The sequence below is a fragment of the Mustela putorius genome, unplaced genomic scaffold, assembly GCF_011764305.1.
Source record: "Mustela putorius furo isolate JIRA1106 unplaced genomic scaffold, ASM1176430v1.1 tig00003834_pilon_pilon_pilon, whole genome shotgun sequence".
Lineage (NCBI taxonomy): Eukaryota > Metazoa > Chordata > Mammalia > Carnivora > Mustelidae > Mustela > Mustela putorius.
In genome coordinates, this window is record NW_025421987.1 from 67,947,149 (window position 1) to 68,091,327 (window position 144,179).

The following is a 144,179-nucleotide window of genomic DNA, read 5'->3' on the forward strand; positions in this document are numbered from 1 at the left end:
TTCATATCAAAAGTAAACCAATATGCAACCACATAGTAAACAAAAAGCTACATCAAAGAGCCTTAGAATATTTACTAAAGTGATGTTAAAGAGCATGAATAACATATATTATTGGAGGAAAAGCTTAACCAGGCATTTGGCAGGAACATAAATCAGGAATAAAATGGAAAGCCTGAGTGACTAAGGGAATAATTAATTGAGTGAAAGATGGATAATTTCAGTTTGTACATAATATGCTGAGTTTAAAAGTGAACACACCTCTATCCAGCTAGAGAATTTGCAGAATTATTGAAATACCTAAGACTGTGAGAAGGAGCAATAAAATCAGACAAGAAGCAGAAGGAAAATTATTTTATAAAAGAACACATTTCAAAAAATTGTTCAAACTTTAATTAAGGACTTGGAACAGAAAGTACATCACTAGGAGAAAATGTAAGGAGAAAAATTTTGAGAGAAAACTGAAGATGTAATTTGGAGCATATAAAAATGAAACCATCAATAAGTAGCTATAAACCATAGTACTCAGTAACCATAAGATAATAAATGTGCTCTCAAGAGATATTGCAAGAGGATTTATTTATTGATTAGCTCATCACATCAATCTCTGAAATCTGAGTTGTATATTGAAAAGCAGAACGTATGTGATCAAATAAGATAATTAATTATAATAATTAATAATATTAATTTTGAAACATACATCTATAAAAAACTGAAATGACCCAAATACAAAAGCACCTCAATCTCCTCTGCAATTTGTCACCTGCTCAAAACACGAGTCTCCATATTTCCTACCTAGTTGAACCAAAAGAACTCCGAGGGAAAGTCGTCAGTGCAGAGTGTCCATCTGCTCTTACATCTTTGTTGTAAGTGAAAATATGAACTTCACATAGACTAAGTTAAACATATTATGTTCCCCACGGACAGTATGATACAGATTAGTTTGCCCCTCCTTATTCTTGGATTTCTTCTCACCTAGCATGACTTTCTGAATTCTATGCAAGCAAACAAAAAACATTGTCTCATTTTTTACTTATTAAAAATTCCATCTACTTTTTCCTAATCTATCAATTTCCTAACTGCTATTTCTATTTATGTCACATGAAGACTAGCCATTTGAGTGTCCCAGTAATCAGAGGAAAATACATTAGATATGACTTAATTTCATGTTGTGTATGAAGGAGGAAACAGAAATGTGCACAATATTTACACAGCTCAGACTTAATTTCCACATGGTTGTCTCTTTTACTTTGTGTGTGTGTATCATTCTCATGTTTTCAACTTCAAATTACTTAGGAAGATTACGAATAGATAATTAGAATACAAATTATCTTGCATATATATATATATTATTTAATATATATAATGCCTATATAATTTCTCCTAAATAAAAATCCCAGTAAAAGGAATACTAAGAGGCAATGAAGATTTTCAATGCCAGCAATGAGGCAAACAACAGAAAGGAGAAGCTGTACGAAAGAATATAAAACTCACAATTCTGGTAGCTTACCACCTCCATGGAATTTGTCACCCCTCCATGGAAAAACTGTATTCCTTCATCTTCTTAAATCTGGTCTGTGACTGTTTTTACTAATTGTATCACTTCCTGTCTCTTGAAGCTCTGAGCTTCCACATAAGAAATCCAAGCAACTGAATTATAAGTCATCCTGAGGAAGAACAATGCGACACCGCAGGTAAGTGAAGGTGTCATCTTGGACTTCCAGTCAATCAAGCCTTCAAATGACTCATGTTCCAACCTATATCTGGGCACCACATGGCACACCCAATGTAGGCTCATAAAACCATGAGATACTATTTTTTTTTTAATCACGAGATGTTAGGGTGATGAACAAACCAATGGACAACACCATGTTTTCCTTTGGGACTGAAACCAAGTAATATAGAGAGAAGTTGGAACATGCAAGTCATGAGTACAAAGAGGAAAATGAGAATTGGTAAGGTTAACTGAGGCTATACCATGTATTGGTATAGAGTGTGGTATCTAGAGTCAGATGGATTTTATCTCCAATACTTATAGTATATATATGACATTGGGCAAGTTATTTAACTTTCTGTTCCTTGCTTTCTTCATTTATAAAATAAGGATGATGATATTACATACCTATTAATTATTAATGGAGAAAAATTAGGATTTATTAGTATCTCATACAAAGTAAAAGTTTTAACTATTAAGATAGCCTATGATCGTACAACTATCATTGTGTAATACCAATGCCAAAACAGGGATTTTGACTTCAAAAAGTCCTTAAACAAGATGGGATTGGGAGGGAGACAAACCATAAGTGACTCTTAATCTCACAACAAACTGAGGGTTGCCGGGGGGAGGGGGTTTGGGAGAAGGGGGTGGGATTATGGACATTGGGGAGGGTATGTGATTTGGTGAGTGCTGTGAAGTGTGTAAACCTGGTGATTCACAGACCTGTACCCCTGGGGATAAAAATATATGTTTATAAAAAATAAAAAATTAAAAAAAAAAAAATCCAATAATTTAATTTAATTAAATCATTATATTACCTTAAAAAAAAAAAAAAAGTCCTTAACTTACTATGCCTAGTTTGCCCTTGGTTTGCAAAAAATCTTTCAGAATAGACATGAAAGTTAAGTTTGGGAACAATTTTTCTGAGGTGGTGATCATGGTAGGTTATAGGGTTGAGAGATTGAAAGCTACTACAAAAGAAGTATTTTAATGATATAAAGTTTGAGGTGATGAGAATCTTCATTAGGTACCAGTTATTGCAAAGAAAGGAAGGGACAAGACTGGCAAATACTGTAGTACAGAAGGAAAATAAAACAGACAAGGCTGGAGGGGTGAGTTGGAAGAGATTGTAGACAAAAAAATGGCATCAAGGTTTTCAAATATCTGAGAAAAGAATTGTCACCCATTCAATGAAAGAAAGTTAGGAAGGGTGTTTTGGGGGAGAAATGTGGGAATATATGTGCTCTGTGTCCTGTAAACATCTTTCTGTTTTATGTTATGTGTTCAAATTTTAATTGTGTGAGTTTGAGAAGAGCAAAGTACCTACCAGTCTGACCACTTGTGTAACTTAAAAGATGGTGGAGGTGGGAAAAGGGTGTATAAACAAATGTGTTTCTATGTATATATAAACTATCCAGAATAGTTTATAAAAAAGCTAATACATTGCTTGGAGGGGAAAAGAGTAAATAGTGCCAGGTATTTGAGAGAGAAATTTCACAAGTTATGTTCTTTTTATTTTAAAGCCATATTACTATATAAAAGTGCATTAAAAATATGCCCCAAAGGCAGATTCAAATTTGAGTTTTGGACTGAGCAGAAAAATGTGTGGGAGATAACGGATGTGATAGTTGATATCATTGAGAGAATACTGAAACTGAAAGAATGGATAAGATCATCAAGACAAAGAGTCATAGATGAGACCAGCATAAGACTATTACCTGAAAACACCAACATATTTGGAAATAATCCTTGTCCTAGATATAACAGTTCTGGTTATGTAGACTTATGGATCAAGCCTTTTTCATATGAGACAGAGACTTGTTTAAAAATAAAATACAGGGGGGCTTCTGGGTGGCTCAGTTGGGCGTCCAAATCAATTTTGGCTCAGGTCATGATCTCAGGGTTGTGAGAACTGAGCCCCATGTGGGTCTTCATGCTCACTGTAGAGTCTGCTGGAGATTCTCCTTCACCCTCTCCTTTTGCCCTTCCCCCTACTCACACTCTATCTCTAAATAAAGAAATAAATAAATAATTTTAAAAGATAAATAAAATATAGGAACTAAATCAAAACCATCAAGCATGTTTCTAATTATCTCATCTGTGAAGTCCTTCAATTTTTAAAGTTAACTATTGACAGATATATATATATATATATTTAGCTTTTTATAAAGCTAAATGTAGAACTAAAATAATTTCCACAAAATTAAGTCACCTTTGGAACTAAAATTTGCCCAATCAAATGAATATTACCAGCACCCAGAAACCACATTTATATCCTTCTGGTCACAATCCCTACAAAGGTTAGCACTATCATGGCTTCTATTACTAATTGATTGGTTTGCCTGCTTTTGTATCTTCATATACTTGGGTTTGTATACATATTTACTTTTGTATATGGAGTTTTAAATTTTATAGTAAAATCTACCTTTTTTAAGTATGCAGTTTGCAACTTCTCAGAAATATATACCTCCATGTAACTGTCGCAAAAATAAGGATATAGAACAAATTCATTGCCCCAAATTAATTCCCTGTGTCTCTTTGAAATCAACTCTCCCCCCTCCTCATGTACCTGACAGCTCTGGTCTGTCCTCTGTCTCAGCTTTGCTTTAGCAGAATTTCAAATAAATGAATTTTAAATAATTTGAATATGTTTGAGTTCCTATACTTAATATAATGCATTAGAGTTTCTTCCATGATTTTACAAGTCTTAGTCATTGATTTCTTTTTTAATGTACACATAATTGATTTATGTATCATATACTAGAGGTATATTTGGGTGTTTTCCAGACTTTGGCAATTATGAATAAAGTCACTGTAACATTTCCATATAGGCTTTCCTGTGCACACAAGTCTTAATTTAGCTTGGATAAATAAGTAAGAGTTTGTTCGGTCACATGATAGGTGAACACTTAACTTTTAAAAAAAACCCAAGCTGCTTTCCAAAGTATCTATACCATTTTGCCTTCTCAGCACCAATGTTTAAGAGTTGTGGTTGCTCTTCATTCTTGTCTGTATTTGATGTTGTCAGTTTTAAATTTTGTTATTCTAATAAATGTGTCAAGGTTGCATTTCCCTAATGATTAATGATGTTGGGCATCTTTACAAGTGCTTCTTTGCCATCCATATACACCCTTTGGTGAAACATTGCCGAAGTCTTTTATCCATTTTTTATTTTATTATTTTTTTAATTATTATTATTATTTTTTTTTTTGAGAAAGATATTGAGTGGAATGGGGAGGTGCAGAGGGAGAAGGAGAGAGAGAATCCCAAGCCATCTCCATGCCCAGTGTGGAGCCAATTTCAATTTCAAATTAACGTAATACAGGAAGTGCTATGGGAACATGGAGAAAGAGAGAATTAATTTTGTTTCAAGGAGTAGAAAATCATGCCCATTAATTTGACAGTGAAGCTTAACTATAACATAACAGGAATTTGTTAAGAGAATAAGGCACAAAGTAACAGAATTCTAAGTAGTGAGGGAGGAAGAAACACAGTGAGTGTGAGAGATTAAGTTGAAATTAAACTTCTTTATAAAAAACAAGGTATTTCTTTCCAAAACAGTTAATTTCTGTCTGTTTTTTTAAAATATTTTTTATGTATTTATTTGACAGAGAGAGATCACAAGTTGGCAGAGAGGCAGGCAGAGGGAGAGGGAAGCAGGCTCCTGGCTGAGCAGAGAGCCCAGTCCGAGGACCCTGAGATTATGACCTAAGCTGAAGGCAGAGGCTTAACCCATGGAGCCATCCAGGCACCCCAAAGCTTTGTCTGTTCTTTAGTAGATTTTTACATTATTTTAAACTTTCAGTTGGAACCTTGCATATAACAGTAAGAGTTTTGAATTTTATTTGAAGGGAATCACTGGAGAAATATGATCAAGAAAATAAAATTATATTTGTAGTTTAGACTTTTACTATATTGTATGGTAATTGGAAAAGATTGGAGGAGATAAGGGGAGAAGCAAGAAAAGATATTTAGGAAGCTCTAAAAAATTGTTTCCAGATTAGAAACGATGGGAACTTGAACAAGAATAGAGGGGAGATAATAAACTGGAGAAGGATTTGAAATATCAAATATAAGGCTTTTTTTAATATATTGGTTATTTTATTTCAGATTACTACAAAGTAAGTCTCCTTTATGTAAACACCAAATTAATCTTCTTAGCCCCTTAAATCAGATTTACAGCATTGATTTTGTGAATCACTAGGGAAAATAGTGAATGTCATATGGTTTCTACTTTATAACTTGTATGTTTTGAAACACAACCATTAGTCACTACTTAAGAACAAAAAAGATAGCCAAGATTATGCAGCAGATACCACCCACTATATGTCACACCATTAAATGTTGGAAGCTTAATTTAAACTCATCTGTTTTAAAAAAAAATAGATTAAAAAATAAACTCATCTGTTTGGCTCACAATTTTATGTTCCTTAGGTAGTCAAATGCATAAGTCACATAAACTGTAACTAATACGGATGAAATGAAGATAGGGTAGAAGACTTAGCCTGCTAAATCTTCCTCTTTCTGGAGAAGACTTTGCAGAAAAGCCAGTACTCTGTTGGGGGCTGCATTTCTAAATCATTCGTTAATAATTCTCTGTATTTTGCTCTGTATTTTGTATATTATCTCACTAGCAAGAACATTAAACAAATAAAGTTATTTTAAGTAGATAAATAATCATAATTTGAACATATGATATATTCTGTGAAACAGTTTTTTTTTAATTTTTTATTTTTTTATTAACATAAAATGAATTATTAGCCCCAGGGGTACAGGTCTGTGAATCACCAGGTTTACACACTTCACAGCACAGTGAAACAGTTTTTAATTGCAGGATACTCATTTTGAAATTTTTTTTTTTAATGTCTATGATATGTGCTGGCTTTCTAATCAGTGAAGAACTGATTGTCAGTCCATGTTAAGTTTCTGTCTTCACCTGAAATTTGGTTCCAAATGCCAACATGAGGTCTTATACAGCTTTATGTATAAGAAGTACTAAGTAGATACTTGTTAACTGATTATCATAAAGCTTATAATAGTTTGTTGGGTATAGACATACCTGTCTTCTGTGCATGGTTTTTAAATCCATAGTGGATTCTTACTTGTCTTAGTTTGAAAACATTCTGTTTGGCACATGGGTACGTCTAGAAATGTAGCAGGCAAAATTTCAGATGACTTCCATACATCACTTTCTAGAGTTCACACTTTTGTGTAATTTTCTACCCTTGATAGGGACAGGGCATGTCAATTATTCTAATCAGCGGACTATGGCAAGTGGATGAGACATAATTTCCTTGATTATGGTATGTCACACAGACCCCACCTTTGCTAGCAGACTTGCTCCAGAGACTTTCCTTGCTGCACTAAGTTAAGTGGCAATGTAAAGGATGCATGCATAGTAAGGAACTGTGGGTGGTCACTGGGAAGTGAGGGTAATATCTAGAAGCTGAGTGTAGCCTGTAGCCAGCCATCACAAAAAAAAAAAAAAAAAAAAAAAAAAAAAAAAAAAAGCAGGTCCTCAGTCCTGCTGGTGGAAGAAAATGAATTTTGCCAACAACCCAAGTGAGCTTGGAAGTAATTCTTTCTCAGTCTAGCCTCAGGATGAGAACATAATGCAGCCAACCTCTTGATTTCAGCTTTGTGAGACCTGAGCAAAGGAGCCAACTAAGCCAGGACCCACCTCCTGACTCTTGGAAACTATGAAATTATAAAACTGAATTCCTTTAAACTGCTAGATTTGTGATAATTTGTTTCAAAGCAGTAGAAAACTATTGTGGGAAAAGTTGTTTTGATATCCTAAAGTGTCCCACAGTAAATCGGTTCCTCCTTGTTCAGACAAGAGAAAGTTAGTGTCTGTGGAGGATATTGTAAGATGAAACAGCAGTGGTACAGAACAGAAGCATAGATGGCCTCAGGTTGTTTAGGAGAGATAAGTGTAGGCATCTCATTTTTATGTGAACAGTTACAAGTAACTTATCATTCCCTCTTAAAATGTATACCTGGAAGCCTTCACACCCTCGTATATGAAATATGACATTGAGAACAATTGCTGTAGTAATAGTTACATTACACAAGCTACTTTTATATTTAAAGCTGACATATTTTTACTGGTTTCATCACGCATTCAAAATTTCTTCTTACAAGGTGACTAAGGATCCCTAGAGAGTATCGTCACTGAGAACTCTACTAGGACAGATACTATCTCCACTTCTTTGTTAACCACAGTCAAAAGAGATGCCCTTTATATTACTGCATTTTTTTTTTCTCTAGGAGGTAGAAGGATTGGAACAGGATTACAGCAGCAATTGATTTAAAAAAAAGAAAAAAATAATAACTCTTATTTGTCCTGAGAAGCAGGTGTTGGGTATTTTTGTGATTTAGAGAGTATTTTTATTGTTTCTTATCCTCAAAAATGATTATGGAGTAGTCTTGTTTTTATCTTGCTCCACTGTGGTTGGGTATCTGTGAAAACGTTTATTTTCAGTAGAAAAACATAATGGCTTATTTTTTAGAGCTCCAAACAACTCCAAGCTGACAGCAGTCAATGATTTTTTTTTTTTTTTCAACAACAAGCAGCAAATACCTTGTACCACTTTGTGCACCTCTGTAAAAGTATCTCAGGGTTGGAACTCTGAGTTGAAAGGGATACACAAATTTAATTTTACTGAATACTACATGATTGCCATTCAGAAATGGCTATGCTCATTTATAATCGCATCTTTGGTGACTGGATTCCTTGGCAGCACCTGATTTTATAATTTATATTCTGTTTGTAAATTCTCCTCAATTTCTATTTCTTCCCAGTAAACTTAATTTACTTTTTTTGATGTTATTATTATTATTGTCATTATTATCATTATGGTTGTTTTCCTTGGTCCTTGTAACCTGAGTTATGAATTGTCTTAAATATTCCATAATAACAGTATTCTAACATTTTTCTCTTCTTTAACCTTTTGACCCTCCTTTCCAATTTCTCCCATCCCCCCAGTTGTCCCCCCACCTCTGGCAACCATCAATCTGCTCACTATGTCTATGAATTTTTTTGTGTGTTTGGCTTTTTTTAAGGTCCACATGCAAGAAATTATATGATATTTGTCTTTCTCTGTATGATTTATTTTATTTAGTATAATGTCCTTGAGGTCTGACCGTGTTGCCAAAAAATGGCAAATAAGATTTCATTGTTTTTTCATTGTTGACTAGTATTCCTTGGTGTGTATATATATCACAATTTCTTTATCCATTCATCTATCAATTGACACTTAAATTGTTTCCATATCCTGGCTATTGTAAATAGTGCTGCAATGAACATGGAGTATATATATATTTTTGAGTTAATATTTTTGTTTTCTTAAGATAAATAAGCAGAGGGGCACCTGGGTGGCTCAGTTGGTTAAGCGACTGCCTTCGGCTCAGGTCATGATTCTGGAGTCCCAGGATCGAATCCCACATCAGGCTCCCTGCTCCGCAGGGAATCTGCTTCTCCAGCTGACCTCTCTTATGCTCTCTCTCATTCTCTCTCTCTCTCTCTCTCTCTCTCTCAAATAAATAAAGTCTTTAAAAAAAAGATAAGCAGTATTCCATTGTGTATATATACCACATCTTCTTGATCCATTCAAATAGAATTGCTGTGTCTTATTGTAGTTTTATTTTAAAATTTTTGAGGAACCTCTATATTGTTTTCCATAGTGACTACACCAATTTACATTCCCAGCAATAGAGCACAAGCATTCTCTTTTCTCCACAACTTCATCAACACCTATTATTTCTTGTCTTTTTTAAAATAATAACCATCATTATATTTATTATTGTTTCACCAGTCCTTGTATTCTGAGTTATGAGTTGTCCTAAGAATTCCATTATGATATTTTTAAAATTTTTAATTAGAAAAGAATTATATCAAGTTACAGATATTACTTAAGTAAATTATTTAAGTAAATTCGAAGAAACCTTAGAGTTAAAAAAAATGGATACTATTTTAGAACATGATTTAGAGCCTTCCAACCTACATGAATGTGCTAGAATGGTTTATTTAACCAAGTAAATAGAATAAAAGCTAATTTTTTTTTCTCCAGTACATAAAACAATGCTAAAAAAGAAATTTGGATTTCTGTTATGGACTGAATGCTTGAGTCCCTCCAAAATTCTTTGGCTGGACCTCTAATCTTTTGTATGATAGCTCTTAAAGAAGACACATTTGGGAGGTAATTAGGTCATGAGACTGAAACGCCCATAAACAGGATAAGTGCCTGTAAGAAGAGACAACATGGAGCTTGTGTCTTTTCTTTCTGCCTTTTACCATGTGAAGATACAAAGAGAAAATGGCCATCTGCAAAACCAGAAAGAGGGTCCTTACGAGACACCAAATCTGCTGGCACCTTGTTCAGGGCTTCCAAGCCTCAAGAACAATGAGAAATAAATGTTTATTGCCTAGGCTACTCAGTATATGACAATTTGTTACAGCAATTTAAACTAGGACAATTTATTTTTGGAAAATAAAGAGAAATGTACACTTTCTATACTTATATGCGGTTTATTTTCTGTTGTTTTTTTTTAAGATTTTATTTATTTATTTGACAGAGAGAAATCACAAGTAGATGGAGAGGCAGGCAGAGAGAGAGAGGGAAGCAGGCTCTCTGCTGAGCAGAGAGCCCAATGCGGGACTCGATCCCAGGACTCTGAGATCATGACCTGAGCCGAAGGCAGCGGCTTAACCCACTGAGCCACCCAGGCGCCCCTATTTTCTGTTTTTTTTAATTAAATGTACATACTAAGAAGTAATTAAATCTGATCAGAAGTATTGCTATATGCCTTAAATTTACTAAACTTGGAAGAAAATACTGTATACAATTACACAAAAGATTCATTTTAAAAAAACACCTGTTTTAATTATCTCTTAGTTACACATGTATATATTTAGTAACTGGTTTGCAGTTTTGGCTGATACTTAGCAAAGTAACTAGAATGCTTTAAATCCTAATAAATATGTTAAAAATTAGATCCAGAACACATTATCATAATAAAATTAGTATTAGTATTATTGTACACTGTGGGGTAAGTTTAGATAGATGTTATGAAGTTCATATTTTATACAATATAAGAAACCAACAAAAAGGGAAAATTGTAAGTACAGAGAAGTTTAAATCCAGGTGTTAATATCCCTTTGACAACTGGAATTGATGATAATCTTCATGACCAGCTGATTTGTATTGGTTGATCTAGAGTAACATCATTCACTGTCAGATTAATATTTAGTATCTGAAAAGAAAGCAAAATGGTAATTATTGTTTAATCGGAGTAAGATTTTTTTTGTTTTTTTAACAAAGACTATTTCCATGTATAAATTTTCTCTAATAGAAGTTTCGTTTCTCTTTTTTTGATGAGTTTTTATTTTAGAATGTTCACAACTATTTCAGTAATAATCTCACCCAACCCACTCGTAATACAGATAAAAATAAATCCCAGAGAGGTGGAGTGGTTGTTAAAAGACTGTGAAAAACTAAAACTATTTCCTAATTATCTTGATTTCTATTGTTGTATTCTTTCTCCCTATTCTTAAACATGGAATTATTTATAATTCTATTACATAAATCTCTATGCTTCCAGCCCTCAAATATGAGGACATATTTATACACAAAAATTAGACTGGAAATATGCTTTCTTTTGTGTCAATCCCAAAATGCTTTAGGATGCACAATAATTTCAGTTCTGTTGTGTTACCTTCTTTCACTGGACAGAATCTCAATTAGACTATGTAGGGACTAATTATGGAGGTTACTGAGTAGCTCTAGCCAATCATCTGTAACATTTTTATGATATGATGATTTCATTAGACCTTACCACTGCTTTTTCGCCAACACATCACATGATTTTTCTGTCTTAGCTCAGAAAATTTAGATTCAATCATCAAATATGCAAGAGAAGAGGAAGACAATCCACATTCCTTTACTGCTTACTGAAAACCAGATACTCTCCTAGTGGCTTTATAAAACATATTCTTCACTAAAAAACAACATTCTAGGATTTATTTCCCACACTGTATAGTAGAAGAGTTTAAAAGGTAAAATTAAATAATTTTTAAAAATGTATATTTGCCAAATTTGAAACTGATCCATCTTACACCAAAACCTAACCTAGTTTTTTTAATACATCAAAAGTGAAAAGGAACAAGTACATCAGATAGCTTTTAATAACTGTACAAGAGGCAACAAAACCTAACTGTTGCCAGGAAAATGTTTTAAAAACTGTATTGATAGAGAGGGGCCTGGTGGCTCATTCAGCTAAGTGTCTGCTTCCATTCAGGTCATGATCTGGGGGTCCTGGGATTGAGGACACCATCGGGGGGGTCCCTGCTCAGTGGGGAGTCTTCTTGTCCCTCTCCCCACTCCCCCTCCTCCTGTTCATGCTCTGCTTCTATCAAATAAGTAAATACAATCTTTTCAAAAAATAAAATAAAATGGGGTGCCTGGATGGCTCAGTGGGTTAAAGCCTCTACCTTCAGCTCAGGTCATGATCCCAGGGTCCTGGGATTGAGCCCCACATCTCTCTGCCCACATCTCTCTGCCCAGGGGAGCCTACTTCCCTCTCTCTCTCTCTGCCTGCCTCTCTACCTACTTGTGATCTCTGTCTGTCAAATAAATAAATAAAATCTTTAAAAAATTGCATTAATAAAGTAATTAAATCAAGATTTGCATATAATTCCCACACTGATGGAGAAGGCCAACAGAATAAAGAAAGAAACTGACCACTCTCTACTTTTAGCACGTATCTATAAAGGTTTGAATCCCTAGGTACTCATAAGTATTTGTTTTATTAAATGAATTTAGAAGGAACTGCTCAATTTCTGGTAGTTAAAAATAATATCTACTTTTGGAATCAATGAGGTAATAAAATATTGTAAAAATTCCTTCTTAATACTTAAAATTCTTTGTGAATATGTTTGGAAGCAGTGGAATGAACTTTCTTTATAAATTATGTGGAATGAACTTTCTTCATAAATTATGTGTTTTTATACCAAGCATCTGGTTAAAATGAACTTGAAATAATACTTGATATGTTTAAAATATCTTTTTTGACATTGTTCACCTTAGTGTTTTGGTTTATTTTTGTAGTAAAAATTATGAACTTTATTTTTGCCAATGCAGTACTAAATAAGGAGCAAGAAAATATATATGTCAAATTATCCTTTTTAATCTGATTGAACATTGGGCAGTTCAAATACACTGATTGCTAATTGTGATATTAACCATTGACTATCTATTCCTGGAGAATTAACTTTCCCTTTGAAGGACTCAGTTTCTTGGTCTGCCACATGAGACCACTGGCTTAAATCAGTGATTCCCTTACTTTGTAATTTTAGAAACCAGTGAAATTTTAAAAAGAAGAAAAATGGGGGTGAGGCACTGAGTTATTAACTTTTATTTTACCAAGGAAGGACATTAAGTATACAAAACTCTAATTCTCCAACCTTGATATAACTTAAAGAAATAAAAGAATTTTGATGCCAAAATAGTAATTAGAACATAGTTCTACATTAAAGGGGAAATAACACTTGCCTACAAAACACCAGCAACAATAGAGCAGTATTAAGTTTCAAGTGGATAGAATGATCTTCCAGGTGCTGTTTACCCCTCAGCTTTGTAAAATTCTGTGAGGACACAAGACTGTGGCCCAAGACACAACCATTATTTTTTTAAGTTGAAGTCAGTCAAATAACCGACTGTTTTTAAGTTAGGTATTGGAAGTACTTGTTGATTAACGGCTAGTAATTTTTATCCAGCTCTAACACTAACAGGTAATACACACACAAAATTTTAGTAGTAGAGCCAGAGCCTTGTACTTGGATCATTTCTAACAGTTAGCTGTTGACTAGAATATATATGTAGAACATATATAGAATATATGTTCTTTGAAATCCACCTTTTTGGGACATGGATTCCAGAATTTAGAATTGGAAGGAGCTGAAGAGACTGTTCACTTGCATATTCTTATTGAATTTGAAAGAAAAGGAAGGCTTAAAATTATTTGTTCAAAATAAAAGAACTAATTACTGGTAGCAATGGAAATTTAACATAAAAATTCCAATACCTTATTTAATCTATGAATTATATCCTTGTATACCTGTATGTCAAATTATTCAAGTGCCAATTCTATTAATTTTGCAAGGATTTCCAAACATACTTTATCCAAGGTGCATTAAATACTTAAATTTAGACATTTTATATTAAAAAAAAATTTAAGGCATTTTACCTTATAGGGATAACAGTGACTTAGAGGCTTAATGTAAATTGAATCTTGCTTTGATTACATCAGGAAAATTGTAACACAGGTGCCACTAGATTGATTCATATGACAAGTTACTATGAATGATAATATGGAGATCGATTAGGAAGTTTAAGGAAAATAAATAAATAACAGAGGTGATAGATGACCCATAATTACGTTTCATTAGGTTTAGGAAATAGAAGACATCCATATAGATGTTTTAAAAACTCCATTATTTTTTTCTTGTATCACTTACCTCCTTGTCTAGGTTTTCACTAAATTTAACTACTTCTCTATTTCCGTTATATATAAGAATAACCTCATTAACAGCAGTCTTTCCTTTCCCCCATATGTTGATGAATCCAAGCCTCATTTCATTTTTGTTTATGTAACCATTTTTCAGTATAGTGCTTGTCAAGGTATTCTATAAAGACAAAGACAAAGAAGTAATGTAAACCCTCACTTTCAAAAGCAATTAAATCTTTTAAAGCATACATCTGTTAACCAAAACGTATTTCATAGTATAGCAAATTTTTATTCATATTTTTCAAATGAGGTATGTTATACAAAAATGTAAAATATGGAAATATAAAATATGGAACAAAACTTCAAGTATTATTTAACTGACATACCTTATTTAAATTAAATTGTGCCAAGAAATATAAGCCTTTTTCATAGGTGTCTGTAGAGAGACAAAAAGATTATATATTTATATTTCCAAAGAAGAAAAATAATAAAAACTAGAATAGTTTGGTTCTCTTTTCTAGTATAAAGTGTATCAAATACCATCAATGCATATCTAATTTTTTTCTAAGTTTATTTAACTTGTTCAAAAACTGTCCAAGGAGCACTTTAATATGAAGGATGAGTCCCCAGAGAGGATCCTAGAAGAACAGGGCAGGTTGGTGTGTGTGTATTTATTTGTTGGAGATTAATGCTAGAGTAACAGGTCTAAAATCACCTTAACATGGCTCTGGCAGGGTGAAAAAAGTATACTAATAAACAGAATTGGGTGGTGATATTGGTGGTCACTTACCAGCCATTTCAATGACTGACAATATAATAATGTTTATAAAGCAAAATGAACATGATGGAAACTTACTCTAGTGTCATTTGACAAAAAATATTCAATTGCTGGGGATTATGAGAGATCTATTGAAATCAAACTGATAAAACATGGGGTTTATATTCATTTCTTTACCTAATTATAATTTTACCATATTTAAAATCAATTTTTAAAATAATTTGACAGCTAAAATATAAGTGCTTACTATTTGTCAACTTTTAAGTACTTTATCACACTGCTCCAAGAGGTATGTCCTTTTTATTGTTCTCATGGTTGAAGAGGAATGTGAGCTCCAGAGAAGTTAAATAAATGGCTGAAAGTGAGTCAACTAATTATTAACAAAATCTGGAATAAAGTCCAAATTTACCTGAATTCTAAGACTGTGTTTATATGTAAAACAAAACAAGCATAGGTAAGGCAGAAAGGCAAAAGTAAATTAAATGCATGACTGAAACAAGTGTTAAAATAACATTGAAAAAGTAACAAATTTTACTTTCCTTTTCAAACTTATACATGCCAGAATTTTGTTAAATGATTATTTTTAAAACTGCTTAATCTGTAACTAATTTTGCCTAATCTACAATCTTTACTTAATATACACAAATTTTGAGATAATTTTACAATAGTCTCCCTTTATGTGGGGGTATACACTCTAAGATCCCCAAGCCCTGTATATACTAAGATTTTTCCTGTAATACTTACCTCTGATACAGTTTAATTTATAAATTAGTCACAGAAAGAGATTAACAGTAACTAATAATAAAATAGAACAGCTATAACAATATACTGTAATAAAAGTTATGTGAATGTGGTTTCTCACTCTCAAGAAGGCTTACTGTGCTATGCTTATTCTTGTTGTGATGATGGGAGATAATAAAATGCCTAGGTGAGGAGATGAATTGAGATGAATGACTTGGACATGGAGATGCAGCATTAAAACTACTGCTGATCTCCTCACACTGTAAGAGGGAGGATCGTCTGTTTCTAGACCAGGGTTTTCCATGGGTAACTGAGAATGCAGAAACCAAAACCATGGATAAGGGGAAACTGCTGTATTTTATCTTTGATTTTCTTTGAAAGAAAAAAATATGTCAGCAAATAGTATTTTATAAAATGTGAATATACTTAGAGAAGGAAATAGTTCTGTGCCTATTAATTAGATTGATGGGCTTGCTGAGAGAGAACACTTCTTTGGAGAGTCTGACCTGCTGAAACATATGTTATATATTGTTGTTGCTGTTTATTCAAGAATTCAAGGAATTATCTGAAATCTTCATACGGAATTACAACAAATATACTGAGTTTGTCAGATACAATTTAAAAAAAAAACAAATATAATTGGCCAGAATAATCTTATATGCTTACATAGAGAGATAATAAATAAATATTTGAAGTATGTTTTTTCTTACTAATGATTAAAAAAAAATCTGCTATGAAACTTTAATAGGGCAAAGGTCATACCAAGTTCTTTCATCTATATCTTAGTTTGATAGGAAGACCAGGAGTAAAATTTCTAAGAGAAGCATTGTCTCCCTTGCTGTTCAAATGAACTAATTTATTGGATAGGTACATAAATTCAAAGGTTCTAAGACAAGAATGCAAATGTATAACTCAACTTTACAACCCTGGAAAACTGTAGGCAAATTTAAAGTGCAGCCTGCTGGGAGCAGGTGAGAAAGACTGCAAACTTTGTAGAACCCCAGTTGACATGCTAACAAAGGTCAGAACTCTAAAAACATAGGGTTTTCATAAGTGACTCTCAATCTCACAAAACAGAGGGTTGCTGGGGGGAGGGGGGTTGGGAGAAAGGGGGTGGTGTTATGGACATTGGGGAGGGTATGTGCTTTGGTGAGTGCTGTGAAGTGTGTAAACCTGGCCATTCACAGACCTGTACCCCTGGGGATAAAAATATACTATATGTTTATAAAAAATAAAAAAAATTAAAAATTAAAAACATAGGGTTTTAATTGATAGCGGTTGATTCTTCACCTTAAATCAAAAGATAGTAGGAAAAAAATTTTTTGTTTTGTTTTTAAGAGTCTTGCTTTGATTGATTCATATGATTCTTGTATCAACCTTCCAATATACTTTATTTACTAATAAATTGATTCCCGTTTATTAGGGTTGCAAAATATTAACTATGATATAACTAAAAAAGTTGAAAAATACATGTCTTGGCTAGTAATGAAAGATCTCTCTTCTGCAGATAGCTTATTTTCATTGCACTGAACCGCCCTGTGAGAACATCAGCTCCACATGGATGTTAGTTTTTAGGACTGATGTTTGTTTGAAGAGAATGTTCAGAACTCCCATCTAGTAGAGTGACACTGTTAATGGCAGTCAACAACCCTAATCCACAACTAGTGTTTACTTAACAGCACACTAATCACCTGAAGGTGATACCTGGGCTTCTCCCCAAATTAATGGAAATTAACTGGTCCTTAGGATCTGCATCTTCAATAAACTACCCTAATAAACTACCCTAAGGGATTCTGTGACAATGATCAGAAAAGCACACATGGCTGGGAGCCTAGCAGTTCTGTCTGGTCTAAAGAAATGACTTTATAACTCATATTACTCTATGACTATAGAGTAAACATAGATCTAATTTTAAATCCTTAAACTTTTCATGTAAATAATATTGAATTAAAAAAACAAATACGCATGAAGTACAGAGATCAAAGTCAAGTTTTGTTTCTAGGCTATCTCATGTTTTAGAGGCATCCTTTATGCATTGCCATGTGCACATGGAATGTGGCGTTTCAGTTCAGGTGACCTCACAAGTACTGAATGTCTCTCATGTAAATGGCATGAGCTACTTTCTGGGAGTAACAAATGATCAATATACATTCTCTGTCCATACATGTTTCTTAGTTATTCAGACATTTCCCATAGGATTAACTACATTTAGGGTAAGAGGAAAGTCTTTGATGCTTAGAACATTATGTTTTAAAGTTGATTTAGCTAATTATTAAGCTACTTTAGCTTTGGATAATTTTATTAGCCTTTCATTCAGCTTCCAAGGTACAAAATAGATAACATAAAAGCAATGTGAGATAATATGTATGCCATCAATTACATTTATCTATTAAATGGAACACTCACCGATACTCTCTCCATCATCCCAAAACAGAGATCCCTGTGCCGTCTGATTATTATCTGCAGCAACAATGAGCTTCATGTAATTTTTTCGACTAAAAAAAAATATATAATTTTACCTATGTTTATAGAATACCAGACTTCAGTTATGATATAGCAGCCATATGAACAACCAAAGGAAAACAAGTAAGAATATTAACAATGAGAATACAAACTGTTTTCAAAAGAGAAAATGAAAGGTCTTCCCTTAATAATGAGTTACTGGGAATGACATAAACCATAAAATCCTTCATATTTAACAGAAAATATGCTTGCCTTTTGATCTCAAAAGATCACCTACTTAACAGATCAAAAGGGGCTTCATTTATAATGGTTTAAACCATATTAAGTTAATTGATATATTTATTTAGTATTCTTTCTGCTAATCTGGACACTGACCATTAAACATGAATATTTATATATTAATATTTAATACTAATTTAATATAATTATATTATATTAACATTTATTATATTAATATGCACTGTTATATATGTTATTATATATGCTATTATAGCATATATAATAGTGTTTTATCTGTTATAATTTAAACCTTTCTCGCATTTCCATACATGAATCACTGAGTTATCATTGGAAATTATTAATAAGAATGTGAAGAGTAGCATGAAAGTTATAATTTCTTTTTTTTTAATTTATCATTTGACAGAGATCGCAAGTAGACAGAGAGGCAGGCAGAGAGAGAGAAAGAAGCGGGCTCCCTGCTGAGCAGAGAGCCTGATGTGGGGCTCGATCCCCGAACCCTGAGATCATGACCTGAGCCGAAGGCAGAGGCTTTAACCCACTGAGCCACCCAGGCGCCCCAAAAGTTATAATTTCTATCCTTGAAATGGACAATACCTCCCAAGCTGGTGCCTACACAGATCCATCTGTGAACTAAGATGTGCTTCCTTGCTGACTGTACAAATGATTTGGTTTGACAGACTCATATTTTTAAGGAAGGATTTATCAGACAAATTATGCTTAGATATAATTGTCTTTTCCTATCACAAATGTTGAAAGTTGTACTGCCATGAACTGCCCTAAAATATCCATAACATTAGAGTTCAAATCTCTACAGCAACTTAATAAAGACATTATTATATCTCAGTATGAATACCTATATATATTTACATGTAATGTATATATTTCAAGTTCATAGTTACAGGTGTAAGAGATAAATATATATTAACAACATTTAAAAACTGGTTTAACCCACAATTTTCCAACATACTTAAAATTTAAGATTAAAAAGTGTTTCACAGTTTACATTCTACCCTTTCTATATACCTAGCCCTAATAACCTATTTACTGTACCCCTCTAAGCACACACACACACACATACACACACACACACTGGCCTCTCTACTTGTCTTTTATAACAAAAGGATTCTTTGAGGTCCAATTTATAAATGTTCTCTTCTGTGAAGCCCTCATTTCTCAGATATAATTGTTTTTCTGCTCTTAAATTAATATCAGGGTAGAGTATTGAAAGAAATGGATCTGGATTATTTTAGGAGATAGAAAAAGTCCATGCATGTCAAATAGGGCTGTCAGCATGTAGATCACCAAATGAGTGGATACAGCACGAGAAGAGAAGAATCAAGACTGAGTTTCCAAATATGAATGTGTAAACAGGAATTTAGACAATGGAAATAGACACTCTGGTCAGAGGATTCACTTTTACATCAGTCACATAAACCAGAGTAGAGCCATGATCCTTGGTAGATTGGATATAATGCTGAGTGAGAGGGAGAGAATACCAGGTTGGGGTCCTAAGAGAAGGTCTTAGCCAGATCATCAGTTATGAATGATAATGTCTAGAAAATATGAATTAATAAGAATTATCTTTCATCTTTATATGGGATGAGGCTGCTAAAAAACAGGGCTGGTTCTTCTGTGGGCAGCAGTGTACTTGTAGTTTGAAGAAGCAGTGATATTGTCAATGGATATCTACATTTTCATAAACTAGAGTGAGTTTGGAAATACTTCACAGGACTGACAGAGGGAGTTAGAAAAAGTGGAAGGAAAAGGAAGTCCTCTGAACAATATTTGCTTAAAGTTTATAGAAAGTTCATTTAAGAAATCATGTTTCAATGAAGTAAGTAATATTTCTTTCCACATGTCAGAAATCAAAAATGAGTACTTAGATAAGGCAGCCACTCAAAATACAAGAGATTCAATTGCCAATACAGAAGACAAGAAGTTTTAGTTGGTATTTTGATCTAGGAAACTTTCTTACTATTAGAAGGACAATTTTTTGTGATTCTCAAATATCTGCATATCTTGCATACGGGTAGGGATGTACAAAGGGAGAGGGAGAAAGAGAATCTCAAGCAGACTCTCTGATGAGCACAGAGCCCTGTGTGGGGCTTGATCCCACTACCCTGACATCATGACCCCAGGAGAAATAAAGAGTTGGATACCCAACTGACTGAGCCACCCTGGTGCCCCTAAATTATATTTTAATGGATGCTTTTAAAGTAAACAGTATTGGAAGATAGGGCATTGTTTGTTTTTAAATTAATTTTTTAAAAAATTTACTGACCAGTATAATAAATCCCCTTAAAAGCAAACAATGAAGAGGTTTGCTTACAGCCCATTATAAAGGGCTGAGTGCCTAAGCCTGGAGTTCCGTAGCTGTGACACAACCTCCTACATGTGCAGTTTCTGTCTAGGCCTAGGTCATCCCCATGGGACTTCAGGGACAAGGAAACCCCAAGCAAACATGAAATTCAAGTCTCTTGCTATGCCATGAATAAGAAAGGCGTTTGTCTCTTACCCAACATCCATGACACTGTGGCAAAGTAACTTGTTCAGTTGGAAATAAGGTAAAATCTCAGACCCTTCCCAGTTCCTGACAATTCTAGCAGGACATATCTCAGAATTTAATCTGAGCTCTTGTAAATACTTCACTTACCTGTGAAATGTGTTTTTATCAGGCTCCTGACATGGTAGGATGTGACCACCACGGACATGTAGGTTTATTGTATCTAAAGGAGTATAAAATTCATGAAACTGCCCTCTGACTTTAATATCTTGGCCCTGGAAATGAGGAGGTTGGAAGGAATAACATAAGTGGCAAGAAATGGAATCATCAGCAATATTGGTGTTTGATATATCAAACAAAAATACTGATGTAAGTACATCAATTGATACACATACAAAAATTAATAAAAACTCAAACACGTATTTGAGAAATCATGTTACTTAAAGTATATACTTAGTTCTTAGTTATTAATAGCTTTGAAAGTAATTTACCACCATTTGTTTTTGTGATACTCTCATGCAGAAAATTCGTGGGTTTTCAAAGGTCACAAAAGTTATTCCTGGCTTGTCATATACGTTATTCTTGGAAGGACTATATAACCTTTAATGGTAATTTTGCATATTGATACAGGACAATGACCTTCTTGTGTACAATGTTATGTTTATTCAGTAAAATAAATCAATGACTCCATAATAAGCTACGGCAGAATAAATTAACTCTTTCACTGTGTATTAATTTGATACAGCTATAATTAGCAAGAAATATCTTACCTTTTTAAGTGTAAAGTAAACCAAATATGTCACCAATGAAAAAGCTAGTATAAAACAGTTACTCATATGTTTTTAGTCAATTCCCCAGAATTCCCTAACCACTTACCGTATGATAATCAAACCACCGAGCATCAGGAACATAGCCTATTACAGACTTAACACTCTGGAATTTAAAGATACAGTCATTAAAAACATATAGGTCAAGGAAAATAATATTTTGTGAACAAAAATATATGATAGGACTTACAGGTTCCAACACAGCAGTAACCAGAAATGCTGGCCCCCACAAGAACTGCTTGAATATATCCCATGTTATCTTGTCATTAAAGAACCTTGACAGAATATTTACAAATAATTAAGTCAAAGAACTTCATTTCTCCTGAATATCATAAAATAATTATTCAAATCACATTTTGCTGTATAAACTTTTGTGGACTGAAGTGAAAACCAAACTATAAACAAATCAAAAACAATTCTATCATTTGGAATTTAATGTTAAATAAGTAGTGCAATATTTTACAAGTTAATGTAAACTATAACCATACTTCCTGACAAAACACAGAGAATTTCTGTAAGGCCAATTAAATGAGAAATCTTTGAAGAGAATTCACAGAGGTACAAATATTAACTTTACCTTGTAGAAGTTCAACAAACTAGGAAACATGAGTAACAAATAGTCTGGAAGAGAAGTGTGAGGAAAGTGTGCTATACGAAATCTTGATTTCGTGCCTGTGTGGCTCAAGTCGGTTAACCGTCTGCCTTCAGCACAGGTCAGGATCCCAGCGTCCTGGGATGGAGCTCTTACCAGCCTCCCTGTTTGGCAGGAAGCCTGCTTCTCCCTCTGCCTGCCACTTCTCCTGCTTGTGCTCTCTCCCTCTCTCTCTCTCTTGCTATCTCTCTTTGCCAAATGAATTAAATAAATAAATAAATAAATAAATAAATAGAAATCTTGATTCAGTAATTAAAAAAAATTTTGTTTCCCAGAGTTCATAATAATAAAAAAAGAAAGAAAGAAAGAGAAATGAGCAAAAGAATAAAAAAGATTTTGCTTCTCTACTTAAATTAGAGCTCACTGAATAGTGCATTTAATGTATTTCTGAATTTCAGGTACAAATGTTTGGAAACACCAAAATCTGTTCTTCATAGTTCCAGAACAGTCACTATTAAATGTCCAAATTTTTTTCTCTAACTGAAACAGAACTGCACATTTCAATTTGTTCTTTTGTTGTTGTTTCACTCTTCTACAAACAGATTCATGCCAAGGTGGACTGCTGAATTTACTGCTTCCTGGACTTTTTGTGGGATAAAGGGCCAAGATGTACTCAGTAGGACAAGAGTCTGCAAAGTTAATAATAATGTTTCTGATTGGGGATTCAGTTTAGAGCTTATACTCTGACTCTTCTGGGAAGTTAATAGGGAGAAGACAAACTGTGGAAATAATAGAGGCAGATATTAATAGAAATTTACCAGAAATAAAGAATGGATTATGGTAGATAAATTAATAAAGTAACTGGTGGATAATATAAATTTAGGAAAACCTGTTATGTTTAAGATCCCGTCATCAGAACAGATGGCATATTGATCAACCTATTACGTTTGTCATTTTGCCTTGCATACTATTATTTAATTTAGCAAATATATGCTGTGTATTTTTACTGATTTATCAATTGTACCATCTAACAAATCACCTCACTCAATTACTCTGGTAATATAGTGTGTGTGTGTGTGTGTGTGTGTGTGTGTGTGTGCACATAAACAAAAAGAGTTAGCTGGTATTTGCCTTAAAAATAGGACAAGCTACAATTTTTACAACTATGCTAGTAGAATAGAATTTTAAGATTTGATCATATATCAGTTTAAGCTTTAAGGAGTGAATCCAAAACAATTTTCTAAGCAAAATACTAGCACTGTTCTAGGGTGCTCTATAACACATCTCCAAGAAAAGGTGAGACAGTTTTCTTCAGTTAGGCATACATATATATGGTAGATTTACTTAACTGTTACTAACTTCAATTAATCAAATAATTGTGTAGAGATAATATTACTTGCCTTCATTTTTAAAATATTCAATATAAAAAGATATATAAATCGAAACACTAGGAATATAGTAATTATAAAAATTATAACTTTTCAATAACTGATTAATGTTTTATTTTATTACCACCCTGTTTATTAATACTTATTTATGTAAATGTTTATTAACCCAAATTTTAAATTAAAATAGCAATGAAAACACTTCCAATTTCAAATATTCTACACTTTATGAGATTACTGAGTAAATTAAATGAAATTTGTCCCCTTTTGGCAAAAAAAAAAAAAAGAAGAATTTGTGCTTACTCATGCAAAAGGGGTCGAATAACAGTGCCCCCATGAGCATGAATTTCATGCATCTGTGTATAGAAGTAAGGCAATAAAGTGTATCTAATATTTAGAATATTCCTTGACATTTCAGAAAAAGTTGCATTCCAGGAAGCAGGATCTTGTCTCTGAAACAAAGCAGAATGAAATAGTCATAAGCTCTTGTCCTTGTTTAAATCATAATTTTCAAATACATGATTGGAGAATAAAAAGTAGAAAATAATATTCATTCATTGCATGTGGTATATACTTTCTTCACAAATATCACAAAGATCTTATGCAGTAATATTTCTATCTCATATGATGAAGAAAGAACATATTTTAATTAAAAATGCAAATAGCTTGATTCACTTTAGATGAACATATGTAAAAAGCAGTTCATATTTGAATAGGTAGCAAATACATTGTCAATCATGGTGATTATCAGTATAGGGATGAAAAGACTAGAAAAGAAATAAAATGCTGTACAAAAGCCGATATAGACATGCAGAGCTCATTTTGGTGATGCCCCCACACTGTGTGTTCTCATGAGAAATGGATAAATTATGATATGAAAGAATTAATCGAATAGGAGAAAGAGAGGACCTAATTAATTCTGAATAAGAAAGAAGGGCATGCCCTAGTCTCCTCTGGAATATTCACTCAAGGTAAAAACGAAAATTAACACTGCAAAGATTAAAACCTGTTCAAAATGTTGTGTGGCACCTGAGTGACTTAGTCCGTTAAGCATCCAACTTTTTTTTTTAATAAAGATTTTATATATTTATTTGACAGAGAGAGAGCATGAGTAGAGGGAGGGTCAGATGGAAAAGGGAGAAATAGTTTCTTTGCTAAGGACAGAGCCCTATGTGGCTCAATCCCAGGATCCTGGGATCGCGACCTGAGCCAAAGGCAGATAGGTAACTCACTGAGTCACACAGGGACTCCAATCCTCCAACTCTTGATTAGGCTCAGGTCATTACCTCAGAGTCAAGGGATGGAGCCCCCCATTAGACTCTGTGTTGAGCATGTTGCCTGCTTAATATTCTGTCTCTCTCCCTTTGCCCCTCCGCCCACTTGCACAGCTCTCTCTTTCTCTAAAAAAAAAAAAAAAAACACGTTGCATTTACTGGTTAAAATATAGTAGGGACAGTGATTCATATTTTACATTTTAATTTGTACTAGGGAAAAAACAGGCTGCCACATAACTCCAGGGGGCAATACTTTCCATGTTTTTTGCTGGTATCAATAGGAATGATGGTATTAAGAACTATGCCATATCCATACAGATGCCAACTTTTTTTAGATTTTGGTAGTAAAAGCTTTATGATGACTGTTACCATTGTTATATGGAAAATAATGTTAAAATAGGCAAAACCTTGAAAGTAAAGTGGTTCAAAAATTAGTAAACAGTAACTGATCCTATTGTTACCACTTCCCAAGATAAGAAGAGGTAAAAATCATCTCTTAACTTACTGACCTCGCTGACATTATTTCAATTTTAACAATACAGAAGAACTTAATTCTAAACTGTGCATCCCTAAATTCAATTATACTACCTCATAATTGAACTTAAGTTGAGGCTTCTGTTCCATAGATTTTTATTTAAAAATACTTCCTCAGTTTTTTCTTCCTCCATTTCATCTTCTCCAAAACTCCAGCCACCTCCCATCTTGGAGGTTTTCACTTGCACCCTCTACCTGAATTCTCTCCCATATCCTTATATTGGTTTTGGTTGCTGTGCTTCACTCAAGTCTCCACTCTAACGCTTAAGTCATTTCAAGCAAGAGGACCTTCCTAGGTACTGCTTCTAAAACTGAGTCCTCATAAATCCCTATCACTTTAGCTTTCACTGTTTTCCCTCATATGCATTTATTTATATCTGGCTATACATACACAGTTACATATACATATTTGCCTATTATCTCTATCCTGCCTACATTATATGAATCATGGGGCAGGGAATTTATAAATATTAAATGGTAGACTCTTAATAAATACTTGTTGAATAAATCCCTGTGCAGGTTTTTATTGATTCATTTTACTCTTCCAATGTTACAGCTTCCTAAATTGCATTATTGACAGCAAGTTATTCTTATTCCAACAAGTTATGTTATTGCCAAACTTTCTTCCAAAATGTAGTCTCATACTGCCTTCTATCCTTATATAGATTTTCATTTTCTAAAATATATCCTTCCCTCTAACACTTCCCAGGATGGACAAAAAGATTTCACAGCACGTGATAAGCTCCACCACTCAGTTACTACTGCTAGAACCCATCCTTCAAAGACCAGCTCTATCTGCAACTTTTCCATGAGGTGCATTTTGATAATTCATCTTTTCTCTGCACTTCACTAAAAGTCAATATCACAAAATTTAGCACTTAATTAGGTGTTGCCTCTAATTATTAATACATTTCTATAACTTTTAATATTGTCACCTCTCTTTTCCAAAAATTTCTTTCAGACAATTTAGTAACATGGAGAGTTGTGCCACAACACAAGAATTAGCCCCCATAATTCCTTTTTCTTTTTTTTTCTCGATTTCTCAACTCATTATCTTAACATTTGCCTTTTAAATCTGCTCATTTTCATACACTGATAGTAGTATTTCAAATGACTTTTCCCTGATTATTTAGTTTGAAGCTGTTTTTTAAATTGTTTTGTCTCAGTTGAAAGAAGTTCAAGAAGCGGGTTTTTTTTCTCCCCTGACTATTCCAAAATTATACAGAACAGCAGTAAGTATGTCAGCTAACCAAGTTCTAAAGTCCAAAGTATAAAGTAACCCAAATCAGAAAATTCTGAAAGCAATGAGCTCAGATGCCTTAAGTAAATGTAAAGAGGTTCATACAAAGTATGCATTGAAAATCAGCCTGATAGGGTGAATTCTTTATTTGTGATGATTTTTGTTTATTATTATTATATTTAATTAGCTAACATTTGGTACATCATTAGTTTTTGACGTAGTGTTCAACGATTCATTAATTGTGTATAAGACCCAGTGCACATCACAACATGTGCCCTCCCTAATACCCATCACCTTGTTACCCCACACTGCACTCCCATCTGTAACGCTGTTTGTTTTCCTGAGTTCAGAGTCTCTCATGGTTTGTCTCCTTCTCTGATTTCTTCTCATTCAGTTTTCCCTCCCTTCCCCTGTAGTGCAGAGGGTGAATTCTATTTAAAAACTTCCAAAGTTAGTAGGGGGAAAGGAATGAGAGTAAATGTAGTAACTACATACCCTAGTAAAAGCAATGTTGTGATTTCTTGAGTACGGATAAAATGCTCCAAGTTGCATCCAGCGGGCACAGAGCTCATATTCTGAATTGTTGAAGAAACCACAAATATCTGCTCCAGTCTAAAACATATTGTGATGTTTAATTTTAATGGTTTGTTTCTTAATCTTTGTAAGTTATAAAGATAAAAGGAATAGAAATACTTACATATGAGATTCCAAAGAGACTAAATTCCATCATACCTAAAAAAAAAATCAGGAAAAATCTTAGAAAGCTACTTTTTCATATATTTTGATATTTGATTTTTTCTATTTATAAAGATGTCTTATTTCTAATAACCTAATCCAATGATACAGTTTTCAGATTATTCATATACCTTTCTATCATTTCCTCTTACACTATTCAAGTTTTTTATGTTATAGTGTTAATGACATTTATAAAAATAAAATACTATGCTTCTTTGTGACTTTCAAGTTGGTACATTTAGAGCACAAAATGGTTATAAGTACATTACAGTATGAGAAAAAAGTGGTAGTATTTTCCTTGGTTTAATTTTTTTTTAATAAACAGCTGTCTATGTAATTATTTAACCAAGGCTCTCATCATTTGGGAAATAAAAAATCATCTTTATTAAATAAAATCATCTGAAACCTCTTCAGTAATATAGGATTCATGTGATATCCCAGCTCTCCTTTCAAAGTAGTATTTGTAAAACACTGATTGTTGGGCGCCTGGGTGGCTCAGTGGTTAAGCCGCTGCCTTCGGCTCGGGTCATGATCTCAGGGTCCTGGGATCGAGTCCCGCGTCGGGCTCTCTGCTCAGCAGGGAGCCTGCTTCCTCCTCTCTCTCTCTCTGCCTGCCTCTCTGCCTACTTGTGATTTCTCTCTGTCAGGTGAATAAATAAAATCTTTAAAAAAAAAAAAAAAAACACTGATTGTTTTCCTTGAATCTTAATGTAAACAGTAAAAGAATTTTTAAAACTAGATCTCAAACAGAAAATTATCCATTTCCCCCTTTAAAATAATAACGTCTTATTTACTATTTACCCGACTGTCAAAAGACTCCTTAAAAATGTGGCTTGAAGTGTTCCATTCTTTAGCATCTATGAGTATTCTTATTCCCTAGAATCTAGAATTTCTATCCATTTCTATTCTTAGCTCTAGATATTATCCTCCCCAGTTCCTGACCTTTCCCAGGGAACTGAGACCAAAAAGAATGAAATTATTTCCTCAAAATAAACTAGGTAGATATCATTAGTTTCTATAACACATCCCAGATCCTACTTTCTAGTCCACTCTCTTTTCATCATGCTATTTGTTATAAAATATGATGCAAAAGTATGTTTCTCAAAAGAACTTATAAGGTATATCGAACTAGTACCTGCAAAAGTGAATACCTGCAAAAGTGAGTATCTAGTTCCTGCAAAAGTGAATACCTAAAGGAAAACTCAATAGCGTAATGATATAGATGGTGACTCACATACCAATGATTGATTTGTCCAAATTGTCCCATTGTGCATAGTTGTCTCCAAGCCAATGCCCTCCCCATTGTCCACCAGTAGGATATGTGGAACGAGAAATAACAATTCCTCTTTTGCCAGTTGTCTTCTGCAATGCACTAAAATAGATGGAGAATTTTCACATGAGGTATTTCCAGATATTTCTATTTATGAACACCTCATTAAAAAAAAAAGTGTGTATGTGTGTGTGTGTGTGTGTGTGTGTGTGTGGTGTTTTTGTTGTCTGTTACTAAAACTTGTTCTTTCCCTTCCAACATTTACTAGACTGACATGCTTAAGTAGCCTTTGTTTCTTTGTTCAATGAATACAAGTTAACTACTGAAGTTATTAAATCAACTAAATAGTTATAGCTTAAGTTTTTTTTTATGACCTCATTTTATTCTATTTAACTGTGTTCTCTTGAATAAAGGTCTAGGCTCTAAATATTGGTTGTTCCAATACTTCTCAGTTATAACTTGTCAACACTTAACCTCCATATCACTCTACAGAGACTCTTTGCCACAATACTCTCTGTTTTAGAGAAGGTAGATTAAAGTGAGCAAGGTTTTTTGGGTGTTTAAAATAAAACTAGTTGTTCTATTCCAAGTACAGAATCTAACCAAAGCCAGATTTCAAGAGAATGAATTTTACAAATTACCTCATATATTTTTTTTTCTTTTTACCCCTACTCAATCTTTGAAGAGACTTCAGTGACTTACTACTATTCATTTTAAAACATAGTATAGTGCTAAAAAATATATAATAATGTATTATTTTATATTATCTGCATCTCTTTCTGTGTGATACTATAAAAGCATCTGAAGTAGAAAATATCCCAATATTAATGGAAGTAAAGTGTTTATTTTTATATTATTTAAAATAAATTGCATATGAATAAGGAGTACAGAACTACTCAGAAAAAAAAATACTGCAAATAGCTAATTGGGCACACTTCACAATCATTTTGGACCACAGTGTTTGTTCTGATTTCTTTATACATAAAGTTTCTTCAGTGAGATCTTGAGATTCTTGAAGTTAGAGATAATGTCTTAATCTTCTTCTATTTTTTGCGCCTAATATAGTGCTTGGGATAAACTAGTAGCTCAAGACAGTTTTGTATTAATGAATATATCAGGTCAAAATTATAGGAAACTAAAAGTGTTTTCAATGGACATAGGATGATATATTTAACCATCTATTAATAATAAAGACCACATTGTATTTGCTAATTTAAAATTTCCTACTTGCATGTATGTCCATCTTTAAAAAGATCATACAAGAAAACTATTTTCATTGTTTCATTTTCTACCATAAATATGAGTATATAGTCTATTTAGGAACATTAATATATTTAACACACATCATATATATATTTGCTGACATTTAACAAGAAATGAATGATTATTTATATAGAGAATAAAAAAACCGATGATCAATCTAAAAATATATGTGAAAATGTATATTCTAAGGTTAGTTCATTTGCAAACAAAATTAATTTTAATTAACTAATATAAAAACTATTTATAAAGATTAAGGTCCCAAATTCCTAATATATTCACATTCAAGAAATATGTATTCTTTTTTTGTTGTTTGTTTTGCCTTTTTTTTTTTTTGGACTTTAATTTTTTTATTTTTTTATAAACATATATTTTTATCCCCAGGGGTACAGGTCTGTGAATCACCAGGTTTACACACTTCACAGCACTCAAGATCACATTCCCCAATGTCCATATTGGGTGCCTGGGCAGTTTGTTTTGTGAGATTAAGAGTCACTTATGGTGTATTCTTTTTTTTTAAGATTTTATTTATTGGGTGCCTGGGCAGTTCAGTGGGTTAAGCCTCTGTCTTCGGCTCAGGTCATGATCTCAGGGTCCTGGGATCGAGCCCCCACATCAGGCTCTCTGCTCAGTGGGGAGTCTGCTTCCCCCCTCTCTCTCTGCCTGCCTCTCTGCCTACTTGTAATCTCTGTCAAATAAATAAATAAAATCTTAAAAAAAATAAAGGATTTTATTTATTTATTTGACAGTGAGAGAGAGAGAGTACAAGCAGGGGGAAAGCCAGGGAGAGAGAGAAGCAAGCTTCTGTTGAGTGGAGATCCCTACATGGGGCTCGATCCCAGGGTCCTGGGATCATGACCTGAGAAGAAGGCAGATGCTTAACTTACTGAGACACCCAGATGGCCCCATGAAATATACATTCTTAAAGAATTCCTTTTTTTCCTGCTGTATGCAACATTTTTTTTTTTTTTACTGAGACTTTAAATCAATAACTGAACAAATGTTTTGCTAGATTTCTGGTTGAGAAGAATTTTGTTAATTATTTTCATAATAATTTTCTCTTAAGGACCTTAGAAGAATCTCCTCTGTAACCATTCAGAGAATATTGGGGAACAAAACTCTTGAGAAATCACTTGCAACTACTAGAGATATAATTTAAAAGTCTCACCACTATAAATATTTTCCAAATATTTTTGACATGTTCCAACTATACAAATAGTTTAGTCATAATGAATATAGCTTAAATTTAAGAAACATTTTTCACCTGTAGGACAGCTTATCCTTTGTTATCAGTTGATTTTGCAAAATCTAACATAGAAAGGATTTTAATGTTGTGTTAGGGAAGTATTTTTATTCTGTGCTTATAGTTGCTTCCATTAGCATTTTTAAAAGAATTTAAAAACTTTCTAAAAATATCTTAATTTTTGGGAAAAAAAGTCTATAGGAATATCTGAAAAAATAAATTGTATCTATTGATTTTTTTATTCCATTCAAAATTATGATTACAAAAATCTGGGGGATTTACTTAAAAATCACATATTTAACACCAAACCTCCCTTTTGTCCAGATGGAGATAAAGATTTTGATTTTTCTACATCCCCTCTCATGAAAAATATATAATAATCTATAAAGTCACTCAAGGTATTGTTGAAGTTGAAAATACAGAATATATAGATATAAAATACTTGGATAATTGTTTGGAATTTGAACACAATTTGAGGTAATTTTTATAGTGTAATTATTCTTACATTAGAAGCACAGACTTTTTTCCAGTTCAACATTGAATTTTAAATAAGAGAAAGAGAGCTATTGAAAGGCTGAAATTTTTGTATGGGAACTTCATTTGCCACTGATATCCAAGGTCCTTCCTCTAAAACTGCAGTTTCTCAAGCTGATTATTTATCTCCTGTTTCTGAGTCCATTCATTGTATTCTTTCCTTGCTTTTTTTTTTTTTTTTTTTTGTTTGTGACATGTTTAGTGAAGAGGACAGTAGCAAAAACTAGTTGCATGTTAAACCTGCACCAGTTTTGAAAGACAAAAGCAGCATCAAAAAAAAAAAAAAAAAAAAAAAAAAAAAAAGGAATGATAAAATGAATGCTATAGTTTGGATAACTTGAAGAAAAAAAATTTGTTTTTAATCCTTTCACTTTTCCCCAATGAGTAATAAAAAGTCCTTACTATCCATCCTTCACTTCAATGTAAATGTAATTATTTATACTGTTCTTTTACATTTGTCAAGGTTTTTAAAGATATAGATTATATTTAATCTCTGAAATTCCTGAAAGTTCAACATTTTTTACTAATGTAACTGAAAAAAATAAATATCAAGAAAATATCTAAAACATGAAAGTCTAGGGCTATGTGTAAATTGAGCTATTATATAACTCAACATTTAAAATTCATTACTCTGTATAATTTAAATAACAAATGTGGTTGACATTTTTATTGAAAATTTTATGAATAGGAGCAAAATTAATACTATTAAAGAAATGTATTGTGACTTTAAATTTTAAAAAAATGTTCTTTGGAAGATTGTGACGATCTCTTCTTCATAATGTTTGTTATTTAAGAGTAAAATATATTTTGGGGCGCCTGAGTGGCTCAGTGGGTTAAGCCTCTGCCTTCAGGTCAGGTCATGATCTCAGAGTCCTGGGATCAGGTCCCGCATCGGGCTCTCTGCTCGGAAGCAGGGAGCCTGCTTTCCCCTCTGTCTCTCTGCCTGCCTCTCTGCCTACTTGTCATCCCTCTCTCTCTCTGTCAAAAAAAAAAAAAAAAGAGTAAAATATATTTTACATATCCCTAAATTTTCCTAAATCTTTGTATATCAACTATTTAGAAATTTACCTACATTTCCTTAAATTTATTAAGCATCCCACAGTGTGTTAGAACCATGACATGTGTTCCAGAAGTTCAAATTACTACCTCAGTGAAGAAATGATTTTTCAGTTTCCCTTAAACTACATAGTTTCATCTCAAAATGGGTAAATTTTGTCACCAAGATTATCAGTCAGTTCTCAGTAATTTTGTTCTTTTTAATATCTGTATTTTTATGATAAAAATTTGGTTAGCTGAGGACAAAAAATGAGAATAACTGTGCTCCAAAACTATGTACCAGTAGGATAAATTTAAAGAAAGATTTGTCCCAATTAAAAAAAAAACTATTGAAGATCAATGTGTTTACTCTTAAAAATTACATTTCATAGTCTTTCTACATGATTTTAGTGTCCCTGCATTAGAATTTGTTGAACAAATCTACTGTCATACATTCATGGAATAATATCTTAGATAATTCACCTCTTTCAGGTTGAGAAGTATGATGCTAAGATAAGCATGTTTCACTAACTGAGGAAATATTACCCATACATTTTACTCCAAAATGCTTTTCATTCTTTTACCAACTCCAGTCATATACTATAGATACATGCTCATTGGAATCACCTGGAAAATTTTTAAAAATTCAGATCTTAGGTATACTACAAACTAATTAAATAAATACATTTTTTAAAAAAATCTCCAGGTGATTATACTGTGTAGTTAAGAGCCATTGACCTAGAGTTGCACTGTGTGACATGGTGTACACTAGCCACATGGGAGTATTCAACTTAAATTTAAATTTGTTACAATTTTAAAAAATTAAAATTCCATTTCTGGGGATGACTGGCTGACTCAGTTGGTTAAGCATCCAACTCTTGACTTCAGCTCAGGTCATAATCTCAGGGTTGTGAATTAAGTAAACCCCACATCAGGGTCCATACTCAGTAAGGAGTCAGCTTGAGATTCTCTCTTTCACCCTCTTCTTATGCCCATCCTTCCATTTGCACTCTTTCTCAATTATATAAATAAATAAAATCTTAAAAAATAAAATACAATAAAATACCATTTCTGAGTCACACTAGCCATATTCCTCAACAGTTTTACATGGATAGTAGATACCATATTGGATAACCCAGAATTATAAAAAATTTCTATCATTACAAAAAGAAGTCTTACTGGACAGTGTTAATGAAGACTTGATATTCAAAGAATGATTTGTGTTCCATCATCACTGGCCTCACATAAAAGTTTGTTTATTGTGGACATTAAATAAAGTTCACTTTCACATATTCTAAATTGGTTGCTATGGATTTAAACAACAGATTTAACCAAACTTTAATGTCTTAATTAATGACATCAATTATATATTATTTATTCATTTATTCATTCACAACCATTTATTGAGCACCTATTTATTTATTAATCACTGTACTATTATGAGCTAGTGAAGGATAAAATAAAATTGTTCAGAATTGCTTTTGGAATGGGATGAAAATTTAAAACAATGATATAATGATATAAATGAAGAGAAAGGAAAAGAAAGAGATAGCGAGAGAAACACAATAATTATAAGTGCCATAAAAGACAAAGTAAGTTACAGACAGCATTGGGAAGGAAAGTGCTATCAGATAAGGTCAGCAGGGAAAAACTCTTAAAGTAGGTAAAACATTAAATTTACTTCTAGAACACAATGAAGAGTCAAAAAGGATAATTATGAACATTGCTTACTCATAACTAGGTTTCATTTGTGACCATCCATACAGATTATGAACATCGTAATGCAAAACAGATGATCCATCACTAAGAATCTGCTCGGTTTCCATACACATAGTTCTGAAATGTAATCCATTAGTTCTTTTTGTGAGTTCTGGGGAGAATCAATGGAAAAATATCAATGTATTATAAAGTACCCTGTTTGCAAATATGTAAATCATATCTATAAATTCTTGTGACAAAAGCATTAATCATTGTTTTAAAATAATATTGATTTTTAATCATTTGCACACTTCATCTCTGCGAATTAAAAATGAAAAAAATCTGCAACTGTAAGTGACTATAGTTACAATTGTGACTGAAAAACATGAAAAATTTTAAGGTAACATTTAGAGCAACAAACTGTTACCAATTAACATGAATTAATAAATGTTACCAAAAATTTTAGTGTAACATTTAGTGCAACAAAAATGTTACCAATTAACATGAATTAATAAAAACCTGAAAAAAAGGTATTACTAAAAGTCTACTATTTTTTGAGACATACTGATTAAATAAATTTTTATTAAAAATCCATTTGGAAACACAAAGCCCTGGGGGTAAGAACTGGACAAGCGCTATAACAGCACTATTTTTTGATCCACTTTTTCTCAGATAAAGATGCCTTTTTTCAGATCTTTGCCATAACTTTAGGTGTCAAGAGTTTATGAACATGAGAGTATGAGGATGAATATTGAGTGACTGGACCCCTTTTATCTGGGTCAGGGACAACCAAAGAAATGCTATTGGTATTCTCTCATTTTTTTCCTAATGAAGAAAGATTTAAAAAGAAAACTCCATAAAAGTTTCTTTTTTTAATTTTAAGAATTATTGAGAATTTTCAAAACTTAGAATATTCTCAAGAAACTCAAAGTAACAATTTTAAGCATGTTTAGTTAGGAGTATGTTCATATAAATAAAACATATTTCTTGATTTTTCTTCTAAAAATAATGTTAAATAGTTTTGGTAATGGGTTGAGTTATGATTCAATGTATAGATGGGTAGTGGGAATTACAAATGTGAAACCTATTCCCTACATTATAAGGTATATAAACCAGATAAATAAATACCAATACCATCAAAGGTATAGCAACAATATTGTACCTGGGAAATAAGGTGGATAATTTAACTCTTTATTTCTGCATTGATTGCTGACTGTTCCATGTACAAAACTTGATGGTTCATTCATGTCCTTAAAGAGAGAAGAGTGAATTTAAAAATTTAGAACATATATTCTCAAAGGAAATAATTCAGAGAGCCAATAAATTAAAGAAGCATATTTGAGCACATTCACTATTCTAAGGAGCAAAACTATAAGGTATCTTAATACTAAAATATTTAATTTATCTGTTTTTCTTTTTTACATTTCATGACCCCTTTTGTAAAACACAAAATGCCCTATATTTCTCTATAGATAGAATATAAATAAAAAGTAAATTTTCTGGGGGCTCCTGGGTGGCTCAGTGTGTTAAGCCTCGGCCTTCGGCTCAGGTCATGATCTCAGGGTTCTGGGATTGAGCCTTGCATTGGGCTGTCTGCTCGGCAGGGAGCCTGCTTCCTCCCTCTTCTCTCCCTTTGCCTGCTTCTCTGCCTACTTCTCTGCCTACGTGTGATCTCTGTGCGTCAAATAAATAAGTAAAAAAAAAAAAATTTTTAAGTAAATTTTCTGTTTTCTAGACATAAAATTAAACTATAATGTGTATATTCTCCCATGTCCTCTCTCCACTCCTGCTCTAGAGCCTTCAATCAACTGTTTTTTTTTTCCAAAAATACAATTTTATGTGATTTTCTAAAATAAGAAAATACAGTTTACACACAGAATATTTATTTCGTTTTTTTTTTACTTTTATTTTTTAAGTATAGAATTTAGTGATCCATAACTCAACTACAACATGAGTGCTCAGCAAAAATGCCCTCCTTAATAGTCATCACCCATTTAAACCATCCCTCTGCCCACCTGCCCTCCAGCGACACTAAGTTTGCTCTTTGCAGTAAAGTCTCATGGTTAGCCTCTCTTTTTTCCCACATATTCATCTGTTACATTTCTTAAATTTCTCATATGAGTGAAATCATATGGTATTTTCTTCTTCTGACTGCCTTATTTCACTTAGTATAATAGTCTCTAGTTACATTCATCTTTTTGTCAATGGCAAGATTTCATTTTTTTCTTTGTGGTTGAGTAATATTCCATTGTGTGTGTCTATATATATATATAGACATACACATACCACTTTATCCATTCATCAGCCAATGCACAACTGGGCTCTTTCCATTATTTGGCTATTGTTGATAATGGTGTTATAAATATTTGAATCAGTATTTTTATATCCTTTGGGTAAATACTTAGTAGTGCAATTGCTGGATCATAAGATAGGTCTATTTTTTAACTTTTTGAGAACTCTCATACTGTTTTCCAGCATGGGTGCACCAGTTTGAATTCCCACCAACAGTGTAATAGGGTTCCCTTTTTTCCACATCCTCACCAACACCTGTTCTTTCCTATGTTGCTAATTTTAGACATTCTGACAGGTGTGAAGTAGTATCTCATTATGGTTTTGACTTGTAGTTTTGTGATACCAAGTGATGTTGAGCATCTTTTCATGTGTCTGTTAGCCATTTGTTTGTCTCTTTGGAAAAACGTCTGTGTCTTCTGCCCATTTCTCAACTGGGTTATTTCTTTTTGGGGTGTAGAGTTTGGTAACTTTTTAATATGTTTTGGATACTAACCCTTTATCTGATGAGACATTTGCAAATATCTTCTCCCATTCCATAGGCTGCCTTTTAGTTTTGTTGATTGTTTACTTCGCTGTTCAGATGCTTTTTATCTTGAAGTACCAAGAGTTCATTTTTGCTATTGTTTCCCTTGCTTCAAGTAAGAAGTTTCTATGTCAAACAGTTGCTGCCTGCTGCCTAGAATTTTGATGGCTTTCTGTCTCACATTTATGTCTTTCATCAATTTTGAATTTATTTTTGTACATGGTATAAGAAAGTTGTCAAGTTTCACTTTGCATTTTGCTGTCCATTTTTCACAATTTCATTTGTTGAAGACAGTGGCATTTTCCATTAGATATTCTTTCTTATTTTGTCAGAGATTAGTTGATCATTATTTGTGTGTCCATTTCTGTGTTTTCTTCTGTTTTATTGATGTAAGAGTCTGTTTTTGTGCCAGTACCATACTGTTTTGATAACTACAGCTTTAAAGTAGCTTGAAGCCCAGAATTTTGATGCCACCATCTTTGGCTCTACTTTTCAGCATTCTTCTGGCTGTTTGAGGTCTTTTCTTGTTCCATATAAATTTAAGATTGTTTGTTCTAGTTCTGTGAAATATGTTGGTGTTATTTTGATAGGGATTGCTTTAAAAGTGCAGATTGCTTTTGGAAGTATAGACATTTTAACATTTGTTCCTCCAATCCATGAGCATGAAATGTCTTTTCCATGTTTTTGTGTCCTCTTTCAGTTTCTTTCAAAAGTTTTTATAGTTTCAGAGTACAAATCTTTTATCTCTTTGGTTAGGTTTATTCCTAGGTATCTATGGTTTTTGGGTGCAATTATAAATGGGTTTGATTCCTTGATTTCTCTTTCTGCTGCTTCATTATTTGTGCACAGAAGTGCAACAGATCCCTGTACCTTGTTTTTGTATCCTGTGACTTTACTGAATTCATGAATAAGTTTTGGTAATTTTTTGATGAAGTCTCTCAGGTTTTCTACATAGAGTATGAAGTCATCTGCAAAGGGTAAAAGTTTGACTTCCTCTTTGCCAGGTTGGATGCCTTTTACTTCTTTTTTATCTTTTTATTTTAATCTTTTTTTTTTTTTTTGAGGGTAGGGTATCCAGTACTATATTAAATAAAAGAGGTGAAAGTGGATATCACTGCTTTATTTCTGACCTTAAAGGAATAAGTCTGTTTTTGTTCATTGGGGATGTTATTGGCTATGGATTTTTCTTATATGGCCTTTATGATGTTGAGGTATTTTACCTCTATCCCTACTTTGTTGAGGGTCTTTATCAAGAATGGATGTTATAATTTGTTAATATTTTTTTCCTGCATCTCTGGGAAGAATCATATGGTTCTTATCCTTTCTTTATCAATGTGGTGTATCACATTGATTGCTTTGTGAATATTGAATCACCCTTGCAACCCAGGAATATTTCCCACATGATCACGGTAGATGATTCTTTTAATATACTATTGGATTCAATTTGCTAATATTTTGTTGCGAATTTTGCATCCATGTTTATCAGGAATATTGGTCTGTAATTTTCATTTTTAGCGGGGTCTTTGTCTGGTTTTGAAATCAAGGTAATCCTCACCTCATAAAATGAGTTTGGAAGTTTTTCTTCCATTTCTGTTTTTTGGAATAGCTTCAGAAGAATAGATATTCTTCTTTAAATGTTTGGTAAAATTCTCCTGGAAAGAAACCTGGCCCGGACTCTTGTTTGTTGGGAGATTTTTGATTATTGATTCAATTTCTTTGCTGGTTATCAGTCTTTTCAAGATTTCTATTTCTTCCTGTTTCAGTTTTGGTACTTTATTTCTTTCTAGGAATTTATCCATTTCTTCCAAATTGTCTAATTTGTTGACATATAATTTCTCATGTAATTATTGTCTCTTAAAATTATACTTCTGTGGTATTGTTTGTTGGTTGTTGTTTTTCCTCTTTCATTTGTAATATTACTTATTTGAGTCCTTTGTCTTTTCTTTTTAATAAGTCTGGTTTACCAATTTTATTATTTTTTTTTCAAAGAATCAGCTCCTGGTTTCATTGATCTGTTCTTCTGTGAGGTTTTTTTTTTTATTGTTTGTTCATTTTTATATTATTTATTTCTGCTCTAATATTTATTATTTCCCTTCTTCTGTTGGCTTTAGGCTTTATTTGTTTTTCTTTTTCTAGCTCCTGTAGGTGTAAGGTTAGGTTTATATTTGAGACTTTTTTTGCTATATACTTTTCCTTTTTTGACCACTTTTGGCTGCATCCCAAAGCTTTTAGACAACCTTTTTTTCATTTTCATTTGTTTCCATGTATTTTTTTTTTTTTTTTATTTCTTCTTTAACTTCCTGGTTGACCCATCATTATTTAGCAAGATGTTCCTTATCCTCCCTGTATTTGTGGTCTTTCCATTTTTTTTTTTTTCCTTGTGGTTGACTTCAAGTTTCGTAGTGTTGTGGTCTGAAAATACCCATGGTATGATCTTAATCTTTTTGTACTTGTTGAGACTTGCTTTGTGACCTAATATGTGATCTATTCTGGAGAATATCCCTGGTGCACTCAAAAAGAATGTGTGTTCTCGCTGTTTTAGGATAAAATGTTCTGAATATATCTCTTATATCCATCTGGTACAGGGTGTCATTCAAAACTGATTTCCTTGTTGGTTTTCTCCTTAGGTTATCTGTCCATTTCTGTAAGTGGGGTGTTAAGTCCCTTACTATTATTGTATTATTATCAATGAGTTCCTTTATGTTTGCTATTGTTTTATATATCTGGATGTTCCCAAGTTGAGGGTACAAGTATTTACAGTTGTTAGATCATCTTGTTGGACAAACTGCTTTATTATGATGTAATGCCCCTCCTCATCTCTTCTTACAATCTTTGATTTATAGTCTAGTTTGTCTGATATAAGTATGGCTACTCTGGTTTTCTTCTTATGCTCATTTTCATAATAAATATTTCTTCATCCCCTCACTTTCAATCTGCAGGTGTCTTTAATTCTAAAATCCAGCTAGCATATAGATGGGTCTTGTTTTGTTTGTTTGTTTGTATAATATTTTATTTATTTACTTGACAGAGATCACAAGTAAGCAGAGAGACAGGCAGAGAGGGAGAGGGAAAGGCAGTCTCCCTGCCAAGCAGAAAGCGTGATGTTGGGCTCGATCCCAGGACCCTGGGATCATGACCTGAGCTGAAGGCAGAGGTTTGAGCCACCCAGGTTTCCCTGGGTCTTGTTTTTTATTCATTTTGACACCATATGTCTTCTGATTGGAGCACTTTGTCCATTTACAGAGTAATTACTGATAGATGTGAATTTAGTGCAATTTTATTACTTGTTTCCTCATTGTTTCTGGAGATTTTCTCAGGACCTCTCTAGTTTTGTTGCTTTTCATCTTTCCCATTCAAACCCCTTTGATATTTCTTACAGAGCATTTAGTGGTCACAAACTCCTCTAATTTTTGTTTGGGAAACTCTTTATCTCTCTTTCTATTTTGAATGATAGTCTTGCTGGATAGAGTATTTTCAGGGGCAGAATTTTCCCATTCAGCACATTGAATATATCATACCACTCTTTTCTGGCCTGCCTAGTTTCTGTGGGTAGATTTGCTGCAAACCTTATTTGTCTTTCCTTGTAGGCTAAGGAATTTTTTTGTCTCTTGCTGCTTTCAAGATTCTTTCCTTATCTGTGTATTTTGCAAATTTTACTATGCTGTGTCTTGGTGTCTTGGTGCTAGCTGGTTTTTGTTGATTTTGATGGGAATTCTCTAGGCCTTCTGGAATTTAGAAGTCTTTTTCCTTCATAGATTAGAGACATTTTCAGCTATAATTTCCTCAAATAAACCTGCCTCCTTTTTTTTTCTTCTTCTGTGATTCCTATGATACAAATGTTATTATATACCATAGAGTCACTGAGTTCCCTAAGTCCACTTTCATGATCCAATACTTTACTTTCCCTCTTCTTTTCAGCTTCATTTTCCATAATATTATATTCCATATCACTTATTCATTCCTCTGTTCCTTGCATCTTGTGGTCATTACATCCAGTCAGTTTTAAATCTCAGTTATTGCATTTTTAATTTCAGCCTGATTGGTTTTTAGCTCTTTTATCTCTGAGGTATAGTTGTCCCTAATGTCTTTTATTCTTTTCTCAAGCTCAGCTAGTATCTTTCTATTGTTGCTTTAAATTCTGGATTAGACATATTATTTGTATGTTTTGATTAGACCCCTGGCCCTAAGCTTTTGTTGTTCTTTCTTTTTGGGATGAATTTCTCCATCTTGTCATTTTGTCTAGCTTTCTGTCTTATTCTGTGTTTTATGGTAGTCTGTTATGTTTCTTGTTCCTGAGAATAACATATTTATGAAAAAGAAATCATATAATGTCCAAGGTCTTCCATTCAGGAAGTGTCTCTGGTGTATGCTACATACACTTTGCTGCTGTGTTATGGCTGCTCTATCCCTCAAGACAGTTCTCTGTGGAGATTTTCCTTGCCTGCAGTGGGGAATGTTTAGACCTTGGCCAGAATGTGGTGAGTTTTAACTAGGTGAGCTTTGATCTGCTTGTTAAAAGAGACCTGATGTTATTTCCATTAGAACTGAAGATTTACAGAACTCTATGGTCAATAGACATGATGCAGGCAGGGGTTTGTGCTGATCTTCTGGGAGAGGGGTCCACTGCATTGGTTCTTAGGCATACTTGCCCAAGAAAAGCAGTACCATTGGAGTGCAGAGAGGGTAGGACTTGGTGTAAGCAATGTTAGCAGTCATAGTTGGCATTGTGCTATTTACTGAGGTAGTTTATGTTGAGGGGCAGGTCAGGGAATTAGCGCCAGCCAACTCCTTTGTCCCTAGAGAGGGAAGTTCTGCTCCCCTCTACTGTCAGGGAGACCGTCTTGGAAGAGCGAATAATTTCTCCTCATGTGTTCCAAGCATTTTTTAAATTGTTGTCTCCATACTATCTGTGTCTGGGTTCTTGCCTGCCTGGAGAAGCACAGTGCACTTTGGTCTCTATTGCAACCTGGATGACCGACTTTTAAAACTCCAAACTTTAGGGTCCTGTTGTGGTGGGTACCTACACTAGTCTTCTCAGGGATGGTCTCAAAAGGCTGGAGTTGATGCAAGTTTAACCCAGAAGGGCAGTTGCACCAGAAGCAGGAGCATGGAATTTGGAGCTAAACACACTAAACAGCCAGTGTCTGGGCTGGCCACACTTAGCAGGTATCCCTGTGCTACATTGAGGGGCGCAGGGTGGGGGGGATGCATGCCTGTCAGCTCTTATGTCCTCAGAGAGGCAATATCACCCTTCTCAAATGTGTTCCAAGAAAAATAAACAGCCTCTCCTAGTGGATCTTAGGCAATCCTGAGATCTCACCATCTGCCTCATGGTTATCTGACTGACTTTTCTCCAGGAATAGGTCAGTACTCTTGGGATTCTATCCCAGACACACTGTGGACCTCTAAAACTCCGGTCTTTGAGCCCTGCTTGTTGCAAAAACTCGTGGAAATCAAACCTTCTCATTTGTCCTGCCAATGGCTTTTAGAAAGTGTTCTCCTTGTGTGATCCTGTATGTTCCTCTCTGTTTTGTCTTTTTCAGAAACCAAAGCTCCCTCCCCTCAACAGCACCTATGATTGTTTCTCCCCCAAACCACATTTCTGCACCTCCTACCTTCCACAACGTGGCCAATACTCCACCATTTTAGCTCCTCCCCCTCTTACTACCAAGATTTTAAAGTTACATCTAAAATTAGGAGATTGTTTGAAAAGTAATTTGCTACATTTGTAAGAGATTATGATTTTTTGTACTAATGACTGACAGTTACGTGAGATTTATTCCTACATTGAATAAAAATAAAGTAAATGTTTATAAGCATTTATAAATAGTTTTAAAGAGATTTTTTTTTGGTTCCCTGGTGAAGCTGAAACTTTAGAAAATAGCAGCTGTATATATAAAATAAATTGCTAACACTGTATTTTACAGTTCTATGAATATGGAAAGGCGTTTCCTTTTATGGAAAAATGAGTGGGATATTTTTCAAAAAATACTTTGTTGGAATTATTAGAATCTAGCAAGAATTCTTCATAATAACTGCATAATAAATAAATCAATAATAACTTAAAATATATATTGCTTTACGTTTACTTACAATCCACAAACCATCAAACCTCATCTGGTTATTGTAGAAATCTATAATTTCTCTTGCCCACCACTCTGCTGTGGCATTCCTGAAAAAGTCTGGAAAAGCTACATAAGCTCTGGAGGCCTGTAAAAACATGTAGAAAGTCAGAAGAGAGACCATGCATGTCTAAGACATTTACCTGTCAGATTCACAAGCTGTGCAGAGGTGATAATTAAAGCAACCTGATCCCAAATTTAATTGCATGCATCTACATTATGTTTCTCTAACCAAAACAATGAAGAATAACAAATTTAAAAAAAAAAAAGTGAGAGAGAGAGAGAGAGAGAAATATACATGGAGACAGAAGGGAGAAGCCTTGGGGTCCTTACAGATTGTCAAAAAAAAAAAAGTTCACAAAACACAGATATATACTTTTGGTGCTTCTTAGACTATTAGGGAATTTTTGCCTTTGTGTCCTTAGAGTCCTATAATGCAGATTTACTTTTGTGGAGCATGATAGGAAAGGAAAAGGCATTGGTTTAGTCTGTTTAATTGGATTAAAAAAATTGTTTACCCAGCTTTCTGCCCTTCTAGGATCAATATATTGCTTTACCACCCCAACCATTTGCCTTTCTCTCTCACACCTAGCCCTTCCCACCTCAGCAGAGAAGAAATGATTTACTTCTTTCCCTACAAAAAAATTCTTTACTTGTCAGCCTACCTATATATATTCTGAGATCAAATTCTGTGTGCTAACAAATGATTGACCTTCTGTAAATAAATAGTCTGAAAAACATGGCATCACTTGCATACTCTCCTGTCACACTTTAAGTTTAAGTCTATGTAATAACTTCCAGAATAGTCTTACCAGTGTATAGAGAAAGTGAAAAGGGTAGGGAATATAGAGATTTACAAAACACATATGGTACTGGCACAAAAAGACCCATAGATCAGTAGAATGGAATAGAGAACCTGGAAATGGACCTTCAGTTCTATGGTCAAATAATCTTTGGCAAAGCAGGAAATAATATCCAATGGGGCAGGGGGGGAACGGTCTTTTCAGCTAATGGTGTGGGAAAAATTTTACAGCCACTTGCAGAAGAATGAATCTGGACTACTTTCTCACACCATACACAAAAATAAATTTAAAATAGATGAAAGACCTAATGTGAGACTAGAATCCATCAAAAATCCTGGAGGAGAACACAAGCACAGCACCTTCTTGCTAGGCATGTCTCCAAAGGCAAGAGAAACAAAAGCAAAAGTGAACTATTGAGACTTCATCAAGATAAAAAAGATTTTGCACAGCAAAGGAAACAGTCAAAAAAATAAAAGGCAACCTATGGAATGGGAGAAGAAAATATTTGCAAATGCCTCACCAGTTAAAGAGCTAGTGTCCAAAATATATGAAGAACTTACCAAACTCAGCACCCCAAAAACCAAAAATCCAGTCAAGAAATGGCTAGAAGATATGAACAGACATTTCTCGAAAGAAGACATACAAGTGACCAACAGAAAAATGAAAAGATTCTTAACACCACTTGGTATCACAAGCTACAAATCAAAACCACAATGAGATACCACCTCACCCTAGTCAGAATGGCTAAAATTAACAAGTTAGGAAACAACAGATGTTGTCAAGGATGCAGAGAAAAGGGAGCCCTCTTACACTGTTGTTGGGAATGCAAACTGATGCAGCCACTCTGAAAACAGTATAGAGGTTCCTTAAAAAACTGAAACTAGAACAACCATATGACCCACCAATTGCACTACATGGTATTTATCCAAAGGGTAAAAACACAGTGATTCAAGGGGAAATATGTATTCAAACATTTATAGCAGCAATTTCCACAATAACCAGAATATGGAAAGAGCCCAAATGTCCATTGACAATGAATGGATAAAGAAGAGATGATGTACATATACAATGGACTATTCCTCAGCTATCAGAAAAGAATGAAATCTTGCCATTTCCAAAGACTTGGATAGAACTGGACAACTTAAAAACTCTCAACAAATTAGGAATAGAAAGAAATACCTCAACATAATAAAGATGATATATTAAATACCCCCAACTAATATCATGCTCATTCAGAAAAAAAACTGTTTCTCTCTCTCTTTCCCACACACATGTGCATACACACACACTGTTAGAATTAATAAATTAAATAAACTTATGGAATGTAAAATCAATATGCAAATATCAGTTGCATTTTTATAGACTAACAAGGAACTAAATTAGGAAAATAAAGTAAATTAAGAAAACAATCCAATTCACAACAGCAACCCAGATAATAAAGTACTTTGGAATAAAAGTAAGGAGGTGGAAGCCTTGTACACTGGAAACTACAAAACTTTGCTGAAAGATATTGAAGAAGATACAGACAAATAGAAAGATATTCCATGTTCATAGATTGGAAGAATTAGTATTGTGAAAATGTATTAACTACCCAAAGCAATCTGTAGATTTAATGCAACCTCTATCAAAACCCAATTTCATCTTTACAGAAATATAAAAACAATTCTACAATTCATTTGGAATTACAAAGACCTTGAATAGCCAAAATAATCTTGAAAAAGTAGAGCAAAGTTCGAGGAATCACACACCCTGATTTCAAAATATACTCCAAAGCCACAGTAACAAAAACAGTATGATAGCAGCACAAAAACACACATAGACTAATGGTGCCAAATAGAGAACATATAAATCAATCAATCCATACATATATAGTCAACTGATCATTGACAAGTGTGCCAAAAATACAGAATGGATAAAGGATAGTGTCTTCAACAAATGGTACTGGAAAAACAATATACATATACAGAAGAATGAAATTGGACCCTTTTCTTACATCATAACACAAAAATCATAACTCCAAAAATGGAGAAAATTCTTAAATTTAACACATTAAATTGAAAAAGCTTCTTGGGAAACCAAAGGGAAAAAGCTTCATGACATTGGTCTTGGCAAAGATTTTATAAATCTATGACCCCAAAAACACAGCCAAAAAAGTAAGCAGGTGACTACATCAAACAAAAAAGTTTCTTCACAGCAAAGGAAACAAGCAACAAAGAGAAAGGCAATCCACAGAATAAGAGAAAATATTTAAACACCATATATCAGATTACATGTGAATCTCCAAAGTATATTAAAAAGTCTTAGAACTCGAAGAAAGAAAGAAAGAAAGAAAGAAAGAAAGAAAGAAAGAAAGAAACCCTAATAACCTGCTTAAAATATAGGCAAAGTCTTGATAGACATTTCTCTGAAGAATGCATACAGATAGCCAACGAGTAGATGAAAAGATGCCCATATTCACTTATCTTCAGGGAAATGCAAAAAACACAATGAGATATCACTTCACACCTGTTAGGATGGCTATTATCCAAAAACAAAGACAAAAAGTTGTGGAAAGGATATGGAGAAATTGGAATCGTTTTGCACTGTTGATGAGAATGTGAAGAGGTGCAGCCACTTAGGAAAACTGCATAGATACTCCTCAAAAACTTAAAAATAGAAGTACCTTGTGATTTAAATATGGTCTGGTATAGAAAATTTAAAAATAATCCATCAGTTTTTTGAAGAGAATACTCAAATTGAATTATTGGTCAAAGTGATCATTAAATCCAAGTGCAGAATTTCTTTTTTATGTAATCAGTCAATGTAAACTTACATTAACAGCTTCATCTTCCGTTAGACTTTCATCTATTGTTATATTGGGCAAATCTGGCCAAACCTACAGAGAAAGAAAAAATAGGAAAATTGTTGAAAATAATTTCAGTAAAGTATGACTATGTTGTAAATAAAGTATAATAGGGTTCTTAGGGTTCTGGTGGGATATTATTATTATATCTTGAGATCCCCAGACCAGTAATTTTTTCAATTGTTTTTTTTTCAGTTTGTGTTTTGGTAAATGTAACATTTGCAAACCATTCTCATATTTCATATTAATTTCCTCTTTAATATGCCAATAGGAAAAATAATGCCAACCTTTGTAGTAGGTAGTGATTATTAAAACCAATGTATGTAAACAAAAGTTCTACTCAGAAATAATATGAAGGGGGCGCCTAAGTGGCTTAGTTGGCTAAGCAACTTCTTTTCACTCAGGTCATGATCCTAGAGCTTTGGGATCAAGTTTCACATCAGACTCCCAGCTCTGACCTTCTTCCCTCTCATGCTCTCTCTCTCTCTCAAATAAATAAATAAAATCTAAAAAAAAAAAAAAAGTATGAAGGCACATACTAAATTTAATTTAATGTGGTATATTAAAACTGTTTCTATAATTATTTTAGCATTAAAATCTAAAAACAACAAACATTTTTATTTAAAAGGAATTGAAGATCTGAGTTGGATGATGCCATGCTAAGGCAAACATCTTCTTTGTTTTCTCAATTAGTACTAAATACTCCTCTCTGTCTTTCCATATCCCTGCTTTCCCACCTACTAGTGTTTTCCTCTACTCAACCACAAACACACAACTTGAGCCCAAATTCAATCATGCTGAAAGCTCTGAGAATTTGAATCTATGTTGTAAAACCTACATAGTTCCATATTTAAAAAAAAATGTAATTAATTCCCAAGGACTAATTACATACAAGAGATTAGTTGTGGATGGGGAATAGTTCACTAAAGGAATGGAAAAGAAGATAGAAATCTGAGAAAATGTATAGACATTTAGAATGAGAAGATAATACAAACGAAGGGAAAAAAAAAACTAACCTTTCTAGGGTCAATATGCCATACTCTATACTTTCATGTTTCTTAAAATGTTATGATTTGTCATTAAGTTTATTATAGGATTTTTCTATTTTATGTTAATTTTTAGTTTTGAAATATTTTGATTCACAGAAAAGCTACAAACATTATACCTAGAGGTTTTTTTTTAATATCCTTTATTCTGTAACATTAACTAATTTATAACCTCTCTACAATCATCAAAACCAAGAAATAGACATTGATACAATATTTAAGTAATCTAGAGGCCATGTGATTTTTTTTTAAGATTTCATTTATTCTTTTTTTTAAATTTTTTATTTTTTATAAACATATATTTTTATCCCCAGGGGTACAGGTCTGTGAATCACCAGGTTTACACACTTCACAGCACTCACCAAAGCACATACCCTCCCCAATGTCCATAATCCTAGCCCCCTTCTCCCAAACCCCCTCCCCCCAGCAACCCTCAGTTTCTTTTGTGAGATTAAGACAACTATCATATGATCTCCCTGATATGAGGAAGTGGTGATGCAACATGGGGGCTTAAGTGGGTAGGAGAAGAATCATTTATTCTTTTGACAGGCCAAGACCACAAGTAGGCAGAGAGGCAGGCAGAGAGAGAGAGGAGGAAGCAGGCTCCCTGCCGAGCAGAGAGCCAATACAGGCTCCGTCCCAGGACCCTGGGATCATGACCAGAGCCGAAGGCAGAGGCTCTAACCCACTGAGCCACCCAGGTGCCCCCCATGTGTGAATTTTACCACTTTTATCACTAATATGGTATTTTTGATCCAAGATGAAAAAATGATTCTATATTATATTTCATCATGTCTCCCACAACAGAATTCTGTTTTTATTTTTCATTCTAGTTAAGACTATTGGTTTTTTTGTTTGTTCTTTTATAAGTAAGTCAAATCAGGATTTTTCTATATATGTCAATATACTCAGATCCGAATATTATTGTTTAAATGAAATACAATAAATTATAATCCTTGTTCAAGTCAGGAATATAAGTATGGCTCTTAAAAATTGTCTTTTTTATTAATGAAAGAAGTACAAACATTTAAATGACTTGCAATGTAGAATAATGAACAACCATCTTATTAATCTTAATTTTATAATACACAAAAGAACAATGAAAAGAAATTTAAAAAGTAAATTAAAATTTTTAAAAATGCAAAAAAATTTCATTTTGAAAAAATATATGTATCAGCTTTCCCTGTTCTCTAATACACAAAAGACATTCTAATAAATGCAATTTAAAAATTTAAAATGAAACAAATACTAAACAAACATACAAATACATAAATTCTGTTTCTAATAATTTAAGTTGAAATCTAATTATATATTATTTTATTAGGTATTCAATCATTACATTTCTGTATTCTACATCTCTCCTTCTGAATATGTCTTTAAGTGTTATTTTTACTCAATAGAAAATTTTAGTGAAGTAACATTTTATACTTATTTTATTTCAAGATATCAGTTCAGTACCTTTGCCCAACAAATATCACTGGTATTAGGCCATTTGACAAAAACATCTTTCTCCATTCCTCTTTCAAATGCAGGGTAAGGCTTTGTTTCATTTCCTGAAATTGCTGGATCCTAAAATTAAAATGAAATATATACCAGGTAACTCTGGAATAAAAGTATGACCACTTAGGTCACAGTTATGAAACAAAATTTTCCATGACTACATTATCATTTTACTGTGCTCTCACACAGACTGGCAAATAGACTGACAGTATAAATTTCAGTGTTCCAGCTAGAGTGTCCTCTAAATTCCTTGGAAAGAAATTTTAAGAACTCCCAAAAATGTACTGGCTGTGATTTCAAGAAAGATTACTAACATTTTTTTGTTTTGTTTTTATTTTTCCCAGTGGGATTACTGGCTGCCTAGCTTGCTTCCTTTAATGTATTGATAAAATATTCTCCCCACTGAATCACTAACCTGAATTCAAATTTCTAAACATGACAAGTGTAAGAAGCAATCCCATAGAATGATTTGAGAATTGTATAGAAATGGAAAATCCATCATAACTTTGTGATAGCTTCTATAAATTGAGGTTAGTTTGTAGCTTCAGTGATTATTAGAAGACAGCTTGTCTTCGACTTCCAGATTCAGTCTTAGATCTCTAAGGATATATCAAACTGTAAAAGTAGCTTGGTAGCAGCCCATGTAAATAAGTCTTAAAGGAAGAAAGTTTTAGATTTAGGAAGGATTGAAAGTAATAGTCTTCCTATTTTGAAACACCTCCCTCCCACTTCATTCTAGAAGAGAAATTTTAATGAAATCAAGATAATAAGACTCAGATAAAATATAAAATATAAATACTGACCAGGATAATAATGTATCTCATTCCTTCCTGTCTTATTTTGTCAACAAACTGAGGAAGGTCATGGAAGTTTTCATCAATTGTAAAGTCTAATTGCCTTTCCATGTAATCAATGTCTGTATATTGAACATCCTGAAAGATATAAAGATTGTGGCAGTGGGGTAAGAATCACATGGGTCAGTGCATCTCATTCTGTCATTGTATAAAAATAATAGCAATATGAAAGTTTAAATGCCTCTTCACTTAATCCTAAAGAGAATTAATCAAAAGTATAAGCAACATAAATGTTCACTCAACTTAAAATTTTGAAAACTATTTTTTATTTATATGAAGATTTTTATTTATTTAGTTGAAGAATCACAAGTCTATAAGCAAGTTAATATAAACATTCTGTTCACTAAGAGTTCACTTAACAATTTTGATTCTAAATATTCTTTCAGATCAATATCTTTTGTTATGTATTTCCCAGAGGAAATAGGAAGACACAGGAGTAAAGGATTTGTGAGGCTATGAAATTATGTTAAATGCAATTTGGAATGTTGCACAATATATACAGAAATAGCTGTTTTTCTTTTTCGGGAAACATAAAGCCAATGGGAGTAATTTCAAATAACTCTAATATTGCCAAAAAGGAAGAAAGAATTATTGGTAAATCCATCAATTAAAAGATTCTTTCATTGGGACACCTGGGTGGCTCAATCGTTTAAGCATCTCAGGTCATGATCCCACAGTCCTGGGATCAAGTCCCACATCAGGCTCCTTGCTCAGCAGGGAGCCTGCTTCTCCCTCTGCTTCTGCTGCCACTCTGCCTGCCTGTGCTCTCTCTCTGTCTCTTTCTCTCTGACAAATAAATAAATAAAATCTTAAAAAAAAAGATTAATTAAAAAAGATTCTTTTATTATCTACCAAAGTCTTTTTAGAGTTAGAAACCAAGCTTAAATAACCAAACTACTGCTTACAAGTATTTACAAATATGTTTAATAAATATATGACATTTACAAATATGTTTAAACTAATAAATGTTTGACTTTTCATGACATTGTTTAGATCTAAATAACAGATTTTTAAATTATTTTCTTTAAGACATTAACTCAACTTCTTCTTCTAGGTGTTATAAAAAGGACGGGTGATATAACGGACCTAATAACCTCCCTTTTTATAAAAAACAACCTCCCTTTTTATATAAAAAAATCACTTATATATTTCTGTATCATCTATTTGTAGAATTAATTTCCTCATAATATTAATGTATTGGAAAATCACATACTTGATTCTACTACATGTACCAATGTCTTATAATGAGGCCCTTCTCTTTCTTCTTAGAATGAGTTCTTATATACCAAGTATTGTGGAATTCACTGTTTTAAGTTCTCCCAGAATGACCCCTGGGATTCCTGAATCTTGTTAAAAAATGAAATCACAGAGATGATTATTTCTGGATACTCAGTAATGTTTAGTTTCCTGAATATTGCAGGAAGAGAATATTTTGCAAGTGCTCCAATTCTGTGTTCCAACATTACTACTATCACCTATTTCAAGGCAAAAATCACTAAGTTTCATGTCTAATTTCTTCTCTGTAATTTGTCACTTCAGTTGATGAAGTAGGTTTCTGTGGACTCTATTTCTCATATAAAAAATATGGGAAATACATCTGATTTCTTAAACAACCCAAAGTTTAGGAGAGAAAAACAAGTGCATAGTGAGTTGTTTAGTACAACTCAGGGCCATGGAACCAGAGAGAAAGGAGAAAAAGGAATGGTATTATCCCTTTTCCTTCATCTAATAAAGACACTTTATAAAAATTTCAAAACCATGTCATTAGGTGCTACTAATAAAAACAAAGAATTATTGCCAAATTACTAATTTTAAAGTATGCATACTTATTTCATTTTGCTTTTATAGATAAAACATTTAACACTGTTTTAAAAATGGATATACATACATAGGGGATCTGAGCAGCGACCATATCATTATATACTTGCTCAACTTCTGAAGTATTTCTGTACCCATAACGACATAATTGGAATCCTAAAGCCCAGTAAGGTGGCATGACAGGTCGACCAATTACCTTTGGGAGAAAAAAAAAAAAGTTATTTGTGAACTAAGAGTTACTTTATATCACAAATAAAACTTAAAAAAAAAAAAAAAAAGTAGTGTCATACTTCATGGTATTGTTGTGTTGCAATTTCTGGAGTTGGGCCCAAAAACACATAAAAGTCCAAGATTCCTCCAATTATACGGTAAGTTAGAGCAGGAGTTGGCTGAAATGTAACGTCTGGAAATCCAAAATATGATTACATTTTTATCTATGTAAAATAGTTTACTAAAGAGTAAAATAAAATAAAGAAATTCAGCAAATGACTGTTTTACCCATTGCATTGCTGTTAAGTAAGAGAACTCCATGAGCATAGCCTTCATCTTCCAGAGCCATGTAATAGGGATGAAATCCATAGGAATTAAGTTTATACTAAAATAAAAAATTAAATATAATTCACATTTAAGTAATAATAGCATAATATTTAAACAATAATAGCATATGAATTTTGTGAAGGTAATATTCAAATGCATTGTAAGACTGAGGCTATATGAATTTAAAGGTTCTTTCTTTGTACACAAAGCTATGCTTACATTAAAACATTTCTCCTTTAGAAAATAATTCCTTTATTATTTGAACCATCACTGCTTTAGAGCATACAAATGAATGTACAAATTTGTAACACCTACAAATTCTGTCATATTAACTGATGTAAAAACCCATTGATATTGGTGTAGTTGGGTTTCTTTCTACAAATTCATTTATAAATTGGCACTTCTTTATCAATAAAAAAAGCCCTAGAAATGTTGAAAATATTCAAACCTCTTGAGAGATTATATGGTAATACCTAAGTTAATATTATATGATAATATTTTAAATGATATCTTCTTTACACAATAGTTTATAAACACTTAATTTCATTTTCAACTAGATCTTTTCATTTTTTGGAATACAAAACCTATATCAGGCTCATGAAATAACTTCTCAAAAGTCATAAAACTTTTAAGTTGATGACCCCTAATCAAACTGACAATTTTAGGGGCACCTGTGTGGCTCAGTCTGTTAAACCTCTCACTCTTGATTTTGACACAGATCAATCTCAGGGCCTTGAGATGAAGCCCCGTATCAGGATCTATCCTGAGCGTGGAGCCCTGCTTGGGGTTCTTTCTCTACATATCCCTCTGCCCCACCTCCTTCCCACTCTTGCTTGTGTTCTCTCTAAAAAAAACAACACACACATACACACACACAAAACTGACCTCTTTGACTCACACTGTATGTCAGTATTTGATCAGCATGTGGAAGAAGATTTATATTTTGAGTCAAGAATTATATCAACCTAATGATGTCAATACATTGTTGCACAGTTGTTTTTTTTTTAATTTTTTTTTTTAAAGATTTTATTTGTTTATTTGACAGACAGAGATCACAAGTAGGCAGAGAGGCAGGCAGAGAGAGAGAGGAGGAAGCAGGCTCCCTGCTGAGCAGAGAGCCTGATGAGGGACTCGATCCCAGGACCCTGGGATCATGACCTGAGCCGAAGGCAGAGGCTTTAACCCACTGAGCCACCCAGGCGCCCCCATTGTTGCACAGTTTTAAAGAAATACATTTTGTAAAAAACATTCTTTCAAGTTGAAACAAATGAAAAGCAGACCTCATAATCCAAGTTTGAACAATTATGACACAAATAAAAGTTGTTTGAGCACCTAACAATAAAAAGTCTTTGCAATAGTATATACACTTATAATCTTATATTGAATATATCCTTTAGATATAAGTCATGTGTAAAACATCAAAATGAATTAGTATTTTTATTAAAATGTGTTTTTGCATGATATACTTAGAATAATTATAATTAATATTAGTTGTGCAAATATTCATGAAATGTACTCCATTATTTAAGACAAAACATTGGGAAAAGTGATATAAGCATATAAAAACGTTTCTAAAGATGTATTTAGCAGTATGGCCTCATAAAAATGCACACCTGTACCTGGGTATCATAAAGGAAAAAATTAGCATCAAATCAATATCAAAGAAGCAAAAAAAAAAATTTTTTTTTCAAGGAGAGCCCTGGTCAATTATTTCTACAAGCTGTGGATAAAAGTAGATTTGGCAGGGGATTTGAATCTGAATATTTGTTTTATCACTGTAATCAAGGATGTTATCCATCCTATCCTCTGCTTTCACATGTAATTTAAGGTAGCTTTTTGTTTGTTTTTTAGAAAATCACTATCACAGGTCTGGGGCCCTTTGTCATTATTACTTCAATACTCAAGTTTAGGCCTACAGAGAAGTGGCCAAGATCCTAATCATGGTCTTAGTTGACTCACAGAGTAGTCAAATATTGATACCTACACCAGGGGGTTGGTCTCTTGTAAACATTCCCCAAGTATGCCAGTTCAGGTCTCTCTTAAATGTTGTATGTTCCACTTCCCCAAAACCGTATATATATTCTGATGGCAGGCGAGTAGATATTTGAATAAACTGGTTATTAAAAGCAAATCCAGGCAGGTAAGAATCCCAACTGAAAAGAAAAGAAAACAATTCTAATAAATACAAAGTATTACCACAAATACTAATGGTAATTCTTTCTTAGGTGATCTGAAAACCAGTAATATTTTTCTCTATGTACCTATTGTACTCAAATACCAAATGAAAATAATATCCCAATACATTTTTCTTTTGACTATGTTAAAGAGTATCTAAAATATGTTTCATTTATTTGGCATTATTAGTAAAATAAATTATAGATAAATATGATTATGGTTTATCTTTAGATATATATTGCTTTTTAAAATAAAATTAATATGAAGTTATAAATAATATTGGCCTAGAAGGAATATATGTCCCAGAAGCTGAAAGTCCTCTGTTTTCCTGTTGCCTTGAGATAATCACTGAGGTAAAATTTTTCTACATATGGATTAAGATGAAATCAGTGTCAAAATAAACTATAAGGCATGGTGGATTTTTTTTTTAAGATTTTATTTATTTGACACAGAGAGAAAGTGAGAGAGAGTACAAACATGGGGAATGGCATGCAGAAGGAGAAGCAGACTCCCCACAGAGCAAGAAGCCCAGCGCCTGATGCCATCCCAGGACCCTGGGATCATAAACTGAGCCAAAGGCAGATGCTTAACAGACTGAGCCACCCAGGTGTCCCATGAGGAATATTTTAATTGCAAGGTCTCCCTAATTACTACTCCCAATCTTTTCTTCCTTTATTTTGTAATAGCCAAACTATGGAAAGAACCTAGATGTCCATCAACAGATGAATGGATCAAGAAGATGTGGTATATATACACAATGGAATACTATGCAGCCATCAAAAGAAATGAAATCTTGCCATTTGCGACAACATGGATGGAACTAGAGCATATCATGCTTAGCGAAATAAGTCAAGCAGAGAAAGACAACTATCATATGATCTCCCTGATATGAGGAAGTGGTGATGCAACATGGAGGCTTAAGTGGGTAGAAGAATAAATGAAACAAGATGGGATTGGGAGGGAGACAAACCATAAGTGACTCTTAATCTCACAAAACAAACTGAGGGTTGCCGGGGGGAGGGGGTTTGGGAGAAGGGGGTGGGATTATGGACATTGGGGAGGGTATGTGATTTGAAAATTAAAAAAAAAAAAAAAAAAAAAAAAAAATGGGTGTTTTAAAATAAATCTTGAAGTAATGTGTTACAGAGAATGTATTGTTTTTCTAGTCATTTGCAAGAATATAAATGAGGAAGAAAAGAAATTGAAGTTGGAAGAAAAAAAGAAACATGAATTGCAAAGAATTTAGGATGTATTCAAAATTTTATCTTATGGATTTTGGAGAAGTATTTACTAAAAATAATGCTTTCCAAATAAAAATAAATAATGCCACTGCACCAGATTTTTTTTTTTACAAAATGACTTCACTTCTTATTCTCTGAAACAAAAATATTATCATAACAACACAATTTTTAAAGCAATACAGACATAATTTTCTTCATTATTTGTATCCATCCTGACAATATCTGCAAATATCCTGACAACATCTTCTAAAAAGTCGCATGGTAAGCTTAAATTACTTGAAAGTATCTTTTAATATATTACAGTTTATCTACAAAGCTCTACTGCTTATTAAAACAAAAATAATTTTTATATGTTTATTCATTGTAACATAAAAATACAGAGAGGTGTATGTGTATCAATTACCTTTCATCATTACCTGGAAGAGATAGTATTAACTTTATCAGATTTCAGAACTAATATATTTCAATTTTAATTAATTTCTAATTAAATATTTACATAACATATTTCCAACTACTTTTTTTTTTTTGCTAATACACTTTTCAAGAGGAGTCTTGGTTTTAGTTCTCAGCTTGATTAGAAGAAAGAATGTGATAATAATTAAATCAATCACATCCAAGATGAAGGTGAAATTTTACTAATCCTTAGTGATAGTCCCATGAGTATGATAATTGTTCAGTTTTAAAATTTAAAACAGGTCAAGTTATTTAATAAAATTAAAACATTTTTAGTGTGATGATTAATACTCTAGCACAGTGAAAATAATCTTACTTCCCCTCTAACCTAAAATCAAAATATTCCTCATATCAAGTAATTCAATCACTTACATAACTTTTCCTGTACTTCTCCTTCGAACCTGGATGCCAAAAGGATTTTCTTTGATTTCAACATCATAAAGTCTGTTTTCGTAAGTACTTGTTGGTGTGGTTGGAATGTTTAAAGGTACTGGAACTTCATATCTCTTATTTTGGGGATCATAGATCTATTGCAGAGAAATAATGAAAATAAAAACATTTCTCTCTTATTCTCTCTTATTGCTGAAATATCATGTAAACAATCATTAAATAATTTAAGTAATTGCTCAGACAAGAATATTGTAATTCTTATTTATATAATTCTCAATTTTGTATCCATGGCTCATATATCTATATGGAAATCCACATACACATGTAATGAGATCAAGTTATGAATTATATTTTATCATTTTTTGTCATCAAATTTTCCATACAAAAGAAATCTTCAAAAAAATTTTGGAGCTAAATGTTCTCTTATATAGATACACAAAATTATTTACCACTTGATGGTTAGACTCAGAAGTTGTTTCAGTATTTTTGATCACATTTATGATCCTACAATGACTGTTAATGGTTATTTATGTTTATACATTTCTTTATTTTTTCAAAAACATTTCTTAGAAGTGATAGTGTTAGGTCGCAAAGAGTGTACTAAAATGTGTAGAGTCTTTGATATCTATTTTCCATAAATAGTTTACTAATTAATATTCTTACCAAAATGTATATCCTAATACTATTTTCTGTTAAACTGAAAGCATTTATTTTTCTAAATGTCATGTCATTCAACTAATAAAAGTATTTTAATATTTTTATCTCTAATTTTTATGTCTTCTGTTAATTGTCTGCTTATGGAGACTTACTATTTTTCTTGGTTTTGTAAATTGAAATTTCTTGCTTTTTGTCATGTATGTAGCAAATACTTAACCATTTTTTGCTTTTCTTCTAATTGTTTATAGTGTTTGTTGATGTTGAAATGTGTTAAATTTTCATGTAAGAAAATATATAGATTTTCATCTGTGGGATTTATACTGTCGTATCTATGGTTTGAAAGGATTTTACTAGGCAGATATAAGACAAAAATACATGTAATTTTTTTTCTGGGCTTATGTTTAATTGATATTATATATATACAAGTACATCTTTTACACACACAAACATATTTTTTGTCATCTTTTTTCAATAAACTGTCAGGTATTTCTGGATGCAGTTACATACTGTCTCAATTCCATAAGTTTTATCATCTCTTCTTTTCATGAATTTTAATTATTGCCATAGCCAAATGTTTACTTCTCCAGATGAACTTAAAGAAAATTAATTAACTTTAAAAGAGTTAGGCTTATTTAAGATTTTTTTTATTTAAAATCTACCAACACTTTTCTGGGGGGCTTCTGGGTAGCACAATTGCCTGGGTGTCTGACTCCGTTTGGGCTCAGGTCAGCAGAGACTTCCCACTCAGCAGGACATCTGTTTAAGACTTTCTCTCCCTCTGCTCCTTCCCTGACCTCACTCAATAGGCTCTTTCTCAGATAAATAAATAAATCTTAAAGAAACAAAACAAAAACTATCAACTTTTTTAAACCTTTTCTTATAACAGTCAATTTGCTCCTATGATTTTTGATATTTTTGTTGTGTCATTGATTGTTTTTCTCTCTAGATTTTGATAATGGTATTTGCCTCCATTTCTATTTTTAAATGGTGAATGATAACATATATTTTTTGGATACTATTTTACATCCAGTCATTTTTCTGATCTTCTTATCATTTTTAATAGTTTTTGTAATGGATTCCCTTGGAGCTCTTAAGTAAAAGGTAATGAGAACAAACTGATGCCAGAGGGGAGGGGTGGAGGCAAGGGCAAAGTGAGTGAAGGAGCGTGGGAGATATAGGCGTCCAGTTATAGAATGAATACATTAGGGGGATAAGAGGTACAGCTTAGGGAATGTAGTCAATAATTTTCTAATAAGGTTATATGGTAACAGGTGGTAGCTACACTTGTAGTGAGCATAGCATAAAGTATAGACTTGTCGGATCACTATCTTGTGAACCTCAAACCAATGTAACATTGTATGTCAGCTATACTTCAATTAAAAACTAACTGCTACCTGTACTGTTGAAAAATTTTTTTTTTCTTTTTATGTCTATTGCACTGGTCAGAAAATTCAGGCTGTTATTTAAAAATAATGGAAATAGTATCCTGTTTTGTTTTGGCTTTTTAATTATTTATTTATTTATATGAGAGAGAGAGTACAAGCAGGGGACAGAAAAAGAGGAAGTGGGGAGAATCAGACTCCTTGATGAGCAAGGAGCCTGACCTGGGGCTCAATCTCAGCATCCTGGGATCATGACTTGAGCCTAAGGCTGATGCTTAACCAACTGAGCCAGCAAACATCCGGGCTTTGTTTATCTTAATGTAACAATAAACACAGTCTGATTCTAAGTAACTTATGTATTTAGCAAGAATTTGATTTTTTTTTTTAAATCACCACTACATGTTTAATTATACACAAAATTGCAAAAGTAAGAAGATTTATTTTTGGTCGTAGGTATGAGCTGTGTAGGGGGAAAAAACCTTTATTTTTATAAAATCAAAATGTCTACAATTCAGTTGCTAATCCTTAATATCGTAAAACTGAAGTATCTAAACTATTCGGAATCTTTTGTTTTGAGAGATGAGTCATTCATTGGGATAGTTTATATCAAACATACCTTAAACTGCAGCATATCATTTTTGTGATATTTCACCTCCACACGAAGAGTTGAGATGGGGTCAGAAGGTAGCTTTATTTGAGCTCTTGTAGGATTCAGCTGTAGGTCAGTTGTTATACCCATTGATGAATACTGAGTTGAACTGACCAAATAAGGGTTGTATTGTCTAGGAAAGTAACAATCAGGTGCTTGGGAGCTAAGAGGAACCTAAAAACAGAATACATGTTCATTGCCAGAAAATTATAAACAGTGTAATATTGAACTCTTTAAAAAAGGTAGACATATTTAATCACATGTTGCATAGCTTATCAATTTTATTATTTAACTACAAAGTAAAATTATAATCATAACACAAATATCTATTATGCAACCTAAAATATCGTACACTAAAATTTTATGTATAATATTTATATTTTGACTCTAAAGATAGACCAGTAGAGGAAAAGAATCGAATGTCATAGCTTTTCAAAAGAATATAGAATGATTCTATGGTCTTTGCAAAAATTAAGTATATAATGGGGTGCCTGGGTGGCCCAGTGGGTTAAAGCCTCTGCCTTCAGCTCAGGTCATGATCTCAGGTTCCTAGGATCGAGCTCCGCATTGGGCTCTCTGCTCAGTGGGGAGCCTGCTTCCCTCCTCTGCCTCTCTGCCTAGTTGTGATCTTTGTCTGCCAAATAAATAAATAAAATCTTTTTAAAAATTAAGTATATTACTCATAAATCTTGATTCCATGCTTATTCTTATTCTTCATACTGACTATTGCCTTTTGTATGTAAAATGGCTCTACAACAACCCTCAGAAGGGCCTGTACTTAAAGTTCTTTTCTTGGGGAGCCTAGGTGGCTGAGCAGGTTAAATCTCTGCCTTCATTCAGGTTGTGATCTCAGAGTCGTGGGAGGAATCCTGGGATCGAGTCTGGCATTGGGCTCTCTGCTCAGCAGAGAGCCTGCTTCCCCTCTCTCTTTGCCTGTCTCTTCGCCTACTTGTGATCTCTCTCTGTCAAATAAATAAATAAAATCTTAAAATAAATAAATAAAGTTCTTTTCTTTTACTTATAATGAAATTATATGATTCCTTATCTCATGACTGATCCTAATACTGGTCAATTACATCCTGACCAATATTTAAATAGTGACTATGGCCAAAGAGCAAAATGGATTGGTTTATATATAAGTGGAAGCTAATATCTAAAAAAATGAATGATAAATGGTGGCATTGAGGGCTAGTTTCCATTCCTTCCCCCATCTTTCTTATTTATTAAATTATTATATTGCTGGGAGAAGCAATGTGCTCATCTAACTTGTCCCAGTCTCTTTTGAGGAAGTTATATATGACCTCCAAATCCTCCTTAAAAGAAAAGGGTATAAGCTGATTAAAATAGGATGTCTTTCCACCTCCCACCTTTGGGGCTGGAATGAATACATAATGACAGAAGACATAATACAAACTGGAGGATAAAAAAGAAGCAGAGAAAGACAACTATCATATGATCTCCCTGATATGAGGAAGTGGTGATGCAACATGGAGGCTTAAGTGGGTAGAAGAAGAATAAATGAAACAAGATGGGATTGGGAGGGAGACAAACCATAAGTGACTCTTAATCTCACAAAACAAACTGAGGGTTGCCGGGGGGAGGGGGTTTGGGAGAAGGGGGTGGGATTATGGACATTGGGGAGGGTATGTGATTTGGTGAGTGCTGTGAAGTGTGTAAACCTGGTGATTCACAGACCTGTACCCCTGGGGATAAAAATATATGTTTATAAAAAATAAAAAATTAAAAAAAAAAAACAAAAAAAAAACAAACAAACAAAAAAAAAGAAATGGTAAACCTAAAACTTTGATGACATTGATAGGCCAGTATATCAGACATGAGCTTCTTTCTTGTAGGAGAAAAATAAACTGTGTCTTGTTTAACCAAATCATCACTCTGTTGAATGGATATCAAAACAACTGGCTAGAAATTACTCCTTATTGGAACTAATACACAGTCCATTAATATCAGAAGTTTTAATATCTTGAGACAATGCTTTTGAAAGACTGGCCTATCGGCAAAATACCTTAATATATTAAGCTAGTCGGCCATAGTCAATATCTAATATGAGTTCAACATATAGTGAAATGGGCACACTTTATTAAGTTAAGTAAAGCACACTATCTAAAGTGCTTGGAAAGCAACTTACACAACCATTTAGTCTGGCATTTAATAAACCATATCTTCAGAGAATTAATAAAATTAAAAATAAATTGTTCGGAGGCGCCTCCATGGCTCCCTGGGTTAAAGCCTCTGCCTTCGGCTTAGGTCATATTCCCAGGGTCCTGGGATGGAGCCCCACATTGGCCCTCTGCTCAGCAGGGAGCCTGCTTCCTTTTCCTCACTCTCTGCCTACTTGTGATCTCTATCTGTCAAATAAATAAATAAAATATGTAATCAGTCAATCAATCAATCAATTGTCGGGGCACTTGGGTGGCTCTGTGGGTTAAACCTCTGCCTTCAGCTCAGGTCATGATCTCAGAGTCCTGATATGGAGCCCTGCTCAGTGGGGAGCCTGCTTCCCCCTCTCTGCCTGCCATTCTGTCTACTTGTGATCTCTCACTCTCTGTCAAATAAATAAATAAATAAATAAAATCTTTAAAAGAAATAAATAAAATTAAAAAAATAAATAAATTGTCTGTCAAAGGCCTAATTTCAAATTCCAAATGTTTCTCTAGATGAATTTAGTTCTTACACTATAGAATTAAAATTGTAATACATAAGGTTACATTGAGATATTTATGTAAAAGCCATGCTATGAATTATAATAAAATTCTTAGTACCGTTTCCCATAAACAGCCACGTGCTTCACACTTTTCTTTAGTTGCAGGGTCTGCATCTGGATAACAAGTAAACCTTTCATTTACTGAGTAATTTTGATTCCATTGAACGGTAAAGTTCCTTCCAAGGTTAAAGTTGAGATTGTAAATTAGGAGATTCTGAAGACGAAGAAACATTAAAAAATATTTGTGAAAACTGGATGACTTAAAAGTACTTAACATTTATAAAATGCAACAACCACAGCAATTCTTCAAGTCAAATCATTGGTATTTTAATAGGATACTTAAAGAACAGATAAGAAAGGAGAAAATATGTCATGCCACTGAAATGGCTACAATTTCAAGACAAGAGAAGTATAAGAAATCATAGAATATCAATGAAAAGCATTATTGCTAAATCCAGACATGAGTTCTGATCTCAGTTCTGCCATTTAATGCTTATGCTTCTTTGGGACAATTGCCTATCCTTTATTATCTTCCATTTCCTCCACCTGTGAAATGGGGATGATTGTTTCTACTACAAGGGGTTGCTATACAGGAAGAATGACAAATGAAATTTAAAGCACTTAACACAATGCCTAGGGCAGATTAGGTGTGAAATAAATATTAGTTCCCTCAAGGGAGGGATAATAGTGACAGGTTTATATAGAAAAACCCCAAAGTCAGAAGAGGGAAATACCTATTTCTTCAATTCTGTCTCTAATTTGAGACACTGCTTACAATCTTTGAGGGACTAGTTAGGAGATAATATGGTATGATGCAAAACATGGCATGATGTGTGTGTGTGTGTGTGTGTGTGTGTGTGTGTGTATACACAATGTGTATATATATATATATGCACACACATATATATGTTCTAACATATAATGATTTTATATGTGTGTGCATATATATGCACACACATATATATGTTCTAACATATAATGATTTTTATTATTAGGATATTGCCAAAGTTAAGTTTGTTGTCTATATACCTTGAGAATACTATAGGCAAAATTTATCCCAGACTTCTATCTTCATTAGCTTATTTTTTGATATCAACTTACTTTCATACCTCTACATGCAGGACTGAAAATTCATATAAAGATTAGTCTAAGCATAGCATAATTAAGAAAGTGTGTCTATTAGAGTCTGTGTAAATCTTACATAAGCATAAATACAAACACAGAAATAAGTTAAAATTGCAAAAAACAAATAAAATTATTTTTGTTTTATACTCTTGTGGCAATCTCTGTTAGAGTCATAAAGTTCTCAATAAGCCTGCATTATTTAATTTATATTAATTAATTATTAAGCCTCAGGAATATACAAAATTATAGTATATTTACTAAATAAAAATAATTAGCCAATACATATTGTTATAAAAATTGTGAAGTGAAGAACTCTGGGCCAGAGGCTTAGGAATTAGGAAAAAAAAAAACCTCTAAAGGAATATTCTATATCTCAAGTAATTGAGAATTTATACTGATGTTACCAATTTAGGGTATATATAAATGGTGGGAAAAAAGTAAATAAAAATAATTTCAATGCTTTAAATTATTATGATCTATATTTTAAGTACAGTAGTTTATTACCCAAAGCAACAATTTAAGTGTTATATTTTATAGATAAGGAAACTGAGATAATAAATTAATTTGATATGTTTAAATGTACACATTGCAAGGCTGAAATTCAAGTCCTATCCTAAGACTCCTTTTCCCTCCATAGTACACATCTTGAGATTTTATTTTTCAGTAATCTCTATACCCAACATGGGGCTCAAACTTACAACCCTGAGACCAAGGATCCTACATGCTCTCCTTACTGAGGCAGCCAGATGCCTCTCGGGAACACATCTTAAAAGAGACAAAAATTATAATTGCCTTAGAAGCAAAGAGTGTAAACAAAATTTCAAAAAAAAAAAAAAAGACAAGATCTATCAAGGATAGTGATAGTTCTTGAAAGGAGAAGCGGAGGGAATGAGTGAAGAAAGGCATTATAAATAAATAAATATATATATATATATATATATATATCTTAAAGAGTATTAAACAAGAACTAAAGAATTTAGAACCTTTATTATATGTAACAGGTGAGTAAGTTCAAGTTCAGGGTAGGAAATGCCATAAAAATATTAATAAGATGTATATAAGTGATATCCAAGATAAAATGAAATAAAGAGAAGTAACAAAGAGTCCTTTTAATGTTGATATCTGAAATGGGAATTACCTAAAATAGAATATTAATAGCAAAAGGAGAAAAAAAAGAAGTAATATGAAGAAAAAATGTCACAAAACCAGAGACTGAATGGTTACATAATGTTAAATGTGAGAATATATGACAGGTAAAATATTTTAAAATTTTTAATTTACCTGGTCAGAAGCAGTGTAAGTAAAATTGTAGTGATCTTTTATTGGCTGATTATCTTCCACCACTGTAACTTGTGTAACAGAGTCTGTCAAACCAAGGATTTTTATAGTCTCAAAAGCTAAAGTGGTTCCTTCCTGGTATGATGAATGTGTGCATAAAATATCTAATTTGTTCTGAAAAGAAGTATATAATAGTATATATTAAGTAGAAGGTCAATGGATAAAACCTGAAATAATACAAGTATGAAACAAAGAACCAATCACTATCTCTCCATTCCCACCAGTTCTCCAAATCCAAGTAATATATATAATATACTCATTAACGACTCTTCATTTTTTTGTGTACATGTCATAAAATTTATTTTCAGAGATAACCTGAATTACCCATGATGCAACTCATATATATCTCTTCTCATTCTAGTATTAATGATGATGAGGAATAAGAGCTTTGGCAACAAAGAATATATGAAGAAATCCAACATCTACAAAAACTATTGCTATTAATTATTGAAATTTAGCCTTATGTATAGATTTTTCATCCTCACTCAAAATCCATAACAATTATTGTTGTGACTGATATAGATTTTCAAATATGTTGACATTATTTTCCTAGGTCCTGCTGCTTAAGCCAGACATACCCATTTAAGATGTTTGAAGATTTCTGTACATCAATTTCATCATCACAAACTTATCCATTACATTTAAATACGAAAATTTAAGATAACAATGTATTTATAATTTAACAACTTAAATTTTAAAATTTAACAATTTATTTAATTTCTTTCTGTTGAAATCTGAAGGTAAATGTAAGCATCCTTCCAAAATAAATCTATGATAAAGGCATAACACAGACATTAGCAAGATATATCAGCTGTGTGTGCAAAGAGAATACTTACATTAGAAACTGAAAAAGTATATAAAATGTAGTTGCCATTTTGTATGGTATCTAAAATGGGGGAAAATACAGAGTTATCAGATCAAAATATAATTCTTTATTGCTAATTTCTCTATTTTTATAGTTCTACAACTCTTAAGAAATTTAAAATAAAAGGTACTGTTAATGGGCGCCTGAGTGACTCAGTTGGTTAAGCATCCTGCTCTTGGCTTCAGCTCAGGTCATGATCTCGGGGGTCCTGAGATTGAGCCCTAGGTCAGGCTCTGTGCTCAGTGGGGAGTCCACTTCTCTCCTCCCTCTTCTTTTGCCTTTCCCCCTGCTTGCACATACTCGCATGTAGTCTCTCTCTCTTTCAAATAAATAAATAAATATTTTTTAAAAATTATTTTAAATTTTATTTATTTATTTATTTGATATAGATCACAGGTAGGCAGAGAGGCAAGAAGAGAGAGAAGGGGAAGCAGACTCCCTGCTGAGCAGATAGTGTGATGCAGGACTCGATTCCAAGACCCTGAGATCATGACCTGAGCCGAAGGCAGAGGCTTAACCCACTGAGTCACCCAGTCACCCCTTAAAAATTATTTTAAAAAGTATTGTTTATTAATGAAGCAAATTAAAAAGTTTATCTTTTCAAATTAAAGTCTTTAACACTTATATGCAAAATAATTTTAATAGTTTATTATCCCAGTAAGTAAAGGTAATGAATACATATGTGCCTAGTTTAATTTTTCAAAGATGGATTAAATATTCCTGGAAATTAAGAGAAAAAACCTTACAATAAAATGTACATAATTGTAAATTTATTATTGAAAGATATTTTATCTCTTTCTAGTAAACCATGTAACATTAAGTTTATCTTTGGAAGATATGGCTCATCACAATTTTTATTTTGCACCTTTAATTTTTTTCATTGTTTGAGGAAATAAGGTGAACCTGGAGATATGTTAAAGACCGAAATAAACTTTAAGGAGGAAAGTGGAAGAAGACAACGATTTTCTACACTATCTATGTAAGAGAACTTTTTATTAACATGTTTCTTTAATAGAGAAACTGAAGATTATGGCTAAAATAATTTGAAAGACAGTGAAAAAAGTAAAAGGAATATGAGAATTTATATGTATTTTCAACAATATTAATTTGCCTAAAATTTTAATCCTAATTAATGAAATAAAAATCATACCATGAATTGAAGGTCATTTTACTGTTCATTTGTTTTCTTACAGATTGATTGTTTAGAAAATTTTGATTTTAACTTTTCAAAGCACATAACTATGGAACTCCCATATTTGATAACTGATTAATCATATCTCCATATTTTTAAACAACTTCCTAGGTAAAAGTAAATTATCAATATGTATTTTTATATAGAAAGAAATATATTTGGTTATATTTATATAATTTGAAAAATAAGAATAACCTTAAAATCAAACCCCACATGCTATCAATGCAGGTATGATCTCAACAGCATTCTTTAATTGATGATCACAAATAATTTAACTCAGCAGGATCCAATCTTAAGGAACCTGTGTGGTAAATGTTTGGAACATATTCTCATGGAAAAGCTCACCCCAGTATGCTCAGGTTCTAAGGTATTTGAAACAGAGCAAGAAGGTTTGTGTTAGAGTAAAATGAGAAAAGGAAAGCAGTAGTGGATAAGTGTGTGTGTGCACACATACATGCAAAAATACAGATCACGGTGAGTGGTCTAGGTCCTGGTAAAGACTATGACTTCTAACTGAATAAAATGGAAAATAATTAGAAGGTTTCGAGCAGAAGTGTGGTGATTTGAATCATATTTTAAAAGGATTACTAAATGAAATAAGACAAAAGCAGAGAGGGAGACAAACAATAAGATAACTTAATGCCAGGAAACAAACTGAGGGTTGCTGAAGTGGATGGGTGGCTGTGTGATGGACACTGGGGACAGTATGTACTATGGTGAGTGTTGGGAACTGTGTAAGACTGATGAATCACAGACCAGTACCCAGTACCCCTGAAACAAATAATACATTATATAGTAATAAAAATAAATAAATTTTACAATAAATAAATAATAAAAGGATTACTGCACCTACTGGATTGTAAATAGAATGTAAAGGGGTTCAACAAGAACGGCAGACGGACCAGTCAAGGAGCTATTCTAAGTATTAAAATGAAAGATGGTAATGACAGTGATGGAACTGACAAGAGAATCCAGGTGAAGGTAGAACTAAGAGAAATTCCTAGGCTGTGAGAACAAATGGCCAACTAAAGTTTTTGGCATTTTGGAGAGATGAAATCAATTGACAAGGGAAGACTGTAGGTGAAGCAGATATATCATGGTGATCTATATTTTCATAAATAAGTTTTAAAAAACATGAATTTTTTAATAGTTTCCATATTTTCAAATTATTCGAGGGCACACCAATGCATAGACTATTTCTTGAAGTGAGGTTAGAAATACTTAGATGTTCCACACACATACAAAGACATATGGGATATTCTTTAGTACATCTGAGAAATATGAGCTAAAATATAAACTAACCTATATTTTTTGTACATACAAATACAAAACAAATACCTAAGAATCTTCTTTTTTTTATTTTTTTAAAGGTTTTATTTATTTATTTGACAGACAGAGATCACAAGTAGGCAGAGAAGCAGGCTTCCCGCCGAGCAGAGAGCCTGATGGGGGGCTCGATCCATCATGACCTGAGCCCAAGGCAGAGGCTTTAACCCACTGAGCCACCCAGGCGCTCCACCTAAGAATCTTCTATTAAAATAAAAACAGGATAAAAAAAAAAAAACCTTCTCTTTTGATGGCTGCATAGTATTCCATTGTGTATATATACCACATCTTCTTGATCCATTCATCTGTTGATGGACATCTATGTTCTTTCCATAGTTTGGCTATTGTGGACATTGCTGCTATAAGTGACTCTTAATCTCACAAAACAAACTGAGGGTTGTTGGGGGGAGGGGGTTTGGGAGAAGGGGGTGGTATTATGGACATTGGGGAGGGTATGTGTTTTGGTGAGTGCTGTGAAGTGTGTAAACCTGGTGATTCACAGACCTGTACCCCTGGGGATAAAAATATATGTTTATAAAAAATAAAAAATTATATATAAAAAAAGAAAAACCTAACAAATTTATGAGGGTAATTATAATTAACTAAATCTAAATGGATAAATTTAGTATGGCATAATTACATATTAGAAAAAATGGCTCATTTTTTATTCTCCTGGGTACGGAATCCTCAAATTTGGGGCTTATGAAATAAAATTAAATACACTATTAATTAAAGTATATAATAATTTAATTATTTTAACATTAATTAAACAAAATTTTAAATGCTAGGGGTTTTTTAACAGTAATAAAATTTTAGTTTTTAACTACTACAATCACTTAAGAGAGTTGAAAATATGATAAAATTTGCATATTTGTGAATTTATTAAATACTCTAATTAAAAATATCTAATAAAGATATCTATACATGTCAAAAACTTTTACAATGAACCAACAAAAATACTGTCTTTCAATGTTTATAATTTAAATAATGATTTTAATTTCACAAACTAACCTAATACCTTAAGGTAGATAAAAACAGGAATTAAAAAAGAAAACTTGTGACCTTTTTTTAAATAGATGCAATCTTATATCAGTAAAAAGGCAAATTGTCCCAACATCAAAATGAACCTTTTAAAAGTCTATCACATTGAAACTTACTTTTCGTTTCTCCATCATCCCAGAAAAAATCTCCTTTTGCTGTATTATCTTCATCTAATGCAACTATAAGTCCTAGAGGGTTCTTTCGGCTGTTAAATAAGTTTGGGTATATATGTAATTCAAAATAAATTTATAATAATAAAATATCTTACAAATAAGTCAATTTCAACCCAGCAGATCTGTAGATGTTCTGCATTCATGTGAAAATATTGATATCCATTAAATTCATGTCTGTATTTATTATTTTTCCATGAGAGAAATAATTTATATACTTATAAAATAAATGAAAGAAATAAATTTAATAAATATAATGTGGAACTTCTTGGAGGCAAGATACCAACAAAATTTAAACAGTATAATGATCCTTCAAACAAGAAAAATTAAATATACTTTATGAATGCAGAATACATTTAACATATATTTGCACATTTCAATTAACTCTACCTTGCAATTTATCAAGGCTACATCTTATATACATAATAAAGAAAGGTACAATATAAACACATTTTACTGCTTAGTAGAATATTTATTAACCTTACAGATGAGGCTAATTCTATTATGAGAAATGAAACATGATGAATACAATTTTATTTCTCTGTCCCTGTAGGTTTTAGAAAGAGCCTGAGGCAGATATATAGAATATATTCTCTCTATATAGAATACATTCTATATAGAGCAGTTGAGTCCAGCAACTTCTCTATATAGAATATATTCCATTTTGCCTGCTCACCAAAGTATATGCTTCTCTGGTTCAATACAGCTCTAGAATATAACTAATTTTTTGGAGAACGCAGTCACGGAACAGTTACAGTCTGAAAATAAGCAAAGAAAATAATGAAGATACTAGCACACATTCATTCACTCATGTATTTGTTCCTTCAATACATATTTAGTGAAAATAGAGAGCATATCATGGGCCGGACATTTACTATTGGCCTGGGGAGTACAGCAGGCAAAAGCCAAGTCTCTCCTTTAATGGAGTTTATAAAGGGAGAGGACACATTACATACACAATAAAGTATACAATATAATTCCAGATATTCTTAATGTTACAAAGAAAACACAGCAGGATAAGAAATAGAATGCAACCATCCCTTGGGGGTGTTAACAGAATATGGGGGAATTTGTGCATTCAGTATAACCCCTTCTGTGCTCTTGTACCTAGAATGAATGCTGCAAGATGGAGCACAAGAATTTTCAAGTTTCTTCTTTTCTCCTAAATATTTCTGCAAGTTATTCCTACTGAACAATTTAGTTTCTGTCTCATTCTTTCCCTAAACAGAAATATCCACTTCATTTATCATTTAAAGTAAAACATTTTAGCAGAAAGAAAAACATTGTGACATTTATGTATTGATAATCCAAGTATATAACTGACACTATCAACAATTATGTAACTTACTTTACTTTTGCAAATTTTTATTAAGAATGAGAAACTAACTTTAATTATACATATCCTATAGAGAATATCAGCACTTCTTTGGCATACAAAAAATTATGATCTAATTACTTTCATTTTTTAAATAAAAGAATTTGTAGTAATGCTATATAATTTGAATCTTTTTATACATGATTATATTTAAGAATCCCCTTCATACATCAAATATCTTTTGGTGAAAGAACTAAACAGTAATATTTGATTCTCAATAAAATATTAATTAAAACTTGAATTATATTTCAGATTTCAGTTAATGATTTTTCATTTTACCTTGCAGTTGTAGTTACAGCAGGTTGTTGAATGGGGATAATATAACCTCCTCTAAGATGTAATCCTATTTTGTCTCCTGGAAGGTACATATTAACTTGTTGTTTTCTCCATGGCCTCTTTGTACCCTAATATTTGGAAGTTAAAAAGATTTTTTAATATTAGTGAAGACATTAATTCCATTTCACAAGAATTCAATTTTACACATAGAAATAATTTTTACTGTGAGAAATTTATGTCATCTAAATGAATATTTATATACTCTTTTCTAGCTTTGAAAAAATCCTTATTTTTCAGTTTACTGAACAAAGCAGGAGAAAAATAGATTCACTTTTTCAAAAAAATTAAAAATCAATTTAGACAAATCAACTTCCCCTTTACAATAATTAACATTCTTAATAAGTACTGTTTTTATTCTTTGTTTTGGTTTAAAATTAAGTGTATCTTTAAAAAGCTTTTAAAGATTTTATTTATTTATTTGACAGATCACAAGTAGTCAAAGAGGCAGGTGGAGAGAGAGAGGAGGAAGCAGGCTCCCTGCTGAGCAGAGAGCCGGATCTGGAGCTCAATGTGGAGCTGGATCCCAGGACCTTGGGATCATGACCCGGGCTGAAGGCAGAGGCTTTAACCCACTGAGCCACCCAGGCACCCATTTAAAAAGCTTTTAAAAATCATTCAGGGCATTTGGGTGGCTCAGAGGGTTAAGCATCTGCCTCTGGCTCAGGTTATGATCTCAGGGTCCCAGAATCAAGGCCCGAGTTGGCATCCCTGCTCAGCTGGGGGTCTACTTCTCCCTCTCCCTCTGCCTCTCTCCCTACTCCTGCTCTCTCTCTCTCCCTCATTTTCTCTCTCTAATAAATAAATAAAATATTTTTAAAAATATTTTATATTTTAATTTAATTTTATTCAAATTTAATTTAAATTTTAAATTTAAAAATGTTTTTTAAAATATTTTATTTATTTGTTTGACAAAGAGAAACACAGCAAGAGAGGGAATACAAGCAGGGAGAGTGGGATAAGGAGAAGCAGACTTTCTATGGAGCTAGGAGCTGGATGTGGGCTTGATCCCAGGATTCTGGGATCATGACCTGTACTGAAGGCAGATGCTTAATGACTGATCCAGGTGCCAAAATAAAATATTTTTTAAAAAGAAAAATAAAATAAAATAAAAATCATTGTTTCTATAAAAATATAAGTGATATGCAAAATAATGCCTTTCAAAATAAATACTTCTCAAAGGTCTTAATCAATTAAAAAATATGTTGCATATGAATATTAAAATGTTGCCTTTTCAAGGTTGAAATGAAAATCTTTCCCAAACATTTGAATGTGCCATATATAAAAAAAAAAAAAATTGGTTACCATTAGCTCAATACTCAATTATTCTGCCAAAAAGATAAATATATAAAGTAGGAAAAACATCAAAATAAGTCACTACTCCTTCCTAAAATCACTCTTGAGTCTAATTTCCACAATTTAAAAATGAATAATATAACTCTTTTTACTAAAGAATGTAATTTTATATTAATCACATGCAAGAAACATATACTTGCTCATATGAAACAAAACATGTATACCTGCACAAATTTTGCAGATTATTCAAATTGGAATTATTCTTTTTTTTATAATGATAACAAAAATGCTAAAAACAGATATGCTATTTGTTGGGAATTAAGTTTCCACATAGAGATGTGTGACAGTATAATACTAAGGTTACTTACAGTTTCATAATCAAACCAAGTAGCATTAGGGATGTATGCACTCACTGTATCTGCTCCCTAAAATAAAGCAGGATAATTTATACACTTTTTATTTCTTTAATACTTATCAGAAAAGTCTCATATCAAATAGTAAGTTGGGTTTTAACAGTTAAGAAAAAAGCTTCCTTTGTACTCTTCCACTACAGTATTTCCTATAAATAATAATCAGGTTATTTTACTAGTTTTATATAATAATATAAATCACATCAAAAGTGAAGTTGAAATTAATTTAAGTAGCAAATAAAAAAAAGCATTTGTATTGTTATAATCTACATGGTAATTGCAAATGTGTACACATTCATTTCTGTATATTTCCATGGGCTTTAGAGACTTCTAAATAATAGGTAAAACCCAAAAGTCTCACTCTACTATATTTTTAGTGCTTAATATTTAATATTTTCATATGATCATCTGGCTTTCCAGTTCCTCTTTATTTACAATTTAACAAAACTTCAATGTCTATTGACATATGTCTATGTCTAATAAAATGAGAATTCATTGTTATTACTACAAGATTGATTTTGGCTCCACAAATAAAGCTTTCTTTTTTAGAAGAATATTAATTTTACATACTTTTCTTCTCTGCAGTTACATATTATATATTTGAAAAACATATATCTACTTAACATTTTTATAATTTTTCAGAATTTCTTCTTCATTTTAGAATTCAACATTTATCAGTTTGAAACAGTCAGGTAGAGTAACATTTATTACTAAGTCTTTTTTTATAATTTTGTGTGAATTTGGTTACAAGGTATCCTTTAAAAGCAATAAATTAATTAAAATTGTAAAACCTACCTCTTTCAAGACGGGAGTAATAAGTAATGCGGGACCCCATAAGAACTGAGTGTCCTCACTCCAGGTATTCATATCCTCATAAAACCTAAAATGACAATTTGCTTTGTAACGACAATTTGCAATATAAAGATAAAAATAAGTTTACCCAAATTCTCTGTTTGGTTTATCATTTCAGTTTTTTCATCGGAATGATTATTATTTTTAATTTTACTTGTTTCACATCTCAATTTGAATCTATGGTTCTTATATCCTTATAGTTCATCTGACACTCAAGAAAAAAGAAAGGAAGGAAGGAAGGGAGAGAGAGAAAAAAGGAGGGAAAGGGGGAGGAAATTAGTTCAACTGGGCTCAAAAAAATTTATCAGAGATGATAAGGTTACTTATTATTCATAATAAAGTAAGTATTCTGTTTAATACAATTTCTCTAAGATAAATTTGTAAAGTACCAGAAATCTTTCATATTCTACTTTCTTCCCTTTAAATTTTTCATTATAAATTCCTGTTTTAACCTGATTTGAAAGGGTCTTCAGTCATTTCTTGGGGAAAGGTCCTGCTTTGCTCAAGATATACAAAGGCAGACATAATTAATTGCTCTGTTACAATACCATACTCTTGATCTACAGCTAGATGATTTTGACAATACATATGTAACATGTCTTCAATAACTGCCGTGTTTAATCTTACTAGTATAATTTCCCTAATACAGCCTATGTTCTATTCAATTCCCACATTTCTAGTTCAATCTTGTCCAATCATTAAATTAATTAGATTTATTTACTGCTATCATTCCATAGTTCACCAAATGCTTTACATAAATCATTTGACATCATAATTACTCTCCATTAATTTTTCAATATATATATATCTGAAAATAGTTTGAAAAATTAAAATTCTTTTTTTTTTTAAGATTTTATTTATTTATTTGACAGAGAGAAATCACAAGTAGTCGGAGAGGCAGGCAGAGAGAGAGAGAGGGACGCAGGCTCCCCGCTGAGCAGAGAGCCCGATGCGGGACTTGATCCCAGGACCCTGAGATCATGACCTGAGCCGAAGGCAGCGGCTTAACCCACTGAGCCACCCAGGCACCCCGAAAAATTAAAATTCTTCAGTATGGTACTCACTCATGAAGAACTGGCCTTGCTACAGTTTCTCCAAACATATGGGCTTTGTAAAACAGAGTATAGAGGAAAGGTAATAATGTATAGCGAATATTCAAATAATGCTTTGATGAATTAACCAAAAGAGAATTCTGCCCAAAAAATGCTGGATCCTGATGCTATGGAATAAAAAGATACATTGAAATAAAAAAGCTAAAATAATGAATGAAAATTGAAGGAGATGCATTTAATCTATTTGTAAAGCAAATCACATATTTTAGCTTGTTTATAAAAATCTGAAATTGTTACACTTTCTTCACCAAAGTATATAAATATTTTTATTTTTTATGTTTTCATTTAGATATATGTTTTAATTAAACTATTTTATACTAGACATTTTTCTTTTACATTTTACATTTTTCATTTAATATAGTTACATATAGTTAGAGATGAAAATATATTTTAACAAAGAATTTTTTACCTATATTACTTGTGGTAGATTGAATTATTGCCTCCAATATTCATGTTCCCTTGTACACACAACCTTCACTGTGTAATTCTGCAGTTGCTACCACTAAAGGTGGAGTGTACTTCCCCACCTCTTAACTTTGTGCTCAAGTGAGTGATAGACTCTGGGCAGGGAAATCTTAGTACATGTGACACATTCATGGAAAGGCTTAAAATGTGATTGCCTGAGGACTTGCTGCCTTGTGCCCTGTTGTTGCCATTAGAAGAAAAATCCCAGATACATAGTGTACTGGCCCAGAGATACAGGGAACATGCTGCCTGGCCAGCATGGAGGCTTGTAACTTGAGGGACAGCCTTCCTGCTGAGCCCAAGCTGGATCAGTGGATCTCCCACAATGGGTAGCAAAATTAACTAAAGGTACCATCTACTGCCTCCCTGGATTCATCATCATTTTATCCTGAAGATATTTCCCTTCGGTTGCCCATAGCTAATCAAGGAGCATGGTGGGGGTATTATTCAGGCCCATTCCTGAAATATACAGGACATTTCCAATGCTCAACTTTGCCTTGAGGACTCACCACCGCTGAGTGAAAACCCTTAGAATTGGGCTGCAGTATGTTACTCTCCCTAAAAACCCCCCTTCCTTGCCTTCAGCTTCACCAGATCCAGATTATGATATGAAGGCTTGCTTCATTTTTTCCTGCTCCCTCCCCTTTATCCTTTCACAAGTATTTCACCAATAAATCTCTAACATATTTGTCTTGACATCTGCTTTTGGGAGACAGAAATGAACACACAGTGTAATCTAATTCATATCAGCATCTTCCATGAGCACAAATTTCTTGAAAGCATCATTCAGGTGGATTAGGAAATGACTAATCCCCAATTTATACCTTTTACTACTGTTCTGTCATGCTTCCTTCCAGGCAGAGCTCTGCCCATTGTTTCATCAAAACTCTTCTCAAACAGAATTAATGGCTTTATATGTAACCAGTGTGTGAACAGTGAATAATATCTCAACCAACATGCACTTAATTGATTTAATGGTTTCACCTAATTTTCTCATTTCCTCTGAGAAATATGTCTCTGAGAGCCCAGAACATGCCGAATTCATAGGGGTATTAGAACCGCTCAGAATGTCCTTATACTTCTGCTCCCACTAGTTCAGATACATGTTAGTTTAATTTTTCCCAACCTATCTGTTCAGTTTTACTTATTAGACGAAGATTCTGGACTCAAACTACTTTTTAAATCTCTTGAATTTCTTGTGTCTCTTTAACAGAACAAAAGCTGGAAATCCTTAATATTACGTTATATTTTTTATGAAAGTTACTTGGAACTTACATTGTTAGAATCCGGACTCAAAAAGTTTTGGCTTAATTTTAATATTAAATTATTTTAAAGTGATGTAGCACACATGTATATGCTTTAGGCTTAAACAAAATATTTATGGTGCGACCTCATTACCTTTCATGATTTCCTTATTTCACCATTTTTTAATACATAAAATATACGCCTTGAGAAGAGGACTTCTAACTCTTCTTTATGCTGCAAACTTTCAGACTATATCTTCTATGGATATAAATTTAAGTACATTGTTAAAACTAGAATTAGGTCTTATTTAAAAACATGGAGAACAAGAAGCATTTACCTCATATATATCACCATTATGGTTCCTGGAAAATGGATAAAATGCCCCCAGTTGCATCCACCTTCTGCAAAGCTCTTCTGTGGTATTAGCCACAAACCCACAGATGTCCGCTCCAACCTAAGTAACAAATATATCTATTATTCATAGTGTAAAGAGACTCAGATTTGCCCAGAGCATCAAATTTTATGCCTCAACAGATTAATTTACATTATTTAGGAATCTTTTTGTTTGACTATCTTCATGTATTCTTCCTTAACATAGTTTTATATTTTCCATTTTTGCTATGGAATTATTTTACACTTTTTTTATATTATTTTACACTTTTTTTCATTGCCTCTTTATACATTGTTAGTCTTATGTATTTACTTTCTTCATTTGATCTAATCATTGTTAACTCAATATACAATGTGAAATTATATTATTAAAATGTGTTATTTCTTAATCGAAAACCCACCCCCATGATTTTATTTTTTCTTTTATAATATATTACTATAATAGTAAAAGAGTAAAAAATGTTGCCTAACATGTAGTCATATAAAATTTCATTCCTCTTCCTTCAGGAACCCTCCAAAAAAAACTACTATTCTTAATTTGGTATGTTTATATTCATTTACATTTTTACAAACATTTCGTTTTTTTCTAAATAGTATATAAGTACCCATAAACAATATATAGTATCATATTATATATTTATTAACTTTATGTAAATGGCATATTTGAATGACACAGCATTTCATTTTTTTCTCAAAACATTATTTTTATGAGATTCACTTGTGTTAAATGTAAACATTTAGTTCTAATTCTCTATAATATAGGATCTCATAACTATGAAAAATGCTCCTGTTAAGTTTTATATATAGGTTTCTTTATGAATATTAAAAAAAACTTAACTATTCTTCTATGGTATTATATATATATAAATATTTTCAAGATTATTTTATTGGCTTATTGTAAATACACATTGTTTAATCAAAACTGGTTGTAACCATTTGTAAACACAATGAAAAATTCCATTATTCCGTTTCTTCCCAATTACTGTTATTTTCAGACTTTAAAAAATATTTTTTCACCAAAGTTTTACTTGCATTTCTCTGATTTTTATGGAAGTTGAGAACTTTTTCATATTTTTACTGAGTCCATATGGGTTTCTCTTCCTACAGAATTACCTATTTATATCCTTTCCTAATTTTCTATTGTTTTTACCTTCTACAGATTTCTAGTAGGTATTTTAAAAAAGTATTATTTATTTAATGTCTATTTAAAATAACTTTATAAAAGATTTTATTTATTTATTTGACAGACAGAGATCACAAGTAGGCAGCGAGCCGGGCTGGGGGGAGACAGGCTTCCTGCTGAGCAAAGACCCTGATGCCTGATGCGTGGCTCTATCCCAGGACCCTGGGATCATGACTTGAGCTGAAGGCAGAAGCTCTAAACCACTCAGCCACCCAGGTGACCCCCAAAATAGTCTTTTAATGAACAATTTTTTTTTCACTTTGTTGTAGTCAAATTTATGTTTCTTTTTTATTTATTTATTTATTTATTTATTTATGCATGTTTAATTTTTTATTTTTTATAAACATATATTTTTATCCCCAGGGGTACAAGTCTGTGATCAGGTTTTTAAGAAGCAATACCCTCCCCAATGTCCCCTAACCTAACCCCCTTATTTGTGCCTTCATCTGTTTAAGAAAGAATTATTCAGAATTATTTTTTCTTCTAATATATCTAAGGTTTACTTTCCACACATAAGTCTTTAATCCATCTGAGACTGATTTTTGTGTAAGGTATGAGGCATGGACTCATTTCTTTTTAAATGGATAATCAATTTTTCATATGAATATTTGATACATCCTCAATAATCTATAGTGATAGTGCTATCAGTGATTGTATTTCATTAATGCATGGGCCTGTATCTTATTTTGCCATATTATTCTATTTGAATATACAGAGACAAATATTGTGTTTATTACTACTTTATCGGACAGGGTAAATCCTTATGCTCTTTTCTACTTGCATTGTCTTCCAAATGAAGTTTAAGTAATCTTTGATGCTCCCCAAATTCACTTTATAGTTTAAACTGGAATATCACTAAACCTGGATATAATTTGGGGAGAATGTGTATTTGTAATATGCTAAGTCTTATTATCTATGAACATGACATATATTTATTTAGTTAATTAAAATTTCTTTAAAAAAATCTTACATTTAGTTTTAATATTTACTCCTGGATATTTTATATTAATTACTTGCTATAATAAATAACACCTTATCTTAAAATACATTATAAGATTGCTTATTTTTTTCTTCTTTTTCAGACAAAACTACTGAAAATGCTCTATTTTATTCAAATTTTCAAAATCGCCTTTGTAATTTCATTTTGTTAATTTTTCTCTAGAAACTTTGTTTTCATTGCCTTAATCTCTTGTCTTATTTTAATTGCCTATTTCTTTCTTTAGGTTTATTCTGTTTTTCTTTTTTCCATGTTCTTAATTAATTCACTTTACTCATTAATATTCAGCATATCTTTGTTTTTAATCTAAGCAGATATCCCACATTTTTGATATGAAGCATAATTGTGAGCATTCAATTCTAAGGATTTTCCCCCCCTCCATTTCCATTCAGTTTATTTTTTGACTCACAAATCATTTGATAATGTGTTTTTTAATTTCCAAAGTCAAGAGTCTGTATGTGGGGGGGGGTGTGGGTGTGTGAAGTTTTTGTTGTGGTTTTTATTTGGTTGGTTTTTGGTTTTCCTTTTGTTTTGTGTATACGAAAGAAAGAATAAGTGATCATTGTAATTTCCTGACACATTTTAAATTATTTCTTTTTATGTAGTGGCCTTCTTTGGTGTTGAATATCAACATGGCATACTTTTTTTGCTTGATTTAGAAATATCAGATTTTTTATATTTAGAGTTGCCTAGCATACATTTTTTCTCTTCTTAAAATCTTGAGACTTCCTCTTTATTTTTTTATCTTTTATTTTATTTTACTATCTTTTAAATAGAGGAAATAGCTTTATTGTTTTTTAACGTAAACTGACAATCTAGTATTTTAAATATATTTAGACATTTGACATTTACTTTTTTTACTAATGTATTTGGATTTTTCCCTACCATCTTATCTGGTACATTATATATTTGGAAGCTTTTTCCTATGCTCTGTTTATATTGATATTTCTTATATGTATTTTTTTGATTTACTTGAAATTTATTTATTCTGTTTTCTCATTTTAATGGCTTAAATATTATAGACATTTTCTTATAATTCTAATTTTTTCGTATAAATTCTAATTTTTTTTTATTTTTCTTATAAATTCTAATTTTTTCTACTTTCTAATTCTAATTTTTCTTATAAATTCCCTAAGAATAAGGATTGAACTTTTCCTGCAATATACCTTAGCCATTATATTGAAAATCATTAAGACAATAATATTACAAAAGTAAGAGTAATTCATATATTTTATAAATAACACTGTAAGAAATTCCTTACCAATGGTATTCCAAACAGGTTGAACTCCAGCATTCCTGCAATAGACCATTTCATTTGTTCCCATGAAGCAGTATTATCTCCTAACCAATGTGCAGCATAACGTCCAGATCCAGCAAAAGTTGACCGGGTGAGAATAAAGCTTCTCTTATTGGGTAAAAACTTTTTCTATGGCTCTAAAAATAAAAGTAAATTAATAAGATTTATTTTTATATAAAAATAAATATTTTATCAATCTTCCGTACCAATTTTTATTTATCTGTCAATATTTATTTGTGTAAATATTGCAATCAAACAGAGAAAGGAAATCTATTAGAAGTGGTTCAGACTTTGGTTTTCTTTATCAAATTAAATGATCATGTTTTTTGTATCAATTCAACCTTTGTTTTTTAACATATATGGTCTATACTCATTGAAATCCCTCTATAACATCAGATTTCATAAACTGAATTTGAACTCTGTATGACTTTTTGTGGCACAGTAATGTTGATGCTTTATTAATATCTGTATTTTCAAATAATAGCATGTGATGTTGGGATAACAGTTACATATTTGAGAGGCATTTTAGTTTGTTTCCTGAAGCTTACCATCCACAACCACTAGTATTATTCATCTCACCTCTACTGGTATTGAAGTATTAATGATAATTTTTCCATTAATGGGAAATATTCAAGAAAAGTACAAGTGTTTGATTTAGTAGATAAGATTATCCAGACTACCTTAGTAAAAATATAATATTATCTTAAAGTGGCTATTCTATATTATTATCTTTACAATATTGAACTATAGTATTGCTTTTTGTTTCTAGAATTTATATATTTATACACTTCAAGATGTAATTATCTAGTGAGTTTAAAAGTAAAGTAAACACTCTGAAGACAGTGTATAAAAGTGTATAATAACATGGCATGTTTTGGATTAGACAAATGTAGGTTTGAATTAAAATTGATCATGTTTACTTAATTATGAGAAAATTTAAAATGTATTGAGACCAGGATCTGGGTTTTATTGGAAATTGCATTACAGATCTTTATATAATGCTTGGAAAATCATAGGTAATCAAGTTATGATTGTCCCCTTTCTTTTTTTTTAAACTTGTTTCTTTTTTATATATAAGTGACACACTGCCTTAGAAAAATTACTTTGGTAGATACTACATATAAAACTACATTTTAATTGAAACCTTTGATTTTGAAAAATAAAGACTTATTTAGAAACACCTCTCTCCTATGCCAATTGTGAAGTTCATGCTTAGAACACCATTATATTCAGAGATAATGAACTGAGTCAAAACTTGAAACATAATTTAAATCTATGAATTAAAAAAGAATCACAGTTAAACACATACATCACATAGTTCTTGATTAACTAAGATCCACATTCATGAAGATTAGTAAGAGTACTGGTGTTTTTAATGCCCTATTTTTTTTTTTACCATGAAAATACTATCCTTCTTTGTTTTCTTATTCTCATTATTTTCCAACTATTTAGGAAATTATAACATATATTTCTACACATTAAATATGAAAGAGGTTTCTGAATGAAATTGCACCTACTTCTCTGTGGCAATAGCCATGCTGTACCCATAGAGGCTGTGAACATCATAATGCTTCCCCCAGTATTGCACAGTGTCCATGCAAATTGTTTTGGAATACAGGAGTTTGTCAAGAATATCTTAGAAAAAATATATAAGAAATTATTTTAAGACACATTTTGCCATTGTGAACTTCATAATCCTTAAATTATGTGCTATGTAAGATGAAATTTAGTTTGAAAAAAAAAAAAAAAATGAAAGACAATTGAAGATAAGTTCTAATTAGGTCTCCACCCTCTATTCCTGTTGATTAACTGTAAGGTTTGCACTTACACTAACAAATATTCAGCTGCCAAATTATAGTACTAAATAAACCCATAGAAAAAATACATTTAAATATATAGATATATGCAAACCCATTTGTATTATACATTATATAAATATACACACACTTTAAAGCTTTATAGCTTAGTTCATTTAAATAAAATTTAACTTATACACATAAATATCTTTCACAATTACAAACCATGTAAATATCTGTTTTTCAGAAAAGTTTTTATTGTGCTTTCATTTGCAAGCATATGTGATACTTCCATAATTATTGTCATCTTTCTTCCAATGTACTTACTGCTAGTGCCCTAAGAGCAAATCCCTTCCTTTGGTTAAATTTTTTTAACTTATTTTTAATGGTGAAAAACCCATTTTTTAGAATATGTGAGATGTAACTATTCACATTAGGTTCTTTCTAAAAACTGCATAGACTTACAACATAGTGCCCACAGAAAGAATCTGATCACTTATATTGTAATTTCAAACAAATTTCATTTCCTTTCATTAATTATTTAATCATGGGCAGTTTATCAGTGATAAACAAAGTCAATATGCTATACCAAAATGTAAAATCATACTCCTTTTCTTAAGTATAAAAATTCAGGTCCAAAAGTAAAACAAAATAAAAAACAAAAAGACATTGATTTCAGGGTCTCAAGATTGTATCAAAATTTGTGATTTAGAAATATATGCTAAGATTTACCAGTCAACAAGGAAAATTATTCTCAGCTAATGGTAAATAAATAACTAAATAAAATTTACCAGGAGTAAAAGGTGGATAATTTAGTTTGTTGCTTTCACATCCATTCTTTGAACCTTGAATAAAGCTGGAAACTTCATTCATGTCCTGAATGGATATAATACGAACAACAGACTTTAAGTAATAACAGAAGTATCTTAGATGGGATTCAGGGGTTGTATACAACCAAAATGTTTTTCATTTACCTAGTTTTAATTTTACATATAAAACAATAATTGTAAGTATTAAGCAACTGTTTTCTCTAAATAGCTATATCAGTCTTCTCACTGAGTCCACCATTGTCCATCTTTCTAGCACATTCATTTATTCAACATGGTTTGCTCACCTCAGTGGACATTTATCTAATTTCTATGATGTGCTTTGCTGACTACTACGCACAGCACATTTTGCATACTCCTCAATTCCTACACTCTCAGAAGAGAATGAAAGTAAAACAAGGCAATAGCATTTTAGTATTCTAATGAAAATAGTTACAACCTTAATGAATCTCAATGAACCCTAAGGCAGCTGGACCACATTATAAGAACCAGTAACCTAAACATCTCCTGGAGGCCAAGTGTGTTCACAGATTTTTTTTTTTTTTTTTTGCTATGCAAACTGAGGCTCCAATATTGTCCTGTCACATACTAGTTCTCTGTTTATAGCTTTAAATAAAGCTATAAAATAAAGCTATTTAAAATAACTTTAAATAAAGCCTTTGAATAAAACAGATAATGTATAAAATCATATATCACACTACACAGTCTCAAGAAATTATGAATTTCTTCTCCTCTGTTAATTGCATTGAAGGACTTCTACATATTTTTTTTTTAAGATTTTACTTATTTACTTGACAGAGATCACAAGTAGGCAGAGAGGCAGGCAGAGAAGGGGGGGTGGAGCAGACTCCCCACTGAGCAGAGAGCCAGATGCCAGGCTCAGTCCCAGGTCCCTGAAATCTTGACCTGAGCTGAAGGCAGAGGCTTAACCCACTGAGTCACCCAGACACCCTTACACATCTTTGAAGTGTATTTTCCACATCTGTGTGGATATGCAGTCTGCTCTCACACAGCTTCACACTCAATCAAGTCCCTTGTTAATTTTATTTTCCTCAGAAGAAATATATTTTCTTTACTACTCTTCCCTTCTGCCATTCACATCATGCTCATATGGAATTAATGTGAAAAATTAAGGTTGTTCAAAGGAGGAAGAAAATAAATTTCTCATTGTGGTAACAGATATTAAAAGGTAAATGTTTCCATTCCCCAAATATTTTCCTAATAATAATAAAGAAGAAGAATTATGTAGTTATTCTAAAGTATTGGGTTATTTTATTGAAACTACCGAGGATATAATATTCAATTTTGTTTTCCTATGTCCAGTAAAACTAATACAAAGAGAAATTATGCTTACACGGCCAATAATTTTAGGTGAACTTAAGTGTATTTTCTTCACAAATCCATGAGGTACATTAAATTTAAAAATAACTTCAACTGCTGAAATTCATAATTGGGAATTGAGTTGCATTATTTTAAACTTTAAGACTCTTTCTAAACTGTTTAACTCCTTTTGTATATAATTATTCTTGAGAAAATAAGAGGAAAATGTTTACTATGAAATTTATGTTACTCTATTTGAATAATGTATTTGCAAATTTGTAATAAAATTCACAAGATCTTCCAACATTCACTCCAAATAGACAATATTTACAAAATTTAGTAAATAACTTTTAAAGAAAAATTAATTTATTTCAAATGAAAATTGATCAAAAATTTTTTGTTTAATCATCAATATTACACTGTATGTTCACTAAGTAGAATTTAAATAAAAACTTTAAAAAATAAAAATATATAAAATATTTGTTTTAACATACAACCATGTAAACAAGATTAAATAAAATATATTATTTCACCAGTTCACAATATAAAGGGAAAGAGTCTTGTCCAAAAACCAAATATATTAAACTACTAAAGACAAAAAATAAAAACTTTTATGATTTTAACAACAAATACAATATTTGCCATTTGATTATTTATTTTTAAGTTATCCTGTCAACTTGGCAAGATTGTATTATGAATATATTAAACATACTACACATAATGTAATAGAATTTATTTGTATCTCTTTAATGTATTTTATTTATTTTTTTTTTTTTTTTTTTTTTAAAGAGCGGTTTTTTTTTTTTTTTTTTAAGATTTTATTTATTTATTTGACAGAGAGAAATCACAAGTAGATGGAGAGGCAGGCAGAGAGAGAGAGAGGGAAGCAGGCTCCCTGCTGAGCAGAGAGCCTGATGAGGGACTCGATCCCAGCACCCTGAGATCATGACCTGAGCCGAAGGCAGCGGCTTAACCCACTGAGCCACCCAGGTGCCCTTTAATGTATTTTATATATATATATATATATACTTTTGAAAATTCTGGAAACATTTTTCTCTAATTTACGCACATTATTTGAGTGATGCTACATGTATTCGATATCATGTAAAAATAAACTCAATTAGTATTTTTAACATTACAACGTGCACATTCAAAGCAGTGGAAGGTATGAAAAAAAGGCCTCAATGAATTGGCAGTGAAAAGTACACCTACAGATATTCAAGTGTCATTCAAATTATCCCAAATCAAGTAATGACCTAGGAATTGTCAACAGCATCTTTAGGGATATTTATGAAGGTTTTCTTTAAAGTCAATTGAAAATTGCATATAAATGTTTTGTGGCTAATAAAAACTTTTAAAAAATCTTGGGGCGCCTGGGTGGCTCAGCGGGGATTAAAGCCTCTGCCTTCGGCTCAGGTCATGATCCCAGCATCCTGGGATCTAGCCCCGCATTGGACTCTCTGCCTAGCAGGAGCCTGCTTCCCAATCTCTCTCTGCCTGCCTCTCTGCTTACTTGTGATCTCTCTCAAATAAATAAATAAAATATTTTTTAAAAATCTGTGGGCATTTTGTGGCTCCACATGTGAACTCAATCTAAATAAAAATAGCCAAAATTTCAAATAATTTTTAAAATAACTCAATTATTATAATATTCCTATAAAATGTAGAGAAAATATAATCAAATAAGCCCCAGTTATTTGGATATATGAATTGTTGTAATACATCTTCTTATCGAATTTCAAGTTTCCTAGTACTATATATAAAATTACTGAGTTTATTTATGGAGGAATTCCATTTATTAGATTTTTAAGAATGAAATCATAACATGACCACTACAATGTGTATATTTATTCACAAAAAAAAGTCTTTGAATTTTAAAAATATTGATTAATGCTTTTATTTTGAAATCACAACTTCAGTCTTAATTATAACAAATGCATTAGGCTCTTCTTTCTCAAGTATTAGAAGATTTTCTCAAGAATGATGCAAAAAAAGATAATTCAAGTATATGTTTGTATGCAAAAAGATAATTCAAGTATATGCTTATATGCAAAAAGCTGTTTTTCAATGGCTGTTGAGCTCATACCATTTTCTGAAGTGATTTTAATATTTAAACTTTAAATTCAAAATGTTAGAAATTAGAAATCAAGAAAACTTTAACACTATTTTAAAACTTGACCTAAAAATAAAATTTCAGCAGTTAAATAATAATTCTTTTTTACTGTATGTTCATTCTATCAGAACAAATAATCTGAAGAAAGTGAAAGAATTAAGGACACAGTTTAGCAGTAGAATTTGTCAGTTATTCAAGTAAGAGCTGGAAGTGGTATAACCACTTCTTATACATCATATAACTTAATTCAGTGATTAGTGTGCTTTGAAATCATACTGGTTCCCATGTGTTTTGTTTTTTAAGCTTAGTCAAATGTTTATGTATTAGTATGAGAACAATTCTGCCATTCTCAGATGCTCTTCCTCGTCCCATCCCCACCCTCTCTTTGATGATGAATCGAGTGTGTGTCTTCAGTGGATATAGGAAATGAAGTCTTCTCTATGTACAGCACAGTCAGATTCTCTTTTACTATTCCTAAAGTGTCATTTATGCTGTAGCTCTTCTCTAATGGACTCAAACTGTTTCCTAAGCAAAAACAAAAACAATAACAAAATAAAAAAACAAACAAACAAAAAACCCAAACAGAATAATTTATATAATACGTTGAAATTAGGACTGGAATTAAAAATAAAACTAAAAAAAGAAAAAAACCTCAGGAACGGAATGTACAGTTTTGTTATTTCCATCAGCAGCTAGGTATTATTGTGATCTCACTAATTTTGTGTCAAATAGCTAAAGCTTCTCCATCTTCATTCTATTCATCATAAATAATTCTGAGGATTATGCTAACCTCTAACTCAGTTCCCTGTTGTTAGCTGAAAAAATCATTTTCCTCTTTGTATTCTCCACAATATACCTGATGTATTGATGGTGCAAAGTAACCACTTGTAAACTAAGTAACTGATTTAAAAAATAATCATTGAATAAAAATGAGCTATTCATGAAAGTAGAGATATTGTATAACCAAATAACCAAAGAAAAGTATAGCTATCCCTAGGACATCCATTACCTCCTTCCAAAATTCTGTGCAGTTATAATACCTTTGAACAAAAACCCTGATGATATCTGTGTTTAGGTTTATTAGACTTCTTTTTTTTTTTTTTTTCTGAAACACAGAATCCTGGGATCACGGCACTAAATCATTGACTATCATTCAGTATAATTATATAAAATAAACCCAGAAGCAAACAAACAATAGTTATAGAGATAAAACTTCATTCAAAGAAACTTTTAAACATTAGCATTTTCCTTTAATAACTTTACCAGAAACCTAGGATTTTGGTTGTTGCTGTTGTTGTTTATCTTGTGATAATACACTTAGCCTATTACAATTTTGCTTCATTCTATCCCATGAATTCCAAAAAAAAAAAAAAAAGGTGTCTAAAGGCTGAGTGCTTACTTATTATTATAGTCCATATTGCTGTAATCGCTTGAATACTGTAGACTAAAATAAATATTTTTAGAATTACACTACTTATCTCCAAATCTTAATTGTTTCAAATGTAAATTATGAGTCATAAAAATATAGCACCTTAGTGACAAAATGAAATTGATTCTTCAGTGTGTTACTGAAGAAGAAAACTCTCAATTTACAGTTTTTAGTTTTAATTCTTTTCTAACTCAGAAACATAACAGATATGAATTTATACATTCTAGAAAAATATTTTGTTTTTATTTCACGTTCAATACATAACAAACTATACCCTGTCAAATTAACAATTATTTTATAGAAAAATATTTCTGTTAACTTTCCAAAATTTCTTAAAATAGCTACTTACAATCCAAAGTCCATCATATTTCACTTCTTGATAGAAAATGTTGCACTCATCTGCCCACCAATCAATGCAGTTCGGATTAGTAAAATCAGGGAATACTGTTAATCCTGGCCATACCTAAAAGAATAGATCATTCACATATACACATATAAAAAAGGAAAAATAAGTAAGTAATAATACAAAGTTAATGAGTGCAAAATAGTAAAAAATATTAAAGTTACAACACTGAATTTCCTTAGGTACCTGTGATCCATGTACCATTTATATTTATGATAATCTTAGGCCTACTTTAAAATGCATTTAAGTGACAATTAAGTAGAGAGAGATCATAAAGCATTTAAAAAGCGAAAAATACAACAGCATGGAAAGAGGCTGCTCTTTTGACTGCAACTAAGTTTTTTTCTCAGCATCCTAATAGTTTAGGTTAAAAACAAAAATTATGTAATATATTCATTGTTTGATAAAAGAAAGCATACTATTTAATTTCCAAAGACATTTGCTTCCAAGAAATTCAAGTAAAAAAGTCTTTGTATATTTATTTTTTTAATAAATGAGAATATGGCATTTGTTCCAAGCATTTTTATGATTATTAGCTCATTTAATCTTTACTAAAACTGTAGGAGAGAGGCATTATGTTTTAATCACCACTTTACAGATGAGTTATTTACTATAATTAAACCCACCTTACAGATGAAAGGAGTGATAAACAGAGAAATTAAATACATTTAGGATCACACCACTAATATATGACACAGAAGGAATTCAAACATAGCAATAACATATCTGAGTCCATGCTATTAAACACTATACATACTATGTTGTCTCTTTATGATTTGTGCTTCTTCAAATTATCTACTTATTACTTAAAATAATGATAGGCAAGAGAAATTCAATTTCAGATGAACTGAAATAAATCATACTGTTTTATACACAAATTATGCATATTGACTAACTGATCACCCATATCAAATGGAGCAGGTCTTAATAAAGTATATTCTGTGATATATTAGTAGGCATTATGAGGAAGAAATTCAGCTTTTATCTCCTGATGGAGCTCATAATTATTTGAATAAGACTTTCATCAGAAATTTTTACTTTAATGAATGTAATAGAATGTGATTAGGATATTCTTCTTTATTGTAAATAATGCTATAATAAACTTTTTTTTATAAATTGACATTATCTCTTATTTTATTTCCTTTGATTAAATTACAGAAGTGGAATTACCAAGTCAATATATCTAGACCTTACAGTTTTTTATATATTTTATAAGACAAACAAAAGAATATATATATATAAACAAAAGAATGTTTATTCTGGTTAAAATTATGCTTTGAGATATAATCTGTTTCCTAACTCTGTTTTAATTAGCTTCATGACATCAGGAAAGTTACTAGGCCTTTTTCAAATTCACTTTTTTCACCTATAAAGTAATAATTCTAATCATAGCTACCTAATTATTTTATTGTGAGGATTAAATATAAATCATAAACTTTAATACCCAACATAAAAGTACTCAATTTATATAAGCAACTAATTTACCTCAAATTATTAGAATTTTTGTAATCTAAATTATATTTTGTTAGTTTTGTTTTAATTATATATAGCACAGAAAAATACCTGCCTTCTTACAAGAAATGTTTTAGAGATCATTGAAATATTTCCTCTGTCTAAAATATCTTTACACAATTAAAATACCAAGTCCAGGTTTGAAACCAACTAGGCACGCGCACACACACACACACACACACTTTCTTATAAAAACTTTGCACAACAGAAAATCTTAACATTACAACTTTAATGAATATCATAATTTACCTCTCCAATAACTGCTGTAGTCCCATCTGATTCATTTACCCACACATTTTTTGCATTTCCCCTATTATAGGTCTCATATGCTGCTCCATTGGTAAGCTTATTTATTGAAATTGCAGGGTCCTAATAATAGAGAGAAGAAACTATAGAAAATCTATTAAGTTACAGAAGTGTGAATACTAAAAACATATTAAATATATAATGTTATTACCAAGATGATGACATATTTCTGTCCATTGTTATGTAAATCTTGAACAAATTCAGGGAGCCCCTGAAATGCAACTTTATCATAAGTAAAGTCTTTCTTGGCTTCCATATAGTCAATATCAGTGACCTGTGTATCCTGAAATTAAGTAGAGTATATTTTAATAAGCAATATTGAAAGAACTCTAATAACTTCAACCTTTAAGTCCAATGAATTTTTTATAAATTTATTGATTAAAAAGTAAATTTACTTAGATCTCCTCTATTTCATCAAAAATGCTGTTGTAATTATTTATAAAAGTAATTTTTCTTAGGGGCACCTGGGTGGCTCAGTGGGTTAAAGCCTCTGCCTTCCGCTCAGGTCATGGTCTCAGGGTCCTGGGATCAAGCCCCACATTGGGCTCTCTGCTCAGCAGGGAGCCTGCTTCATCCTCTCTCTCTGCCTGCCTCTCTGACTACTTGTGATCTCTATTAAATAAAATATTTTTTTTAAAAAGTAATTTTTCTAGTTCTAAAGAACAAAAGCATTAAATAATTATTCACACTTGTTTCATACGTTTTACATATGGGAATCATTGTATAGAAAACAAAACAAAGGGACACCTAGGTGGCTCACTCAATTAAGCATTCTGCCTTCTACTCAGGTCATGGTCCTGGAGTCTCAGGATGGAGCCCCAAGTTGTCAGACTCCCTCCCTACAAAGCAGAGAGTCTGCCTCTCCCTCTGACCCTCCTCCCTCTCATTCTCTCTCTCTCACTCTCTCTCAAATAAATAAAATCTTTTGAAAAAAGAAATATACGTATTACGTAAAATACTTTAAATTTTTTAAAAATATATCTCATTGTGGTTTTGATTTGTATTTCCCTGATGCCGTGTGATATGGAGCACTTTTTCATGTGTCTGTTGGGCATCTGGATGTCTTCTTTGCAGAAATGTCTGCTCATGTCCTCTGCCCATTTCTTGATTGGATTATTTGTTCTTTGGGTGTTGAGTTTGCTAAGTTCTTTATAGATTCTGGACACTAGTCCTTTATCTGATATGTCCTTTGCAAATATCTTCTCCCATTCTGTCAGTTGTCTTTTGATTTTGTTAACTGTTTCCTTTGCTGTGCAAAAGCTTTTGATCTTGATGAAGTCCCAATAGTTCATTTTTTCCCTTGCTTCCCTTGCCTTTTGCGTTGTTCCAAGGAAGATGTTGCTGCGGCAGAGGTCGAAGAGGTTGCTGCCTGTGTTCTCCTCAAGGATTTTGATGGATTCCTTTTGCACATTGAGGTCCTTCATCCATTTTGAGTCTATTTTTGTGTGTGGTGTAAGGAAATGGTCCAGTTTCATTTTTCTGCATGTGGCTGTCCAATTTTCCCAGCACCACTTATTGAAGAGGCTGTCTTTTTTCCATTGGACATTCTTTCCTGCTTTGTCGAAGATTAGTTGACTGTAGAGTTGAGGGTCTATTTCTGGGCTCTCTATTCTGTTCCATTGATCTATGTGTCTGTTTTTGTGCCAGTACCATGCTGTCTTGATAATGACAGCTTTGTAATAGAGCTTGAAGTCCGGAATTGTGATGCCACCAACATTGGCTTTCTTTTTCAATATCCCTTTGGCTATTCGAGGTCTTTTCTGGTTCCATATAAATTTTAGCATTATTTGTTCCATTTCTTTGAAAAAGATGGATGGTACTTTGATAGGAATTGCGTTAAATGTGTAGATTGCTTTAGGTAGCATAGACATTTTCACAATATTTATTCTTCCAATCCAGGAGCATGGAACATTTTTCCATTTCTTTGTGTCTTCCTCAATTTCTTTCATGAGTACTTTATAGTTTTCTGAGTATAGATTCTGTGTCTCTTTGGTTAGGTTTATTCCTAGGTATCTTATGGTTTTGGGTGCAATTGTAAATGGGATTGACTCCTTAATTTCTCTTTCTTCTGTCTTGCTGTTGGTGTAGAGAAATGCAACTGATTTCTGTGCATTGATTTTATATCCTGACACTTTACTGAATTCCTGTATAAGTTCTAGCAGTTTTGGAGTGGAGTCTTTTGGGTTTTCCACATATAGTATGATATCATCTGCGAAGAGTGAGATATCACCTCACACCAGTCAGAATGGCTAAAATCAACAAGTCAGGAAATGACAGATGCTGGCGAGGATGCAGAGAAAGGGGAACCCTCCTCCACTGTTGGTGGGAATGCAAGCTGGTGCAGCCACTCTGGAAAGCAGCATGGAGGTTCCTCAAAATGTTGAAAATAGAACTGCCCTATGACCCAGCAATTGCACTATTGGGTATTTGCCCTAAAGATACAAACGTAGTGATCCAAAGGGGCACGTGCACCAGAATGTTTATAGCAGCAATGTCCACAATAGCCAAACTATGGAAAGAACCTAGATGTCCATCAACAGATGAATGGATCAAGAAGATGTGGTATATATACACAATGGAATACTATGCAGCCATCAAAAGAAATGAAATCTTGCCATTTGCGACAACATGGATGGAACTAGAGCGTATCATGCTTAGCGAAATAAGTCAAGCAGAGAAAGACAACTGTCATATGATCTCCCTGATATGAGGAAGTGGTGATGCAACATGGGGGCTTAAGTGGGTAGGAGAAGAATCAATGAAACAAGATGGGATTGGGAGGGTGACAAACCATAAGTGACTCTTAATCTCACAAAACAAACTGAGGGTTGCTGGGGGGAGGGGGTTTGGGAGAAGGGGGTGGGATTATGGACATTGGGGAGGGTATGTGCTTGGGTGAGTGCTGTGAAGTGTGTAAACCTGGTGATTCACAGACCTGTACCCCTGGTGATAAAAATATATGTTTATAAAAAATAAAAAATTATATTAAAAAAAAAAAAAAAAAAAAAATTAAAAAAAAATTTTTTTTAAAGATTTTTGTTTGTTTATTTGAGGAAGAGATAGACTCTGAAGCTGACCCTGTACTGATCACAGAGGCTGACATGGGGCTCATCCGACAGCTGTGAGATCAGGACTTGATCTGAAAACAAGACTCTGACACTTAACCAACTGAGCCACCAAGATGCCCCTAAATATTTTTTTTTACCTTTAAAAGTATATCATCTGTAAAAAACAGTCTATATTAAAAAACTGAATGTGATGTTCAGTTAACTATGTATTCTGTTCTAGTATAACTCATAATCAGTTCTTAGAATTTCAGTAAGACCTGTTCTTAGGTATGGATTTGAAAAATGCTTTATCATTAAAATGCAGTTTGATATTCCATACATTTATTGTTGTGTGATAATATTTAACTTGGTGTATATTCCCACAAACCCTTCATCCCACTTACAAATGGTATGCCAGCATCCCGGTTTCTTTTTACTACTTCTTTCAGTACATCAAGTGACTTATAATTCCAGCGACTAAGTTGGAATCCAAGACTCCAATATGCTGGCATTGCTGGTCGTCCAATGAGCTTGAAGTAAATGGATATTTGATTAATTTTAATAAAGAATATTAAAATTATTATTAATATGATTTGTTTCTTACTCTGTTATCGCTAGTATTTACTTAAGTTAAATGACATATTTTGAACAAAGATTTAGTGTTACCTGAATTCTGTGTCCTGCATATTCTGTTAGAACTTTATGTTTTGTCACTCACATTTGTTTATTTTGTTTTAGAGAGTTAGCTCTTAAGAAAGCAGCGTTTGCAAAGATATATTTTTCCCAGCATGGAAAGTTAAAAAAGAGAATATAAAAATAGCATCAAAGAGAAAAAAAGTATTGTCCCAGCACACTCTCACTTCCTGTAGCAACAGAATGAATGAATGAGTGAATGAACGGTCCTCATTTAAGAAAAAATGTTTAAAACTAGATAATTTCTATCCCCTTATATTTTCATGCTTATTTTTCTCCTTTTCAAAATATTAATATTTTTAAATATTAATAAAATATGTTCCATAAATCTACAAGCCACTTATTTTATCAAATATACTTATGTCATTCACATGCAGGGCTTTTCCCCCATGGGCCAAATAGAATCTCTTCTCTCACTTTCTGTGACCCAAAGAATCTGGTGCTCAATGCACACCAGCAACAGCATACCAGTGTGTCATCCTAACAAAGGATACTATTTTGCATATGGAAATATGGGTGTAACTAATCATAATTATTTTCACTGAGTATTAGGTTATATAAAGCTTGTAATATAAACTTTATTGGCATGATTTTTAAATTAGGTGCATATCTGCATATTTCATGATTTCTCTATCACATATGTTTAAAAAACCACAATGTAACATTTTTTAAAAATAACTTATATTGGGTTATAATCGACTCATTAAACATTAAATTTATTTTAAAAATAAATTACTATCAAAACTAAAAAAATAAGCATTTTTAAACTCATTTCATAAACACTTCATGTTTCACGGAATTTCACTAAAGATTTGGACGTAATTAAAACGTCTGTGGATTATACATGTATATGACATAATTTGTTTTTAATAAAAGTATACAAAATATTATTACATATATTAATTCATATATTTTTTATCTTACACTTTATATATAAGCATTGTTTTCAAAACTATTTGGTCAGTCAAATGAAGCAAATTTTAAATTTTAAAATATTAAGACAGCTTGTGGGTTAGCTTATACAGAAAAAAATTTGTTTTTCTTCAAACAAGAATTACAGCTTCTTACTCTCTACATAGCTTAAACCTCACTTAAATGCCACAGTAATTAATAGCGCTGTATTCTGCACCATGATTGTGGGTTATTGCTCAATTTCAAGCCTTTGCAAGGCTACTCAGAAAATGATGGAAGCAAGCATGCCACTATACTATATGTATGCTGCATTTATACATCGTGCATAACTCAATCTCAACTACTGCTGACCACAGAATTCACTTAGCATGTAGTAGAGAACAATCCCAGCTAATAACTCACAAAGCTGATGTCAAATTCTTTCAAAAATGTGCTATCCACTGTTTAGATGTTGTAGTAACCATACCCAAAGTCTACATAAAGCTCAGCCTAACATTGTAATTATGATTTAGTATTACAGACTGTAAATTTTGTGGGTTTTCTGAAACTCATATTTATTAATAACAATTTTGGAATTATTAGACACTGTAAATTATTTACTTGTGTAAAACCCTACCTACTCTCATTTCACATTTTGGACTCTAATTAAAGAAAGTTTTTTTATAGTAATTACCTCTCCGGTAACATCATTTTAGCAAATGGGAATTTTATTTCAAAGCTATATCAATAAAACAATATTTTTAAAAATGGAATAATCCTTAAATCTTATGCTTATTTTTCCATACCAACACCAGGGATTATATAAACCAATACTCACAAGAGAACAGTTGTATAAAAGAATTATATAGAAAAAAATACAGAATTATATTTTAGAAGCAGTCTCAAGGTAAGCACTGGATTGCTTACCTCTCTAAGACCCATCTTGGACTTCGGTTCATGAACACATTACTTAATAGGAAAGCAAAATTTGCTTAGAAGATGTAAGGCTTCAGACTATATATCAGAATCTGCCCTTCTATGCCTAAGCATCAGATCCAATTTTCTTGGAGTTTACCTACTGTGCATTAACAGCAAATTTCACTAGCCTTACTTATAACTCACTTGCCTTTAGGATTTTTATCAAAGGGGTGTATGACCTATACATCCATTGCCTATCCTCAGCCTTGAAGATCAGATACTTTCCTTTGCTTTATCCAATAAAAGTAGGTCATGAATAAGTAAATATTTACTATGCAACATTTCAAAGAAATCCAACTCCTGAACTCAGCTGCCTAGCAGCAAGAAACAATTTGATATCAGGAATATAGACATTTAATATATGCATAAGCTTCATGGTATTGGAAAAAACAAAATCCACCTACCTATGCCTGAAAAATGGTAAGATTTAAAAATACATTTAGCTAAGAGTGCCCAGATATCTAACATAAAATTAGACGTGAGATGAAAGAAATGTATAGTAGAAAATAATTTTATAAAATAGATGTAGAATATACCTCTTGATACTGTTGAACTACTTGTTCTGGTGTATCTCCTAGAAAGATGTAAAAGTCCAGAATTCCACCAATAACTCTGTAAGTTATTATTGGAGTAGGCTGGATGAAAATTTCTACAAATAAAATTAAAAGAGCACATATAAGTAATAAAAATAGGCACAGTAATAAAATAATAGCTGTGCTTCATATTAACCACATATTTTTACACAGATTTCTAAATAATTAAGGTAAAATAAGATACTGAAAATAAGAAGAATATAGGAGAAAAAGAATGCTACCAAATATGAGGTTTATGATAGGATATCCCAGATGTTTCTTCTTACATATGTTGTCATAATCTTTCCCTGAATCCCCTGCATAGCAAGAGATCAGTCCTTTTACAACAAAAATACTTTTTTCTAAAATTGCATTTCAAATAGTTGTTGTAATTGAAGATTCTCTAAAACATCATATTATCACATGTTAATATCTAAGAAAACACTATAAAAGTGTTTATTTTTTTTTCCCAATGTAGACAATAATTGCCTTGATAACCATATAATATAGTGTTCTTTCTGGGACATGGTTTAATTTTGTAGCTTTTTATTATCACTGATTTATCTGTTAAACATTAGTATTGCATGCACAATGTTTTAAAAATATTCTACATTGGGCACCTGGGTGGCTCAGAGGGTTAAGTCTCTGCCTTAGGCTCAGGTCAAGATCCCAGCATCCTGGGATCCAGCCCCGCATTGGGCTCTCTGCTCAGCAGGGAGACTGCTTCCTCTTCTCTCTCTGCCTGCCTCTCTGCCTATTTGTGATCTCTGTCTGTCAAATGAATAAATAAATCTTTAAAAATATATTCTACATTACTTGAATTATGATAAAATAAAAAATTAATCTTCTTTCTTTCTCTCCTTATATGGACATCTCTCTTTTGTATAGTAGTGGTATATTAACTTATCTTAACAAGTGAAGCTATGAAATAGGAATAAGCCTTTTCATGGTTGTGTTTCAGTTTTGCTCTGAAGGGAAAAGAAAGTACCTGAATGTCACAACACAGTACACTCTCCCCAAAATAGAAGTACTGATATGCAAAATTCTATTGTCATACTAACTATGAAAACTGCTTGTAATAATTTCACATAGCAAATCATGAACAATAAAGTTTACTCTGACATACCATATCTGTGATTGAAATAAGAGAGCAGTTCTAACATTTCAAGTTAAACTTTATTTAAATATATTATCAGATAAATTACTCTTACCCATTGCATTGCTGTTCATTAAGAAAACACCAAATGACTTTCCAGAATTATCTTCAATGCACATGAAGAATGTGTGATGGCCATATAAATTATTATTATTCTGTAAGGCAAAAATTTAAAAATTAACTTTTAAGGTATATTTAAAATTTAAAAACTATATATTTAAAATGACCTTTATTTATTACAATTTGTTTCTGTAATTTACTTCTCATATCTCTATACTAATTTTCTCCACTATACTTAACATATGAAACCCGATAGCAAAAAATTAACTTATTTTGATTAACATGTTAATACATAAAATATATAACATAGTATATTCATCAGACCATGAATTGATTACTTAACTTTATGTTTTATCATGATTGAGTGTGTTTTAATAAGATATTAATAATAAGAAAATGGCACATTTATTCCTTATGCCCAAGACACTTCAGGGAATTCCAAGGAGATGTCCATCCTCATAGAACTTCTGTAGTATGTTTGTGAAGAGCTAATAAGTACATGAAATAGTTGAGACCAACTGAAAATACACTTGAAAGGTAAAAGAAAACAGTTCCTGGCTGGATATGGAAGTTCAAAGGAAAGAATATATGGAAAATAATTATGAAGTTCTCAGCCTAGTGTTATATTAAGTATTCATTACAGATAGGGATGCTATAAAAAAGATTGGTAGAATCATTATTAGTAATTTATTACTAGTAGTTCTCTATTAAATGAAGCTCTTTAAAGCAACAATCCATTTATTCATTTTGGGGAATGAAATGATTAGCACTGACATTTTTTAAAAATCACTAAGAACTGACTCAAAGCAATCATAAATCAATAAATATAAATGTCTTAATGACAGGGTCCTGGTCCAGAAGAATCTCATATTTTAGAAGTATAAATGAATATATACACAAATACTAACCTGAGGTGATTGTCATACTAAAATATAAAAAAAGGGTTAGAAAGTAAAAGCTAATTCTGCATATGAGAGTTTGGGAGAAGTTCTTGGGAAATTAAACTTCCAATTAGCTCTTAGTGACTTATTGTACAAATAATAAAGAACATCATGTTTTGGTACTTACAAAGGGAACTGTTCCCCTGTGCAGGTATTTAAGCCTATGGAAGAAGTTCATATGTTATGGAAGAGGAAGAAACAGGCATAGATGTACATTATGATGTCCAATGGATAGGAAGACACCATACCATACAAAGTGATATAGAACAGTTAGTATTTAGAATGATTCTAGTGCAATGACTAGCTGTAGATAGTTTTTTTTTTTTTAAGGCTTTATTTATTTATTTGACAGAGAGATCACAAGTAGGCCGAGAGACAGGCAGAGAGAGAGAGGAGGAGGAAGCAAGCTCCCTGCTGAGCAGAGAACCTGATGTGGGGCTTGATCCCAGGACCCTGAGATCATGACCCGAGCCGAAGGCAGAGGCTTAACCCACTGAGCCACCCAGGTGCCCCTGTAGATAGTTTTTTATTTGTTTGTTTTTGGTTTTGTTTTTTAAGTAAGCTCCATGTCCAGAATAGAGTCCAACATGGCGCTTAAATTCACAACTGTGAGATCAAAACCTGACCTGAGATCAGGAGTCAGATGCTCAACCGCTCAACCAAATGAATCACCCAGGTGCCCTGTCATGGATAAGCTTAAGCATAAGAATGACTGAAAAGGGAATGATGAAATATAAAAAGCAGAATCAAAAGAAAATATTCACAAATTAGATATACCTATTGAAGAATTCATAAAATCTGTTGGTTACTTTTTGAGTTAATTTAGGACTGTACTGTAAATCCTCAGCCCTTAAGTAAATAAGCTGCTGGATTAAGTATCATTGACATCAAATAAATTATAGTTTCAAGTAGATGAAAATGATCATCTGATCCAATATAGTTTATTTATTAAAAATATTATTTATTTAAAAAAAGATTGTTCCTTACATCACCAGGAAGTTGATCACGGGTAAAAATTGGCCATGTTTTCCAGTTTAAATCATGACGAAATCTCTTATGAATATGTTCCCCAATACCATAGATATATTCACTGGGAAGTTTGGTTGAGATCTGTAAATATTGATCAGAGTATACCAGGGGACCAATGCTGGTGTCAAACCTGTACAGTAAAATAAATAAATAAATAATCTAGAAACACAAATGTCCTATGAAAGAAGGATCTATGTAATCATCCAGAATATTTCATTTTGAATATGTCAATCTTGAGCTGTAATCATTTCTTGGGAATATATGAATTACATCATAAACAGAATTTGTTAATTGCATTGACACAATTTGTTGTATCATCACCAATATAACTCTTTGTACACATTCCTTCTTCAAATCTCCATCACAAACTTAAAGCATAACTACCATTATCAATTCCATTTTACAAATAGCACAATTAGGAAAAATTCATTCATATTTTCTAAGGTGACAGACTGGTAAGTGTGGAGCCAGATTTCAAACCCAATTCTGCCGTGCTCCAGAGACACAATTTCAAAATACAGTACCATACTGGTTTTCACACCTCTAACATATATATTAAGATTAAATTCAAAATTATTTTTCCAAAATGAAAAAACTGTATATTTGATATCAAACATATACTACAAGAAATGTCAAGTGTATTTAATACTTTCATCATTTAACATAATGTTAATTGCAAATTCTTAAACTATATTTAAGAAAAGTAATTGTTAAAATTTGATATTGACAAAACTGCTTAATTAACCATCTTAGAGACATAGAGCATTTGTCTTAAGAATTACTAAATCCTTTGCCACAAATATCCCCCAAAACACATTCATAATGTAGGCATTCATAGAATATTTAATTTAATATATATATATATTTAATTTAATATATATATATATACACGTTTCATACATATGTGTGTGTGCATATATATATGCACACACACACATGTATACAAAGTCCTTTAATATTACTATGGGAATTAGCCCCTTTCTGAATAGTAACTAATTGATCCTACAAACTGGCAACAGAATATAATAAACAATGGAGAAAGGACACAATAGGAGTTCTAGCTATGTAAAAATATAGGCAAGGCGAAAATTCTATCATTGATGCTCTTTACCTTCACCTTTGGTTGGCCCTAATTTGTACATTTTCATTCACTTTCTCATACTTTTCATCCACAGGAAATAAAACCCTTTTTCCATTATATTTCTGAAAGTATATATACTCACTCTCTTTGGGGAGAAAATTATTTTTCCTGAAAATGCCTTAAAAATAAGACTTTCCTAATTCTATGATAATAAAATAAAACTAGTTATTTAACCAGTTATTTAACCTTATAGAAATGTTAAATAAGATACTTACAAAATTCTCCTATTGCTTTTTCTAATAACTTTGATGCTAAATGGATTTTCTGTAACCTGCACCTCATATAATGTATCAGAGGCTGCAGTTCCAGTAAATTCTCCTACAAACTGATGAGGAACTTCATATCTTCTATTACTTGGATCAGTAATCTGCAAAGATTTAAAGAAATTAGCATTATTTGATTCAAAATCATTATTTCACTTTCCATTTCTGAAATAAGGATCAAATGCAAGTTCTGAATAAAATATACTAAATTTAATAATTTAATAGAGGAGCTATTAATTTAGTCATAATCTTAACATGGTTGAATGGTTATATGAAGAATTGTATCAATTGTCAAAGAGTATAGAATTGTTTATAAAAGTAATATATATAATATTTAAAGATTTTTATAGATAGATTAAGAAGGAAATTAATAATACTATTACTAAATATTTATTCTTTAATACTATAATTTTGTGAATTTGATTACTCTTATTGCTTTTCAGTGTTCATCCCCTTAGAAATTCCAAGAAGATTTTATATTTTGCTAAAAAAAAAACCTATTAACCCCGGTGAAATTGCTTTAAAGTAGTATTATACAAAGGATATGGTGTTGTTTTCTTTTCTTTTTTTTTTTTTTTTTAGATTTTATTTATTTGACAGACAGATCACAAGTAGGCAGTGAGAGAGGAGGAAGCAGGCTCCCCGCTGAGCAGAGAGCCCACACGGGGCTCGATCCCAGGACCCTGAGATCATGACCTGAGCCCAAGGCAGAGGCCCAACCCACTGAGCCACCCAGGTGCCCCTATGGTGTTGTTTTCACTTCCTAATCTAAAAGATCATACAAATAAACTACTTGCTTAAAAGCAGCAGGAATTGGTTTCTTTAAAATCTTGAATAAAAGTGATACAAGTAAAAAGAACTAGTAAGTAAAAGTCCCATTTATACAGCACAGTTAATGTGTTTTCTCAAATTTTGAACTAATTCTTCATCATAGCCTGTTGTTGAAATAATAAAAATTAATTTATTGTTTATTCTTTTAGATACGCTATATCAAATATTTTACATTGACTATATTATGAAATTCTTCAAAAATAACTGGTGGATGAACTCTTCCTATTTTACATTTCAGTAAACAATCTCAGGGAAATGGAATAACTAGTCCAATTAGTCCCTTGCTTTGGAATAAATATTTCTTAAGAGGAAAAATGCCTGAGTAAGATGAAGGGAGTGCTCATTGCTGCCTTTCATGATTAAGTCCTCTTTATAAATAAAAAAACAAACCTTAAACCGGAAACGATTACGTGTCTGATTTTGAGCTATGAAGAGAGCACTAGAAACATCATCTCCAAATAGTGTAGGTGAAGATATCCTGTTTAATGTGGCTTCAAGTCCTTAAAGAAGAAAAACGTTGGCATGAGTGATGATTTTATTTATAAAGATTAATAATTATTAGTTAATTTTATAATTATATTACCCTTATCACAAATACTTATCTTACTTACTTTTATAATTATAATACCCTTATCACACTACTTCTTTTATTATATGGAAGATATAATTATGCAAAAACTGAATCCTTGATATAAGCAATTTAAACATTCTTGTGTATAAACTTCCCATTTGATTCTATTAAGATATTTTTCCAAAGAAAATTTTAAAATGTACTTTTTGTTTTTCACTTAAAATATATCATATTGGGTCACCATGATAGAACATTTCTCACCAGTACTTGTTGTTGTCACTTTGTCAGCATTATAGCCATGGTTATCTGCGAAGAAGCACCAGGGAATAATAGAGTCATTCCATGGCTTCCAGCAGCAACCTCGCATGGCACAAACTGCCTGGTGAAACATTTATAGAAGGAATCATAGGATTAGTACTATGATCATGTGTCAGTTGTTGTTTTTTAAACATTCATTCATTCCAGTAAATGTTTGAATTAAATGTTTGAAAAGCAAGTTTCTCTCTTTAAGAATATAATATATTGAAATATCACCTATTTTCCTGTCCCTTTCACTTGGCAGAAATATCAATTGAATTAATTACACTCTACCATAGATTGATGCTCTGAGTTGTGATTTATCAAATTAACATGCTAATACACACTACTATAAACCTATGGTTTTTCTTTGTTTGCATTTATTTTTTTAAAGACATTATTTATTTATTTATTTTGTTTTTGACACAGAGAGAGAGAGCACAAGCAGGGGGAGCAGCAGGCAGAGGGAGAGGGAGTGGGAGAGGCAGGCTCCTGATGAGCAGGGATCCGGAGTGGGACTCCATCCCAGGACCCTGGGATCTTGACGTGGTTCCAAGCTTAACAGACTGAGCTACCCAGGTGTCCCAAGTTTTTTAATTTTGGGGAGTATATTATTCAAAGCAATCTACAGGTTCAATATCAACCATGTCAAAGTACTAATATTTTTCACAGACCCAGAACAAATACAATTTGTATGGAACCACAAAGGACCCAGAGAAGCCAAAGTAACCTTGAGAAACAAAAACAAAACTGAAGGTATCACAATCACAGAGTTCAAGATATACTACGAAGCTATACTACTATATATATATTTTTTTCTTTCTTTCTTTTTTTTTTTTTAAGTTTCTGCCCTGGATGCCGGGATGGTTCAGCTGATTAAACACAGGACTCTTGATTTCAGTCAGGTGATGATCATCTCTGGGTGGTGGATCAGGCTCCGCTCTCAGCATGCAGATTCTGCTCCTCCCTCTCCTCTCCTCTGCTCTCCTCTTCTCCTCTCCCCTCCTCTCCTCTCCTCTCTCCCTCCACCAAGTAGATAAATAAATAAAATCTTTAAAAAAAAACTTTAAAAAAAATAAATAAAAGTTCCTGCCCTATGAGTAATTATAATCTGGTGTCATGTAGTCAACCCAGAAGAACTGGAATAGTTTTTGTGTATCAATTATGTATCAAGCTGAAGGTGAGGCTATAGAGATGAAGACATGCCCTGAATTCAAGCCTACATAAAATGCTTAAGGCAGTTATTTCCAGCCACTTATTAGTTCAGTATTTAAGTAAACTAGTTAAACTAATTCATGTGCCCAGTGTCACAACTAGTTGTAGACAGTACATCTAATGAATAACGCAAAGCACTGAACTCTTGAGTAGTTTTATGATCTGTATGGAAAGATTGTGTGAAGTGGAAAAAATTATATATGCTTATATAAAAAGTGAAGTCACATAATAATGCTGTCTTTTAGCATCAGTATAATTAAAAATCTACTTAATATTTGAATTTAGTAGTATGACACACTTTCATAATTCAAACATTTGTGGGATTTTTTGGGGGGGTTATTTGACTTGAAAAGAAGTTTAAAGCCTACGTTTTTAGTAGATGACATATTAACTTCTCTCCTAGTTTAACATCAAATTAAAGTGGCTTTAGATATACATGCACAGGCACACACATATATACACATACTTACATGTACATTGCAAATAAAAGTGCAATTGGATCTGACATTTTGGAGGGTCATTATCTATCAGAATATAAAGTATGTGTGACGTCTATCAGGCAATTAACCCTCTAGTTATAGAAATACTCCCAGAATTACAAAGAGAGAGGTAAAAATTGTTAGTCTTTTTATTTATCTTTTTTTTTTTATTTTCAAAAGATTTTATTTATGTATTTAACAGACAGAGAGCGAGCACAAACAGGGGGAGTGGCAGGCAGAGGGAGAAGTAGGGACCCTTGTGTGAGACTTAATCCCAGGACCCTGGGATCATGACCTGAGCCAAAGGCTCTTAACTAACCAACTGAGGCACCGAGGCACCCTAGAGTAGTCTTTCTAAAAGAATTTTGAAAATGTTAGTATAAAACAAAAAGGTAGAATTAGATGTAGATATACTGATATTGTAAGGTATAAAGGTGTTAAGAAAAAAGAAGTAAGTAAATTACAATCATTTTGCTTAATTAAAAAATGCACAGTTACAACATGGAGGCTTAAGTGGGTAGAAGAAGAATAAATGAAACAAGATGGGATTGGGAGGGAGACAAACCATAAGTGACTCTTAATCTCACAAAACAAACTGAGGGTTGCCTGGGGCAGGGGGTTTGGGAGAAGGGGGTGGGATTATGGACATTGGGGAGGGTATGTGATTTGGTGAGTGCTGTGAAGTGTGTAAACATGGTGATTCACAGACCTGTACCCCTGGGGATAAAAATATATGTTTATCAAAAATAAAAAATTAAAAAAAAATGCACAGTAAAATGGAGTTACATGGAGTTCTTCCAAACATACTGTATTGGATTCCTAGGTCTGCATACCAGCCATAAACAGGGTTGTCTGAATCAAGAGAAATTTATTCTCTCAAAGTGTAGCAGAATCATACTCCCTCTAAGGCTCTAGGGAAGCCAGCTTCCTTATCTGTTCCTAGCTTCTGATAGTTCCTGGTAATCCAGGATTTCTAGATTTGAAGATACCTTACTCCAATTTCTACTTCCATCTTCACACCAGCTTTATTCCCTGTAGTTCTCTGTATATCATCCCCTTCTCTTATGACACTAGCCATTTTATTTGAGGCCCACCCTAATAACCTCATTTAATATTTAAATACATCTGCAAAGATCCTATTTCCAAATAAAGTCATATTCTAAGGCTACAAGTAGACATGAATTTTTTGGAAGACATCACTCATACCACTACATATATATATCAAAATATTAGTTCAAAAATGTATATCCTCATTGTTGCTTTTAAAATATGAATAATTTTGGTTTATTTCATATAGATTTTGATTCTTGTTATTTATGTTTAGTCATTCTGCCTATTTTTCAAGATTTCAGGTATTTTCCCTTATTATTTTAATTCTTAATCTATTTTTAAACTTTTGTTTAAATTCCAGTTAGTTAAGATACAATGAGTATAATATTAGTTTCAAGTGTACAGTATAGTGATTCGACATTTCCATACAGCACCTGGTGTTCTTCACAATCACCCTCCTTAAACCCCATCACCTATTTAAACCGTCACTCCACCCACCTCCCTTCTGGTAACCATCAGTCTGTTCTCTCTCTATAGCTAAGAATCTGTTTCTTGGTTTGTCTTTCTTTTTATTTTTCCTGTTTGCTTATTTGTTTTGTTTCTTAAATTCCACATATGACTGAATTTCAATTTTCTTTCTTCTTAATTTGAAAAAAACAAAAAGTAAAACATACTAAATATCCATCAGTAGATGTAAACTTTGATAGATAAAAACACATTTTTTACATTTTTATTTTATTATATGCATGTGAGTATGCATATAGAAATATATGTAATAAATAATTATATTAATATATAGTGGATTGATTGTATTATTGACTGAATTGTGCCCCCCCCACAATTCATATTTAGGAAGCCCTAACCCCCAATCCCCAATGTGATTATATTTGGAGACAGAGAATTTAAGGAGGTTAATTAAGGTTAAATGAAGTCATAGTTTGAGGTGCAAATTTGATAGGACTGGTGTCCTCATAAAAAGAAGAGACTTTGGGGCGCCTGGGTGGCTCAGTGGGTTAAGCCGCTGCCTTCGGCTCAGGTCATGATCTCAGAGTCCTGGGATCGAGTCCCACATCGGGCTCTCTGCTCAGTAGGGAGCCTGCTTCTCTCTCTCTCTCTCTCTGCCTGCCTCTCCGTCTACTTGTGATTTCTCTCTGTCAAATTAATAAATAAAAAATCTTTTAAAAAAAAAAAAAAAAAGAAGAGACTTTGAACATGGTCACATACACACTCCATCTCTCTATCTGGGCATGCACAGAGGAAAAATCATATGAAGACACGAGAATGCAGCTGTTTACAAGCCAGGAAGAGAAGTCTCACTAGAAACCAACCTTGATGACATCTTGACTTCTAGCCTCCACAGCACTGAGAACATAAATGTCTTATTGTTTAAGTCACACAGCTTGGCATTTTATTATAGAAGTCCAGGCTGACTAATAAACTCTGGTTATAATTATAGCTACTCTTAAATTAAGTTCACCTTCTTTTCTTAGATGACAAATACATGTTAGCTGAAATTTGTTAAATTCATAAGTTTAATTTGTTTCACATTGAAAACACTATTTAGCAACCTGACAGGCTGACATTAAAAATAGTAAGCATCAAAACCTTAATCAATTGGCTTTGAAGTGTTGTTTCTCTTTAAGCTTTTAGCAGCCCATATTGTTCCTAATAGAATTTTTTTTTATTTTTTATAAACATATATTTTTTATCCCCAGGGGTACAGGTCTGTGAATCACCAGGTTTTTATGTTAAGCTGCCATTGTTTCCTAAAGAGAATAACTGGTCAATTATCTTAACTTGTCACAGTAAACACTATTTATCTAGCTGTTTTATCAGTAGGTAGGCTATAAGGACTTACTATTCCTAAAGTTGTCCTAAGAAAAATCTCATTGTTTTCAACTTTTAATAGCAAATTAACCACAAAATTATGTGTTAACTATGAGGTGACAATGGTAGGATAAGGCTAATAGAAATTTTATAGTTAATTTTTCTTGTAATGGAGGCAGTAAGATTCAGATATGCTTATTTTAGATTTAATATATATTAAATATGCATATTACATGCATATAATAACACATAATATGCTGAATATACATATTACATTATAATACATATATAATGTATAATATTTAAAATGCACTGATTAATATATATTTATATTATATAAATATCATAGTATGTTATAGATTGCATACAATATGTAGCTATTATAAAATGTGAAGACACACATTCACACACACAACCCTCACTGACCTGTATTTCCACATAGGTTATGAAGACCAAGGAAGAGTCACATGAAGCTATTAAGTCACCCTTAATTTTCCTCATTTAAGCTTCCTCTCCTAAACTACTAAATAATTAAAAAATAATAATAATAATTTTCCAAAGTATGAGTATCACTTTATTTTCCAGACACACCTTAATGTCCTCATTATAAATACTTTTATGGAGCATTTATATTTTCTCTCAAATGTTCTACACCGTCAAAGGTTATGTTTTTTTAAGAAGTAGATTTGCGAGGACAGAATTTCATAAAGATTTTAAAATTAACAGTAGTTTGTTAAGCATGGAAAAATGCTTAACGAAAAAAAATTAACTTGTCAATTTATTGAATAGAAATACAGATAAGCAAGCTCATCAATTTCAATTATCTCTCATCTCTTTATATGGATCTATAAGAAAGATAAGTGCAGTCTAAATGACTATTAGATATTTAAAAATATGGAATTGTTCCAATACTGAGCAATTATCTTAATTTAATTACTATATATATATATATACATATATGTTTGTGTGTGTGTGTGTATATATATATATATAAGTCTTTTGTGGTAGACCTGTGTGGGAAATTGCTCTGGAATGCAGTTTATTCTCTCGTTGATATGATCATTTAGCTCACTTGGACATTTAGCATCACTTGGACCAGGATACACAGTAGTTGTACGAGTGGTAGGTGGAGTTGAAGTAGAATTACTAATTTCTAGAAAAGAAAGAGGTTAGTAAAATAAAACAGGTGTTAAATTATTTTTTTTCAGCTTTGGGGGATAACAAATACATTGCATTGAAAAACCAAATGAATTTATACATATAATAAAAATAAAAATAAATTTTACACTAATAAATGACCCACAAATTCAAGTCCTAGTCACCAAAGAAAAATATCCAAATAATATTTAAAAACTGTGCAGAGCCCTATTGACTGTTTCTGCAGAAAAACAAAATATTTTCACAGAAGGTCTTGAGGTAGATTCAAAAGGAAGCAAAATGTTCATTCTACCACATTTATGAAAAAATGTGTTTTATAGATGAAGAAAAAGATGGAAATATATGGATGGGAAATGAATATAGAGAAGGAGACAAGAATTAGAGCAAACAGGGAAAAGTAGCAGGAAAACAATACTTTGAAGTGAACAGAAGAGAAAGCAAGGACTGCAAAGAAAAACAAATTCCAATTTTGTATAATAACTTTCCAGCAATCAGATATGGGTAAAATAAAATGATTGTGTCACAATGTAGTAAGCTTTCAGTTTACTAGGAGCAGGTGAAACAAATGACTAATAACAGTAGAAAACTAACTATTGTTGGAGTAGAAGGCAATTTGTAACTGTTTCTAATTCTGATTTGGTCCAGAAAGAATGATTGAAAAAAGAGGTTAGGTGGATCAGAGTAGTATGCATTTACTCTAAATCAGGACAGAAATATTCAGGGAAAGAAAAATAAATGCTTCAAGCTTTGTTTTACCTTCCTTCTACCTGTTTTTGTTATACATTCTCTCTCTTACTTAAAAAAAAAAAGAGAGAGAAAGACACTAAAATAAAGAGGGTATTCCCCCAGATTTTCCACTCTGCCCCCCCATACTTTTGCAAGTATTTCAAGGCCAGAGCAAAAACCCAGGTTTTCCCATTAATTAGAAGAACCTCACTAAAAACAGATGATTATTTCACCTTCCATTAACACCTTGATCCTTTGGCTCTTCACAATTGTTTAGACAACACAATGTGGGGAAGGTCATTAATGTCAAAGTACATAGATTGCTTAATTAGAACAGCTCTTCATTGAAATAACTGTAATATGATGGATAGAAAGATTTGGGATAATTATGTAACTTACTTGAAATCTTTCTTCACATTTTTCATTTCATGTAGATTACTTTTGAAAATCCATAACTATTATGGAGTAAATTTTATTTAACTTCAACTGTAACATGCAATTATTTTTAACATTTCTTACCTTCAACAGCAGGTGTCTTAGTTGCTAAAACAGCAATTAGGGCAATAGCTATTATAGTAACTATAGCAAAAAGGACAATCAGAGAGATTTCTAATCCAGTAAATTTTTTCTTTGCCATCTAAAGAAAGAAAAGAAATATATATTTAAAATGTAAAATATATAACTACAGTAAGCCACTGCCATTATGGTAAGAGTATTTACATTCCACTTTTTTTACCTAAGTAAACACAGGCAGAACTAGAGACAGTTGTTTATAATCTAAAACAATAAACATTGGCAAAATATAAACCACACATGTAATTTTTAATAAATAGAGTGAATTGATGATATACATTATTGTGGTAACTAAGATGAAACATAAAGGGAAGAAAAGATCTCCAAGGAGATGTCCTTGCTCTCTCACGTTAGAACCTTTCTCAAGTAAAAGAAATCTGACACCTACCCTGTGTCCCCTAAATCTCACTATTTTTTTAAAGAGATAATGTTATCTGCATTTTGCTCATTAGAAACTTCAACCTTAGAGGAAATAAGCTATTATCTCAAAATCAAAATTTCTAGTTCTTCCTACCTTAAATTCTGTTCCTCGAACACTAACACTGCTTTCTTATAACAATACTGTGGAAAAGAATATAAATATATGAGAATACAAATATAAAATATTATGAAAAATTATATAGGTATATAGTATATACTTGGGAGTTGTCACTTCAAAAAAAGATTTGAATTAAATCATCTTCAAGTACCTCCCTCACAATAGAAGAATAATATACTAAACTCTCATATCAAACATATGTATTTATTTTCTCATAACATTATGTGAGTTAGCATACAGAGGATACCTAAATGTAGATTAGGAAAAGATTTCTTCCAGTAATTATCTTAAACTTCACTTGTTTAATTTAGTTTTGACCATATATCTCTCATCTCTTGTGCTCTTCAAGTTTCCCTCATTTTTGTGTATTCTATGATTTTTATACAAATCTCAATTCAATGGCATATACCCAGATAGGAACTTAGAGTTTCAATGGTAAATGCTTTAATAAATTGTTCATATCATTTTTATTTAAATTCTAGTTAACATACAACATAATATTAGTTTCAGGTGTACAATATAATGATTATAAGTTGCTGATATTAATTTTTTTTTTGGTCTCTCACATTAACACCTTCTCCTGTAATTATCTGGGATATTTCATATGTACAGTTGCCCCAACCTAAACACTTTCCCTCTTTTGTATCTTTCTACAACATTCAGTCACTCAAAAGCCCTGTTGGTTCTATCTCCAAAATGCTTTCAGAATTATACCTTTATCCTATCTCCACCACTGTAACATCTTTCTTGGGTAACATGTCTTCTTAAGTACATGCTATTTAATCTTTCTTCAATCTTTCCACATTTTCTGTTCTAAGTTAGCCCTAATTTATACCCAGTTCAAATGTCATATTCTTGGTGAATCCTTTCCTACCACTCTTAGAGGCAGTATTAATCAATCGTTTTTTTCCATTTTACCACACCACGTAGCATATCTATTGTCCTTATTAATATATATGTTAATTTCCTTAATTGGATTGTTATTTTTTTAAGATTTATTTATTTACTGAGAGGGAGAGTGGAAGGAAGGGGCAAAGGGAGAGGGAGAGAGAGACTTAGGCGCCCTATTCTGAGAGCCTCACAAGGGGCTCTATTTCACAACCCTGAGATCACAATTTGAACCAACACCGAGAGTCTGACACTTAAACAACTGTGCCACCTAGGCACCCCAGAATTTTTATACTTTTAATGCAATATACTTCAGAAGTAGTGCAGAGCCCCGACAAGTAAGCACAAGCTCACTTTTTTTAAAAAAAATATACTTTATGAATGAAAGTTTAAAGATTAGCTTTCAATCTTAGTATATGATTTCCTATTACACGTATTAAGCTGTTTATTGCATCTCTAATCTTTAAAGAACCTAAATGTAAACTGGATCTAATCAAAATGACAGGGGATATATGAAGCCGTTAAGAAAATGAAACTGAATTGTTCAATGTTATGTGAGAAAGAACACAATTGCATTTAATGTTTAACTTTAAACAAGTCTGTCTCACTCAAAGTATTATTTTACTTTGGTATCAAGAAGTCAATAAGGATTATGTCTTTCTATTTTTAAGAAAAGTCTAAAGGTGTAAATGCATATTGTTATGAAGCAAACCTTTTATCTTGAAGAATTAGAACAAAGTTAATGTATTAAAATTAAATAGCTCATGCGAGTACTCATAAACAATCAGTACTAAAATTGTTCATATGCTGGAAGTGGTAATTTCAGTGATCACATTTTGGACCACAGTAATTTTAAGCAAAACATTTTTGGTGAAATTATATATTGATGTCCTTTTTGTATATATTTACTTTCAAAATAAGTAACAGTTTATTAGATGGTTACTTGATTACCGACCTTTAAAAGATTTGCTAGAAAAGATTAAATGTTTTATAACAGTTGTATTCTATTCTGCCTATATATATTTTCTTAAGTAAAATACATTGACTCATACTTAGAGTACTTGTACATTTCAAAATATTTTTAATCATTTTTTCCTATATGAAGAAATTAAATAAAGATGATTTGAGCCAACTAAGTCTGACAAAAATTATAATGAAGAGGTGGACAAAGAAAATATTCTCATATCTTAAAAAATTTTAAAAATGTTTTCTCCTATTTTAGTACAAGAGATAGATATTTAAATTGGTAAATGAAAGCTATCTTTTCTATTTTAAGCAAGTGCTGATAAACAGGAATATTGCTAACATGAATTAAAATAATAAATAATTATTTGGAAACATGAAAGAAATGAAGAAATATGATCAATCAACTTACCTTATTTCATAGCCTGTTCTGTTCACTATGTTGTACCAAAGTTGGGTAAGGCTCCCAAAGCAGTGATCATGAAAACTGATCAGCTATATACTGAGCTGCCCATAAACTTTTATTGCATCTTCACCAGCCTGTCAGTATTTAATTAACTTCTGTTAAACATGCAGTGGGAAAAGACTTAGCCCTGAAAATAGTTGCATAAATATTTCTGTTTAGAAATCCAAGTTAATTAATAATTCTTCCCTCAGATAGTCTTTGATTTCTGGTACCTATGAACTAGTCCAAGAACATAAAGATATTTACTTATTCTGTCTTTTTTTCTTCAAAATTTTCTTTCATTATTTAGGCATTGTTTGAAAATTGTTTTACCTAATTATGTGACATTAAAACTGTCATTGAAAAGTGGAAACATTGGTAAGCTAGAATCTGAAAAACATTTGCAGGAATTAACAATTAGGAGAGAATATTTAGTAGAAGATATATAAGATAGATATAAAATAGAAGATAATATAAAAAGTAATGATTAAATAAAAGTTATTTCCTGTGTCCCACTATTAACTTTAAGGATGAAGAACTGAACAAATCCATTAGAATAAAATATAAAAGTGGAGATATATAAAAAAGCAATCCAGAAATAAATCAACATTTTATTTATATTTATTTAGGACACAAATTTAATTATCAAAAATTATACTAAACACCATTTCACACACTAAAAATTATAGTATCAACTACATTACTGGTTTAAGTCAGTATAGTGTTTAAGATCAAAGAATTTTATAGAAGAAACCTAGGTACAAATTCCAGCTGTGCTACATATTCCTAAGAAACTGAGGGCAAATTTGTGAATGTTTTTAAGAGTAAGTCTCTTTTCAGAGAGGAAATAGAAATATCTACCAATAGAGAAACTAGGAGATCAACCCTAAAACTGAGGTTAGTTGTTTCCCCTACAATTTAAGTTTTCTGATTGGTTCAAAATAAAGTAACTAATTAGCAATTTGTCTACCTTTTTTTTCTCTTTTAAGAGTGAGATCAAACACTCTAGTTTCTCACCCCCTTGAACTAAAACTGCAAATCTGTCAATTTTAATTAATAATCTTTTAGATTTTCTTTTATGTGTAGAAGTGTTTGTCCTCTTGATTTAAAAAACTTTACAAGATTTCAAATTTTTATGCCTTCTATTTCATTTTCAGGCTTCCATGTCTCGTGCTGTGAGTGGGCCTTTGCTTTGAACAATTTTCTTTGCGCACTTTGGTCCATACTCCTCCCACCTTAACTCTGGTTTCACTCATTAACTTTAAGATCAGGGAAGTAATTGCTCATGAATTGCTTAGAGGCAAATTCAGACAAAACTGCAATATAATGGTATTCAATTATACACATACCAAACTTATATATAATAATGAAAAAAAATGTGTCAAATTAAAACATATTGTTTTAACCTAAAAGTAATTGTGAGTTTTAATTTTTTTTTACTTAATATAAAAACTATATAAAAATTTAGGGGCGCCCGGGTGGCTCAGTGGGTTAAAGCCTCTGCTTTCGGCTCAGGTCATGATCCCAGAGCCCTGGGATCGAGCCACGCATCGGGCTCTCTGCTCGGCGGGGAGCCTGCTTCCTCCTCTCCCTCTGCCTGCCTCTCTGCCTACTTGTGATCTCTCTCTGTCGAATAAATAAATAAAATCTTAAAAAAAAAAACTATATAAAAATTTAAAATGGTGTGAAGTAAATTAACAAAAATTGAGTTAGGTAGGCAATAGACCAAAAAAGTTGTAAACACCAGCAATGACATTGAACTATACTTAGTAACTGACACTTTTACTAAACAGAAGAAATTAGTGTTCAACTATTCTCTTTATGGAAATTGCTCTCTTTAGACTTTGTAATGTGCATTTCAGAATTTTGAACATATGGTAGTTAAATCATACACATCAAACATCCACTTTGGGTTAAAAGTTATATAATTTAAAATCCAATTTACAATTGCACCAAAAACAAGAGGATACCTTGGAATAAATCTAACCAAAGAGGTGAAAGACATGTACTCTGAAAACTAAAACACTTATCAAAGAAATTGAAGATGACACAATGAAATGGAAAAAGTTCCACACTTATGGACTGGGAGAACAAATATTGTTAAAATTTCTATACTATCAAAAGCAATCTTCACAATTAATGCAATCCCTATCAAAATACCAACAGCATATTTCACAGAGCTAGAAAAAATAATCTTAAAATTAGTACTGAACCACAAAAAACCCTAAAATGCCAAAGAAATCTTGAAAAATAAAAGCAAAGATTAAGACATGACAATTCTGGACAGCAAGCTATATTACAAAGCTGTAGTCATCAAGACAGTATGGTACTGGCATAAAAACAGATACACACGGGTCAATGGAACTGAAGAAAAATAAATAAATAAGCCCACAATTATGTGGTGAATTAATCTTTGACAAAGGAGAAAAGAATATCCAATGGGAAAAAGTCAGTCTCTTCAACAAGTAGTGTTGGGAACACTGGGCAGAAACATGCAAAAGAATAAAATTAGACCACTTTCTTATATCAAACACAAAAATGTATTCAAAACATATTAAAACCCTAAGTATGACACTTGAAACCATAAAAATTCTATAGGAGAACACAGACAATAACCTCCTTAACATTGGGCATAACAACTTCTTTCTAGATATGTCTCCAGAGGCAAGGAAAACAAAAGTAAAAATACACAATTGGGACTTCATCAAGATAAAAAGTTTCTGCACAGCAAGGAAAATGATCAGCAAAACAAAAAAAAAAAAAAAAATCGATGGAATAGGAGAAGATATTTTCAAATGACATATCTAATAGTTAGTGTTAGGCTTGGCCTGCAAACTCTGAGATGGTAAATGAAAAGATTACTCCAGAGACCTTAGTAGGAGAAAGGAGATGGCCTGGGGACCAGATATTCTAGTGGCAAAGGTCCTAAGCAAGATTATGCCTCCACCTTTATTGTGAATATTATCAATACAACAAGGGAATAAGAGAAACAAGAAGGGATGTGAAGTTGTAAAATAATCAAGACAGTGGAATAGGGAGTATCCTGTGGCTAGAACAAGCTGTGCTCATGATGGAAGTACAAACAAGGAGTATCAGACCTCCAAAGAAATGTTTCTTCTAAGTCATGCATTTACTCTCTGGATGAGTGCCCTGAGCCACAATGAGAATCTGGCTGTTTTCAGACCAGAAACTGTAAACTGCCCAGTTTTCTGGACTCTCCTTTGCTTTTCAACTAGTCTCATCCAGGGCTTGTGTTTACTAAATCTTTTCTGGGTAGGCACTATGAATTTCCACAAGTTAGTGCCCCAAATCTCTAAAGAAAATCAAACTCAATACCTAAAAAGTAAATAATCCAGTTAAGAAATTGGCAGGAGACATAAATACACATATTTCTAAAGAAGACATACAAATGGTTAACAGACACATGAAGAGATGTTCAACATCACTGATAATCAGGAAAATACAAATCAAAACTACAATGAGACACCACCTCACACCAGTCAGAATGGCTAAAATTAACAACAGAGAAAACAACAGATGTTGGTGAGGATGCAGAGAAAGAGGAACCCTCTGACACTGTTGTGGGAGTGCAAACTGATACAGCCACTCTGGAAATCAGTATGGAAGTTCCTCAAAAAGTTAAAACTACCCTGTAACCCAGCAATTGTGCTACTGGGTATTTACCCAAAAGATGCAAAAATACTGATTCGAAGTGACACATGCAATCTGATGTTTATAGCAACATTATCACCAACTGCCAAATTATGGAAACAACCCAAATGTCCATCTACTGGTGATTAGATAAAGAAGAAATGGGATATTACTCAGCCAAAAGAAAGAATGAAATCTTACCATTTGCAATAATGTGGATGGAGCTAACATGTATTATCATGCTAAACAAAATAATTCAGTCAGGTAAAGATAAACAGACTATGATTTCACTCAGTGTGAAATACAAGAAAAAAACAGATAAACATAGGGGAAAAAAGAGAGAGGGAGGCAAGCCTTAGGAGACTTTTAACTATACAGAACAGAGGGTTGAAGGAAAGGAGGTGGGTGAGGGGATGGGCTAAATGGGTGATGGGTTTTAAGGAGAGCATTTGTTGTGACAAGAACTGAATGTTACATGTAAGTGATAAATCACCGAACTCTATTCCTAACGTCACACTATATTTTAACTAACTAGAGTTTAACTAAATAATTGAAACAGACAAGAAAAGAACTACTTATCCACACTAGATCACTAACCTTCCTCAGAACCATAAAATGAGAGAAGGAGGAGGAGTTAAATGTTGAAAATAGAACTGCCCTATGACCCAGCAATTGCACTATTGGGTATTTGCCCTAAAGATACAAACGTAGTGATCCAAAGGGGCACGTGCACCAGAATGTTTATAGCAGCAATGTCCACAATAGCCAAACTATGGAAAGAACCTAGATGTCCATCAACAGATGAATGGATCAAGAAGATGTGGTATATATACACAATGGAATACTATGAAGCCATCAAAAGAAATGAAATCTTGCCATTTGCGACAACATGGATGGAACTAGAGCGTATCATGCTTAGCGAAATAAGTCAAGCAGAGAAAGACAACTATCATATGATCTCCTTGATATGAGGAAGTGGTGATGCAACATGGGGGCTTAAGTGGGTAGGAGAAGAATCAATGAAACAAGATGGGATTGGGAGGGAGACAAACCATAAGTGACTCTTAATTTCACAAAACAAACTGAGGGTTGCTGGGGGGAGGAGGTTTGGGAGAAGGAGGTGGGATTATGGACATTGGGATTATGTGCTTTGGTGAGTGCTGTGAAGTGTGTAAACCTGGTGATTCACAGACCTGTACCCCTGGGGATAAAAATATATGTTTATAAAAAATAAAAAATTAAAAAAAGTAATCCTAACATTATAAACAGTGATATTTCATTAATAAAATTTTACTTTATAATATAAAAAAAAAATGGTGGAGCGGTAGGGAGACTCTGGGCATCCTGTCTCTCAAACACAGCTAGATCAACAGCAAATCATTTTGAACAACTAGGAAATTGATTTGAGGATTAAAAGAGTAATCTTCACAATTTAGATGAAGAGAATGTAGCAGCTGATAGTATATGAATTGGGGGAGAGAAAGATCCTGGTGCTGCAGAGGGAAGGGAACCCTTTTTGCAAAAAGAAGATGGGAAGAGAGAGCAGTGTATGGGGATCACACAAGAAAAACACTCCCCCAAGATCATTGACTGGGGAATTGAGAGAAACTGACTACAACAATTTTTTGCAAGCAGTGGAGCTCAAATTCTGAGGTTTTAGAAGGCCACACCAATTGCCAGAGTCAAGTCAGACAGGCAGTTTTGCTCTGGAGAAGGTGAGTAGAGGCATAGGAGTGGACTATGTGGCGTGGGGATCCGAAGATGGTCTTTTGCCTCTCCAATGACAAGGAACCCCATGGGTGCCATTGAGTTGCTACTAAAAAGCAGGGACAGAGGTGTGCAAAGGGTAGATACCCAAGTAGTAGCTTTTAATTTTCTTCACCATAGACTCCAGGCACTTGTGTGGCCATGCAACTGCTTTTCTGGGTCAGAACAATACCTGGTGCAAACTGCAAGACTCTCCGCCAGGGCATTAGGTCCATGCCTTGCCAAGTCCTTTAAGATTTGCAATTTTGTATCCCATCCCCATGCTAGAGATAGATCATAGGAGTACTGTGGTGCTGAATGTGCCAACAGCCCAGGCACAGACAGGTTGAGGGCAAAGACCTGATGGTAGCCTGAGATAAAGGAGGGGAGGTTGTTTGGTTTTCTGTTAGGGTTTCCTGAACACAAGTAAACGTGAGTTCCTCTCCCCTGGCACAGGAGGGCAGGGTGATGCCATTTTCCACCCCCACCCACCAGCACAGTAGGATTTCAGCAAGCAACACAGTACCCCCAGTAGAGGCTGGAACCACTTATACCAAGTGGAGCATTTGGTAGAGGCATCTTTATGAGGGCAGGTCTGAATGTGAGCCAGTGCATTGGGTCTCTCACTCAGAGGAAAAATACAGGTCTCCTGCCTGTACCAAGTCTACTAATCAAAGAATGCTCCAAAGTACCAGCTTCAGTTCTAGTAGAAATAGGATAAGGATTTTTTTTTTCTTTTTCCTTCTTTTCTTTTTTCTTTGGAATCAGGCTTATAGTTTTTTGTTCATTTGTTTGTTTCTTTTTCTCATTTTTTAGATCAGGCTGGCTTTCTTTCTTTCTTTCTCCTTGGAATCGGGTTTACAGTTTTTTGTTTGTCTGTTCGCTTGCTTTTTGTTGTTGTTGTTGTTGTTGTTCCTTTTCCTTTTCTCTTTTTCTGGATAGGGCTTTAACTTTTTTTTTTTTTTTTTAATAAGGCTTATTTTAACAAATGTATTAAAGCCCACCTAGTTAAAAGTCCAACTTTCACCACTGCAAGCAAGGAGGAACTCTATAGATGAATAACTTGTGGGAAAGAGCAACCAAAACACAATGACAGAATGCACACAGCATGTGCCAAAAACACTTCCTGAAGCACCAGGCCATGGACATATGACCATGGACATATGACCTCTTCTCAATACAGCATTACTCTCAGGAGCAGGAAACATAACAAGCTCTTATAACACGCAAAAGACAGAAATCTAGACAAAATGACAAGATGGATGAGTTCTCCCCTAAAGAAAGATCAAGAAGGAATCACAGCCAGGTGTTTTCTCAAAATAAATATAAACAATACATCTGAAGAAGAATTTAGAACAACAGTGGTAAGAATACTAGCTTGTCTTGAAAAAAAGCATAGAAGAAACCAGAGAAACCCTTGCATGGAAGACACCAGAGAGATAAAAGACCTAAAAGCTAGTTAGTCTGAAATTAAAAAATGCTATAACCAAGATGCAAAACTAAATGGATGAAATCAAAATGAGGGTGAAAGAAGAGAAATAAATAGATGATACAGAAGATAAAATTATGAAAAATAATGAAGCTGAAAGAAAGAAGAAAGGAAAACTCTTAGATCTTGAATATAGATTTAGGAAATTCAGCAATTCCATAAAGCACAACAATATCTGTGTCACAGGAGTCCGAGAAGAGTGGGAAAAAGAAGCAGAAGGTTTATTTGAACAGATTATAACTGAGAATTTACCTAGTCTGGAGAAGGAAATAGGCATTCAAGTCCAAGAAGCATAAAGAACTCCCCTCATAATCAACAAAATCAACACCAAGACATATGAAGTGTGACTTGCAAAATACAAAGATAAAGAGAGAATTCTGAAAGCACCTAGGGACAAAAGATCCTTAACCTACAAGGGTAGACACATAAGCATCAGACCTTTCCACAGAAACTGAGCAGGCAAGAAGGTAGAAGGATATAGTCAACATTCTAAATGGGAAAAAAAAAATGCAGCCAGGAATACTTTATCTAAAAGGCTGTCACTCAGAATAGAAGGAGAAATAAAGAGTTTCCAAGACAAGCAAAAACTAAAGGAGTTGGTGAACACTAAACCACTTCTGCAAGAGATGTTAAAGGGGACCTTTTGAGTGGGAAAGAGATACCAAAAGCAACAAAGGCTAGAAAAGGAAGATATAATTTACAGGAACAGATACTTACAGGTAATAAAATGACACTAAATTAATATATATCAATAATTACTCTGAATGTAAATAGACTAAATGCTCTCATCAAAAGACATAAGGTGGGACCCCTGAGTGGCTCATTGGGTTAAAGCCTCTGCCTTTGGCTCAGGTCATGATCCCAGTGTCCTGGGTCAGACCCCATGCTGGGCTCTCTGCTACGCAAGGAGCTTTCTTCCTCCTCTCTCTCTGCCTGCATCTCTTCCTACTTGTGATCTCTGTCAAATAAATAAATAAAATCTTTAAAAAAATGTTTTAAGACTTAAGGTATCAGAATGAATTTAAAAAGAAAAAAAAAAAAAAGACCCACTGAATGCTGCTTATAAGATATTCATTTTAGACCCAAAGGCACCTCCTGATTGACAATGAGGGGGCTTGAGACCATCTATTATGCTAATGAGCATTAAAAGAAAGCTGGAGTAGCCATACTTATATTGCACAAACTAGATTTTAAACCAAAGACTCTAATAAGAGATGAAGAAGGGAAATATATTATAATAAAGGGGTCTATCAAATGAAAAGATCTAACAATTGTAAATATTTATGCTCCCAAAATGGGAGCAGCTAAATATATAAATGAATTAATAACAAACTTAAAGAAACTCTTTCATAATAATACAGTAATAGTAAGGGACTTTAACACCCTACTTACAACAATGGACAGATAATCTGAGCAGATCAAGGAAACAATAGTTTTCAATGACACACTGAACCAGATGGACTTAATAGATATATTCAGAATATTTAATCCTAAACCAGAAGAATGTCATTTTTTTAAGTGTACATGGAATATTCTCCAGAACAGAACACATACTGGGTCACAAATCAGGCCTCAACCTTACAAAAAGATTGAAATCATACCATGAATATTTTCTAAAGACACGAAGAGAAATTTTTCCAAAGAAGACATATAAATGGCTAACAGACATATGAAAAAATGCTCAATATCACTGATCATCAGGGAAATGCAAACCAAAACCACAATGAGATAATGCCTTATACTTGTCAGAATGACTAAACTAAATAGCTCAGGAAAAAACAAGTGTCTGTGAGGGTGAGGAGAAAGGGGAACCCTTTTGCACTGTTGGGAATGCAAACAGGTGCAGCCACCATGGAGATTCTGCAAAACGTTAAAAATAGACCTACCCTATGACCCAGCAATTGCATTACTAGGTATTTATACAAAGGATTAGAAAAAAAATGTTGATTTGAAGGGGCTCATGCACCCCAATATTTATAGCAGTACTATCAACAACAGCCTAATTTGGCTGTCCATATACTGATGAATGGATAAAGAGGTGTATAATAAGATATTACTTATCCATCAAAAAGAATGAAATTTTGCCTTTTACAACAATGTGGATGGAACTAGTGTGTACTATGATAAGCAAAATAGTTCAGTTAGAGAAAGAAAAATACTGTATGATTTCAATCATATGTGGAATTTAAGAAGCAAAACAGATGAACATAAGGGAAGAGAAGGGAAAAGAAGATAAAATATAGAGGGAGGCAAACTGGAAGAGGCTCTTAACTAGAGAGAAAAACTTGAGATTTGCTGCAGTGGAGGTGGGTGGGGAATGAACTAAATGGATGATGGGCAATGAGGAGGGCATTTGTTGGGATAAGTACTGAGTGTTATTTGTGATGATTCACTGAACTCTATTCCTAAAACCAATACTATCCTATATGTTAACTAACTTGAATTAAATAAAAAAAAAAAAAAAAAAAGAAAAATGTTTTTTATTTTGCCTTTACCTATTCCTTACCAACATTTATGTAGATCTGAGTTTTTGATTTTTATTATTTTCTTTCTCTCTAAAGAATTTCTTTTAAGATTTCTTGCAAGTTGTGTCTATTACAACATATTCCTTCAACTTGTATTTGTCTGAGAAAACATTTTTCTTTCACTCTTGAACTACAATTTTTGGCTGGAACAAAATTGGCAATTTCTTTACTTTCAACACCTTAAATATTTCACTCTACTCTCTTTTTGCTTACATTGTTTCTGAGAAGTTGGTTGTAATTCTTATCTTTGCTTCTATATAAGTAATTTGTTTTTAAACCATGGCTTCTTCCAGAGTGTCTGTGTGTGTGTGTGTGTATAGTTTCTTTTTTCCTCTTAGTTTCCTATAGCTGGAAAATGATATTCATGCATGTGGGGTTTTTTTTATAATTTATTCTACTCAGTTTTATGAACTTCCTGGATCTATGGTTTAGTTTCTGACATTAATTTGGGGAAACTCTGGCCATTATTGTTTCAAATATTTCTTGTGTTCTTTTCTTTTTTCTCCTTCATTATGAGTATGTTATTCCTCTGTAGCTTTCCTACAGTCTTTTTGAATATCCCGTCCTATTTTTTTTCCCACACTCTTCTTGTTTTTCAGTTTGTATGGTGTCTATTAGGATACCATCAAGCTAAGAGATACCATCAAACTAAGAGATTCTTGCCTGGGCCATTTACTACCTACCAACAAACCCATAAAGTCATCCTTCATTCTGTTACAGTGTTTTTCATCTCTAGAAATTATTTATGGTTCTTCCTTGGGCTACCCATTCCATTTCTACAATTATCTATATGATTTTGCATGCTTTCAGGTTTATCCATCGGAGACATAGCTTTCTAATATGTTTGTTATATTCCAGGTCTGATAGTTCCAACATTCCTGCCATATCTGATTCTCTATTTGAGAATATCATGCTCTATTTCTTCAAACTGGGCTTTTTAAAATTTTTTTTGGCTTTTATTAATTCTTATAATTTTTTCTTGACAGCTGGATGTCATGTACATAGAATAAAGACAACATTAATATAAACGGTCTTTTATTAACTTTCTGGTAATGCATAGGGAGAAGGGAAGAATTCTACAATGCCATGAGAAGGTCTCAGTCTTTTAGTGCTTCTGGATTGTTAACTTCACACATGCTCTTAGCTTTTTAGGCTCTCCACCTTGGGTCTTCAGTGGGACAAAATATGCCAAGGCCAAGTTCCTGGAGGTAAAACTAAAAAATGTGTGGGAGCCCTCAATGACTGCGCCCCTCTCAGATTGTCCACCTTGAGATCCCATCAATTCATCTGCTATAGTTGAGGTTTCCATACCTAGGCACTAGATGCCATAGAGCTTTTGCTTAATTAGCAACTTCCAGTTTCCTCCATGGCTGACTAAAACCTACATTTTTTTCCTACATATTAATTTTCATCAAATTTCATACTACTATAATAATAAAATAGAGAGTATATCAAGGGTTAAGGTTCATAGGAGGAAATGTATTGAGATCATTTTTTCTGGCAATACTGTGCTACATTCTTAGAGAAACGATATTCCCCTTATTAATGCAGGGTTGTTAATACATCTGGGAAGTGTGATGAAATTGTCATGGGTATGACATTTACTTTGAATATCTTTACCAAAACCTTCAAAATGAGGTAAAATCATACACGCTTGAAGCTTCTTAATTGAACCATCAAGTTTTATTTATTCCTATTCTAGGGGAAAAAAAAAAGTATGGGGAATACTTGTAACTTGATTTAACTTTTCTTTTACCATTTAGAATAAGAACCAAGTTCCACAACTACAACGTAACCAATCAAAGTATCACTTTTTAAATATAAACATCTTTTAAAATAAGAAATATGCAGAGTGACTTTCTGTGTCCTATATCTTGTCTTCTTTTCTTAGAAAGGCATAAAGAAATAATTTCATTCCATGTTATTTTAATTCATTAAAAATTTATTTTTCTCAGGGTGCCCGGGTGGCTCAGTGGGTTAAGCCTCTGCCTTCAGCTCAGGTCATGATCTCAGGGTCCTGGGATCGAGTCCCGCATTGGGCTCTTTGCTCAGCAGGGAGCCTGTTCCTCCTCTCTCTCTCTCTGCCTGCCTCTCTGCCTACTTATGATATCTGCCTGTCAATTAAATAAAATCTTAAAAAAAATTATTTTTCTCACTTATGTGGCTAAGATTATATAATCTAGGCAATTGCAGCAAATTCTGACACACAATTTGTAAAAATTTAAAAAGAAAATTTAAAAAAAACCTTCAAAAAAAAAAACCAGTCATAATTTAAGAAAGTAATCCAAATCAAAACATATGACAATGGAATTTAAGAAGCAAAGTGATTGGAAAATAAAATACAATAAGATCTGATTATCATTGGACATGGTAATGCTGTAGATTTTAAGGATGAATCTTCATTTTGAAGATGGTTTTGTTTGCTTTATTTTCATTTTCTTGTTTTAATACTTTCTCCTCTTAACTTCTGGTGTCTGATGCTCTATATTAAAAAAAAAAAATAAGAAAGTGACTGAGTCTTATTTTCTATTTGTTTTGTAATTTTAATTGCAATGGAAAGACATTGAGGTGTTTTGTGTTTGGAGTTGTAGCCAATTAAATGTTTTGTCTATTACTTTGTATTTGATTTATCTAAATTATTTTTTTCAGTGTTCCGAAATTCATTTTTTCATGTGCCACACGAAATGCTCCATGCAATATGTGCCCTCCATAATACTTACCACCAGACTCACCCAACTTCTCATCCCTCTCTCCTTCAAAACCCTCAGTTTGTTTCTCAGAGTCCATTCTCTCATTGGTTCCTCTCTCACTCCAATTTCCCCCAACTTTCCGTCTCCTCTCCATCTCCCCATATCCTCTGTGTTATTTCTTGTGCTCCACAAATAAGTGAAACCATATGATAATTGGCTTTCTCTGTTTGACTTATTTCACTCAGCATAATCTCTTCCAGTCCCATCCATGTTGATACAAAAGTTGGGTATCCATCCTTTCTGATGGAGATATAATACTCAATTGTATATATGAATCATATCTTCTTTATCCATTCGTCCATCGAAGGGAATCTTGGTTCTTTCTGCAGTTTGACAACCGTGGCCATTGCTGCTTTGAACATTGGGGTACAGATGACCCTTCTTTTCATTACATCTGTATCTTTGGGATAGATACCCAGTAATGCAATTGCAGGGTCATGGGGTAGCTCTATTTTTAAATTTTGAGGAACTTCCACAGTGTTTTCTGAAGTGGCTGCACCAGCTTTCATTCCCACCAACAGTATAAGAGGGTTCCCCTTTCTCCACATCCTCTCCAACACTTGTTTTTTACTGTCTTGTTGATTTTGGCCATTGTAACTAGTGTAAGATGGTATATCAATGTGGTTTTAATTTTAATTTCCCTGATGGCTAATGATGATGAACATTTTTTTCATGTGTCTATTAGCCATTTGTATGTCTTCATTGGAGAAGTGTCTGTTCATGTCTTCTGCCCATTTTTTGACATGATTATCTGGTTTTATGGTGTTGAGTTTCAGAAGTTCCTTATAGATCTTGGATGTCAACCCTTTGTCTATAGTATCATTTTGAGAATATCGTTTCCCATTCCATGGGTTGCTTCTTTGTTTTGTTGACTACTTCCTTTGCTGTGCAGAAGCTTTTGATCTTGATGAAGTCCCAAAAGTTCATTTTCACTTTTGTCTCCTTTGCCTTTGGAGATATATCTTGAAAGAAATTGTTTTAGGTGATGTCAAAGAGGTTACTGCCTATGTTCTTTTCTATGATTTTGATAGATTCCTGCCTCACATTGAGGTCTTTTCTCCATTTCGAGTTTATCTTTGTGTATGCTGTAAGAGAATGGTTGAGTTTCATTCTTCTACACATGTCCAATTTTCCCAGCACCATTTAATGAAGAGACTGTCTTTTCCTCTGTATATTTTTTTTCCTGCTTTGTCAAAGATTATTTGACTATAGAGTTGAGGGTCCATATATGGGCTCTCTAATCTGTTCCACTGCTCTATATGTCTGTTTTTGTGTCAATACCATGCTCTCCTGGTGATCACAGCTTTGTAGTAAAGGTTGAAATCAGGCAAGATGATGCCTCCAGTTTTTTTTTTTTCTTTTTCAATATTTCCTTAGCAATTTGGGGTCTCTTCTGGTTCCATGCATATTTTGGGATTGTTTGTTCTAGCTCTTTGAAAAATGCCAGTGGAATTTTGATGGCATTGAAAGTATAGATGGCTCTAGGCATTATAGGCATTATAGGCATTTTAACAATGTTTACTCTTCTGATCCATGAGCATGGAATGCTCTTTCATCTTTTTGTGTCTTCTTCAATTTCTTTCAAGAGTGTTCTGTAGTTCCTCAAGTACCTTTACTTCTTTGATTAGTTTTATTCCCAGGTATCTTATGGTTCTTGGTGCTATAGTAAATGGAATTGGTTCTCTAAGTTCCCTTTCTATATTTTCATTTTTAGTGTATAAGAAAGCAACCAATTTATGTGCATTGATTTATTATCTTGTCATATTACTGAATTGCTGTATGAATTCTAGTTGTTTGGGGGTGTAGTTTTGAGTTTTCCATATAAAGTTTCATGTCATCTGTGAAGAGAGAGAGTTTTACTTCTTATTTGCCAATTTAAATATCTTTTATTTCTTTTTGTTATCTAATTGCTGTTGCTAGGACTTCTAGTACTATGTTGACCAACAGTGGCAAGAGTGGACATCATTGTCATGTTCCTGATCTCAAGGGAAGGCTGTCAGCTTTTCCCCATTGAGGTTGATATTCACTGTGGGTTTTTCATAGATGGATTTTATAAAGTTGAAGAATGTTCCCTCTATTCCTATACTTTGCATCATTTTAATCAGGAATGGATGCTGTATCTTGTCAAATGCTTTTTCTGCATCAATTGAGAGGACCATGTGGTTCTTCTCTCTTTCCTTATTGATTTGTTCTTTCACATTGATGGATTTGCAAATGTTGAACCACCCTTGCATCCCATGGATGAATCCCACCAGGTCATGGTGCATAATCTTTTTAATGTACTGTTGGATCCTAATTAGCTAGGATCTTGTTTAGAATATTGGCAACCATATTCATCAGGGATATTGGTCTGAAATTCTAATTATTGGTGGGGTCTTTGCCTGGTTTGAGGATCAGGGTAATGCTGGCTTCATAAAAAGAGTCTGAAAGTTTTCCTTCTGTTTCCATCTTTTGAAACAGCTTCAGGAGAATTGGTATTGTTTCTTCTTTCAATGTTTGGTAGAATTCTTGAGGGAATCCATAAGGTCCTTGGCTCTTGTTTTATGGGAGGTATTTGATCACTGCTTCAATCTTGTTCCTAGATATTTGTGTATTCAGGTTGTAAATTTCTTCCTGATTCAGTTTTGGAAGTTTATAGGTTTCCAGGAATACATCCATTCTGTCTAGGTTGCTTAACTTATTGGCATATAACTGTTGATAATAATTTTGATTATTGTTTCTATTTCCTTGGCAATGGTGGCAATCTCTCCCTTTTCATTCATAATTTTATCAATCTCTTTTCTTTTGGATTAGTTTGGCCAGTTGTTTATTGAACTTATTGATTCTTTCAAAAAACCAGCTCTTAGTTTCATTGATGTGTTCTACTGTATCCCTAGTTTCTATCTCATTGATCTCTGTTTGAATCTTGATAATTTCCCTTCTTTTTCTTTTTTTAAAGATTTTATTTATTTATTTGACAGAGAGAGATCACAAGTAGGCAGAGAGGGAGGCAGAGAGAGAGAGAGGAGGAAGCAGGCTCCCTGCTGAGCAGAGAGCCCGATGCAAGACTCCATCCCAGGACCCTGAGATCATGACCTGAGCTGAAGGCAGCGGCTTAGCCCACTTAGCCACCCAGGCACCCCGATAATTTCCCTTCTTGTGTGTGGGGTTGGCTTAATTTGTTGTTGAATCTCCAGTTCTTGGAGGTATAAAGACAACTGGTGTATTCTGGATTTTTCAGCTTTTTTGAGGGAGGTTTGGGTGGTTCTGTATTTCCCACTTGGGACCTCCTTTGCTGTATCCCATGGGTTTTGGACTGAAGTGTCTTCATTCTAATTGGTTTCCATGAATTCTTTAAGTTCTTCTTTGATTTCATGGCTGATCCAAACATTATTAATCAAGGTGGTCTTTAGATTCCAAGTGTTTGAATTACTTCCAAACTTTTTCTTGTGGTTGAGTTCCAGTTTCAAAGCATTGCAGTCTGAGAATATGCAGGAAATAATCTCAAGCTTTTGGTATCAGTTGAGCCCTGATTTGTGACGCAGTATGTGGTCTATTCTGGAGAAAGTTCCATGTGCACTTGAGAAGAATAAATAATCTGTTGTTTCAGGGTGGAGTGTTCTGTATATATTTATGAGGTCCATCTGGTCCAATGTGTCATTCAATGCTCTTGTTTATTTATTTTCTTCTTGGATAATCTGTCTATGACTGAGAGTGGAATGTTAAGATCCCCTACTATTAAATTATTCATATCAATATGATCTTTATCTTGATTAACAGTTGTCTTATGTATTTGGCTCTTCCCATATTGGGGACATGAATATTTACAATTGTTAGATCTTCTTGGTGGATAGACCCTTTAAGAATGATGTAGTCTCCTTTATCTCTGACTACAGTCTTTAGTTTAAAATCTAATTTATCTGATATGAGAATTGCTATGTCAGCTTTCTTTTGAGGCTCATTGGCATGAAAGATGCTTCTCCATCCCTTCACTTTTAGTGTGGATGTAACCTTAGATTCCAAATGGGTCTCTTGTAGACTACATATGGATGGGTCCTGTCGTTTTATCCAATCTGCAACCCTGTGTCATTTCATGGGAGCATTTAGGCTGTTCACATTGAGAGTGATTATTTAAAGATATGTTTTTATTGACATCATATTGCCTGTGAAGTCCTTGTTTCTATAGGTTCTCTCTGTCAATTTCTGTTTTATGACCCTCCTGGGTTGTCTCTTCTTTTATAGAACCTTCATTTAATATTTCTTGTAGTGCCGGCTTGGTGGTCACATACTCTTTTAAACATTCCCAGTCTTGGAAGCTCTGTATCCCTCCTTCCATTCTGAATGTCAGCCTTGCTGAATAAAGTATTCTTGGCTGCATGTTTTTCTCATTTAGTGCCCTGAATATGTTTTGCCAGCCCTTTCTGGCTTGTCAGGTTTCTGTGGACAGGTCTGACATTATTCTGATGGACCTTCCTCTGTATGTAAGGTATCTCTTCTCCCTAGCTGCTCTCAAAAGTTCTTGTCTAAAATTATGATTCATCAGTCTTGCAATCAAGTGTCCTCGAGGCCTTTCTAGATTTGCTGATCTTGGGGGGTGATCTTTCTGCCTCTAGGACAGGCACACTGGTTCCATCCCCAGAATGGGAAAATATTCATGGAGAATTATTCTCCACTAGTAGAAATAGTTATATCTTCTAGTCTTCTTTCTTTTTCCTCCCCCTCAGGAATCCCAACAGTTCTGACATTGGAACATTTCATGGCATCATTTATTTCCCTAATTATATTTTCATGGCTTCTAAGCTGTTTGTTCTAGGCCTCTCCTGATCCTTTTTCTCTATCAGTTTATCCTCTAGATTGCTAATTCTATCTTCTGCCTCAGTTACCCTAGCTGTTAGAGCATTTAGATTAGATTGGATTTCACTGATAGCATTTTTAACTTCTTCCCAGGTGGTTTTCACTTCTGCCTTAATTGATTCCATGTGGCCACTAATGGTTTTCTCTACCCTAGTTATTGCTTGGATAATTGTTACCCTGAATTCCCTTTCTGACATACTGCTTATGTCCATATCCAATAGCTCTGATGGAGAGGGCAGAGTCTCTAAATTTCTCCTCTATTGGGTGTTCCTCCTCCTAGTCATTTTAGTGAGAGGTGGTTGAGGGGATGTGTAGCTGAATATATCAACAATGATTCAGGCAAGGTGCACCTGGAATGCTTCTGAGCAATCAGAAATCACCACAAAAAAGAAAGAAAAAAGAAAAAGAGAGAGAAAAAAGAGAGAAGACCCAGCCAGGATGGGCCCCAAAAGTAAGATTTATAAGCTATACAAACAAAGATGGACAAGCAAAAAGACAGATAAAAATAAATGACAAGAAAAAAAGAACCCAGACAAAATGAACCCCAAATATATGTATAAGATTTAAATAATACCAGAACAAAAACAAATACACAGGAACACTGAAAAAAGAAAAAGTTAGGAAGGTGGTTATAAATCCTCCATGTGGGTGAGGAAGGTTATTTTGATTCTTCCTGAGTGTGTCTTGATATCTTTGTTAAAGGACTCAACTTCCTAGAGATAAAGGGAGATTAAAACTGGTTTATATATAGGGGTAGTATTGATTAGGGAAAGAGGATTACACTGAAGCTTATATCTACATGTATATATTTTAAAAATGAAAAGAAAAAGAAAAACACAGTATATGTGGGAAAAAAGTTCAAGTTAAAAAGTTATTATAGAATGTGTTGTGTTAAACCTCTATTTGTAATGGCAAGTAGATTAAAAAAATAATAAACAGAACAAGAATAATGAGAGCAAATTAAAAATATAAGTTGAATCTATGAAATATATAGGTTTTAGGGCAATACCTGGAGCATAATATATTGTTTTCCCCTGATATTGGGGTTTTACAGTTTTATGGACACCCTGTTGTTGTTGTCTCCTCATTCTTTTCACTAACTTTATGGGGGAGGGGTCTGCCTCGTTGTTTTTCAGTCAGTCTTGCCTGGGTTTGAGTTCTCTTGCTCAAGGCGCTGAGCTCCGTGGTAAACTGGTTTTTCAGGTTTTTCAGGTTTTCTTTTGCAGCTTTTTGCAGCTTTTTTGAGGTTTAGTGGAAAGCAAACTGCTCCCAGACCTCCACTTCAGAGAGAAGCCTCATTCTCCTCCTCTCTCTGGGTGGTCCAGAACACACATTCTTCCCCTCTGCAAACTGGGCTGAGCCATGTGACCTCCCACAGGCAAAGCACATCCCCAGCCACCGTTCACAGGTCACCGGAAACCACCTGCACCCCTGTGCTCTGCACTCCTGTGCCAAAACCATGAGTGATACTGGTCCAGGGAGCCCACTTCTGGTCAATGCCTTTGCCAGAACTGTTGTCTGGTGTTGTTCCTTCAAGTCTTTGCTGGGAGCATTCAGACCCTTGGATGGTCCTAGAGACCATCAGCTGGTGCCTGCATGGAGCACTCTCAGGTGCTGGTTGGGAACGCGATTCAGACCCTGGTCACACTGTGAGCACAGAATGCAAAAGGCTGCGGTTCTCCAGAGCACCCACCAGTCTCCCTCAAGCTGCACAACACTGGGGGCTCCAGGACCAGGAACTGGAGGCTTCGCCACCTCAGTCTCTCTGGCATGGGTGGTCCCCGGCCATGGCTGTCTTGGGTCTGTGGGCTTAGGCCCATGCCTGTGACTGACTGATTCCACCAGTTGCCCTTTAAGATCTTTTGCTCTTTTTGAGTGCTTTTAACCAGACTCCAAGTCAATGTTGGTCCCCAATGACAGGTCACTTTTGTATTGGGGTATTACTTTCCAGTGGGTTGCTTCTGGTGGCTCCATCCTCCTTCTGCTTATCCTTTGATATCAGTCTGATTGTCCCCAGTACACCTCACCTATCCACTGGCATCTTCTGCCCCCGTAGAGATCCAGAAGTGTATAATCCTACATCTCAGGCAGTTTCATGGGTGTTCAGAGTGTTCTGGTAGAGAATTAGCTCACTTTGGGGTACTGGTTGAAAGGGGGTCTCCTACTTCTCTGCCATCTTGCCCCTCCTCTTGATTTATTTCAATTATTTTAATTACAATGTTTAAGACAAAGAAGACTAAATAGTATGTAACTTAGCATTTGGTTATTTTTTTAATTTATATTTGCATCCTTCATATTGGAGAACCCCATGTCTGTCACATAGAAGGAAATCAATAAATTTTAGGTGAAGTTAAGTAATAAAATCTACAAAACCCCAAAGAAGAAAATAATATATTCTCTCTGCTATTAGAAAGGTTATCCTGCCAAAACCTGTAACGAGAAATTTATTTCTCTCATTTAGCTTATTAAACCTGGACAGACTGCCATCTGTAAGAAATGTAAGTCAACATTTTTAGAAATAAACTCACTTCACCTTATTTACAAGAATTTTATGCTATATAACACAGTTCTGATATTTAAATCTTACTACTTCTTAGAGCTCAAGTCTGATAATCTATTATGAAAACTTTTATTTAACTTTTCCACACCTCTTTTCTTACCCTAGCTGTTAGCAATTTCTGTTATTTCTGAAACTCCATATGGTACCTTACGTTCTTCTCTCATGTCTTTGTTTTCTAATTTGTTTTATAAATATTTGCATACAGTTGCCAATAGTCTTACTAAGAATACTTCAGTGTTCCAAACCACTTAGAATATGGCCTCATACCAGTTAGCTTGTGGCCCACCAAATAGTAAATACTCAGTAAATATCACTGAATACATTAGCAAGTAGCGCTGTATTTATTTGTTATGTATAACTCTCTCAGTAATAACAAAAGAACTTAAGAGATCTTATATAAATCTATAAAACATCATAGATTATAATTTTTACAATTAGTGAATGGCAACAAGACAATAAATATAATAGAAAAAATCAGGATTGATGAGAATGTCACAATTCCCTGAATATTTAAGATCAATGACCATAAAATTTGTTCTATGCTCTCTTGTAGCCTATACCAAATGAAATCTGAATTATGTATTTTCCAGTGTTTATTAGATAAAATAAAGCCACATATTCTGGAAGTTTACACCAATTTCTTATACTTAAAGTATAGATGTATTTATTTCAGATGGATTTTTGTGTAGGACTTAGGTAATCAAAGTCACATCACATTGTTTAGATTTTCTAAGGCAATGAGATTCACTGGTTTATTTTTTCTACTTCTCCTCAGTATAAGCTGAATGAAAAAATGAAAAATATGTTTAATATAATAATCTTAATCCATAAATAATATAAAAACTGCATGACATTTCAAAAACTAAATTTTTGCTTATCTGCCTTAATCCAAGTATATATTTTAGAATGCCTAACTTTCCTGATTTCAATTTTTGACCCAACTACACCTTTTGATAAATATTGACACCCCAAACCACTTGTGTATTATAATCTACCCCTCTGGGCATCACTAGATGAAAAAACATTCTGAGCAATCATAAACTGAGATACCAAATGCTAATGAACAATAACTTTAAATTTAGTTTGAGCAGCATTGTTATTTCTGTTGGTAAAGCTATGTTTGTGCAACTACTGCATTTGGGTATTTTCTTAAATTTTTTAAATAAAAATAGTGGAAAAAAAAAAAGTTATCTTATTAGTGACAACAAAGTATAAGTTTCCTATAATCAGGATACCCTTAGGTGTGATCAAAGATGCAAAGATTTCCCTCAATCTGATGCTCAATGAATTTCAGTAAAAAAATTGAGTTTTCAAATGAATATGTACAAAATCCCAGTAATAAATAGTATTGAATCTAAAAAACAAAATGTTATTTGGGGTCTTTTAAAATAGTTTAGCTGTCTGGAAACAGAAATCATTTACAACCAGAAAATTGACTTTCGTACATATTATCAGGACTACATTTTCAGTCTTAAAATAGGATACTCTTTGTATTTACTAATTTGAAAAAACTGTATACATTCTTAGAGTATCAATGCTTCACTAAATTTGCCACTTGAAAAGAATTAATTGGCAATGACATTGGTTACACTCCCCAAGAAGCACCTCCAGTGCTATTTTCTGTTGCATGTACTTGAATGGTCAGCTGAAAGATGGTTCCTTGATAACTTCTTGCAAAAGTAAATGAGCTGACCGGAATGTAAATTCCACTGTCCTGTGCATTTCTTGTTTTTTGTTTTTTGTTTTTTTTCATCTCAGAAGTGAAGGGTTGATAGAGTTGAGTGGCAATAATTCAACCACACATAGCCAAAAAAATTGTGTGTGTGTGTGTGTGTGTGTGTTTAAAAAAAAAAAAAAATTCAAGTACTCAGATTCCAGATCTGAATTTTTCTTCTTACATAGCAATCAATTTTTTCATCTCTTTTAAAACAGACATTTTGTGGGCACCTGGGTGGCTCAGTGGGTTAAACTGCTGCCTTCGGCTCAGGTCATGATCTCAGGGTCCTGGGATTGAGTCCCGCATCAAGCTCTCTGCTCAGCAGGGAGCCTGCTTCCTTCTCACTCTCTCTATCTGCCTTTCTGCCTACTTGTGATCTCTGTCAAATAAATAAATAAAATCTTTAAAAATAATAAAAAATAAAAAAATAAAGCAGACATTTTGGGAGAATATGAGGCAAGTATGCTAGAAAACAAATTCATTAGAATATATATATTCAACTTATTATTAGATAGGAAAGATGCCTAAAATATTACATTGAGTCAAGTACCTTTATTATGAGAAAGAGAAACATTAAGAATTTGTCTTAAACTAGGAAATAGTCAAAGTTATTAATAGATATAAAAAATAAATATATATGTATATATACTAGCTCCCTAATCTTAAAATTATTTCAGCAACCTAAAAATAATGAATTATGAATGAAACATGATTATATCAATCTTCATGATATTCACATTTCAATGACACAACTTGTCTTATGAACAAGCATTGGATATAAATATGGTGTCTAATAGTAACTGCTAAATAAAAATCTCTAAGAAGATGGAACCATCAGGGAGTCTGGGTGGCTCAGTCAGTTAAGCAGTCTGCCTTCAGCTCAGGTCATGATCCCAGGGTAATGGGATCAAGCCCAGTGTCAGACTCCCTGCTCAGTGGGGAACCTGCTTCTCCCTCTCCCTTTATCTCTCTCCCCAGTTTGTGCTTTCTCATATACTCTCTTTTTTTCTCTCAAATGAATAAAGAAAATCTTACAAAAAACAAACAAAAAAAGATGGAATCATCTGCATTCAATATAGCTTTTTGTCAAAAATTGGTATACAAACCAATAAATTTATTTTCAGTTATAATTTAGGGCTATGAAACCAACACATTCTCTGTAGTTTCAAGTTTACCTTGGGCTTTTTCATAAAGTGGACATTTCTAAAAAATAAACATACATTTCTGTTCCTCAAAGACTTTTTATACTAAAGAGATACAGTATTTGGGGTGAAAATCATGTTAGGAAAAAAAAATGTACCTACCTGATCTATAAATGAAGTATTTATTTGTACCAGTATAGTAATTAAAATATAATTTGGTTTACATCTTTGTTTTCCAAATAGAATTTTGAAGAGTCACAATATTTACTTTCAGAAAGTGGGATCTTCATATTTTCCATGGTTTTCAAGGCAATATTGAGCTAGATCTTAAAAGTTAGAACAGAAAAAAAAGAATATTTTTATTGACTTTCAATATTACTTTGGAGCTCTGTTCTTTCTTAACATCCCATCCCTCAGAGAACTCATCCTTCATCTGTCATCTCTATACTGAAAACTGTTAAATTTGTTTTTCTAGTTTATCTTCTCACCTAAGCTACAGTGTGCCTCTCTAGTGTACATTTTTTCTTGTTTCATCTTCTCACCTAAACTGCAATATGCCTTACACTCTACTATACATCTTTACTTGAATGAACTTTCATCCTTCAAAGTCAAATTAAATTCAGAATTTTTCCTGTCAAATTTCTCCTAAAATGTTTCAAGATATTTTAGTATCACCTAAAATTTCTATTGTAACCATCCTCAAAATCTACCCAGCATCTTTCATGCTTCAGGTTTTGTATGAAGCATTTTGATAATCTCAGATCTAAAAGATTTTTCTTTTATCAGAATTTCTATAAATTGCAAAAAAAAAATACCTTTAAGGGTAGAATAGATATTATTTTGCTCCCTCCTGATTTCAGGTGTGTGGGACATAGCTCTCAATAATACGTGTTGAGGTGCACCTGGTTGGCTCACTTAGTTAAGTGTCTGCATTCAATTTAGGTCATGATCTCAGGGTTCTGGGATTGAGCCCCAAGTTGTGATCCCTACTCACTAGGGAGTCTGCTTATCACTCTCCCTCTGCATCTCCCCCTCATTTTCTCTCCCTCTTTCTCAAATAAATAAAATCTTCAAAAAATAGTATTGTTAAAAGATTTACCTAGGTTATCTTCTTTCCTTACCAAACCATGCTAATAGAATTTATAATTCCCATTTTACAGATGATTCATTGAGACTGAGAATAACGTTTATGCCAAAAATCACAAAGCAAGATTTGGGTTTAATTCTACTCTGATTTATAACTTGAAAAAATTTATAGAACCTCTGTTTTCTCCTAATATATCAAATAATATTTTATTTTTCTCTAAATTATACTCCACTCTGAAAATAGAGCACATACTTAAATTAACTATGGGTTGACTGGTAAGCTAATGAACATGATTCTGAAAAAACTGAAACTAGTCTATTTGATGACAAGTAAAGCAACTCTAGCTTGCAAGGATAATAAAATCATTGTCCTTATATGAATATAATGGGTTATTTATAGTCACAGTTAAAACCTATTGAATCATAGATAATATGCACAGAGCAATAATACCTAAAATTAAAAGGCAGGTTTCTAAATGTCACATGTGAAAAGTATGTAAAACAAAATATTGGACATGGTATTGAAAAGGACATCATGATTAATTTTGAATTGTGTACAATGCCTATTTTATTTTTTAATCTTATCATTTTAGCAGAGCATCAAGCTTGGGAAACACTGAAGGTCCTTCAATACAGTCTTTACCATAAATATATATTGACCTAAAAAATAATAGTATTAACATATCAAAACTCTTCATAGTGAAGGGGAAAACCCCATAGCATGGAATATAAGGATTGTCCCTTAGGACAGAGGGGAGCAGAGAGTCTCTTTCCCTGCTCTTAGCAGCTACTTGAACCAACAGAAATGGTTCACTGTGAAGCAGTAGAGTTATGGGTCTAGCAGTATTGTCAGAATCCTAAGCACATAATTCTTGGGCTTTATTCATGGCTGTTTCCTAGCACTGCTTACCATCTTTGGGTTTTCTACACTTTTCCTGAACTTTCAATTGATAGTAAGAGTGAAAGTTTGCACTTGATTAAGGAGTTATACAAAAGTGAGGCTGATAATTTTAGTAGGCATCCATATATCTTGAATATAAAAAATTTAAGAAAAAATAGGCTCAGCAATAAGACAACAAAAAGAAATAAAAGACATATGAATTGACAAAGAAGAAGTCAAACTCTCACTCTTTGCAGATGATATGATACTATATGTTGAAAACCCAAAAGACTCCACTCCAAAACTGCTAGAACTCATATAGGAATTCAATAAAGTGGCAGGATATAAAATCAATGCATAGAAATCAGTTTTACTTCTATACATACCAAGACTGAAGAAAGAAATTAAGGAGTCAATCCCATTTACAATTGCACCCCAAACCATAAGATAACTAGGCATAAACCTAACCAAAGAGGCAAAGAATCTGTACTCAGGAAACTATGTACTCATGAAAGAAAGTGAAGAAGACACAAAGAAATGGATAAACATTCCATGCTCATGGATTGAAAGAAGAAAAACTGTAAAAAATGTCTATGCTACCTAGAGCAATCTACATGTTTAAAGCAATTCCTTTCAAAATATCATCAACTCTTTTCAAAGAAATGGGACAAATAATCCTCAAATTTATATGGAACAAGAAAAGACCAGAGGAATGTTGAAAAAGAAAACCAAAGTTGCCATCAACACAATTCCAGACTTCAAGCTCTGTTATAAAGCTGTAGTCAAGACAGTATTGTACTGCACAAAAACAGAAACAAAGATCAGAAAATCAGTGGAATAGAATAGAGAACCTAGAAATAGACCCTTAACTCTATGGTCAACTGATCTTCAACAAAGCAGGAAAGAATGTCCAGTGGAAAAAAGACAGCCTCTTCAACAAATGGTATTGTGAAAATTGGATATCCACATGCAGGAGAATGAAATTGGACCATTTCCTCACACTGCACACAAAAATAGACTCAACATGGATGAAAAACCTCAATGTGAAAAAGGAATCCATCAAAATCCTTGAGCAGAACACCGGCAGCAACTCAGCCACAGCAACTTCTTCCTAGAAACATTGCCAAAGGCCAAGGAAACAGGGCAAAAATGAACTATTGGGACCTCATCAAGATAAAAAGTTTTTGCACAGCAAAGAAAATAGTCAACAAAGCCAAAAGACAACCAACAGAATAGAAGATATTTGCAAATGACATATCAGATAAAGAGCTATTAATCAGAATCTATACAGAACTAATCAAACTCAACACCCAAAGAAAAGAGAATCCAATCAAGAAATAGGCAGAAGACATGTACAGTCATTTCTGCAAAGAAAACATCCAGATGTCCAACAGACACATGAAAAAGTGCTCCACATCACTCAGCATCAGGGAAATACAAATCAAAACTACAGTGTGATACCACCACACTCCAGTCAGGATGGCTAAAATTAACCAGTCAGGAAGTGACAGGTGTTAACGAGGATGTAGAGAAAGGGGAACCCTCCTACACTGTTAGTGGGGATGCAAACTGGTACAGCCACTCTAAAAAACAGTATGGAGGCTCCTCAAAAGTTGAAAATAGAGCTATCCTCTGGTCCAGCAATCTCACTACTGGGTATTTAACATAAAGATACAAATGTAGAGATCTGAAGAGGCCATTGCACCTGAATGTTTATAGCAGCAATGTCCACAATAGCCAAACTATGGAAAGAAGCTAGATGTCCATCAACAGATGAATGGATAAAGAAGATATTATATATCTTAATATAAGATATTATATATCTTAATATAAGATATTATATTATTATAATATATTATATATATAAGATATAAGATATATAAGATATTATATATATATAAATAAATGATGGAATACTATGCAGCCATCAAAAGAAATGAAGTCTTGCCATTTGCAGCAACATGGATGAACTAGAGGGTATTATGTTGAGTGAGATAAGTCAATCAGAGAAATATAATTTTTATACACTCTCTCTGATATGAAGAATTTGAAAGGTAGGATGAGGTCATGGGGGGAAGGGAGGGGAAAAGGAAATAAGATGGGACCATGGAGGGACACAAACCAAAGGAGACTCTTAGTCTCAGGAAACAAAGTGAGGGCTAGTGGGTCATGGGGGGAGGGGCGGGGGTGATAGCGTGGCTGGGTGATGGACACTGGGAAGAGTATGTGCTATGGTAAGTGCTGTGAATTGTGTAGCACTGACAATTCACAGACCTGTACCCTGGAAATAAATAATATATTATACGTTAATAAAAATTTTAAAAATTAAGAAAATAACCACTAGAATATTAGACAATGAAAAGTCATTTAATCCATATGATGATAAACAAAATGTGCTCTAACTTCTTAAAGTGTCATCAGAAAAACTAATAGAAAATGTTACGTGATTACTATTTATTATGTATTAACTTATATTGATAATATTTTAAGTTGGTAATCCATATAGGAAACCAATCCTCTACTCAACATTTAAATCAACAGGACAGTGTATTCTCAGGCCATTTCCAGTGACTGTTTCCATTGGCCTCAGCAACTTTAAATACTAAAAGCTCACTTAGAGATTATTAAGCCATAATGGGGAAAAGAGACCTTGCATAATTTTGGCTTTTAACCTCCTAGAGCACTAGAAGTTGAGAACAGGATCAGTCCATACAAATATCCCTCTGTTGAGGAGGAAGCTTCCCAATAATGAAAACTTTTTTCAGCATCAAAGTTTCAGGAATTTGGAGGGATTATCAGATCTAAATACAGCTCATTTTATACCATTGACATGACCTTTCAGTTTGCTTCTCAATTCCCTGCATCTCTTCATACATTCTACACAAAAATGCCATGCAAGGTATATAGTATCTTTTTCCTTTAGGTCTTTAAAATATAACTTTTGAAAATTAGCCTCAGAATATAGACAGCTATTTACAAATTTGTCTTTCAAGTTCAATTACAACTTAATTGAGAATGAGAACTACATACTAATTTAGACTAATCATCCTTACTTTTCTTAAGATTTTTTTATTTATTTATTTATTTATTTGACAGAGAAAGAGGGTACACATGAGTAGGGATGGGGGAAGAGGGTGAAGCAGCCTCCACTGAGTGAGGATCCTGATGTGGTACTCGATCCCAGGACCCTGGAATCAGGACCTGAGCCAAAGGTAGCCACTTCACCAACTGAGCCACTCAGGCATCCCTATCTTTCTGTTTCTAAAGTGTTTTATACATACAATCACTCAAAGGAAGTGGGTTGAAGTCACACATCTTTTAAACTAATCAACTGAGAAAACTTTCAAGGCAGAGGATCATAAGGGAAGTGAGGAAAAGATGAAACAAGATGAAGCCAGAGAGGGAGACAAACCATGAGACTCTTAATCTCAGGAAACAAACTGAGGGTTGCTGGAGGGAAGAGGGTAGATTAATGGGTTAACGGGATGATAGGTACTGGGGAGGATACATATTTTAATAAGCACTGTGTATCTCTGCCTGCCTCTCTGCCTACTTGTGATCTCTCTCTCTGTCAAATAAATAAATAAATAAATAATCTTAAAGTAAAACAAAATAATAAATAAATAATTCACAAGTAGATGGAAGGTAAAAATGTATTTATTAAAATTAACTTCAAAGAAATAAAATAACTAAAATGTCAAGGGACTTTATCATAATACTAATGATACTTCAATATACTTAATAGTTTATTTGGTTGCATCAATTAGAATCTAATTGTTCACTTATCTAATTTCTGATCAATTAGAATCTCTATGTGACATCACATCTGCCTTATTCTTTGTGGTACTCCTCAATAACAGAATGCAAACAGTAATCCAAAGGGGCACATGCACCCGAATGTTTATATAAACATTTTTAAATTAATGATAATATCACTCTTATTCAACAGAGCAACTGTATTTGTGTGTGTGTGTGTGTGTGTGTGTGTGTGTTTTAGATATTTATCTTTGGTTTTATATTTGAAGTCAAAAGCTCAGTCCTTTCTTTTTTTTATAAATGAAATATAATTAACACTGAGGTTAATATTAGTTTCAGGTGTGAAATGTAATGTTTCAACAATTCTATACATTACTCAATGTTCAACAAAATAAGTGTACTCTTAATCCCCTGTATATATTTCACCCATCACCCCACTCACCTCTCCTTTGGCAACCATCAGTGTGGTCTCTGTATTTAAGAGTTTGGGTGTTTTGTTTGTTTGGTTGGTTGGTTGATTTTGTTTTGCTTTTGTTTGATTGTTTTTTTGATTTGTCTCATTTTCTTTCGTTTGTTTTGTCTCTTGAATTCCACATATAAGTTAAGTCATATGATAGTTCTCTTTCTCTGCCTTACTTATTTCACTTAGCATTATACTCTTCAGGTCCATTCATGCTGTTGCATATGGCTAGATCACATTTTTTTATGGGTTAGTAATATTCTATGGGGTGTGTGTATGTGTGTGTGGGTGTGTGTGTGTGTGTGTGTGTGTCTGTATTCTTTATTCATTCATCTAGGGATAAACACTTGGATTACTTCCATTCTTGCCTATTATAGATAATGTTGCAATAAACACAGGGGTGTGTATATATTTTCAAAAGATTAATGTTTTTATTTTCTTTGGGTATACAGTGGAATTACTGAATCTTATGGTATACTACAGTATTAATATGCTTAATATAAAAATCCATCTGAATCCTTCCTTTAGATATACAGAGAAATAAAATGTAAAATCAAAATGTTTTTAAAATATTTTTTATGGGGGGTTGCCTGGGTGGCTCAGTGGGTTAAAGCCTCTGCCTTTGGCTCAGATCATGATCTTGGGGTCCGGGGATCGAGCCCTGTGTCGAGCTCTCTGCTCATCAGGGAGCCTGCTTCCCTTCCTCTCTCTCTCTACCTGCCTCTCTGCCTGCTTGTGATCTCTGTCAAATAATTAAAATTTAAAAACTAAAAAAAAAAAAAAAAAACACTTTTTATATAAGTTATATCAGAGAACTATGAAAATTATCTCTTCGTTCTGCATTATTGGCATACAATATTATTTTGATGGGATTGGGGAATCCAAGGTACATAAGAGAAGAACAAATATTTACTGTCTATTATATCTCACTTAATTTTAAACTATTATTCAATAGCATTGTTTTATTTCTGAAAATTAGAAAAATTTTTCTATTTCAGTCTCGAAAAAAAGAAAATCACTAGGGTCCACAAACTAAATTTGAAGAAAAAATGTTTGAAAACTTCTCAACATTAAGGAAAGAAATAGATACCCAGATTCAAGATTCCCAATGACCTCCAAGTAAAATGACCTGAAAATGATTCACACAAAAATACATTATAATGGAATTGTCAAAATTCAAAGACAAAGAGAAAGTTTTGAAAGCAGCAAGGAAGAAAGTAATTAATTTCATATTCAGGGAGCCCTCATAAGACTAGCAGTAGTTTCTAAGCAGAAATCTTGCCCGTCAGAATGATATATTTAATATGATGAAAGGGAAAAAAAAAAAAAAAAAACACCATCCTTCAAAATGAAGAAGTTTTGACTGAGAATATAAAACCAAATAAATTAAAGTAGAAGTTCATTATTACCTGATTGATCTTACAAGGAAAGTTAGAAGAAATCCTTCAAGTAGGAAAAAAAAAAAAAAAGAAAAGTGGGGGCACTAGAAAACAACATAAAAAGCATATGGAAGTATACAGCTTACTCGTAAAGATAAATATAAAGGCAAATAGAACTGTAATACTGTAGCAGTGGTATACAAACATTTAATTCTGGTACAGAGACTGGTATAAAAAATAACTAGAACTTAAAAAATACAATACTGGGAAGACATTCTATATTCAAGAATTGGAAGACTTAACATGTTTAAATTGTCCATATTATTCAAAGTGATCTTCAGATTCAATGAAATACTATCAATACCAGAGGGAACTTTTTTTTTTTTTGCATAAATGGGCAAAATAATCGTAAATCTTATACAAAAAAAAAAAAAAGACATCAAATAGAAAATAAGATTGAGAAAGAAAATCAAAGCTGGAGTTTTTAAACAACCTGACACAAATGAAACTCTTATCTTGGACAAATCCTAGACTGTCAATGTTTCTTCTAAGCTTGTAATATTACTAAAATGAGTATATATAAGAACAAAATTCATTAGTGAAATTACAGTTCTAAATAATATCAAATTGTGTTATATGCCTTCCTTTAATTTACCATGTGTGTTCTCCAAGCTTTATTTAAATTTGCCATATGTTTAAGTACTAAATAATATCAAATTGTGTTATATGCCTTCCTTTAATTTACCATGTGTGTTCTCCAAGCTTTATTTAAATTTGCCATATGTTTAAGTAAAGTGATACAGTTAAGATGGGAAGAAGACACATGCTTACATGTTATAGCATTTTCCTTTTTACTAATAACTTAGGAATAATATGTAAAAAGCAGTTGATTTACTGGTTAATTATTGTCCAGAAAATTTAACTTATATTCAGTTATGCTGAAATGAAAATATTTGACATTTGACATGTTTGAGACTCCAAGGTTAATGCATTCAACTGCTTTAGGGATATTTTGCTGCTAACCTCTTTCTCTCAATCTATAGATTAAGTACAATTAAAAATTAAAAATCTTCACGGGGTCACTTAAATTTGAAATAAAATTACTAAAAATTAATACAAATGTTTATGTCAAAATAATTTCTTTACTACTTTAAAATTCATTATCCTGGGTCATAGAAAAGTACTGATTCCAATTCTTGAAAAGTTTTGTTGGAGTAATAAACTCAATGAGAAGAAACTACTGAAGTCCTCATCAAATCAAAAGTAGACTATTTCTCCATTTAACAAGGGTTTGTTAACTCCTTTATTATTAGGCCTGTTCTTCCATTTCCTTCACATATGGAATTCACCTGAGTATAACACAGATGTCCCCTTCCCCCACCCCCCAAAGATATATATATATATATAAGATAATAATAGAAGAAGAAGAAGAAGAAGAAGAAGAAGAAGAAGAAGAAGAATTCTCACTTATTTGAGATTCAAATACAAATTTATGAATCCAGACTTTCAGGAGTTTTATTTGAGAATATATATTAAGCCTTGACTGTTTTTCAGATACTTTACTGGAGATTTACAT

The 144,179-nt window shown here is 32.8% G+C and overlaps 1 protein-coding gene across 1 annotated transcript; it reads right to left on the reverse strand.

The window, feature by feature from the left end:
- Positions 1-10,573: 10,573 nt before the first annotated feature.
- On the reverse strand, positions 10,574-109,859 carry SI (sucrase-isomaltase). Its single transcript, XM_004774414.2, is given in 48 exon segments — positions 10,574-10,969; positions 14,232-14,399; positions 14,608-14,657; positions 18,147-18,235; positions 21,097-21,221; positions 21,823-21,879; positions 21,964-22,048; positions 24,054-24,202; positions 27,294-27,410; positions 27,496-27,530; positions 28,772-28,905; positions 34,607-34,745; positions 35,736-35,823; positions 43,482-43,598; positions 47,126-47,188; positions 49,660-49,770; positions 50,505-50,633; positions 52,444-52,569; positions 52,664-52,776; positions 52,872-52,968; positions 54,895-55,063; positions 57,152-57,306; positions 59,825-60,031; positions 62,638-62,793; positions 64,986-65,156; positions 65,879-65,928; positions 69,583-69,671; positions 71,291-71,415; positions 73,009-73,065; positions 73,846-73,930; positions 74,967-75,121; positions 77,062-77,178; positions 80,556-80,708; positions 80,710-80,728; positions 82,109-82,226; positions 83,179-83,263; positions 88,426-88,539; positions 90,241-90,360; positions 90,449-90,580; positions 93,749-93,874; positions 96,443-96,555; positions 97,690-97,789; positions 99,623-99,794; positions 101,021-101,172; positions 102,290-102,399; positions 102,732-102,849; positions 108,349-108,491; positions 109,742-109,859. Coding segments are annotated over 48 exon segments (5,490 nt in total). The 3' UTR covers positions 10,574-10,900.
- Between the last annotated feature and the right edge of the window lie 34,320 nt (positions 109,860-144,179).